Here is a 144,179-nt window from a genome sequence, read left to right as displayed (position 1 = left end):
ACCGTTACTCTTTCATTTTATCCTTTTTAATTTAAATAAAATCTGTCTCTAGGTCCCACGTTTTTTATATTTTATTTATTTAAATTTAAATATGGATCTCACTTCCCACCTCTTCTCTTTTCCGTGCGGTCAACATTTTTTTTGTTTTTTTTTTTGATAATTTCCCACTTCCTCTTAATTTCCCAATTCTCTTTTTTGTTCATCGGTTCCTTTTTTTGCAATAATCTGGGTCTTACCTGTCTTTTTTTGTTCCCTGTTTTTTTTTGTAATAAGTTACTTGTAAATTATTATTCACCTAATATACTACAAAAATGAAAATAATTTTGTTGGCTTCCACTTTTCTCATTTTTTATTTCCATAATAATATTATTAACAATAAAATATCCGGAAAACTATTTAAATAAATTTAAATCAGAAATTAATTTTTTAAAATTAATGTAATAAAATATTTAAATAAATTAGTTTTCCTAAGTTCAAATTATTTATCTCATTTACATAAATGATTTCAAATTTAAAATATTGTATTCATTTATTTTGATGTTCTATATTTATTACTGAATTAATAATTTATAAAATAATATTTTTTCAGATTCAAAAAATATTATTTCCTAAGTTTTTTTCCTTCAGTTATTACCTTTTATAATAGGCTCAACGTTATGCCGCCACGAAATTTCCAGCCGTCGATAATGACGAACGACTCTCTGCTGTCGACCCCGTCCTCTCCTCTCTTAGCTTCCCCACGAGAATTACGACTGCCCTCACATCAAGCATAGCCGGTCGTCCTTCGCTATGATTGAGTCGTCGCAATTGTAACCGGAATTAAGACAGAGTTATAGAGGTGAACGATTCTCATGGTGTGGTGAAGAGAAAAAGAAAACTCAAAAAAAAAAAAATTGATTAAAATCCCAAAAAAATAGTGAATGATCCGTATGCTTTGGGTTTGGATTTGGATAATCCGATTGAAGCATGGTTGGGTTTTTTATTATGCAAATTCATTAAGTCCTTAGATGTCTTTTACTTGTTTTCTGGTTTCAAAAATATTCAAAAAGAAAATCTTCTTAGAACTGGGGCATATTAGAATTTTTGAGTAAGGTTCTAAGACATTTTAGAATAAAGTCCTTAGTATTCACTCTACGAGCCTAACTAATAATCGAGTTCCACTTTAACCGTGACATGTGCGCATGTTTCCTCATTCTCAATGTCTGAAAAGTTCTGTTCGTTTTTACTAAACTAAATTGAGCATCTGAACTAAGATATGTGTACATGGGACCCCTCTGATCAAAGAGATGATGCTCAGGTTGTGGCATGACTTGTTGGTGTGAAGCACTTCCTCTGCTTCTTCTTATGCCCAAGTTTGTGTTAAATCATTCAACACACTGTAGGCAGAATGTGTTGACTTAATACAAGTATATCTCTCACCATTCTCGGCGGCTCTTGAGTGTAAAGCATCAAGCTTCTAAGTTCTCTCAATCTTGTTGGTTGTCATAGCCAAAGGCAAGCTCGAAGATCTTAGTATAGTCATCCACAAAGTAAACATCCAGACCTTGTGCATTATCCGCCAGCTCTTCAAAGTCTCTCTGGTTTGCCTCTAGAAATATTATAGTCTTCACTTGACTCTGTCTGGCCGCTACGGTTTTCTCCTTCACCTAAAATATAGTGTACAAAACTTGCAGTAAGTTCTGTAATATGTCCAAAAAGCATTAACAGAGTGAGAGAAAGTCTAGAGTAACTAACTTATCCCACCAATAGGAAGAATAAAATTCATCAATTTATCACTAATTCAACTTATCAAAACCGTCAATATTTACATTGGAAGGCAAAAAAGAAAGAGATGCGAGGGACAGATAAAGAACAAACTCACAAGACCTGGTTTTTGTCTATGAGCTTCTGAGTTGAGAAGAAAAAAGGTCAAAGTGATTCATTGCATCGCAACTCGAACCGATCAACAATTCTACAACAAAAACGGTGGTGAAAGCTTCCTGAGAAGTGATTAATACCGAGATCCATGAACTCGCCCTTACTCTCTTCGTCCCGTTCTCTACGATGACTTACTCAATTGAATCAATTCGAGGTGCAAGTGATGAAATCACCGTTCAGGTTTCACAGAATTTTAGGTTAAAGAACTTGTTACAGCAAGAGTCGGAGGTTTTTTTTTACGGCAAGTCAATATTTTTTTTTCTTTCAATTCTCTCGAATAACATCTATAGAAATGTTATTCTATGGGGTTGTTTTTAACTAAAAAAATGAGGTAACCTATTCTTGAATCCTCTTTACAAAATTTATTTTCAAAATATTGTTTAACTTTGAAAAACACTAGATATGATATAGTTTTTATAAATTGTTAATTGAATAACAAGAGATTTCAAGTGATATTTAATAACTTTGTACAAACTCCACATTAAATAACATGGGATTTGAAATTGTTTTTTTAAATCACTACTTGAATAACGTGGGATTTTAATCAAATCTCACAATTTCCAAAAAATCCTCGATTCAATAGACCCCGAAGACTCAAACCAGATCATGATAAAAAAATTGTCAGAATACATAAATATTCCACTAACCGATGGATCAAGCAGAGTTTTGCTTCTTTTTCATATACATCAAAAACGAACCAAAAGACAGCAAACTAAAATGATAATGAGATCACCAAATCAGACAGACTTAGGAAAATGTGGAGACAAGAGCTTTGCGATCTCTGTGAATCCAACTGTGTCTTTGTCACCGAAGATGGTCTTCAACTTATCGTCGCATATGATCTGCTTCCTATTCTCCGGATTCTACAATTATAAAACAGATGCATTCTTTAAGATACCATCATCTCTAAACAAAAACATCTAAATCCATACTAAGTCTGTAAACATTTCAGAGACAGAACAAACCAAATCCGACAAACAAAACAGTTACAACATAATACAGCTGCTTAGAATCAGTCAAATGAACCCAAAAATTGTTCTATTACACAACACAAATCGAAAGACTGAGTCTCCAAGATACTGATTAACACGAGAATCAAATTATTTTCCAAAGAAATTTCATAAACTGCTCAAACGACTTTGCTTACACGCATCAATTTGTTCTCTAACTATTCTACAATCTCTAGTAAAACAATCTCTATAATAATTGAAGACAGATGCTTTGTAAACAGAGAAACACATAGCTAATAACAGATGCTAACTGAAGAAGATACTAAGTCTGTAAAAATTTTCAGACAGAACAAACCAAGTTCCACAAACAAAACATGATGTTTTCAGTTACTACACAACATAATCTTCTTAGAATCAGACACTTGAACCCAAATACGTTGTCATTTTACTGTCTCCAAGATACTTGAACTAAATAATTTCCACATAAAAATTGCTCAAGTGACTTGTCAACGCACGACAAGTTGAGTTCTCTACCCACTCTAGAGTCTCCGAGAAAGCAATCTCTCTAAGCGCATAAACAATGGAAAAGTTCAAAAAAAAAAGACCTAGAAAACTGTACCTGGAGGTTGTTTCCCTTGATATGCTCCCACACTTTCTTCACGGCAGTGGCACGAGAGAGCTCGCTTTCTCCAGCGAAGTTAGCCAGCGTCTGTGAGACCGGAACTGTCTTGAGAATCCCTTTTCCTTCTTTACCAGCTCCACTGCCTGCTGCCGCCGCCGCATTAGTCGCCGCCTTTGCCATCAGTGTCCTGCATCCTCCGAAAACCCTAGAAAAAGCCGCCGCCATGTCTTCGTCTTCTTCACACGCTCTGGAACTTTCTTCTTGTCGAGAAGAGAAACAACTAAAACCCTAGAACCGAGAGACCAAAGTCGAATGAGAGACGCTTTAATTAACAAGGAAGGTAGCTAAATCATTATGGGCCTTTATATGAGCTTCTTTGGGCTTCGATAAAAAAATGTTAATTCGGGGAATGATATATGGGCTAAAGTTAGGGAAACGCCTTCGTTTCCTTTTGCTCTACCTCCTCTAGGTCGTCACATGGCGGATGCTAAGTAAAATGTAAGGGTTAATGTGCAATTTTTAAATTATTTTTCTTCAAATTTGACGACACGGCGTCGTTTTTGTTGCTTTCCTCCCTATCAGTTACTTGGCGGATGCTCCGCCGCAAAGTCTTCGTCTCCGCTACCTAACGGTAACGTTGCGGTGAGTGTAAACCAACATCATTGTGTTGATTACTTTTGTAAATGGCTAGTGACATTAACGGCATATATGCAAGTTCCATGAATGGTATATAACATAGATGAGTTATATATGGCTATTGATATTTTAACCTCCTTTCAACTAATCTATGTGACTATGTTGGTGTTTCATTCAATATGATCCAGCATTTTTCTTGGTTTAACAGAGTTTATGTTCACTGGCCATGTTTTGAGCTGATGCATACTTCACCTTTTGGCTCCCTTTTTTTTTTATCTAAGCATCATATATCACCACTACATTGCATGTTCACTCAAATGGTGAATGGACAAGGCGTTTCACGCTCTTGGTTATATATCTCTTGACTTATAGAGATGGCATTTTCTCATCTGTTCTGGTTAACTTATGCATCTTGTTATGGTAGATTAGCTTGTGGTCATGTGTATCTTAATTTAGTACAGTGCAAAAACAGCAACTAGTGTTTCTCCAGCTTTATGAAATATATAAAGGGAAGAAGATTAGATCATATTTTTTTGCTTTCGTATGCAAATCACTACAAAGATGATGCGTTTAGGTCTGAGAAAGCAGGAGTTAGTGAATGACAATGCGTTTCACCACCACTTTGGTTAAATATATATATATATATGACTTTAAGGAGATGGCGTTTCTTCATACTCTCTGGTTAATTTATGCTATATATCTCGTTCAGGTAGATAGGCTTGTGCTTAACTGTCTCTTAATTTAGTATACTAAAAAAAACCCAGCAAGTAGTATTTTGTTAACATATATAAAGGGAAAGAACATGATTAGATCATATGATTTCTTGCTTTCGTATGCAAATCACTACAAGGATGATGATGATTTATTTAGGTATAAGAAAGCAGTAGGATTTAGTGAATGACGTTACTCAAATGGTGAATGACAATACTTTTCACGAAGTTGGTTAAATATTTTTGACTTAAGGGAGATGGCGTTTTCTTCATACTCTTTAGTGAATAATATATGTTATCTCGTTCAGGTAGTTAAAGCTTGTGGTCATTTGCATCTTAATGTAGTACACTAAAACAGCAACTAGTGTTACTCTCTCTAGTTTTATAACATATATAAAGAGAAAGAACATGATTAAATCATATGTTTTCGTGCTTTTCATATGTGAATCATCACTACAAAGATGATGTATATTTAGGTCTAGAAAGCATCAAGGCTTAGTGAATGACGTTACTCAAATGGTGAATGACAATGCGTTTCACCAAGTTGTCTCAATATATATGACTTCAAGGAGATGGAATTTTTCATATTCTCTGGTTAATTTATGTTATCTCGTTCAGGTACATAGGCTTGTGGTCGACTGTATCTTAATTTAGTACACTAAAAAAGGAGCAACTAGTGTTACTTTCTTTAGTTTTATAACATATAACATGATTAGATCATATGATCTCTTGCTTTCGTATGCAAATCACTACAAGGATGATGATGTATTTAGGTATAAGAAAGCAGCAGGCATGAGGTTAAGTGAATGACGTTTCTGTTTATTTACTTGGGGGTCATAGATGGTTCTTCTTGGTGATGACAATGACACTTGACAAAGTAGAGAGTGACATGGATTTCCCTTTGTGATGTCTTGTTGCATCAGCTTCCACTTGACTAAAGTGAATCACGTCTTAATGTGTAAGCATATCTTGTGGGCCTTATCATCCAATGATTTGTTTTTATCTTTCCTTGATTTTCTCTATTTCTTTACTACTCTATGTTGTTCTGCCACACACTATAGCCTCCCACTTCTTCTTTTGGTGCAATTATTTTGTAGCAAACGATGTGAAGTATAACAGCCATTGCCTGAAAGCGAAAGCTTATTCCTTTAGCTATGTTGACATGATTATGCAGTTAGAAAGTCTGCTTTTTTCTTTCTTTTCGATAATGGGTTATAATTGATCGCACTCTAATCTTTGTCCTTGCTTTTGTGAAAAAAGAAACAATAAACTACCGCTAGAGAACTTGAGATGACAATGAGAGCCACGGTCAGGTGTGTTTGATTATGTCCTGTCGCTGTTCATCTAATTATCAGCAACTTGCTTTAATTATTCTTATCTGATAATACATGTCATTGTTTTCACCAGTTGATGCACTTGCAGTTGCAGGTGACTAGTAAGGTATAAAGAGTGGACCGAATGTTTTAAGGAACCCCACAAAGATACAACACTCATCTCCAACAGGAGAGTGGACTTGAAAGTTTAGTCACTTTCGTTTCACTATTTTGCAAATGGTATATACTAATTTGCTTCCCTTTCTTATCTCATACATGTATAATCATCTCAGTGTTTTATTCTCAAACTTAGGAGTATAGTTATCATCTAAAGCCTAAAACAAAAGAAAGTCGTCGGATATATATCTCGGATACTTAAGTAAAATCAATCAAAATTCGACGACTTAATCTTTTCTAGTACTAATATTATTCCTTGGTTGCAGTGGGGAGAAAATTTTCTTTGGAGCTTCTTGCGGTTACCTTTGGCTGCAGTATTTTTTACCTCAACTTCACTCGATGCAGTGCCATGTATGCCATGAGTCGATAACCCACCAGCATAACACCCATAACAAGCACGTCTATCCATAAATTGTTCAGTCCCATGGCTTTGATTCCTGGGAAGTCTCCAACTCTGCACCAGACCCCTTCTGAGCACTCGTAGTAGTCTTCATCAGTGTATTGAATACCCAAAAGCAGCTTGTAACAGTAGTAGCTATAGCTTAGGTACTTGAGCCATACGATGAAAGGAGGGATTTGCTGCACGTAATACCCTCCAGCTATGAGAAACACAAGTGTTGTAACAGATGCCAACGTTGTGGCTTGCTTGATGTTCATAAGGAGAGCACCGAACGCTAAGCCAAGACCTTGAGCAACAAGGACGGAGTAGAGAACAACCAGTAGTGAGAGGATAAATGTAGTGGGGTCAGGTTTGAGCCCACCCATCCAGTAAATTATGAACACAAAAGCAGTTGGAAGGGCGAGTTCCAAGGGTAGGTCTCCAATGTTTCTAGCCATGAAATAGGAGGAAAGACGGTACATTCCGGAAGACCGCTCCTTGATTAGCATTCTCTTCTCCTGGGGAAATGTGAAAACCGCGTTGTATAGTGGGTAGAATCCCCAGAAGACTGAGAAGAAAAAGAGCAAGGCAGTCTGCAATGCAGAATGATTGTTAAAACACTAATGTGACAAGTCACGATAATCATTATCTATTTTATTCAGCCAAAAAGAAGAGTCTTACTCTATCTTGTAGGTGAGATTTTGGAGTATGCCACCATAGAAGTCCACCAAGGAAAGCCACGCTGATGACTTGGAAAATCCTTAGCTTGTTGAAAGATTCAAATCTCCTCTCTCTGACCCCTCTTTGGAGCAATACAGTGAACTGGTACCACCAAGTTGTGCACCACTGTTCTGACTTGATACTTTTTGCTGCTCCATTTAAATAACAGATATTATTAGTGATGTAGAGGAGCAGAAGCAGAATAATACAAGAACTACCTTTTTTTTTTAAAGAAAAGGGAAAATTACCAGCAGCTTTGGTGTACTCATAGCTATGAGAATCTGCATTGCAGAGTTCAGCTTTCAGTTTAGTAGATATGTTCTTCTCATAAGCTGAAACAAGAGTTTCTTTTACTGTCTTCTGTTCTTGTTCTGATGTCTCCTTTTGAGAATCAGGTGGTATTCCTGTAGTTTACCAAATTTTGATGAATTAAAAAGGGCATTTTTCCCATTTTTCATTATCTAGAAGCTTAAAGAGGAAAGGGGTTGTTTACCGTTTGCAAGGTCAAGTAAAAGGTCAGCTGGGTTAACTGTCATGGTAGTAGAGAATCCAACAGAGCTAAAATATTCCATAGCGGAAGATGCAGGACCATAATAAATAGGACTACCTTCAGACAGCAAAACCACCTTGTCAAACATATGGTATATGCGGCTTGATGGCTGATGAATTGTGGTGACTACTGTCCTTCCCCCAGAAGCCAGCCGTTTAATTGTGGTCACGATGCGATGAGCAGTGGTCGAGTCAAGACCTGAAGTTGGTTCATCAAGAAGGAGCAAGCTAGGATTGATCAGCATTTCTTGACCAATGCTAACTCTTTTTTTCTCCCCTCCTGATATTCCTCTGAACAGTGGTCCTCCTATCATGCTGTTAGTACACCGAGTCAATCCGAGTTCAGTGATAACTCGGTCCACATGCTCCGCCTTCTCGTCTCTTGTCAAACTGCTTGGTAGCCGTAGAAGCGCAGTAAAGAAGAGAGTCTCCCAAACCGTGAGGTGAGGGTAGAGGATATCATCCTGAGCAACAAACCCTGTTCTCCGCTTGATGCAGCCAGAGAAAGGCTGGCCGTTGTACATGACTTTCCCCGAGAATGTTTTGGAGAGGCGGCCCCCGAGAGCTGAGAGAAGAGTGGTTTTGCCACTGCCTGATGGACCTAACATAGCTAGAATCTCTCCTGGACAAACCATACCCGTTATCCCGTTCAGAATTGTCTTCTCTTTGCAGCTCCATGATCCTAAACACTGACCTGTCTGCTCTATCTTAACCTTGTACACAACCTCCTCAAACTGCATGTACAACCCACAAATAAATCAATGGAAAGCTCTGTAAGAACCAACTATCAAGCTAGAGAGTGATATTTCTTTATGAGATTTCTGTGCATTAAAAAAAAAAAGAAGTGAACAGAACTGATTCCCTTTTGAGAGTTAGATAGAGAGAGAGAGAGAGACACACACCTTGAGAGTTATGGGGTACATGGACAGCTGGAGACCTTGTACAGACTTGCTCTGTGTTTCTGACATATCTGTCAAACCTTGTACCATGGCTTCGCCACTGCCACTTTCTTCAGGCCTTGGTGCTATGCAGTTCTGTGGCATGATGGATCCTGAACCAGTTTCCTTACTCGTCCTTGTAGTTGTGATGCGTTTATGGAAAGTTCTTAATAGTGGTAAGAGTATCAAAGTAAGCAACAAAGGTAAGAGAGCTTAAAAAGTGAGTGTCTTTGGTAGCTTTCTTCTTGATCTCCTTCTAAGGGAACCCATGTGAGCACATGAATATATAGTAGTATGAGAAACACCCTTACACACTTGGAATTAGTCATGTGCCTTGCAAGAAAGAGGAAGAGGGAGATTAAAAAAAAAACGATTTCTTTACGATGTTGGCTGATCAATCGTCTGTGGTGGGTTCCCACCTTCTCTCTCTCCCGTTAATTTATTCTAAAGCTAATTTCTTTACCAAATATTTATACCTATCTCTTCCTTTTTCCATTTATGAGAATCTCACCTCTAATTCCATTTTTCTCTTAAGATAAATTAAATAAAGCACCCTTTGGAGTTTTGACTCCTGTGGATTCTAATACTGCAATTGTCACAATTTGCACAAAGTTTTCCTCATCAGCTGTTGTTAAGTTCTCCTAAGTTCCACTAGGCGTTCCGTTTTGGTTCACTTTGTTTTTGATTTTTTTTTTAATATAATAAGAATATAGAAGGGGCAATTAGGCTACATATACATAGCAAAAAAATAATTAACTATATAACCATAACAATTTGTATGCTACGATATTTTGTATAATTTTATGAAATATTCCAACAATACCCTTATTTTCGCATGAAAGGTTGAAAGTCGTTTTTTAATTTGGAAACTGGAAAGTGAAAAGAACAATTCTTCGCGAGAAGGGAAAAGGGTTGACTCGACGAGTAACGGTTGTTCAAAGCGACATCAATTGGCTCTTCAAAGTCAGGATTACATAAGACCTTCTATTTTCAAGACGGCGCGAGCGATTGCAGAGCACAAGTCAACCAATCAAGGTAATTCCATGATGATTTTACAGCATAAGGGACACATTATAAGTTTCAAAGTTACGAAATTCTATTTTTTGGACTATTAAATCTCAGTAAGTCCAGTATGATTGAATAGAATTATGGGGTCAAACAACAATTTCATTGACAATAAGATAAATATGTGAATCAATCTCTTTAAGAAGATGAAAAATAATGCGATGTATTGAATTGGGGAAGATAAACAGTATCTTGTGTCATATGTTCCATACTATTTTTAAATTACAGTATAGTATGATACATTTGTCTTTCTCTTCTTTTGCTATTTGTTTATCCTACTCTGCTTCTTGATTCTTCATGTTCACTACTTGATCAGTTACATTGTTTTGTCCTCCAACACCGTCGCCATTCATCATCTCCTCTTCGTCACTTCTTCTATTCTATTTTATAATCACAGTACATTGTTTGTTGTACCATTGTTATGGTTCCTTTAATTGTAACTTTTATACGCTAACCGTGTTTGTTTAAAAACTTGCGGTCTGTGTCTTAACATTCTAGGATAGGTATATGTACATATTTATTTATGTTTGTGTTCCTTTAATCTTTTACATATTCTATCTCTCACTCCAGTATATTGAGGGGTTGCGTGCTGATTGTTTTACTACAATCATTAACTTCTCCACTGATTATCCATATATCTTTGATCCATTGCATAACCTACATAACTTTGGAACGGGGAAAGAAATGTGTATTCGATTGCATTCGTTTTTTGCAATTTTGGTACATACTACACTTCATATAGTATAGTCGGGATCTTTTGTATTCCCACAAACCACATTCATATATGTTGCGTTGCCTCCCTCCCCACGAAGTATCTTCTTAGCCTCCACATGTAACTCATGATTCATATATGCACATTTATACCGCGCCTGAATGAACCGTAAACCTTCGTAATTGTAGACATTGACGCTAATTTTCACAAAATACGGAAGACTTTTGCCAAGTTAAAAGAGATTAGGATGGCCAAATCATAAACAAGACACACATCCTCGTACTCTTTTGTAAAGGTGGCCATACTATATTACATATAGTATAGTATAGTGGTCGCAGTACATGTTTGGTATAATCCAATTAAGCACATAGATTTTTTCTTTTATCTGCTTTCACACGCACACGCGCTTATGAGGTTCTTTTCGGCAATTTTAGACCAAACATATCTTTTATGTGGGTCTGTACTGTAGCATGACTATATTCTTCATTTTGTTGGCCCTTATGAATATCCGGCAAATTCTCCCAATAAAGAAACTGTTCAAATATTTATAAAATTCGATATTGTTTCAGTTCAAGATTTTTCAGTTCAGTTCAAATCGAGTAACTTGAGAATCTGAAACAAAAATTCGAGTTCTATTCGGTTATTGCGATTTTGTTTCAGTTTTTAGACAATTTTAGATATTTAGGATAAAAGTATCAATTAATTCAAAATTTTCAAATAAAATACTAGATAATTTGGATTGTTCAGACAAAAATATTTGATTAGTTTCTTTTGGTTTATGGTAAATATGCCCAGATATATTCTTAACCGTTTGATGTGGTTGCGGATAATCAGAGTGGAACAGTTTTTAAGCAACTTCTGAAAAAGAAGCTCAAAGCATATGAGCACTAGATGCTTCAATTATTTAACCATCTTTGGTAACTTCTTCAACTATTTTCTTTCACGTAGATGATTTACATTTACATAAAACAAAAAGTGGAAACAAAAAGGAAGAGACTTTGCGGCTTTTGCATTATACTTATACATGACCAATAATTACGCTCTCCACCATTTCAGAACTCAAAAATAGCTATACCACAACCAATCCAAGTGGGAAGATCCTCTAAATCTTCAAAAGAGTAAAATATCTTATATAAGTTTTTCTAATAATATTTTCGCTATGTTATTTTTTTTTTAGATTTATATTTCACATGCCATCTCATATCATTTGTTATATCTCTGCATTATCAAGCTCTCATGTGCTGGTGTTGTCTGCATGTGAAACACGGTTTCCTCGAGAAATCATCTATTCTATTAAAATAGAAGTTATGATTTTTTTCATGTGTGATTTTTTTAGTTTGGACCATTCTTTAGAAATTTTATTAAATGCATTTTATTAAATGCATTTTTATTAAAACTAATAGCATATAGAATCTTTGAACTATTTTAATCATAATATCTTTTGATACCTTTTCATTTTAAATATAAAAATATATATTAAAAAATCTAACAAATCTGTTTGAAAAGATTTTAACAAGATCTTAGTTTTCAAAAATTAAATATAAATATTTACACTAATTTCAAAATTAATTTTGGAACATTATTATAAATTAGTATATTCAGTTATCGTTTATAAAACGAAAAAGAAAAATTATATCCTAATTTATCTATTATATAATATAAACAATCATATTAAAAGAAAATTACTATATTGAGCTAAATATGGTAAATTATATTAAATTTATATATAATTTATTTTCATAATTATAAATATTTATGTTCAAAAATATAATACGTTGGTAAGACGGTTTAACATTAACAAACTTTTTTTTGATCAAAAACATTAACAAACTATATAATACAATGTATACAACATGTATTTCATTAAAGCTAATAATATAAATATTCGTAACTACTTTAATCATGATATATTTTCATTTAACAATATATATATATATTTAAATGTATTCTAACAAATCTGTTGATAAATATTTTAACGATATTTTAATTTTCAAAAAATTTATGTAAATATTTTCACTAATTTTTTAATTAGCAATAAACTATTATTATGTATTAATATATATTCAATTATCGTTTATAAAATGAAAAAATATATCTTATCTTTATCTATTTTATAATCATAATCTATCATGCTAAAAAAATTATTATATGGAACTAAAAATGATAAATTTATATTAAATTGAAAAATTGAAAAATTTCATTTTTCTTAAATATAAAATATTCATGTTAAAAAAATAATATGATGACATAATGACTTAATATTAGCAAACTATTTAATACATGTATAAAATTAAGTTTTTTCTATATACAATAATATATTATCAAAAATGAATAAAAGTAAAAAAAAAATATTGCTAAAAGAAAATCCAGTTTTGAAAGGGGGGGGGGTCAAAATTTAGCATAAATTAAATACACAATAAATTTTCAAATATGTTGGTTCATGCATATATTAATTGTTTTATAACTAAACGCAAATACAATAAGATAAATATATAATAAGAAGCAATAATACATATGACGGTTTGAAACGATTGATTAACTACAACATATAAGCTATAAAATTATTAAATTATTGTATCTGCAATAGTTGTATGAACATTTGAATATATAATTAATTTTTTAAATATGTATACCACTAATGATCTAAAATAAATATCTACATATATAAAATTGAAAATAAACACCCGCGCGACCACGCAGATCGAGATCTAGTTTCTTCCTAAAACAGCACATGACGCAGAATAGTTTTTAGAACTGGCGATCTGGTCATAGATACACTTCCTTCATTTGTCTATTAGCCAAAAAACTGAAAATTCCCTAGTACACGGCAGTTTTATGTTAATGTCCTAGTGTTTTGATTCTTCCTTTCTTGTAGGAGTTCATGTCACACATGAAAAAGGTTGTAGCATGCCCACGACACAAGACCAACCATTCACAAAAAGATCAGATTCTTGTGATAGCCTCAGAATATTATACTACTATTCTTGAGTAACCACCAGAGATAAAATATGCAATATCTTGGATTTTGAAAATTTATCAAAAAAAAAAAAACTTGGATTTTGAAAATATATATATGTCATATCCGGCCGACTAGATGGTAAGCTCGTTTTGATAAGAAGAATTATTTAGTGTCTGGTGAAAATATATGGATAGAGACATAGAATGATCAGGCTAACACCTCTAGTGAATTCTCCATCAACCAAATAAAAGACAAAGTATCTTCGCACGTTGTTCTTGTTGTTATATCAACAAAATGGGTTACATTTTCAGACAAAATTTGACGCTATAGGCATCTTTTCCAACGTCACATTACTATATCAATTTTTTTTTCTAACAATTTGTTAACAGAAAACTCGAAAACCTTTGGGGCATTTAATAGGGCATCTTTATCGGAGAGTTCTTAGGGTGGGGTTATTAGCGTAATATAAGAACCGTCTCATAAATTTTAACTAAAAAAACTAAAAACCGGCTCTTAAATAAGAGTTTTAAGAAATGGTTCTTAGTTTTTCTTAGTTAAAGTTAAGAAACGGTTCTTATATTACGCTAAGAACCCCGTCCCGAGAACTCACCAATAAACGGTCAGTTGTAGCGGATGAATTGTCTTTTCCAGCACAATTTGTTTCGAACCCGGATCCAAGAAGACTATACCAACAGCCAGCAACATATAGTTTTTTTTTTTGACCAAAGACTTTCAAATTAAAATAACATACAGTTTTGTTTCTATTGTTTTTTATGTCAATGATGGTCGAAACTCGAAAGGAGCTTTGGAACGTTTTTTTGTTAGGTACCCATAATGAAAAATGTATAAAAACTATTACTCGGTTTTATAAAGAATGTCACTTATATATTTTTCACACATATTAATAAAATAATCGAAATGTGTTTATAATTTCATTTAGTTACATATGTTTAACCAACAATATTTGTGATAAATAAATTTATCTACTATATCAATCGATTTTACAATTAATAGTCAGTTGAAAGTAAATATAATTAAAATGCATTAGAATTCTAGAACGATATTTTTTCTGCAACGAAGAAAAAATGCTAAAGTGACTTTTTAATAAACAAAGGGAGTATAATATTGTGTTGAATATCATTTGCTTTGTTTGTTAGGGTTTTTCAATTCGGATTTCAGTTTTATTTTAATTCAGTTTTTCATTTTTGGTATTTAGGTTTATAAAGATTAGCTACTGTATTAAAATTATTTGGTTTGCTTCTGGTTAATTATTATCATTTTTTATTTATTCATTTTGTACTAAAGCCCATAATTATATATTTATTTTATAATATTTTATCAATATTTATATGATTAAAATTAAATTTATTAAAACACAAATATATTTTCAGTACTGTAATTTTAAAATAGAATATTCTTTATTTTTATTTAACTATTAAAAATAAGTATTATAATTTCATTAAATAAAATTACAAGAAAGTTAGTAATAGCAAATAATAACTAAATTTTACCATAAATGTCTTTTGTGTTTATTTGTGGAACATAACTTTCATTACTTCTCAATCATTCGTGGTACAAATTAGAGGAGAGTTTACCCAAATTTTACAAGAAAAAGACAATAAACCATAAAAGATAAATGTAAAGAGATCTCTAAGATAAAATACCAGCAAATTCAGAGTAAAACTCGAATGCATCGAAACAAGGTTCACGGCAGCACCGAAAGCTTGAGATTTAGTCATTTTGAAGTATGACGTTAACACCCAATCCACAAAACACCCAATCCACAAATGGGAATATCGCTGAACGAAGTCTGTTTCATCTTCAGGTCCCGGAGCGGACCGCTCCTCCGCTCCAAAAAATAGCAAATCTGTTACAGAAATGGACAGAGTCCTCCACATAAGATCAGGAGGGAAGGCACACCTCAGAGACGAGGCATATAGTTATACCATTCGCTCCTCAGCAGAGGGAATTCATGATGGTGGTGGTTGTGATTAGTCTGGTGAACACGCCGGTACCTAAGAACACAAGATGTTCTTCGGACAAGATACGCCATATGAACAAGATGTCTGCGGTAAAAAATTTGGTGTACGCATCAAATATTTTTAGGAGGTTAGTCAAAGAGACTAAACTGCTCCACTTTAAAGTCAGCTGTGAAGCAATGAGCAAGAGATGGGGGGATTTGAGCTATATTAGGCTTGCCAAGCTCAAAGAAAAATAAGTGAAGCCCATCTCACGGTTTAAATGGCTCGGTTTTTATCAAACAGAATAAAACACGATAGCTGAATAAACGCGAAGTTTGAGAGTATAAGAGGTGACAAATGAGCATGACGGGAGTTCAGGTTATTAAAATGGTGAGATCTAATAATTTCTATTCTTTGGAGATTAATTACCTTAATATAGATAGTAGTAGATGTTATTTTCATAATCACCTAATCATAAATAATTAATGAAAACAAACTAATGTTACCTGTTGATTTATGGTTAATGATAACAAATCACATATTTAAAAAATTTTAGAATAGATGTTGAGAGTCTAGGTTTAAATGGGAATACGTAGAAAAGCTAGCGCTTCAATCAATTTATAATGTGGTGATGTTTAATTAATTAAGAATATACAATTATTTTTTTAACATACATATATCGATTAAAAAATTTGTTCTACAGAACCAAGAATCAGTTACACTTAAATAATTTTCCTTTCAGAACTACATGAACCAGAAATTTTGTTTTTTTCTTATGTGAACACTTCGGTTATATACCGATTATATATTAATAATTGCAGTTTACGTATTCGTACTACAGATTGTATTTTCTTTGCGCTAAAAGAATTTGTTCTATAGTTTCACTCTTAATATGTACATATAGTCCCCTTTCAACTGGCCAAGGATTAAATCCCTAAAAAAAGAATGTCTGCACAACATGTAAATTTGGATTTATACTATAGCTAGTAATATACCATCAATTATAAATTGTGTCCTTTTTGTTTTAGAAAATCTTAGTGAAAGAGACTTATACCCTTCACTTTCGCCTAATTCATTCGTATTTCCAGTAATATAATGATATTTCCGCGTACCCCGAATCCTCAAAACGAGATACAATATGACCATTCATTATTTCATTTACTAAAATAATTCATTATATTGGTGTTCATGTGTCGAAGGCTCCATTACAGAATTATTCACCTTCCCTTTTAATAAAGAATTATTCACCTTGTTTCAATCTATTTTATACGCACAGCCACACACACTCGGCTTACTCAAGATTCTAACTACCATATGCATTGTTAAGAGTAAGATATTAAACGCATTACCCTTGATCGCTTTATACGTTGATTTTAAGTTGCAGATAATATAAAGAAAAGGGCATCTAATTATCTTTGCAGAATATTAAATACGCAGAATATATATAAAACATATATGTGTAAAATAATATGTACTATATATTTCAGATCTTCGAATAGCACTTGATCTTTTTAGTGTGTGGACTCCAAGTGGAGGCAGACAGTCTTTGCCTTTTTCTTTCTCTTCTTTTCAAAATTTCGTTCTGATTTATTGTTTACTGATTAATAATTTCTTTGGTAGCTATCTTTGGTGCGCATCCTCTTCGAGAGCACCACTTTCTGCCCCCAACTTGCTTGTATTTATATGCATATATCAATTATATATAAAAGATGTAAATCATATAAATATGTTTTTGATAAATTTTGTGTGTTTTTAAACACCATTTATTTTGATATGCTTGTGTGCATAGATATTACTACAATTTGTCTACCCCTATTTAGTTTTACAGTGAAATACGAAACAAAGAAACGAAAAACAGTAACTAGACTAAAATGATAGATATGTCTCGTGGTGGTGGATAAATGTCATTTAGTGAGTTTGAATACCAGTTCGGAAGTCAACACGTGTCGCTCACTATGACAATCTAGTGGTGGGTGCTTGTGCTCATGTCAGGTTAAATTAAGTAATTAACTAATACTACTTGTTTAAGAAAGTTTACTATTTTTCAAATAATGGCAGATGTGACCAGTCAGTAATTAAATTTGATTTCACTAGAACTTGTTTATACATATTCGTTTTTGAACTAGGAATGGCAAAATCAAATAAGTATGACGTATCTCTTTTAGAACAAGTACGAAGTATATTTGTTGACAGAAAGGTACATAGTATGTTTATAGTTATACGAACGTATACGATTCAAAATTACAAACAACTATATGAAGTCTTATATATACATTTAATTTTGTAAATATTAAAACTTTTTAATCTACCAATATTATAGTTGTTTCACAATTAATACAGAATTGTTAACTAAGAATGGGATTCGGATCCATTTTCTTAGGATCAGGACTTATATTTACAGTATTTGTAAAATATTAAAAACAATATTCAAGCATATGCATCAGATTTGATGAGCTTTATCTTACTAACCAACTTATGTTCAAAGATATTTCACTACATTTCGTCTTATGACCATGTGGATATGAATTCAACGCTTACAACCTATTTAAATATCCGGAAAATAGTTCATATGTGGATTATACTTCTATTTAGACATTAATTTGGGCTTTCCGTAAAATTAAGATATCCGGAGTTTAAAAATATTCAAATTGATAATGAAAACAAGTGAGATCGTATACCTTTCATGGATTTGTCATTGCTGAGGCAGACCTAGTAAGGGATGTACTGGGTCACGCACCCCGGTCAAAATCTTCATTTCCTTTAAATAATAAAGGGTAATCATTGACCGTGCTCTCTGTCCAATTGTGAAGTGTAGTAAAAAAAATTGTATACCTCCGGTTATATACAGTTCTAGATCTGCCTCTAGGGACTACCTATCTCTATATTACTATTGAATATATAGATCTGAATTTAGAAGACTATAAATATTTCTTTTAGAATCTCAATACAAAAATTTACTCTTTTTTTAATTTGAAAAATTGAATTTATGTAAAAAAAATTCAAATTTTATGAAACCAAGATCAATGTTTCATTGGATTGTGTCTAGATCTGGCTTTTAAAAGAAATGAGGTTGTAAGCCCTTTTTCAAAAAAAAAGAAAAGAACAAAGAAATGAGGTTGTATACCTTGCATGATATTTCCATCCATCATAAAGTCCATTTGTGTAAAAATTGGTATAAGAATTATTAAAATGACAAAATCGTCGTAAATGATAAACAAAATATATTTAAAATTTAATCAAATTCGTAAAGGTATCTTAAATAAAATGATAAACTTTTATTACCATTATATATTTCCCTTTAATCATATAGTATAAAATTATTTTTTATATCAAATGAAATTAAATATATTATTTTTTTATTATTTGAGGAGCATTACAAAAAACTAACTTTTAGCTCATGTATTATTATCGAAATTATCATTTCCTACGTGGCAGAACCACAAGCTCTCTCACAGCTATATTAAAAAATTCTTTGTTAACTAAACTAATTACAAAAGTTGCAATTGATCATTAGATTATAACTTGACTATTATACTATAATCTTCTTCGTTATTGACTAACAAAACAAAATATCACGTCAACATTTAATGCTTAGTCATTATTATTTTCCTATACTTACAAAGGTAATTATTTATGAGATTACAATTTTGTGATCTGTCCACATACGCGTGAAGAGGATTGTATCGATTTATACACTAAACCCTAGATCGATAAAAAATTTGTTCTAGACAGACCAGGTCCTATGTAGTATCTTCACAATGTTAGCAGAAGTCTAACATATGTTCATCCCGCGCAACGTCTTTATAAATTATACTTCTTATAGTTAAATAGATTGAGACAAAAATATTGTTTTGGTTTTTACAAGTATTAATCATATAGCAGTTTATATAGTTAGACATTATATATAAACGCAATCTAACTATAATGTCTAACTATAGTGTCTACAAATTAAATGTCTAACTATAATGTCATCACGATGGTCCATCCAATAGCAAATAATAAAAATCCATATAAATCCATTAAAGGACATATATAGAAATTCCCGACCCTATAAAATTTAAACTTATCGTAATCAATATTAAAATACAAATTCAAATCTAGGTGATATTAAAAAAACGTGATTTGCAAGGACAACCGGCCACATGATTGTTAAAAAGAAACTTCTAATAACTTTGATATATTTTTAATTTACGATTTTGGTAACGTTTAATTATTTTGGTAACCTTAATTATTGGTCAATAATTTGCTCCGCCATTAATTTTGATAACTTTTGGTAATAATAGGGAGTCAAGTATGGTTACAAAATTTTATCAAATACTTAACTGTTGTATATAAGGAAGTTAGATTATGGATTCAAATTATTTGAATCAATTAATAATCGTGCGTTTATTCATTTTCTTCAATTTTGTCATATAAAAGAGAGTTTGATTATAGTTTCTACAAAATTAAGGTAAGTTATATAATTGGAGCACAAGTTATGTGAAATTAAATAGGTAATATTATCTTTAATTATGGAAAAATTCTATTTTTATTATGAAACCAATAATTCTATTTCCTATGTTTTGTTTTGTCTTAAATTCAAAATAAATTAATATAAGTTATTGCATACTATTATATATTTTTTACATAAAATATATATAATTTACACATAACCAATTACACAAGATTTTTCAAAGAAACAATTAACCTTACATTTTTTATATATATGCACACTTTCTTTTGATATATATCATTAGATCTAATATTTATGCCTATAACTTTAAAATTTCTAATATCTATAGATTAAAAATAAAAATTTCTTTTGGTCGCTCACTCCGCGCAAGGCGCAGGTTATCCCTTAGGGTGTAACTAGTGACCAAAGAATGAAAGAGAATAATGCATTTCTTACTATTCCTATTTTTTTTTACCATTTATAAGGAATTTTTTTTCCTTTGCATTTCTTCTCATTCCTTTATTTTAAAGGAATATAGAACAAATTTGTTCCTCACTAAAATTGATAAGAAATTATTTTCCTTTTTATTCCTCTAATATTATTTCTCTGCATTTTTTCCTCACTCATTCCTAATATTCATGTACTGGTCACCAGTTAGACCTTTAGTATTATATATATTTGAGAAGCTTTTGGGCAACTAAATCTATTTTGATATACATAATATATATTTTTATTTATTTTTCTCTTGTAATGTTACTTCTAGGAATTATATTCTATATACTAACTAAAATTGTGATGTAGAGTTTATTATGATAGAAGTTAGTAAATATGATATTCCAACATAATATATGAAACTATTGTTGAATGACTGAATTTATATAAGTTTTTTTTAATTAGAAAAATTTAGGGCAAATAATTATAACAAACACATAAGTTAAGAAACTAACCATAATAAAAAAAAGATGTATATTCATATAATAATTTTCATTATGTTCTTCATCATTTTTCCCTTTCCTTTTCATTTAACTTTACCGGTCTTAAAATCACTTATTCAATTTAATAATTTATCAATAAAAAACATAGCTTTTGTATATGCTATGTTTTGAACTTTTTAAAATAGACATATATTTACAAAATTAAATATGCAAAGTATAATAAAATATTGTTATGTTTTGTTATATTTACGAAGTGTAAAATAGAATCGTAATTATACAATCTCTCTCTCTCTATATATATATATATATTTATATAATGAAGAAGTGAAAAATTTAAGAAAACAAACTAAAATTTTCTTCAAATTGAAAGAAATTAGAGAGAAGTGAAAAGAGAAGTGAAAATAGTTTTATAGAGAAAGAAGAGAGTTTTAGAAAATTGTGAAATCATTTTAGAGAGTGTTTGTAAATTTCCTTTATATAGAGAAACAAAAATTGTAATTATGCTAAAAGCTACGACATAATAAACTTCAAAAGAAATCTACTATATAAAAAGAAGAGAGTTTTGAAAAATTGTGAAATCATTTTAGAGAGAGTGTGTGAATTTCTTTTTTATAGAGAAACAAAAATTGTAATTATGTTATAAGCTACGACATAATAAACTTCAAAAGAAGTCTACTATATTTAAAATTATGAAATAAACTTTGTTAGAAGTTTACTTAGTATACTCATTTAGTCATTTGGAACTCTAATATGATCATTTCATTAGTTTTATTTTTTCTTTATTACTATAATAGTTTAAATAGATGATTTCTTGAATATTATTTTGAAGACTATTGCTTTAATTATTCATACAAAAACTAACACTGTTTTAAAATTATTTTATTTTTTTTGTAGTCTCAAATTTTCTAGACTACATAAGAAGTCCATTATACCCTAAAATCAATTAAACTTCATTTAATGTATACTAAACCCCAAATCCCAAACTTCAAAGATAGCCAAAATTCTTAATTAATCATTGTATCAAAATTAAAATCTTCTAAAATATACACAACTCAATATTAGTACGTAAATTTAAGTCACTAAAACAAAATAAAATCTAAATCTAAAATCTAATCCTAGAAATACATACATCTTTGAACATATTGTTACCAAACCACAAGCATTGTACAAATATGGTTAAAAACCATTTTAGAGAGTGTGTGTAAATTTCCTTTATATAGAGAAACAAAAATTGTAATTATGCTAAAAGCTACGACATAATAAACTTCAAAAGAAGTCTACTATATAAAAAGAAGAGAGTTTTGGAAAATTATGAAATCATTTTAGAGAGTGTGTGTGAATTTCCTTTATAAAGAAAAACAAAAATTGTAATTATGCTAAAACATACGTTATAATAAACTTCAATAGAAGTCTACTATATAGAAAGAAGAGAGTTTTGGAAAATTGTGAAATCATTTTAGAGAGTGTGTGTGAATTTCCTTTATATAGAGAAATAAAAATTGTAATTATGTTATAAGCTACGACATAATAAACTTCAAAAGAAGTCTACTATATTTAAAATTATGAAATAAACTTTGGTAGAAGTTTACTTAGTATACTCATTTTGTCATTTGGAACTCTATTATGATCATTTCATTACTTTTATTTGTTCTTTATTAATAGTTTAAATATATGATTTCACAATTGTTGAATATTATTTTGAAGACTATTGTTTTAATTATTCATACAAAAACTAAAACTGTTTTAAAATTATTTTATTTTTTTGTAGTCTCAAATTTTCTAGACTACATAAGAAGTCCATTATACCCTAAAATCAATTAAACTTCATTTAATGTATACTAAACCCCAAATCCCAAACTTCAAAGGTAACCAAAATTCTTAATTAATCATTATATCAAAATTAAAATCTTCTAAAATATACACCACTCAATATTAGTACGTAAATTTAAGTCACTAAAACAAAATAAAATCTAAATCTAAAATCTAATCCTAGAAATACATACATCTTTGAACATATTGTTACCAAACCACAAGCATTGTACAAATATGGTTAAAAACCAATTTACATTCTTTTAAAAAAACTTTTGTAATACATTTTAGTTTATATACCTCATATTGGTTCATATATTGATGATTAATAAAAAAATTAAATGAATTTAACTTTTTACTTTTTTTAAATAAAATTATTAGATCAAACTATTTGAGAAGTCGACCTCGTATGCTTCTATGTTAGATGTAGACTTCAGAAGAACATAATAGTAAAATAACTTTTGGTTTTTGTTTGGTAACAAAGAGTAAATGGTAATTTTACTAACCATTTTAATTATTTTTGTATTTGATTGAAAATAATGTCTACTTTTGCATTTTTTTTTGAAACCCAAACTTCTATTAAAATCATCAGAAATGTTAGGTGATACAATTAAAGGCAATCTCATCTGCCAACCATTGTTTTGCCAACTCATCATCTTCACTATTTTTCACTCTGGAGATCCAGCGAAAGGAGATGGTTTCAAGGGGGCCGAAATAGAAATGATATCGGCTGTAATGCCGTAGTGTTCCGCTGCAACTGATCCTGAGTTCAACCCTTGGATGAGCTTAGTTGAGTCCGACTCACAGCAGATGCTTGTGTATCCTAATTGCCTGCAGCTCCAGACGGCTTCACGGAGTGCTAGTCCTTCCGCAATCAACGGGGAGACGACAAACGGCGTCGTTGTCGAGAAGGATCGAGTTCGGTCGTTATCTGTTATTGTCCAGCCGAGTCCCGCTGTTAGACAATTTGACCTCCAGGCTGCATCTGATCTCACTATCGCACAATATTCCGGTAATGGCGCATACGTTTGATCTAAGCGCGGTTTCTTCTGCACCTTGAATTGACTGACTTCCCATTCTCGTGCAGATGAGACTGCTCTGGTAACAATGTCCTCAGAGGAGAGCCATTTGTCGTTAAAGATGGTGTTGTTTCTAGCTAGCCAGATTTGCCACAATAGCCATGGCGCTAGACAGCTCTTCGATACTCCAGATGGGGGTAAGCTGACTCTTTTGCACAGGTTAGTCCAAGTAGTCTCTAAATCTATAGTTCCTCTAGACTCGAAGTTAGGCATTAGCGGAGCCGCAGCCCACACCTTATGCAGAAAACGACAATCAAAGAACAGATGATTTATAGATTCAGGCATACCACATACTTTACACTTTCCCTCTATTGCGATATTCCTCATTATAAGTTGCTCTCCCACCGGTAAGGCTCCATGGAAAACCTTCCATACAAAGATCTGGATCTTTGGGGTTGTTTGCAGTTTCCAAACACATTTTCGCCAGTCTATTCTGTTTTCTGCATTTTGGGCTTCAGCTTCCAACTCTTTTATCGCTTGCACTGCCGCATATCCGGTTTTAACAGAGTAGTCTCCATGTGGAGTTAACAGCCAGATTAGTTTGTCGGGAGCTCCGGTGCGGCTTGGTTTGATGGCTCGAACGGCCGTTTATATTGAAATTCTAATTCATTTTTTGGCAAAACCCTCCTGAATCATAAATGAAATTAGTCAGCTGCTAACTTTTATTAGTAACCCTTTGCCATAGCTATAGGAGATATACTGCTTTAATGTTTACTAATCATAGAAGCTAAAAAGTTGTAGTTTGAAATCAGGAACACCGTGTTTTTCTTGGTAAAAAGAAAAAAATCAAGTGAATTGTACATGTCTCTCGACCACTCAGCCAGAGCCGTGCCAGTGGCATAAGTTTTGAGACATTGTCTGCAGGCCCTTCTCATATTTGTAAATATTGAGACTCCACATTTATTGATAATCATAAGAAAAATGCTAATATAATCACCGAGAAACAAGATAGATCCCAATCAGTAATCACAGTAAATCCAGAGGAGTAAAAACAAGGCATAATAAGTAGAATAGGAAGATGAAGTTTTACAGATGTATCATAAATAGAAAAGGATCATTACTCCGGAAATAGTTAGTATAATATATTTGAGGGTTTTGGCGGATTGATGAGGGCGAATACAAAGATTTCTTTATTCCGTTACACGCAGAATTTGAATCTTTTATATGGACGGTGAAATGTACGACAAAACTTCGAAAATTTCATGTTTCAACAGATTGTTCTCAATTGGTAAGATGGTTTCGGAACCAGAAAAATGACAATGCGTTTGCATCCTATCTTGAAAAAACACAACAGATCAAGAAGAACTTCATAATTTTTGGGATAACTCATGTACCAATAACTCAGAATACAAGTGCATACAGTCTAGCACGAGGAACTAGATGTTTAACCGACCTATTTTGTCTTCACAAACACTGAGTCCCCTATTTGATTAGTAGTGCATGAATCGAGGCTGTTATGCTAATGGAAAAAAAAATACCGGAAACAAGGTATTTTTTAATAATTCAATTTCTAACATTCTTCTCTATTTTTATTTATTATTGTGGACACTAACCATCTTTTAAATGTTGAAAGATTATTCTCTGTGTGTATATATATACTCCCTTTTTTTAAAAGGGTGTCACTTTTGTATTTTTTTTCTTGTTACCCAAAAGATTTCGTTTTAGAATTTCATTGCATTTTATACTTACTTTCAACTAATTACTAATTTTAAAATGCATTGATATAACAAATAAATTTATTTATCTCAAATATTATTGGTTAAACAGATGTACTTAATGAAATCATAAATAAATTTTAATCATTTTATTAATATGTATGAAAAGTGTCTAAGTAACACTCTTTATGAAACAGAAAGAATATATAACTTTCCACTAAAGAGATATATCATTTGCCATTAGAGGTTTGTATATGTTTTCTTTCATATAATAATTTTAAAATCCAAAGTAATAAATAGAAATTATTTTGATTAAATTTTTATATTAAAAATTTATTATTACACTATACTATTTGTGTTATTATTTAAATAAAATGAATTATTTTTTCACTTAGGCTTCAGAGCACGGCACTGCACTCAGTCAATATATATCTTAATCTGCTTAACCTTTTGCATTCACTCCGGTTTCATATACTATCACCATTAACAATTTTATTGAGATCACTAGTCGACGGACTCGTAGTAGTCGTTAGTACTGCGATGAGTTTATATTAATAAATATATAGAGCTACGATGTGAAATGAGATGGAAAGAGAAAAAAAACACACGCGTGGAAAGTGGGAGTAACGGTGGGATGCAATCTTCGACGTTTGCTATGAAGCACTCAGAATGAGATCAGAATTATATGACACGCTCACCAATCAATCATTTCCTACTCTTTCTTTTTGTAACTCACTTTATTTATATTATCTTCTTCATTTCACATCTTCTTTTCCCAGCCGTAAATAATTAAATCATGATGCATTATTTTTGATAGCAGTTACGACTATTACGAATTTAGCTAAACTAGTTAACCATGCTATATAAGAAAGTCAATGTTCTTATGTTTTTATTCATTCAGAGAATGTCAGATGATTGTATCACATACTATTTTGTCTGCTTGTAGTATTTCGTGTTGTAAATTTTTTATTGAGACCGTTAGGGCATGTTCATTAGGAAGTTCTTATGGTGGAGTTTTTAGTGTAATATAAGAACCGTGTCTTAACTTTTAACTAAGAAAAACTAAGAACCAGTTCTTAAATAAGAGTTTTAAGAGACGGTTCTTAGTTTTTCTTAGTTAAAGTTAAAAAACAGTTTTTATATTACGCTAAGAACCCCATACTAAGAATCATGCAATAAACATGGTCAACGGCTCAACATAGGATGTATATATTAACTCTAGTTTAGGTTAATGAAAAGTCAAGCTTTTAAAATAAATGTCTAATTCAAAAGTGAAATAAGATCATGAAAAATGAATAAGAATGTTTTTCATCTTGGAAGACATTTGCCATAAAAACACTTACAATATAACAGACGTTTTAGAAAAGAAAAAAATTAAAGGAAATATAAATTAATTCATTTATTGTTATTTAAATTTGAAATGGAATTGATGAATTTTTATATTATCTATGTACTTTATAATCTACCAATGTTGGTACATGGTCTCTCAATTGTCTACTTATATTTAAGAGATTTTTGTGCTTATGAATTCTTGATGATTAAATAAACCAAAGATTTTACTATGACTGAAATTTTAGAGAGATTTGAAAGTGAAAAAATATGGTGTCGCTTATGTGTGCATCTTAAATTTTTCGCAAAATTATATGAAACGATATCCAAATATATGGGTAGCACCAGAAAAAATAGCAGGTTATTTCCAACGGATTTTCAGATAGATAAGTTTATTCGTCAGGAGATCTTAGTGGAATACCAATGTAAAATTTATGAAATCATTTATGTTAGGACTCGTTAGTAATCCATCAAAAGTTCTCGACAAATTCCTGAGGAAACAATATATATATGTAAAACTCATAAATTACCGAGGGAAGACAATTTCCGTCTAAAAATTACAGATCAAATATTTATTTGTTACAAAGATCATTGCTCCAAATAAAGAAAATGTTCATCAACTTGTGGAAAATAAAAAGTTTATTGAACCGATCCAGTAAGAGAAATTTTTAGTTTTAGGTTTTTATCCAAATATTTAATATTATTTTTTATGAAAGTAATTACATATTAGTTTTTATTAATTTCTTAGAACATCATATTATTTAAATGAATAAAATAAAATAATATTTATAATATGCGTCAAAAATTAGAAATAATTTATTGGAATTCGTCGAAATATTAGTCAAAAACTTTTCAGATTTTTTTCTCCAAAGTCCATCGGAATTTTCTGACGAAACTTACATTGTCGGTAATATTCTCGATAACTATTTAAATAGAGAATATTATCCAAAACAATTTTTTTTAAACCTAACTCAGTTCTTCGGTCGATATGGGAGATGGTGCATATTTGTAATTCGGTTTTAGTTTTAAGAACCTATTATTTAATAATCCACAAAAACCACTAAAATATTGGATATGACAACCGTTTGAACAAACTGGTGATTATTATTAACTTTTTCTTATTTTTTAAAGTTACGTTATAGATTTGTTTTCTTTAATCTGATGAAGAACAAACCTAGAAGTGATGGTACATTTAAAATTTTATTTGGGTTTCTGATTTTTCTTTTAATTGTGTAAAATATAAACTAAATTACTAGACTTTTGATTCTTAATAGTTTGTTTGATGAAGATTTCACTATGCTATCCAGAAAATAAAGTGAATGAGGATGAAGAGAACCTAAATTAGAATGTGATTTGGTATTACATTACTTTTGTTATCGTCAGTTTATTACAATTTTGATATTTTTATTCTAGTTTATTTTTTATTTTAAATTTAATTTTATTATCAAATGAGACATTTAAATACTTATTAGTATTTATCTTTTTATGAGTTTTGCAAAAATAATTTAAAAATGGAAGTAAACTACATACATAATCTTTTTTGTCTACTATATTTTGTCGTTTTATCCCTATACAATCCTTAACTTTTTCAAAAATACCATCACTATTTGTTTTTTTTCCCCCAAAAATTGCCTATAATCATCAATTTCTTCAACCATCATGAACACTCAGTTTGAAGCTCTTAAAGCTCAAACATTAAATTTACATATATTTTCTTCTCACTCCACACTAGCTTTCTTTCCTCTCATTTCCTCTCCACTTTCATCTTAAAAGCTAGATCTCATATTTTTCATTCTCATAAACACAACTTTTATATTTTGGTGATTCTTCCATAAGAAACGTCAAACCATATTATACTTTGCCGATATTTGTAGTTTGGATGGTGGAAACGTTTGGAAACGAGCTTCCATTGGAAAAACATAACTATTTACATGGTTTTTGTTACTATTCAAATTTGTGTCGAGACATCAGATTTCTCTGTATGTCTACGCTTGTCTACGCTTATCCGTAGATTTACTTTGCAATCTGCTTATCAATGCACAAGTTGGTTTTGCAATTAACCGAATTTATTTTTTACTAGAAGTTTATGCCTTTGCCTTTGAAAAAAAAATATGGTAAACTTATGGAGACATCTATGTATAAATAAGACTTATTTAAGTGGAAAGTATGAAAAAGTTATGCTATTGGCAGCTGTCCAAGGCAGTAATTTCAGATATTTTCATTTATTTTTGAGATTGTGGAGGCGGAGATTGATGATTTATAGAAATGGATTTGTACCATATTGTGGAGTTGCGTTTCGGATGATTATGCTTTGTTGATAGTTTTTGACATGCACAGTTCTATTAAGAGGGCGCATGAGAAGGTTTTCCATTAGGAGAGGCGGGAAATATGCTATTATAATCTACAAAATAACATAGCCACTAGTATTAAGGGAAAGCCCATGATGTACTTGGTCAAAAGTGATGCTTATGCACATATGCTTTTTGATATTAACCGCTACATTAATGAGATACATAGTATAAACCTCGATATTGCAACATATTTGGAGAACACTGAAATCTTCTTATCGTCAAGAGTTCACTTTCCAAGTGACAGATACAACACTAAGACTAGCAACATCACATAAGCTATTAACTCATCAGTTAAGCCAGCTGGAGGATATCCCATCTCATTCTGCCAGGATTTTAAACGAGAGCAACTAGGAAGGTGGTTGCTTAAAATGCGAGAAGATGCTTTGAGTCTCACGACACAACAAAGACAGAGAGTTGAACACATTTTGGTTGTTCGTCAATAGTATGCAATAAGATGATTGTGGAACAACTTCATGTTTGGCGATGCTTTGTGAATGGAGGACATTGAAATGTGTTGTTGGCTTGGAACATCAAAAGTGTGCATTTGGTGTGTTTGGTATTGAATAATATGCTATAGTCTCAAATCGCTATGTGTCTCCTAAGAACTGATATCCACAACGCTTCACAATGACTGTCTTAATGTGTAATGACGTATATATATCATCCACCTTCAGCCCCATGTCTTATTTTATTTGTAGTACGCTGGCTCGTCGCCTGTATAGTAGTCTAAGGCCCTGTAGTGGAGTTGTTTACCTCATTCGCTAGGCCTGAGAGTAGGCTCACAAACACTAGTAATTTTTTCTATCCACACGTAACCAAACAAAGCATTGAGCAGGAAAATTATGTCCAACCTAAAACATTCCACGTGGTTTGAGAAGCAAAGCCTTAAGAGATTAAATATAGCATCAATGTGATACATTTTTAAAAATAGAGAAGTCTACATCAGATAGAAGTCTACATCAAAGAAAAGACTAACACAAATAAACATCTACATCAGAGAGAAGTCTACATATTATGTCATGCATCCATTGTTAAAGAGTTAGTAGTGTGTAGTGCCAAAAGCTTGAACTCCCAACCAATTTAATCGCCAAATATTGTGAATAATCAAATTAAATAGTTAAGATGGTTGTTAAAATAGCATCATATATATCAGAATGGATGACTTATGGGTCAAATTTCAGCCAATCAACAAGAACATTGACATTTTGCCTATCAACTAGAGAAAACATGTCATATCCATGGCCTCGTTTTGGCTGGTTAGGTTAACATTTTCCGTATTGTTTCTTTAAAATGGAAGAAGTTTTGTAGCAACAAGCCTACGTAGCCGATCACTCTTTGCATGTGCTAAAATGAAGGCAACTTTCATCTTTCCAACTTGTTTTTGTTTTTCACCGAACCATAATCAATGTGTGATTGATTTTAGTCTACTACCATAACACTTGGTTCTTTTCTCCCAATCACACTCTCACTCTGCATTATTTTGACACAATAAAAAGTCAACACATTAATTAACAACTCCAAAGTAACACAAACAAAATCAATCATTACATTGTTTCAGAAACCAAAAGCAAACATTCGAAAGTAGCACAAACCAGTTTTCTCAAACAAGTTAATAAAGATTTCAAACCAAGTTTGTCACATAAAATGAAAAACAACAATTTCAAACAAGTAGATAAAGTATTTTTCCCTCTTTTGGGTTTAGGTTTGGTACTAACCCTACGTTCAGTGGCTTTGTCTCACTCAGACACATGTACAACAACAAATGAACCGGTTTTGGTAGGGTCTTGCTCCCACCTTCGCGCACAATCTGCTCCACAGCTTCTACCTTACCGGTAAGGATCTCAATCTTGCACTCACATATGCTCAACACCTCAATCAGCTTAGAGGTCAGGCGAGTGAGTCAAATTTCTATTTCTGCTTTCAAAGTCTGCTTATCCAATTCTTCCCCACTCATGAGAAAAAGGGATCCTGAATGAGCCTTCTTGTGTTATTCTTCTTCTGACTCAATTCTTATCTTTGTCTCTGGAGCATTGCATGCCATCACATGAACAGCCTTTGTCTTTACCTAAAGGTGCTTAATCTTCACATTTGTTCCAACGACGGCCAATGAGTTTGATCCCACTTCTAGTTTCCACATTGCCTATATTATGTTATTATGTTATCATCCTTGTTATCTACCACATCATCATCTCAGTGAGGGAAAATTTCAAAGTAATCATTCAAAACATAGCTTTTCACACGAGATTGCGGAACATAAACTTCTAAAGTTAGTATCAAACCACTTTAAAAGTAAAAATAAAACTTATAACAGTTTTCATATAACGAAGAAGAAGAATGCCTATTTTTAATATATTGTTTGACATTTTTGTGGAAAAATCGTCTTCGATGCCTGTAGGTGAAAATTTTAAAGCTAGGATATCCCTGTTATATTATTAAATTTGTTTTGATTTATTTTTAATTCATAAAATAATCAAATTATGAAAATATCCTTTGCCCTAATTAATAAACAAGTGTCGATGGTTTTTTACTTTTCAGATTTCTTATCTTCTTCTCTTCCTTCTCTCTGCCGACTTATATCTTCTCCTTCTCTGTAAAACTTCTCTACTTCTTTTTACCATAACTTTTCTTCTTCTTTCTCCAATTTCTGTGACAAACCACTGTTGTTCAATCTAAAACAATGGCGAGAAAATGACGAAACGAAGATGGCGGCTCTGCTTGAGATAGTTCTACCTAAAATCAGATCTATGATTTTGGGTCTACAATTTTCGCTTGTTCTGGAGTTAGGGCTTTGCTTTTTCTGGGTTTTTTCAGTTAGGGTTCTTAAAGCAAACTGCCAAGGTGACGAAACAGAAATAGTGTTGATGAAGAAATCTGGGTTTTTTTGTATTCGGGGTTCTTCTCTTTCTTCAATTTATGAGTTTTCGGGATTTTTTATTTATTGAAGTCGGTTTCTTATTCTAAGTAAGTTATGGATGTATAATTTTTGTATCCGGTTGTATGTTTCCTGTTTCGTAAGTAATATTAGTATAATTCAGTACAACTACATAAGTAATACTAGTATAACTCAGTACAACAACATAAATATTACTAGTATAACTCAGTATAACTACGTAAGTATTACTAATAGAACTCAGTACAACAACATAAGTATTACTAGTATAACAACTAGGTGATTATTACTAGTAGAACTCAATACAACTGCATAAGTATTACTAGTATAACTCAGTACAACTAGTAAAATTTAGTACAAATAGTAAGATTCAATATAACTACTTATACCAATATAACATAGTTGGACTAGTTATACCTCGAAAATGAAAATTTGAAAATTTGAAAATGTAAAAATTTAAAATAATTAATTTCGAAAATAGATAAGGGTAAAATCGGGTTTTCATATTTTCATTAAATGATGGAGGATATTGAGATTAGTGTAGGATATAATGGATTTTCTTTTCTCATATAAGGATATATGAGATGATAGCTCCATTTTTGTGCCTTTCTACCTTTGAAAGAAATCAGAGGTGGAATTGGTTACCTTCTATAAGTTCTCCATAGCCAGCTGCAAATTCAGGGAAATGGTAGTAGATCCACACTTGAAGAACCTGGATAAATATTTCAATGATATACGATTTTGTGTAGTCTTTATCCTTCACCGACTCCATCAAGACATTAAATGTGATTCTAAAAACAATCTAGATCCATCACTAACCTAGCCAGGTTAGCCCATGTGGGTGAAGAGGTTCTTCATGCTTCAAAGAAGCCCCTAAATGTAGCTGATCCTCTGGAGACCATGCTCTACCGATCTTGCACGCTAGAATTAATTCCTCAATACTTGACCCCCGCTTAAAATACACTCTCATATGCTCCCAAAATTCTTTCATCTCATATGTTACCTCAACCTCTGATTCTCAAGATTCTTCACATACTCACAAAACCTCACTGGTTGAGCTTCTAGCCTTCTACAAGACTCCAGATCTCAAACTTCTTCTTGCACTCAAGATGAAAACATAGCATATAGTGCACCATCCTTGAAGCCCATCCAAAATCCATTTAGTAGAACCTTAAGAACACTCTTCATTTCAAAATCTTGAGATCATCCCATTCAGCTTCCTTGATTGCTTCTTTAAGAGTTGGAAATAACTTAGTGGCATCACTGTAGTAGGAAATGTTTTTTGTTGGAACTGGTTCCTACCCTTTATTAAATAGCCACGGCCGGAAATCAAGGGTATCTATTTTTAAATCTGCAAAAATGAAATGTAAAAAAACTAAGAATCATACATAATAAGTCTGAAAATCAACCAAGAAGTCTGAAAATCAACAACGACGTCTACAAGAGAAGTTTACATATCAACAAATAATTCTACACAAGAATTTTACATATCAACAAAGAAGTCTATACGAGATATCTAGATATCAATTCTACACGAGAAGTAAACATATCAACTTAGAAGATTACCCAAGAAGTTTACATATATCAACTTTAGAAATCTACACAAGAAGTCTACATATCAACAGATTCTACATGAGAAGTCTACATCTCAACCTATAATCCTAAATCAGAAGTCTACATCTCAACCTGTAAGTCTACATGAGAAAAGCCTACACATATTAAGCTAAGTCTACTAGTTAGGTTAGCAAAACGAAATAAGTCAAGGAAAACTTCACTTGTGGCAGAGAGCAAATGGAAGCAGCGAGATGGACGAGAGCAGGACGGTGATTTGTGGGGAAACTACGACACAGACCTGAAACAAAAAAAAACACAAAAGGTTTTTCTATTGCGGCGGTGACACGGCGAGTACAAAAAAATCCGAAAAACAAAAGATGAACTTGAACTACAAACTGAAAAATCTGACACGACGAGTACAATAAACCAACAGCGATGACGTGGATCTGAAAAAGAAACTAAATTTGACACCTAAAAACCAACACTGAAGATGATTATCTTACAGGAAGATATTGCGGTGAAGATGGCGACCATTGTAAGCGGCGGAAACAGCGTGGAGTCAGTTTACCGGAAATCACCTTCTTCACCGGAAACTACCTTTAGCGAGAGAGAACAGCTAAGGCTTTTGATATTTTATCCTGTAAACACAACAACAATTCTACTTACATGTCTGATAACTTTTTGGTTAGGTTAAAACTTTTGTTGCTTTAAATTCGGCTAGGTTAAACTACTTTGATTAAAATCCGGTTAGGTTAATTTTTTTTCCGGTTTAGTAGACTCCTTTGGAAATTTACTACGATAATATTATTCTTTGTTGTGGTTTATTCTTTATTGTTGTAATAATTTAATATTTGATTTCACAAATTTTCCTTTATTTTTGAACATTTTTAATATATGATTTCAACACAAATATTATTTATAAAAAATATAAAACTAATTTTAAATTGTTTTAATTTTTTAAAATCTCAAATTTTAGTAGACTACAAAAGTATACTATATCCTAAAAATTAAGTAAACTTCTTCTGAAGTCTACTAAACCACAAATCCAAAATTCTAAAGGTCCACTTGATAACCAAAAACTCTTATTTTATCATTGTATCACATATGAAAATCTTGTAAAGTATACACAACTCAACATTTATATGTAAATATAAAAATACAAAAAAAAAATCAAAATCTAAGATCTAACCATAGAAATACATGCATTGAACCTATTGTTATCAAACCATAAGCATTGTACAAAAATGTTTAGCAAACCAAGTTATATTCTTTCAAATTGTTTAATTGTATTAAATTTTAATTTATATTCCTTATATTAGTTCATTTATTGATGATTTATGATTTTTTAAAAAAATTAATTTTTTAAAAACTTTTAAATAAAATTATTAGATCAAATTATGAAATAGACTTCTTAGGAAGTCTACACCTAGTAAACTTCTTGAGAAATCTCGACCTAGTAGATTTTTTGAGAAGTCTCTACCTTGTAGATTTTTTGAGGAATATATCTCAAAAACTTGTCTGTTAAGTGTAGACTTTAGAATGATAGAATCGTAAAATAAATTTCTATTTTTTTTTTGTTTGGCCACAAAGGGAATATAGTAATTTTATTAACCATGCATGTTATTGTATTTGATTGAATATGAGATCTACTTTTGCATTTCTATTAAAAATTTAGTTATTTTTGACAAATTCCCTTATTTATATTATATGTCTAACTCTTAACTTGTTACAAACAAAATTTCAATAGCTTTAATTATTCTTTTGATATTTTGAACGTCAAATGAAATTAAATTTAAATAATTTATTATATATTTTATTATTTGTATTTTTCAATAGTTGAGATGTGATATTAATATTTTAAAATTAATTTGGTTCAAGGTTTAAATCGGGTTTAAAACATTGCCCACAACCTCAGGTTCATTTTTAAAATTCACTCACAACATTTGGTCATCTGATAATTTTCTTAAATATTTTTGACAAATTCCCAACTAATTCTTTTCGATAAGTTTTCCGTCGAGAATTTCTTGATAAAACAGTTGTTGGAAATTTGGTTGAACCTCTCAACATTGATGATTTTTTTCTCTAGAAATAGATTCGATGAACACGCTATGTTGGAACCACTACAAGAAAACACACCGAATTCCGACGGAGGTTCCGACGGACACCAATGTCGTCGGACATTTGTGACGGAATACTGACAAATTTTTGACCAAATCCAAAAAAATTAAGTCGTCGGAATTCCGTCGGCCATTTCCGACGGAATTCCGACGAAATATGGTTCGTCGGAACTTTCCGACGACTTTTCGACGACATTCCGATAAAAAATATAACCGTTGTAGTCGTCGGAAGTTCGTCGGTATATTCCGACGAATTTCCGACGACATTCTGATTAACAGCAAAGTCGTCGGAAGTTCGTCGGAAAATACCGACGGAATTCCGACGAACCATGTGACCGTTGCCGACAAATATATATGACCGTTGTATAGCCGTTTGAGATTGGACAATACCGACGGAATTCCGACGGACTGCTTTACATCCGTCGGAATTCAGTCGGAAAGTCGTCGGAGGTCCGTAAGCAATTTCCTATAAATACAACCCCTCCTCATTCAACTCATTCACACTTCATTCTCTCTTCATTCTCTTTAGTCATAACAATTCCGTGAAAATCATGTCTTCAGAAGTTTATTATCGTTCGTGGATGGATAAACCTCATTTGGATCCGAACACCAATTTGCTTACGGAAGAATACGTTCAAGGGATTGGAGAATTCATGAGGCTTGTTCAACAGCAACCGGATGCAAAAAGTGGTATGTTAAGATGTCCCTGCTCTTCTTGCAATAATAATAAGGTTATAAAAGAATTTGATGTTTGGACTCATTTGTATATGAAAGGGTTTTCACGTAATTATAAAGTTTGGTACCTTCATGGGGAAACTGGTTATGAATATGGTAGTACTAGCGAACCTCAGCCTGTTAGTGAACCTCAGCCTGATATTAGGTTAGAAGAATCTAGAACGGATATAGATTATGGTGTAGGTACTGAGCAGATGGTACATGATCATTATAGAGGGGAAGAACCAAACCCCGAATCTAGGAGATTTTTTGACATGTTGGATGCAGGAAAACAACCTTTGTATCAAAATTGTAGAGATGGTCATTCAGTCTTATCATCTGCAACTAGATTAATGGGTATTAAGACAGACTATAATTTGGCTGAAGAATGTATGGATGCGATTACTGATTTTGTCAAAGGTATTCTACCTGAGGATAACCTTGCACCGGGTTCATACTACGAGGTTCAGAAACTTGTTGCAGGTCTTCAACTACCGTATGAAGTGATAGATGTATGTATTGACAACTGCATGATCTACTGGAGAGCGGATGAGATACGGAATGTATGCAAATTTTGTGGGAAACCTCGTTATCAGGAGACGAGGGGAAGAGTTCCGATCCCATTCAAAAGAATGTGGTATTTGCCTTTGACGGAAAGATTGAAGAGGTTGTATCAGTGTGAGCGCACAGCAAAAGCAATGAGATGGCATGCAGAGCATTTCACAAATGGTGAGATTAGACATCCTTCAGATGCAAAGGCTTGGAAACATTTCCAGTCAACATATCCAGAATTCGCGGAAGAGAGAAGAAATGTTTATCTTGGATTATCTACTGATGGTTTCAGCCCATTTGGAAAGCATGGAAGGTAGTATTCTCTATGGCCAGTTATTGTGACACCGTACAACTTACGGCCGAGCTTGTGCATGCGACGAGAGTTTTTGTTTCTCTCAATTCTCGTCCCCGGGCCAGATCATCCTAAAAGATCACTAGATGTGTTTCTTCAACCACTAATATACGAGTTGCAACAACTATGGGCGCATGGTTTTGAGACATACGATGTTTCGCGCAAAGAAAACTTTCAGATGCGGGCAGTACTTATGTGGACAATAAGTGACTTTCCAGCATATGGTATGTTATCTGGATGGACAACACATGGGAAGCTATCGTGACCATATTGTCAAGATGACACAAATGCTTTCCAACTAAAGAACGGAAGGAAAACGTGTTGGTTTGACTGTCACAGACGATTTCTACCACCTGATCATCCATACCGCAGGAGTAAGACTTCGTTTACGAAGAACAAGCAGGTGTTTGATGGTCCACCTGAGGAAGTTAGTGGAAAATATTTGTTGAAGCAGTTTAGGTATTTTGATGCATAAAGGACGCCAGATGTAGGTGGACATGAAAACATTCGAGTCAATGCGGTTGGAGAGCTACATAACTGGCACAAAAAGAGTATTTTCTGGGATCTGCCATATTGGGAGAGTCATCTATTGCGGCATAATTTAGATGTCATGCATATTGAGAAGAACTTCTTCGATAATCTGATGAACACAGTCCTTAACATCCAAGGTAAAACGAAGGATAATTTGAAGTCAAGGTTGGATTTAGTCGATATTTGTGATCGTTCTGAACTTCACGTTGATGAGAACGGTACGGCCCATTTTCCCATTTATCGGCTGGATGGTGCTAGAAAAGAAGAGTTCTTTGATTGGATTACAGATAAAGTGAAATTTCCTGACGGATATGCATCAAATTTGGGGAACTGCGTTGATAGAAGCGAAGGAAAGTTTACTGGCTTGAAGAGTCATGATTGTCATGTAATTATGCAGCGCCTCCTTCTGTTTGCTTTTTTAGCATTATTTCCACGTAATGTTCATGAAGCAATTGCAGGTATATTATATTTTTACAATTTAATTTATTTTTATATTTAACAATTATGCTTATAAAAACTTGATACTTACGAAAATTATGTCTTTTATCTATGTAGGGATTAGTGTTTTCTTCCGCGACTTATGCAGCAGAGTAGTGACTGAAGAGGGTATTAATAATTTGAAGACAAACGCACCAGTCAGCATGTGCAACCTTGAGAAGATATTTCCTCCATCATTCTTTGATGTAATGGAACATCTTGCTATTCATCTCGCAAGAGAATTGGAACTTGGTGGTCCTGTGCAGTACAGATGGATGTATATTTTTGAGCGTTATATGCATCATCTGAAGAAGATGGTCAAAAATCAAAGCAGGGTGGAAGGATCTATAGTGGCACAGGTGATCAATGAAGAAACTGCAATCTTTGCTGAAAATTATTTTCCACCAGAAGTGCATACAAAACACCGAAGACCTGCTCGGCATGATGATAGAGGGGAGAGAGCAACATATCATGTTACTGTCCCAAGCATGTTCAAGGAAATAGGACGACTTAGTGGAAAATTCACGAAGCGGAGACTTACGGACACTGAGCACGCTCATTTGCAAACATATTTGCTCACCAACTGTGAAGATGTTCTACAATATGAGAGGTAAAAATATTTATTCATTTATTGTTAGATTAATATTCAATAAATTTATTTCATATTGATAATATTTTTGTATATAGTGTATATATGGCGGAGTTGCGTATGACTCACAGGCATGCAACAGAAGTTGAGCTTCGACAACTTAGAGATAACGGATTTTCTGCGTGGCTTCGTAGTTATGTGAGTCATATATCATATTACCCTATGCAAATGATTAGTTTAAATTTAATATATATAAACTAATTAACTTTTCAATCATATATGTTTTTAATTTATAGGTGAATGATGGTTTGGCCAGAGGTCTTGTGTTCGATGATTGGATACGCGAATTTGTGCAGGGACCAAACTATGTGGTCAAATCATATCCTAAATTTTGTACGCGAGGATATGCATTCACAAGGAAAGGTCATTCTAAGACAACATATGATGCTGGTGTTTCATCTTCTTCTGGTGATGATGTCTACTACGGCAACATAAAAGAAATATTGGAAATCCAATTTCCTGGAATGGTTGGTTTGCGTTGTGTAGTATTCTATTGTGATTGGTATGACACCACCTCAGATAGAGGAGTGAAGATTGATGCGTTTGGTGTTACATCAGTTCATTCGCGGCGGAAACTTCAATATTATGATCCCTTCATTCTTGGTTCGCAAGCTGATCAGGTATGTCAATCTATTCATAATTTTTTACCAATATAATTAATTAATGTTATATATTTTACTAATACTTGTATAATTGATATGTATAGGTGTGCTACATCAGTTACCCTTGGGTGACGTACAGAGACGATCCATGGGTTACTGTAACGCAAATCAACCCAAGAGGACGAGTGGATGGAACTTCTGATGATGATGAACCATTGCAACCAGAGTCTACCAGCAACGCCCAGGCAGTTGAAGATTTGGAAAATGTTCAACTCGTTGAGAATTTGACTGTGTTTGGACATGATGCTGTCATACATTCAGAGCCGGAAGCCGAGGTTGGAGAGTTTGATGAAGATTCAGAAGATTCTGATTAGTTTTTTTTTTTTTTAATGGTCCGTCGGAAATCCCTCGCAATATACTGACGACATAGCGACGACAATGGGTTTCATTGAAAATTGGAAAGGTCGTCGGTATTTCGTCGGAAAATACCGACGACATATGTTTCTATAAAGTTTCAATCATAAAAATCTATAAATTTAGATGCCAAAACTATGAAAATAACACATAATAAGTGTTTAGTATAGTATTAGATCACAACCGTTCTAATATAACAACTCATTAAAATATTTATGTATGCATATCATTGTTTTCATAACATCTCATCTTAACATTATATACTTATACAATCATATTTATATAAGCTTACACTACAAAAAATGTTATTGTGTAAAATCGTGTTATAAAACATTTTTATTGTTAAATCTTTATGCAAATACTATATATATTATCAAAGATTTGGATTTTGCATTTAGAAACTTGAAATCAACACCCTAAACACTAAGTCGTCGGAATTCCGTCGGAATATACTGACGGACACATTCCGTCGGAATTTAAATTTGCCCGGGAGAACCAAACCGCTTGAAAATTTTCGCGAATTGGCATTTGGTATATTTTAATTATACCGACGGAATACCGACGAACCCGTGTCCGTCGGAATCGTCTGATATAATAACCCTCCTCCTTCTTTCTTCGTTATCTCCGCATCTCTCTCTCTAAATTCCTCTCTCCACCGGCGATTCACCGGCGATTCCTCCCCCAAAACCGGCGGTTCATCCCTCTACACCGGCGATTCCTCCCCCAAACCCTAAATCATGTAAGAATCATCCCAAACCTTCTTTAATCTCAATTGTTTAGGGTTTTGGATGTTAGATCTCGGATTTTAGGTTGTTTGATTGATAGTTTAGGATATATAAGTTAGGATTGTTGTTTTATTTTTTTTTGGAACATTTTTTGATTTTTAAAAACGTTTTTTGATTTTTTAAAACGTTTTTATTTTATTTTTAAAAACGTTTTTCAAGTTTCCAGTAATGAAATATATATAATAAAACGTTTTTAAAATTTTAAAAAAATATTTTAACAACATTTTTCTATATTTATAAATTTTTTATAATTTTGTATACATATATATATATATATATGTAAATCATGTATAATAAAAATTTTAAAATTTTTTATAATTTTTTATAAGTTTCCACTAATAAACTATGTATAATAAAACGTTTTTTTAAAAAAAATAAAAATATTTAACAACATTTTTCTTCATTTATAAATTTTTAACAACATTTTTTTATATTTATAAATTTTTAATAATTTGTATACATATATATATATATAAAAGGTTTAATAGTTTTTTTAAAACGTTTATAAAACCTTTTGTAAATATATAAATGAAAACATTAAAAATAGAAATGATTTGAGAATATGTTTGATGTATTAATTTTTTTTTTAGGGCCGAGGATGAAGCCCGCCCCGCAGCCCGTCTTCGACGTAGTTCGGTGAGCAGTTCCCGTGCATCGGGATCGTCTCATGACTCGGTTCCCGCATATATTCCCGCTCCAGCTCCCTCTGCCCCTCACGCTGCCCCTCACGCTGCTGCTCAACAGGATCCGGGGGTCATGCCGGTTCATCTATTGGTTCAACAACCAGGTCGAGAGCATCTCCCGTTTCTCCAACCCAACCCACGACGAGGCCATAGCACTTGGTTAGTATTTTTTTTATTTGTACCGTTATATTTTTTCCTTTAATTAACTTGCTAACTTGTATTTTTTTTAACAGGTTCACCAAGTCGAAAAATGGCATTAGCCGGAGCATCAACCAGATGATGTACTCCATGCTCCGTTTTGGATATCCAAAGTGGAGTGTGATCCCTAACGACGAACGAGAGTTGTGGTTTCGTCAGTTTGCGGTATAGTAACTCTTCATTTTTTTAAAGTTTTTACATTTTTTTAAATATATTTACTTATTAAATTGTGTTTGTTTTGTAGCAAGAGTTCAACTGACACTCCGATCTTACGGAAACAGTCCGTAAGAAATTCAACGAGAAGGCCATGGACTCTTACACAAAGCAGATAAACGCGTGGAAGACAGTTTGGCAGAAGAACAAGAAGCCACGGTTCATCAACGGGACGGTGTGGGAGCAGTTGATAGGTCATTGGGAGAAGGAAGAAACTGCAGAGACGTCTTCTAGGAACTCCAGGAACCGGAAGAGCGATCGTGGCGGGAAAGGTATGTATGTGCACAACCTCGGCGTTTGCTCTATGTCTACTAAGGAGGATGAACTTGTAAGTTTTTTATTATTATTCATCTTTATATTTTTTAAATAAATATTTTATATATTTCTTGGCTAATAATGGCAGTTTTTTTAGATCGAAGCAAATGACGGTAATCCCGTTGATCGTCTCCAACTCATTAAGGTGGCTCACACTAACAAGACGACGGGTCAAATTCAGGACCCCGTGATCAAAGGTGTAGTTGATTTGGTAAATTCTGACGCCTAAAGTTCGTCGGAATACACCGAGGAACACTCTACGTCGGAATTGTCCGAGAATCGTTCTCCGTCGATACGTAGTTTTTCCGATGAACTCTGGTCTCGTGTATCCGCATCGTAATATCGTCGGAAGTTCGTCAGAATGACGTTTCTCGGTATTCGTCAGAAAGTCGTCGGAAGTTCTGACGAAATTCCGACGAATTTTTTTTTTCCGACGAAACGATACCGACGGACGGGTTCGTCGGAAATTCGTCGGAATCGGTCTATTCCGACGAATTTCCGACGATTTCCGCCATCAGAATCCCCTGTTTTCTTGTAGTGAACATATCCCGGTAAAAAACCATTTTCGATTTTAACCAAAAACAAAAACCATTTTCGACAGTTACCGACGGATATGATCGTTGAGAATGAGCTTTTTTCGTAGTGTAAACTAGTAGTTGGTGGACGTACTGTATTATTTTAATCTCTATGCTAATTCGAGTTGTCTTGAATATGGGATGGTTATATGATACTTGCTTATCGTCCCATATCTAAGAAAGACGGGCATATGTTTAATTTTCTAAGGGATATTGATCAAACTTGAACAAAAGAAAAGAAAACGATGGTCGAACTCGAACCTTCGATTATGCTATTGATGTACGGAAAAGTGCATGATATGATGTTTGTATACGAATGCATACGAAGACAAGATGAGAAGAAAGTGACAAAGATAAGATCTTCCAAAATAACTCATTTGATTTTATGCACCCCACACCGTACTCTTCTTTACCAATAATTTGGGAAAATTATTTTTTAGGAAAAAAAATAGTAACTATGTCCCATTAGGATAATACATATTTTGTATCATTTTTATCTCTAATGTTTTTTAGTATTTTCAAAATAAATAAAATAAATAGGTTTACAAACTACAAAAAAATTGGAAAAAATAGTAACTACTGATGAAATATCCATATGAACTTAGTAGTATTTTTTTCCAGTTCTAAAAAATTATAAATCATAATTTCAAATTTTGTTCTCCATAAAGTAAAATTGGCATTCTACGAAGTAGAAAATAAAATCCATTTTTTTCATTGAATCTACTATATTTAGAATATGTGATCTACGTAAATAATAGTACTTAAAAATATTTAGAATATACATTCCGCGCTTAACCTATCGCTTTAAAATCTATAGAAATCAGAATCTACATATTAGTATAAATATAAAACCTGTAGAATCGAAATCTACATTACTATAAATCTAAAAATCTGTAGAAAACGAGTTCTACAGATTTACTGTAAATCTAAAACCTGTAGAAATGGAAATCTACACATTACCATAAATCTAAAAACCTGTAGAAACCGAGTTCTACAGATTTACTGTATTCTACATATAAGAATAATCAATTCCGAAAAATATGAGATAAAAATATTTTGAAATATTTAGTTTCCATATATAAGAAAAATCAATTTTTCTGAAAAAAATAAAAACAAAATCGTGGGACATAAAGTGTAGGTTTAGGTTTTTTTATTTGAGGATTTTTAATGTTTTCTTTTATTTTAATTAATTTAGTTATTTATTATATTTTTTATTTAACAATTGTTTTGTTAATTGTAATTTCGAATTTATAACTGAAATTAAGGGCATTATTGGCATTTTGAAAATAATTAACCTAATTAGACATAAAGTATATGAGATTAGTTTAATGGGACATAGTTACCATTTTTTTGCATAAAAAACAATTTTCCTAATTGAATGGGAAAATTTTCAAATCCCTTAAATACATGTACGTACATATTTAATGTGGCTATTTCGAATTCTAGAAAATTTGAAGGACGCAATGCTTTCTTCATAAAACTACTTGTACTTTGCTCTTGAATCTTTCAAAAGAATCGCACATCGTATGTTAGATGATGCATTTATCCATGTAACCGTTTAAGCAATTAGTGGAAGAATATGTTGTGTTTAAAAAAAAAATGTTATGCTTACTACAGCCATAGACAAAGAATTACCCAAGCCACAAAACAGATTATTCATAATTGGCTATCGATCTGGTAATCCGAGACCTAGAAGTGGGAAGGATCCTTATCGACACAAGAAGCATAGTCAACGTCATCTTCCCCGATACCCTCCGGAGGATGAACATCGAACTCGGAGAAGTCGTCCCGGAACCAAAACCTCTCACCGGTTTCTCAGGTGCAACGTCAATGACCCTCAGATCAATCAAACTCCCAGTGATGGCTAAAGAGGTGACGAAAATCATTGACTTCGCGGTAGTCGATAACCCGGCCATCTACAATGACATCATGGGCACTCCTTGGATCAATGCAGTGAAAGCGGTACCGTCGACTTACCACCTTGGCATCAAGTTCCAAACTCCAAACGGAACAGCGGTAATCTGGGGATGCCAGAAACAGTCTAGGCTCTGCTTCTTGGCTGAGCATAAACTACGACAAATTCGGAACACCCCCGCGGTCAACTCGAAGCGGGCTAAGAAAGCTTAAAACGCTCCCGAGAGCTCCATATAAAGTGATCCATAATCACCCGACCAGACAACGACTCCAGACAGCGACATAGTCCCCGAGTCCATCCCCTTGCTAGCGGACAGCCCGACTCCTGAAACGGTCGTCGATCAAACTGAAGCCCCAACGGCTGAAGTAACCGGAACGATCCCATCCAGCGAGTAGTAACACCGCAGCAACAAGCAGAACTACGAGATGACTTGATCCTCGAAAGAGTTACGTAAGCAGCTTGTCATATCGACAAGTTCAGCTATCCCCCTCGTTAAAAAGGGGGGGGGGGGTACGTATACTCGTATACTCCCACAAAGTCCGAAATATCCATGAATGTACTCAATATTTTCAAAACTTTTTCAATAAATCCTATCTTCTTCCGATCTTACGATTCACTTGCAATAAGTCACAGTAATCTAAGGTTGGCCAAAGAAACGCCCAAGATAAGGGCATACCGTCCAAGCAGTCCTTGGACGAAAACTAATTCCTACATAATTCACAGATACTCATGGTCAAGCAAGACCGGAAAAACGCATCTTCTATAAAAATGAAGATCGTAGCCATCTCACAGCAAAAGACATATCTTCGAGAAAACGAGACGTCGCAAATATTTCTCGAAAGATATTATCCAAATACACAGTCCGTCCGTGACTCTAAGATACAAAATGCCCGTCGATTGGCCCCGACGGACAAGTCCAAAAAATTCTCTAAAAAAGAACTCGTAGTCAAACCTTTCATAAAAACTAAAGGTTCTCTTACATCCGACAAGGATACTATAGCGCGATATACAAGAAAATCCGAAATTTTGGTCAGCACACCAGACGTTCTCTGGAGAGTGCTCGATTCTTCCCACACAAGTCATATAAGCCGGCGCCCAGTCGCAGACTTTAATCGGAAAGAATCAGGTAGAAATCACCAACGGGCAAAACAAAAGCCGATTAGTCGTCGCATAGCCTTAGAGCCGAAAGTAAACCTAGGTCTTGCCCTAAACCCAGTCCTACTGGTCCATTAACATTTCAAGGCATGATATCGAAACTGATACGAGATCTTAAAACATGTCTCATCGTCCACATCTAAAACGCTCACGAAACTTCGTAAAACTCCTAAACGTTTCTGAATACCCTCAAAAGAGCAAACGAACAGAACGACAAATCAGGAGTTAAGATACGAAGTGACTACTCGTGTCTTTCCCTCGACACTTGGCAGAAGTATAAACTAAAACACATAGAATGCTAAAAGAACATTCGTTATATATAAATAGGCCGCAGAGCGGCTGGGATTCGAAGCCACCAACGGCCAGTCCCGCATACATATTCAAATGACCTCGCAAGGCCATAGCACACTCAAATAACGAACGGCCACACTCGGCCTAAAACACTACACGAAATCTTGAGATAAAGGCAAAGGGAAAACAATCCCGACGACCTTCAGAGATCAAGGTCAAGATACCAAGAAATCGAGGCTCCAAATGAGTCCGCGGGCTGATCCACTTCTCCTCCCTCGTCCGCAGCATCGGCTCCAGCTTCCGTCGTGTCCTCCGAAACCTCGATGGGTTCCCAAAGCTCTCGGATCCTCCCCTCGATTGGAGGAACCATCGACTCGGCCTGGGCGCACACATCCATGAGGCCCGACATCTCAGCAACCTCAGAGAGAAAAGAGAAATCAGGGTTCTGCGACTTCCAAAGGGTACCAACCGAACCGCGGCATTCGCGGAAGTCACCCACGTAGTCTTGAGCGTCCTTGAAACTCCTGAACTCAGCATCAAACAATGTAGCTCTCGTCGCTAAGTCAGCAGCAATCGTCCTCCTCCCTTTCCTCTACGCACGAATGAGAGCTCGGAAATGGGACTCAGCCTGTCTGCGCTCTCTTTCCGCAACCTCGTTCTGAAAACGGATGAATTTCCTCTCGATCTCTTCGAACTTGAAGTGCGAAAGACGCGCCTTTCTGAAAATTCCGTCAAGCATTGAATTAAAGACCCGCATTCCCTACACAAATCAAGGGTCAAACATGGAAGCGACAAACGAAGATTCGCCAAAAAAAAATAAAAATAATTTCAGAGACTAAATCTCGTTGATCAACCGAGAACCTTCCGCGACCACTTCTCTCCTCGACGCTTCATCCAGTGACGCTGGAGTAGTAAAACCGGGAGGAAGGTTGGCAAAGAAGTCGTCCGGAAGAGGAGCCTCGCTGGTTCCACTCCCATCACCCGGGGTGAAACCCGGTTCCATCCGGGTAGCGGAAGATCTTCTGAGACAAAGTTTTTGTCTTCGAGAGCGATTCCCTTGTCCTTTCGGGGACTAACTCTCTCCCTCTGATCGGGAACAGCGTCGGGGTGTGGCTCGGCCATGTCCGATGCACGTAAAGGTCGGGAGATGCCTCGCGATCGGTAGAGCGCCACTGCATTCCAGATCCTGTCTAGGGTGAAGGAATCCCAAAAGAATGGACCATTGCGGAGAATATCGCGTTTAGCAAACAGGTCCCTGAGGATCGCGGGGAGGATACTGTTCGCTACAAAAAAAATGCGTTAGATACCTCCGAGTATCTATACGAACCAAATTTCCAACCGTCGTACCACAATGAAAGTTCCATTTGCCACGGAACAAGGGGAGACAGTTCTCCTCGACGTATTCACCATCGATTCGAACATAGAAAAAACGCTCGACTGGACAGACGACTTACGGGGGTTAGAAACGTAAGAAAATTTAGGTTTTTTTTGTTTGTTCACAAGGGGTTGGTTGTAATTTCAATAGCCTTTTAGGTTACTTTTGCATTTGATTCAAGTTTGGGTTTACTTTTGGATTTGAAATCAAGTTGTGAGTCATATTTGGCAATTTTCCCAAGAAAATAAGATAATATAACCATAAATTCTTCTTTTTTTTTACATCAAACGGCTATTCTATTACTTAAGCTTGAGGTGGTCTGGGAAACCAGATCGGAACAGAACAACCAATGTAGTATAGATCCCTATGAAAAGATCTTGCTATCTTAGCTAATGAATCACACGATACATTTTCAGAGGGAGGAATAAAGACAATCGAGAACTCAGTAAATCTACTCTTCAGCTCCATTAGCTCCTTTAATTGAGTGAAAAAGTTGGTCATGCTCCTGGGTCTTGCATCATCGAGACTTGATCCTTGCAATCGGTGGCAAAAGCCTGACATGTCGATATCTGAAGCATCCACTCCATCGCCCATGAGAGGGCCTCGAGCTCCGAGTGAAGTGGTGACATTCTTTGTTGCTGGTTCCGTGCTCCCAATAGCTGAGTTACTCCTCTAGAATTTGTCCAAGTCTCATCCATAACCACTGAATAGTGCGTCATTTGTCCATGATCCATCTATCATGTATCTCTCAGAATTTGTTATTTGTTCAAGGTTTTATGTAACTTTTGGTTCTTCATGTTTGATGTTTACTTCGAACCAAGCATGGCATTCTGACTCAGCATGTCTGACAGTTTCCAATGGGTCCATGTCTATCCCTCTGAATAATTTTTTATTCCTCGTTTTCAAAATGTACCACATAATCCAAAGATATGAGTCTTTATCCAGCTCAGGGTCTTCTATATCATTCTTCCTCCAAAAAAGATAGTCTACGTTCGTGTAGTGGCTTGCGCCGGGGAACATCGATGGTGGAGTTGGGGTTGCCGCATGTGCCCATGTTTGCAAAGCTGGGGGACATTAAAAGATGGCATGGTTTATAGTTTCATCCTCTGCTCCACATCTAGGACAATGGTTGTCACACCGCATATGACGATGTGCTAGGTTTCTTGTTACTACTAATTGTCCAGAGATTGTTTGCTAGATAAAATGTTTTAGTTTTGGTGGAGTTTGTATCTTCTAAGCAAAAGCTTGGAGTTTTGTAATACTCGGCTCTACCAGAGTGTCAATCATATCCCTGTTGAGAATGTTCTTGGCTACCCAGTATCCTGACTTTATAGTGTACATCCCACTCTTAGTATAGCTCCAGCAATATTTATCCCGCTGATATCCTTGACTTATGGCCGAAGATTGAATCATGGGGATATCTTCTGGAATGACATAGTTTTCAAGCATTTCTGAGTTCCATCTTTTTGGATTCGCTATCATTAGGTCACAAACTGGCATCATCAGGTGGACCACTGGTGCTATTGGTCTTGCTGGTATCGTTGGTATCCAACAGTCTTCCTAGACTCTAATCTCATTCCCAGAGTGTATCTTTTTTCTTATCCCCAACAGCATCAAAGGTGTGGCTGCCATTATACTTGTCCATCCATAAGAGGGCCTATCTGCCTTGTTTAGCCGCAAGGGCGTGCTACATCTGAAGGATTTTCCCCTTAGAACTCTAGCCACTAAAAAATCTAGGTACTGTACTAATCGCCATATTTTTTGTTAGGGCAAGATTGAATTGATGGATCATTTTGAATCATATCCCTCCCTCTTCTCTTGGTTTGCATAGTTTTTCCCATTTTACCTAATGTATACCTCTTTTAGGGAGGTTTGAACTCCACCAGAACTGTGCAATGACACTCGCTAAATTTTCACATGTCTCTAATGGTAGTAGCAGAGTCGACATTACGTAGGTAGGTAGAGCCAGTAGGATTGACTTTATGAGCACTTACTTTCCTCCCTTTGTTAGCCATCGGCCTGTCCAGCCATTTACCCAATTTTGCAACCGATCCTTCAGGAAAGCAAACAACTTCCATTTTGAGCCACTAATGTCCTCAGGGATACCAAGATAAGTTCCCATCCATCCCTCATTTGTAATTCTCATTGAGCTTTTTATAGCCTCCTTCACATTTCCAGGTATCTTCTTACCAAAGAGCAAGGATGATTTTTCAAAATTAATACACTATCCATAAGCTTTCCCATAAGTCTTAAGAACTTCCATGACTTCATCGCATTCACAGGGCTCTGCCTTACAAAAGAACATTCTATCATCAGCGAAGAGAAGGTGTGATACCAGAGGGCTAGCGCGTGAAACGCGCATCCCCGTTATCATACATTGATTCTCTGCGTGATTGAGAAGGTTAACGAGCGCTTCTGTGCATAAGATAAAAAGAAAAGGAGATAAAGGATCTCCTTGACGCAATCCCCTCTTTAAGGTTATATTTCCTCTAGGCTAGCCATTGAACAGAACATGATATTTCACTGATGTTACGCACCGCATTATCCACTCAATCCATAAGCCTGAAAATCCCATTCTAACCAATCATAAGATTTACTCATGCCTGTCTTTATTGCCATCTTCCTATTTCTTCCGCCGAGATCTGTATGAAGAGCATGAAACAACTCATGTGCTATTAGTACATTATCAGATATTTGTCTTTCTGCAACAAAGGCTGGCTGGATTTCCGATATCCGGTCTTGTAGTATTTTCTTTAATCGCTGACATCAGACTTTAGATATTATCTTGTAGCTCACACTGCAAAGACTAATGGGTCGAAACTGAGACATTTCATTTGGATTGTCTTTCTTAGGAATGAGATAAATATTGGCATCATTGAGACCATTGGTCATAATACCCTCGAAGAGAAATTCATTAACCATACGGGTTAAGTCATCTTTCACAATATCCCATAATTTTTGATAGAACAGAGCTGTCAGGCCATCGGGTTTAGGTACTTTTTCTGGGTGCATTGCAAATAGAGCCAGCTTTACCTCCCATTCTGAAACAGGAGACGTAAGATCTGCATTGATTTGGTCAAACATTGATGTGGTGACATTGGCCAGGGCCTCCACAATCAGCTCCGGGTTGGAAGTTGCAAATAGGTCTCTAAAGTAATCAGTAGCGATGGTTACCAATTTTTCTTCATCCTCCACTAGATTCCCAGCAGAATCCAAAAGACCCGTAATTTTATTTTTGGCCCTTCTCTGTTTTTTAATAGCATGAAAAAAAATTGTGTTCAAATCCCCTTCTCTGAGTCAGAAAACTCTACTCTTTTGTTTCGTGAACCGTTCTTCAGCCTTAAGAGCTTCTGTAAGTTCCTTAAGCGCTGCTCCTATTTCTTCTCTGTGGCATCATCATCTGAGTAGAGATTATCCACCTTCGATTTAAGCTCTTCAATTTTTTTTGCAGCATTTAAGTCATTTTCTCTTTTCCATTGTCCTAGTGCTTTCCTACAGCTGGATATATGATCCATGATAGTTGTATTAGGAGAGAGCTCAGAAGAGTTCCAGCCATCTAAAATCACTTGTCTTATCTCTTCATTGTTCAGCCATCGCTTATCAAACTTGAATGTTTTCCTTTTTCTTGTTGGCTTGGTTGAGATATCTGCTAGTATCAGACGATGGTCCGAACCCCACATGCGAAGGTATTGTACTTGGCCAATGTGGTGGTTTCGCTTTATTTTTTATGGATGAATTTCAAATTGATATTTTGTTTTCGAATAATCGAATGATTGATGTAAAAGCAGTCATTAGTGGAATAAATGTCTATATGGCCTTCGTTTATGGGGACCCTGTTTTAGAAAAGAGAGATCAAGTTTGGGAACGTCTTACGCGTTTTTTGCCGCAACTAGAGATAGACTTTGGTTCATGATAGGAGATTTTAATGAAATAACGGGACACCATGAGAAAGAAGGAGGAAAACGACGATCTAATATATCATTTCTTTCATTTAACCAAATGATTTCAGATTATGGTATGCTTAAGTTTCCATGTACTGGGAACCAACTGTCATGGACCGGAAAACGATCCAATGGATATGTACAATGTCGTTTAGATCGTGCTGTTGGAAACGGGGATTGGCATGAAAAATTCCCACACACTATAATATGACCATAACTAAAAGAATCTCAGCCCTTTTCTTTTGAGGGTGGTTTATCTTTGAAATACAGATTTGAAAGTGCATTACTCCAAGGATAAATCTTCAATTTATTTCTCTAAAACTATCAATTTTGTATTATAATCCCCAAAATTAAGAAAATTAATTATACAATGATATAATTGAAAACATGCTGCTAATATAAGACCTCCAAGTCTATATCCAAATGAAAACATGCTGCTAATATAAGAATCATTATACATCGCTAGACGCTAGGCCAGATATGTCTTTGAAATACAGATTTGAAAGTGCATTACTCCAAGGAAAATCTTCAATTGTTTTTCTCTCTAAAACTATCAATTTTGTATTATAATCCCCAAAATTAATAAAATTAATTACAATGATATAAATGAAAACATGCTGCTAATATAAGACCTGCAAGTCTATATCCAAATGAAAACATGCTGCTAATATAAGAATCATTATACATCGCTTGACGCTAGGCCAGATATGTCTATATACCACCCAAATAATATGCGATCAGAAATTAAAAAAAAAAAACTTGAAGTAACATGTTTTTCTTAAGTAACATGTTTACAATAACTTGAAAAAAACAATAAAATGGTGAAAGCAATCAATAACATGTGAATATATAAATACTAGAATGCTTTCTCCATTTTTGTTATTCTTTTTAAAATCATAAATATATCACTTTTAAGATTATTCAGTATGATTTTACATTGCACCAATTAGAGATAAATTATGACATAATATATCAAGAATGCATGATAGAAGAGAAAAAGTAGTCGCACAGTATTTGAGTGTTCTTCTCTACAAGCATGAGCCTTATCTCATTAAACATTGTTACATTTGTTCCTTGCAATTTGCTTCAAAATTGCAAGCATGGTTATTTTAGCTAATGTGGATCTGGAAAGTATAGGAGACTCCATCCGTTCCGTGCTTAAGTTCATTATGATATATATCTGGCGATTTTACGGTATGAGTGCTTTTTGTTGAGATAAGCTTGAAATAACTTATTGTGCAAGTTACCTAATTCTATTGAGTTATAGAAATAGGAAAATATCTATTTGTGATTCCTAATGAGTTCGGGAAAGTTTGAGTTATATATAAGGAGATGCAAAGTGTGTTGCATAACTTATGAGTTGTGAGCTTTAGTTTTGAGGTTATTTTCTAAAGCAATAAGAGTTGAGTTCTTATTAATTGTGTGCGAAGCAATTCTGTGTGTGTGTGACCTAGGGTTCATTGTGTGTGTGACCTAAGGATAATCGTGTGTGACATCGGCTTGCTTCAATAAGTGGTATTAGAGCCACAGAAGAAGATATGGGAGATTTGATTCCGGTTACAGGGAGGAAAGAAGGCGGAGGTTCTTCGTCTATAAAGTGTCTGATGCTCACCTCAAGCAACTACACGGTATGGGCTATGAGAATGAAGATACTGTTGAAAGTGCATAAGGTTTGGGAGGTGATTGAGACAGAGTCTGCGGACGGTGATAAGAATGACATGGCTACGGCCTTGTTGTTTCAATCCATTCCTGAGGCTCTCATACTTGAAGTTGGAGAACTTGATACAGCAAAGAAAGTGTGGGATGCAATCAAATTAAGAAACATGGGAGCAGAGAGAGTAAACGATGCACGACTTAAAACATTGATGGCTAAGTTTGATCGGTTAAAGATGAAAGATTCCGACAACATTGATGATTTCGCTGGAAAACTTTCAGAGCTTTCATCAAAATCTGCGGCGCTCGGAGCTAATATTGAAGAACCAAAGCTAGTCCGAAAGTTTCTTAAGTGTCTCCCAAGGAAGAAATACATATAAATTGTGGCTTCATTGGAACAAGTGTTGGATCTAAACACTACGAGTTTTGAGGACATAATAGGTCATCTAAAAGCATACGAAGAGTGTGTGTCTGAAGAAGTAGAAGCTGAGGAAGAACAAGGGAAATTGATGTATACAAATACAGAGGGTCAAGGTAGTCAGTCTAACCGAAGCTATAATAGACGTGCGACTAACTACAATGAACAGCAAACCCGTGATTACAATAGAGAATACAGAGGCAGAGGTCGAGGAGGACGCTTCTATAACCAAGGGAGAGGTCGTGGAAGAAATTTTGATTACTCAAGAATCATGTGTTATCGTTGCGATAAGAATGGACACTTTGCTGCGGATTGTCCGGATCGCCTGCTAAAGCTTCAAGAAGCTCACGAAACATATAACACTGAGACACAAGATGCAGAGGAGCTGATGATGCTTGAAACCGTTTTCTTGAATGAAAAACACGTTGTGCCAGAAATATATGAGACAAACACTGGAGGAGAAAACATATGGTATCTTGACAACGGTGCGAGTAATCATATGACAGGAGATAAGAGATACTTCTCCTCAATCAATACTTCGATCACGGGAAATGTCAGATTTGGCGACGACTCACGTATTGATATAAAAGGCAAGGGGACAATATCATTCATTGATATGAATGGCGAATCAAGAAAGATGACAGAAGTGTATTACATTCCAGATTTAAAGAGTAACATAATCAGTCTAGGTCAAGCTACTGAAGATGGTTGCGACATACGGATGAGAGGAGAAGAACTAACAATGCATGACCAGAACGGGAAGTTACTTGCTACAGCAAACCGATCGAGAAATCGGCTTTATAAGGTTCGCATGGGATTAAAACAGGACACAAGTATACACTTAACTAGATCAAGCGAGTCAAGCAAGTGGCATGCAAGACTTGGGCATGTAAACCCTGAGACGATGAGAGCAATGATACAAAGAGAACTCGTGTTGGGGGTTCCGAGTATCAATATCGAGAAAGAGGTATGTGGATCATGTCTAAAAGGAAAACAAGCAAGGCAAGTGTTTCCTCAAGCAACGCAATACCGAGCAAATAAGAAGCTTCAGCTTTTACATGGGGATTTATGCGGTCCAATAACTCCAAGTACTCAAGGTGGTAAGAGATATATCTTCGTTGTCATTGATGACTACGTAAGGTATATGTGGACTATCGTGCTTGAGAAGAAAAGTGAAGCCTTCACGAAGTTTAAAAGGTTAAAGAGCTTAGTGGAACTTGAGGCTGGAGAGAAGATACAATCCTTCAGAACAGATAGAGGAGGAGAGTTTGCCTCCACTGAGTTCAATGTTTACTGCAAAAATGCGGGGATTAAGAGGCATCTTACAGCCCCGTACACACCACAGCAGAACGGCGTAGTCGAGAGGAGAAACAAAACCTTACTAGAGATGACAAGAAGCATTTTGAAACACATGGATGTGCCAAACTACTTCTGGGGAGAGGCAATTCTACATTCAACGTATCTCCTGAATAGAATTGCTACAAGAGCTCTATAAGATAGGACTCCATATGAGTTGTTTCATGAGAAGAAACCAAACATCAATCATCTCAGAATTTTTGGATGTATAAGATATGCGAAGATTGAGAAGACACAATTGAGAAAGCTTGACGATAGATCAAAGATGCTTGTGAACCTTGGAACGGAACCAGGATCAAAAGCTTATCGCCTATATTATCCACAAACTCGCAAGATAGTAGTAAGCCGAGATGTTGTTTTTGACGAGTTGAGAAGCTGGGATTGCAGTAAAAATGATCGTGAACAGAGACAAGATGAGAGTTTTAAACTTACACTTGGAACATATGGAAATCGTGGGCTCCAAGATAACTCCAGTACAGAGTGTATAGGCGAGATCAAGAGGATTGAAGAGGGTCAAACAGAGACTGTTGTAGACGAGCAGTACAGATCGTCTGAGCATGACGAACTAGAAACAGAGGAAGAAGAAGAAACTCATCCTGTCTTGAGGAGATCAGAACGTCAAAGCAACAAACCAAAGTATTTAGACGACTATATCTTGCTTGCGATAGAAGAAGGAGAAAAGCTCTTGCTATGCCTCAACAACGAGCCACTGAATTATGGAGAAGCAAGTGAATCAAGAGAATGGACATTAGCATGTGAAGATGAGATTGATTCTATTGAGAAAAATAATACATGGGAGCTAGTCGAACTCCCATATGGAATCAAGCCAATAGGTTTGAAGTGGGTCTTCAAGATCAAGAGAAACTCAGATGGGAGTATCAATACGTTCAAGGCTCGACTTGTTGTAAAAGGATATGTGCAGCAATATGGGATAGATTTCGATGAGGTCTTCGCACCGGTGGCTCGACTGGAAACAATCAGACTTCTCATCAATTTGGCAGCAGCTTATGGTTGGGAAGTGCATCACCTTGATGTAAAGACAGCATTCTTGCATGGTGAGCTTAAGGAAGTCGTGTATGTTTCACAGCCATAGGGGTTCGAGAAGAAAGGAGAAGAGCGTAAGGTGTACAAACTCAATAAAGCTTTATACGGACTGCGACAAGCGCCAAGGGCTTGGAACACAAAGTTAAACAATATTCTTCTTGAGATGGAGTTTAAAAATATACAAAGGAGCCATCTGTGTACCGAAAGATGATCAACGGACACCTTCTTCTAGTTGCTGTCTATGTAGACGATTTATTTGTTACAGGAACCAACAAAGGAATCATCGATGAGTTTAAGGCAATGATGGCCGCGAAGTTCGACATGAGTGATCTTGGAAGATTAACTTACTATCTAGGGATAGAATTATGTCAACATGGAGAAGGGATAACTTTGAATCAAAACCGATATGCACAAAAGATTTTACAAGAATCCGGGACGAGCCAATGCAATCTTGTGCATACACCGATGGAAGCTGGTGTGAAGCTGGAGCCAATGAAGAAAGACAAATTGACGCCACAGAGTTCAAAAAGAACGTTGGCTGCCTACGATATTTGCTTCACACACGTCCAGACATGGCCTATTGTGTCGGAGTGTTGAGTCGCTATATGCATAATCCAAAGGAGTCGCATGGTGCTGCAATGAAACAGTGTCTAAGGTATTTACAAGGCTCTACTAGTCTTGGCTTGAGGTGTCAAAGGATCACTTCGAAAGTACCAAGGCTTCTTGGATACAGTGATAGTAGTTTTAACAATGATCTTGATGATGGCAAGAGTACTACGGGTCACATCTTTTATCTTGGAGAGAGTCCAATTACTTGGTGTTCACAGAAACAAGATGTTGTTGTGCTCTCATCGTGTGAGGCAGAATTCATGGCGGGAATTGAAGCTGCAAGACAAGCGTTATGGCTGCAAGAGTTTCTAAGCGAGATCACCGGAGATCCTTGTGATAAGGTCACCATACGAATTGATAATCGGTCTGCTATTGCTTTGACCAAAAATCTTGTTTTTCATGGTAAGGAGTAAACATATACATTCTCGATATCACTTCATACGCGAATGTTTTGAGAGGAAGTTGATAGAAGTTGAGCATGTACCTGGCACTGAGCAAAAGGCGGACGTTCTAACCAAGGCGTTGGGAAAAATCAAGTTTCGAGAAATGAGAGACTTCATTGGCATGCAGGATTTGGAGAAAAGAGATTTCAAGCTTAAAAGGGAGAATGTTGAGATAAACTTGAAATAACTTATTGTGCAAGTTACCTAATTCTATTGAGTCATAGAAATAGGAAAATATATATTTGTGATTCCTAATGAGTTTAGGAAAGTTTGAGTTATATATAAAGAGATGCAAAATGTGTTGCATAACTTATGAGTTGTGAGCTTTAGTTTTGAGGTTATTTTCTAAAGCAATAAGAGTTGAGTTCTTATTAATTGTGTGCGACCCAATTTTGTGTGTGTGACCTAGAGTTCATTGTGTGTGTGACCTAAGGATAATCGTGTGTGACATCGGCTTGATACAATACTTTTTGTATCAGTTATTATATGTAGTTTTTTTCTTATTGAGTAGGTGGTCTCTAAACGTAGTCGATTGTGGCATGTCATCAGAAGATTAACCCATGCAAAATATACAAATATGAGAATGCAATACTAATAAAAATGAGTCTACTATATATTCTGTTCATCTTAAACATATTTAATGTAAATTCGTGTATTCTTTTGTATTATATTTGTTGACACACATAATAAAAGAATTATATCACAGACTTAACTTCTTTTCTCACAGAATTAACTTGCAGTAAACATCCTTTACCCAATATTTTATAATTATACTCTCGAATAAAGATGATTACATTCATGTATTCAAATCACTAACTATATAGCTTTTTGTTCCTTCCCTATGATCTTATTCGATTTTTGGAACTTTTAAATATTCTATTTTCACTCCTTTGGTGCCAATATAACTTTTTCATTTTTATATTTCCTTTATTAATGTTATACTATTCATAGATTTAGAAAATATGGACTAAATTTGACTGGTAAAATTGAGTACCAAATGGAATTAGAAGAAAAAGAGATGAGTACAATTTCCATAGAAGAAATATTTTTCCTGTAAAACCCTTCTTTCGGTTTCCAGCAAACAAATATAATCAATAAATTAGTTCTTTCTATTTTTAGTTAGTAAAAACAATAGAGAACACAGAGTAAATTAAAAATTTCTTTTTTGGTAAAAGTAAAATTAAATTTTGCTGGAATTAAACTCTATTTCGCTCAACCAGCCAAAGCCAGTAGAATCCGAAATGCTATAATATGCATGATCATTTGACCAAAGGAACTGCAAAACTTAGGAAGAGTAATATTTTAATTAATAAGTTCGATTCTAGGCAAACCTTTTTTTTTTTTTTCCGTCTGAATATTTTTATTAAAAGGCAGAAGCCCAAATGGGCAGAGCCCATACAACAAAAACAAACACATAAACCCCTAATAAAGAGGCCCAACAAACCAGAGCAGCCCTAGAAGCCCATCAAAATATCTCGTAAGACGCCAAGCGGCAAAACAAACAGAATGACAGGGCACGTGTTTATATCTCGGCTACGAGGAGCAACGTGTCGCCAATTCCTTCACCGCTTTCATCGATCCAAGAAATCAACGCCGGCGATACTCTCCGACAATTCACCGTAATCCACCGTGTTATCACCGAAGCCAAATCGGGAACACGATTCTTCACCAACGTTTCCGATTCCAAACTTCACCATCGATCCAAGCAAAGCAAATCGGCCATCAGAATCACCGGGCACTCAGCCACAAACACCGACAGAGCCCACATCCAACGACTGTATTGAACGTTTTGGGCTTTATCAGCAACACACCAACCCCGTTTAGAGAGAATCAATCGCATAAGCCGAGATCTCATCCAAACCCATAACCTTTGCCACAAAGCAAGCCTTTCATCAAGATCATCTTCCAATCAATCCCAAATTATCCGTCCAGATAAGAGATCAATCGGAGATCGTACGACGCGGGGAAGAGCCGGCGAGAAAGATGCTAAGGGAGTCACCTTCTCCCGGAAACAGAGCCGGCGAAGCCTACTTAAAAAGCAAGGCTTCCCAGAGACAACAGCTCAAAGAAAGAGAATCGAAACCGTCGCTAGAGCTCCGACGAAAGCTTCACCTCATCTCAGAGAAGAGAGAGAGAAGTCGCGGTCTCCAACCCCCAAACCTAATTAAAAGAGAAAACAACCTTCGGTCGCATAATATTCAATATTCATGGTGCATAATAGAATATATACATAGTAGCCGACAAAAGAAAAGAATATAGTAAAATGGAATAAGAAAAAGTCCGGTAAGACTAGTATAGTAAAAACTATTACTATAAACATAACATACGTGCTCAATGATTACTAGCGAGTTAGTTACCAAACATATTCTCTTGTGAGTGGAGGAAAATATTATGATATAATTTTTGATATCATTGTGAAGTTGACTATCTTAGCATATCATACCATTGTGGGAGTGCGATACACACACACATATAATAATTAACATAATAAAAATAATTCTAAGTTTTCAACTAGGATGATTTATAAGTAAAACTTTATCATTCGATGTATACACTTATGTTGTTTTTATCGCGAGTCGTCTCATGATGAACTATATAAATTCCAAATAGAGGAACCAGGTTAAAACATATATATATATATATATTTATATGGCCGTATAAATGAAAATGACGAGTCACTATTAGATAGAGTATATCGGTTTATTATGGTTAAGAGTTAATCATCTAGTTTAGGTTTCCTTTTGCTTATCCAGAGTATTTAAGGAATGCTGTAACAAATTTTACCTCTATTTACACATTCATTCATTTAGTTCAATAGTCAGTAGGCTGCTAAGCCTTCGTCCATGTGAACACATATGAATAGTTAGTTAACAGTGACAGCTGCCCCCAGTGGATTATTATAAATAGTAGTAATTGTGACCAAAGTCGTAACTATATGCTTGCTGTAACGGTTGTTGTCCCCACAAGACCTTGTCCACGATTTGAAACCCCTTTGTTTCTTGGGAAATTGGGCTTTATAACGATGAAAAGACGCTAATTAGCTAGATGTCCAATTTTCCTAGTACACTTATACACAACATAGCTTTTATATAGTAATGTTGTTTTATCCTTTCAAACAACCGGTGATACCTGCATGTAAAAAAACTGATAATTATTACTTGTCAAAAGTAACTCGTAACTCTTTAATATTCACATCTTTTTTTGTAACTTTTTTTTTTACTAACTTTCTCTATTTTTCATTTTATTTGGATTTAAGATTTATTTTTAATATAAAATTTATATTTAGGTTTAGGGTTTAGTGATTAAATTTAAAATTTATTTTTGAATATGAAATTTATATTTGGGTTTAGGGTTTAGTGATTAAGGTTTAGGGTTTAGTATTTGGAAAGAAGGTTGAAGTCAATATTAACTTCTTTCATGCAATCATAGTAATTTCATAATTTCATCAATTTGTATTATGCTATTTATTTTTGTTTCATTCTATTTGGGTTAAAGGTATATATTTTAATAACGCTTTATATCAAGTACTATTTGCATATTTTGATGTTTGGGTTATGGTTTAGTGATTAATGTTTTAGGTTTAGTTTATTGAACGTTTGAGTCGACGTTGGGGTAACCATTACCTCGTTCCCTCCAATTATAGTCATTTCAAAATTTGAACAATATGTACTATCGTATTTAGTTTGTTACTATTCTATTTTAATATTGTTTCATATTATGCATCATTTGCATAATTGATATGTGGGATAGGGTTTATATTTTCTTTTAAGGTTTAGTGATTAGTATATTTTCTTTTAAGGTTTAGTGATTAGTATATTGGGTTTAGTTTATAGAAAGTTTGGGTTGACGTTGGAGTAAGCATTACCTCTTTCCGTGCAACCATAGATATTTTAAAATTTGAACAATATGTACTATGATATTTCATTTTTTACTATTCTATTTTAATAGTGTTTTATATTATGTACTATTTGCATATTTTCATATTTGGATTATGATTTATATTTCATTTTATGGTTTAGTGATCAGTGTTTTGGGTTTAGTTTATAAAAATTTTGGGTTGACGTTGGGGTAAACATTATTTTTTTCTTTACAATTATAGACATTTCAAAATTTGAACAATATGTTCTGTGTTATTCCGTTTATTACTATTTTATTTTAATAATGCTTTATATTATGTTGTGTATAAATATGTGATTGTCAATACTACATTCTCTTGCAACTCGAAACCTTTTACATGCAGGGACAAAACCAGATGATTTGTGACTTAAATGTTTGACATTGCATTATGTCAATGTCATTGTCACTCATCTAATTTGTCTTTCAAATATGACTATTACACAAATAAACCTTTGTTTCTTTTTGCATAATTATTTTTTATTTTAGCATGTATAATTATACCTTACATTTTCATCTCTCACACGATTTAAGAGTCTTTTATTACCAAAAAATAAATAATTATCATTTGTAGAGTTCTTTTCTATTTCTTTATCTTGCATATTTATATTTTATTACGAGAAAAAAAAAACTGATTCTATCTCCCCAATGATTAAATGATCTATTTACATATTCCTGGTATTTTTACCATTTTTTACTATTTAACTTAATAGTTTTAATTTTATGTTGAGTTACTGTTTTTAACAATGCAATTTATTTCTCAATAAACATTGTGGTCATATTTATTTATGGTTGTTTTAAATATTTTTTAAATAATGTATAAACATTATAGCTAAAACTATTTTTCTAATATTACAAACTATGAAAAATATTACATGTGATTCTACAGCCGACAATTCTATCTACCTTATGAAGATGCACGCGTGACTGCATTACCTGAGCCGTCCTATGGTGATGCTGCAGATCTCTTGTAAGCATTTTCTCCATTAATTCGCATAATTCTGCCTTCTCTGATAATCAAAACCCAGACCTCCTAGTATACAAGCATTAATGAACATTTAGTCAAACCACTGGACCAAAGAAACTTCCAAAATCATATAGTGAAAACCATTTTTATTTCATATATATAATACAGTCAAAATAAATTCTAGATCCGCCACTCGTTAATTCTATTGAATGTATAATTGTGGATTAGAGTATCTGAGTGTGCCTATAACCTATAATATGTGGACCTAATCATTTGAAACAAACCGAACAACAAAAACAAAATAGAAAAAACCATTTTCAGTTGATTGGCTATAAGAGCATCTAAAAAAATCTATTTAAAGTTTAAAAGTGTTTTTATCCTTGACAAAAAAAGTGTTTTTATCCAAAATCAAACTTGAAATTTAACTTTAAAAATATATATATATTATACTATAATCCTTATATTCGTCATAATTATTTAAAATTCATAAAAACTTATAGATAATTAGCACATACAGTAGAACCTCTATAAATTAGTACTCGATAAATTAATAATTTATGTACATTAATAAATTTCGCCGGTCCCAATTTGAACCGGTTTAAAATTTGACACAAATCGATAAAATAATAAGATAATAATATTCTAAAAAATTCTATGTAAATATATGGTCCCATTTAAATTATAAATTAATAATTTATATGTATACATATTTTATATAAGTAAGAAACTATTATTATATTGTTTGTTTTATATTCATAATAAAATTATCTTTATATTTTTTTAACACTTAATATATTTTTTATGAGATTTAGTAATATTATATCTAAAACCACATTTAAGTTCTATGCAATATATATTATATACACCAAATAATATAATAAAATTAATATGAATGTCAAATTAAAAAAAATAACAACTAATATCTATGCATTAAAATCAAATATTTTTCTTATCTTAGAATAAATATATCTTAAAATAATAAATATAAATAAGGAAAATTTTATAAATTAATATCTCAAAAATTAATAAAATTTTAAATTCCCAACATTATTAATTTATAGAGGTTTTACTGTATATGAAAAGTATTACAGAAATATTAATAAATAAAATGCTGGGGAAATTTTATGTTTACAACTAAAGGAGTACACATGCAAATCACAAAGCAGACCACAAGCAAAACTATTATAAATCATTCCTCTACAAAAACAAGCTTGGACTCCACTTGATATAGAAGAAGACTCCGTCAGAATGGAAGTCTTCTAGCACATTATATTTTAGAAGACTTTGAAAGACTTCCCATAAGTCTTCCAAAGTCTGCTCCAGATCTAAAAAACATGTATATCAAACCCAGATCTGAAAAACCTAAATATCAAAAAACGTTCAAATGACTTAAAAACAGAAAAATGACTGGAAGATTAGATAGATCTACCCTTATAAAACACACAAAAATACATATCTAAAATTAATAGATCTATCTTTAAATGAGTGAAAGATGAGAACCATGTGATGAAAAACCTGCAAAACAAGATAAACTAGTGAGAAAGACATAAGACAAAAACAATAAATTGATATAAAATTTGGTGTTTATAAGTTCAAAGAGATTAGAGAGATGGTTGGAGAGTTTTAGAATGAGGAACATAACATTTTTGTTGCAGCCATTTGAGAGGAGGAGTGAGAATGTGTAAATTTTTCTTTATATATGGAGACAAAAATTCCAATAAGGTTAAATATTTTCGGTTCAGAAGACTTTCAAGTAAGTCTTCTAATAGAAGGTTTCCTAGACGACTTACTTGTAAGTCGCTCAGAAGACTTCAATATTTTTAGCGGGAAACTAAAATATTTTTAGCGGGAGTTAGAAGACTTTCAGAGAAATTTTCTAATCGCCAGACGACTTACATGTTAGTCTTGTAGATCCTAAACATAACCCCTAAACTAAATTAACTAACTAAACACTTCATAAAATCAAATTAAACTTAAAATGTGTTTACTATATACAGAAATAAACACATATAGGTAAAATTTTAATTTTTCAAAAAAACATTTAAGCTTTCTTAAATCTAACCCTAAGAATACATACAATACTATAACATATGTTGTCAAACCCTAAGCCAGAGAATATCATGATTAACTACTTTCACTATGTTGAAAACTATTCAATTTTATTATATCTTAATTTATATCACTTAAAAATGTTTATAATTACATGATTTTAATTTTTCACTTGTCAAAATATTTTTGAAAAATTTAAAAATTATTTTTAAGATCAACTATACCAGAAGACTTCCATGGACATCGTTTAGACGACGTACAGTATCTCAGAAGACTCAGAAGACTTTTCGGGACTATATCCGTAAAAATGAGTTCTGTTTTTTTTTTTTTTTGGTCACAAGGGGCTGAATGAAATTTCACAGAGCTTTTGGGTTACTTTTACATTTGATTCAAGTTTGGATACACTTTTGCAATCAAAGTCAAGTTTTAAATCATATTTGGCAAATTCCCCATAATTTTTTTTTGTACAATATTAATCAATTTTATATTTAATTTAATAAAAAATATAATATATGTTTAGATGAACCAACTAATTTTTCTAAAAATTCCAAAAATCATTGTAACGATGACACGTGGTCAAAAAAAAATGTTGCAATGTTATTCAATTAATATACAAGCTATATTTACATATCAAGCTCGTCAATTTCTTGTTTGACAAAAAAAAAAAAAAAAACTCGTCAATTTCTTTATCTAATGTTTGTTATTTATCTAAAGGTGGGCTTTCATTTGATAGAGAAGCTTGATGGCTTCAATATAACACCCATTCTGCATATAACCCGCAACCATAGCGTTCCAGCAACTAACATTCGTGTCATCCTCTCTACTCATGAACGCCTTCTCTGCATCTTTCACCTTCCCATACTTGCCATACATTTCAATTAACCGACATCGGATCAGACAATCCGAGTCAAACCCGAGCTTTATAGCATCTGCGTGCACTCCTCCACCGCTTCTCCCACCGTCACTGACCCATGTGCTTGCTTTCAAAACGCTAGAGAATACCAAAGCATTCTTCTGGACCCCGTGCTTACCCATTTCTATGAAATCGCGGATCACCTGTTGAAATTCCCCTTCTCTGTAGTCGTTACTAACCTTGGCTGCCCAAACAACGGTGTCAGCATTGGAGAGCTGGTGCAGCACAAGATTAGCGTCTTCCAAGCATCCGAACTCCCCGTAGAAGCGTATCAAGGAACCGGAGAGACATGAGTCTTCTTCCTCTATAAACCCTAGCTTCTGACAGAAGCCATGTAACTGTTGCCCTAAACCCAAATCTCTGATCATAGCAGACGCTTTTAGAACGCAGCCCATGATCCAAGGCGTGATCTTGGAAGCAGCGTTCTGGTGTTTCAACATAGAAACAAAGAGCAAAGCAGCTTCTTCAAAATCACCCATCTCAATATAGCCGAGGATAACGATAGCCCAGGAATGAAAATCTCTGTGAGGCATTCTATCGAACACCTGGCGTGCCGTATCAAGACGACCACATGACACGTGCAACAGGAGAAGACGGTTGAGGAACGTCGTTCTGGGTCTTACACTTGACTTCATGATATGAACTGTTAGTTCGTAAGCTCCACGCTGATCGCGTTCGCTGGTTGATTCCTTGGCAAGACAAGTGTATAGGTCTTCGTTACCAGGTAGAGACAGAGAGTCCATGATTCGGAGAATATCGGTAGTCGAGCAACGAGGAATTGGAATTTGAGGTCTGACTATCGGAATCTGGGGTTGAGGGACGACGACGGGTTCTGGGTTTTGGTGTTTGGGTCTCCTTAGGAGAAGCTGCACATCGAAGCTGGTCTGCACATTAATTCCGACGCTTTGTGTGGTGGAGATAAGATTGAAAGAAGGAATATAAGATGCCGGAGGTGGCGATAAAGCTAATTCCAGAGTTCTCATTCTGTAATTTCTTTAGTAGGTAGGAGGAAGAAGAAGACGAAGGTATTCGATCTAGGAATTTAATAGAATTTGATTGAATTAATAAATAAGAATTTTTGCAGTAGTTTAAAAGATTTGATGAGACTTTAATGCATTTATAATTTTCTTTTGTTTTCTTTTCTTATGGATTTTAATGGAATGTACATAAATTTAATAGAATATCACTTTCTCTAAAATATGTGAAACTTTTGAATCTTTGTATATTGAAAAGATAAAGAACATTATTTTAATCATAAAACTGAAAGGAAAATAACAATTACAACTACTATATATAGGTGAAGCAATCTAAAAACTTTATAAAAAAAAATACGAACTATTTTATATGGATTTGAGATTTTTTAATATAGGATTGACTAGAATATATAGAAGATGATCTAACAAAAACTCATTCAGAAAAACAATAGGTACTACTTTGTTAAGATTTTATGATATATTATTTATTAAAATATATTATCAACAACAATTTGAAATTTTGTAATTAGAATTTTTGATAATTACTATTTTGTAGAGATTTCAAAATACGGGTATATTATTTGTAGACGTTGCATAAAACTTTACATATTAAAATACTAGCACTTTGACGATGGGAAACATTTTTGTTATTTCAATTTTTTTCACTTTGTTCTCATTACGTAAGAAAAAAAAGAAGCATTAACGAATGTGAATATTTTGTTACTTTGATCGTCAACTACTTCATATCCAACAATATTTTGTGTTTTCTTACAATGATGACAAATCTCATCATAAAAGTAGGGAATTGGTTCTTCACATTTTTACTATATATTTTCCATTAAATTCCTTTGAAATGCCATTACTACAAAATCTACTGAATATTGAATAACACTAGAATTTAAAGTAATTAGAAAGGTGGTTACAAATTTTTAATCCAATAACACAAGAATTTGAAAGAATTAATGAAATCCGTAATTGAATAACAATATAATTTAATGGAAACTATAATTCATTCAAATTCATTCAAACATCTAAATCCAATACCCCCACCTAAATAAGCTACGCCGGTTCGGTTCAGCGTGCACTAATTTTATGTCCGTTTGTTTTGTAAGCTAACCGGCTCGATTAAGAAATGAATCTGATAAAAGCCCATAAATTGCTCAAAATTAGAGCCCATTAACATTGATTACAAATTTACAAATACATGAAAATGACGTGAAGCATAATTATCATACGCGCAGAGGTTGCGCCTGGACATCACTTACCTTTGTGGACTGAGGGCCGTGTGTTTTGTGTTTAACTGTTTATACATGTGTAAAATATTTCGAGGAGTTTGATTAACAGCGACATTAAAAGAGATAATGCGTACACGTTACTAAATTGCACAAATCACTTCAATTTTGCATCAAAAGATTCTTAACGCTAGAAAACACACAAGAAGTAAAGAACACGTCTTATGCTAAAAGTTATTTGAAGCTTAGATAGAATTACTGCATAAGAGCACTTAATAAATCACACCATCAAGCTGAAGCGGAGGAAGCCTCTGCTTCAAGGAGTTGCTTCACCTTAGTGATGTAGTCACTCATGGCTTCGTCCGTTGATTTCCCTGACATCCAAAACAATCACAAGTCAGATTCGGTTAAGTGATGGAACTTGGGACAAGAATCACCAGCTACATTGGTTCCAAGCAAACCAGTAGCAACTCAGTATGAAGCGGATTACCTTCAACGGCCTTCCAAGCGTCCCACTTGGCTCTTTCCTTCATGCTGAACATCCCAGGACGACCTTTGAATCAAACAAAAGAAGAGGTTGAACCAAGAAGCAAACCGCAGGATCTTAAAATGAAGCTTTCTTAAGGCGTGCAGAGAGAAAAAAAAAGGGTAATAATATTAACTGGTGGTCACTGGCCCAACGGTGGCTTGCTTGTAGAGACCGTAGAGGATGAGCAAGTCCTCGTTCGATGGGCTCGCGGTGAGCTTCTTGACTTTCTCAGCCTGCTCCTCAAATTCCTCCTACAGATTTATAAATCAACAGAAACAGATCTTAATTGTCTACAGCACCATCAAATCAAACTCAACAAAAGGCCTAAGCCTACTCAGATTGAATCTTTATTACACTATTCAAACCTAACACAAGCTTCGCAGGTGAGATGGATTACAAACTTGTCTGAATCATATATGAAATGATAAGTCATGAGAAACAATCTTAATTGCCTACAACACCATCATCAGACAACAGTAAGTGAAAAGACAACAAGGCATAAACCTAACTCAGATTCGAACTTTTATTACTCTATGCAAACCTAACACAAGCTTAACCGATGAGATCGATTACAAACTTGTCTAAATTATATATGAAATGATAAACGAAACATTTAGATCTGAATATAAACCGAAACAAAGAATTAAATAGGTCCATATGGATTTGATCCTACCTTCAAACCCATGATGATTAGACGTCAGAAGTTGAGATAAATTGCAGAGATAAAATCAGCGTAAGACGGAGAAGACGAGGACTACGCGTTTGTTATTTATACATCGGCGAGGCTCTCTGGCTCAAATATATTTTTAATTTCTGAAATAAAAGTGATATTAATTGTTTTTAGGATTAAAAAAAAAAAAAATCTTAAATATACACACGTGAACTCAGAGACACCTTGACTTAATCCCGTGGGCACAAGAAAGAGATTTTTTTTTAACCAAAAGAGATTTTATTGATTTCTTTGTACTTAAGACCTTATGTCATAAATTCACATCTTCCTGATTTTGGACTTTTGATATTTTATATTTTTCTAATAAATATTAAAACTATTTAAAAATAAAAAAAAACTAAGAAAATTACGGACAAAAACATATATAAATTTTTATTAACGGACTTTTATGATTAAGTTAAGGTTAAAAACTCAATTGTGTTCTACGGACCTCATAATACTCTAGGTGAATTCAGTTTAGGGCATCTCCGACTCATAACACTATTTTAGAGTCAAAAATATACTATTTTACTGCAGTTCTAGCACTAAATTTTTTTTTCTTCTCCAATCACAACACCAAACTTCACGCTAAAAGTGATTTTATAATATTATACTAGATGATAACTCGTGCGCATGCGCGGAGTGAGTTCTTTATATTAATGTTTGTTCATTAAATGGTTTTAACATTTTACAACACTACAACTTTTATCAATTGTAAAATGATGAATACAAATATTGGTCTCTTACATGAATCATCGTTGTTAAGAGTTAACGTATTACAACTCATTTTAATTATTTGTAAGAATTCATATGCACAAAAGGATAATTAAGTTTTGCGGCTGACGCAAATCATAAAAATCAGATAGACAACATCGATGGTAAAATAACGAAAGAAAATTAGGTTTTCTGCTCTCGATTTATTTACTATTGACTCGCTATAAGTGATTTCATTTTCTACATTTATAACATTGTGTTTTCGTTCTCGTTTTTGTTTTACTGACATCAGTTTTGTTTCTTTTTTTTTAACTTCATTTGGGAATTTGGTGAATTACATAAGCGTCAATTTAAAAAGATGGACATATGTAAAAATTAGCTTCATTCCAGATACACATCTAAGAATCAAATTTTTGAAAAAAAATCACTGACAAACTCTATACACAGGTTAGTGTTCAAATCTAATATATCAAGCAGTTATAGAATATAAGTGCAGCCTTGAAATATAAATGTATGTCTAGTATATATTCACCAGTTCGGTCTAAAAATCATCTAATTATAGAACTACAAAACAAATTACTTCTTTAATTAACCTACACTTTTGAGGTTTAGTTACTTAAGAGTATACCGATAAAAATATATAATACTTTACTATTCCAGTATATTTAAACTATTTATAAAACTAATAACTCCTTGATTTATTAAATGATAAACCTGAAAATTTATAATAAATAATTCAAATCTCTCATTTTTACAATTATAATAGCTAGATATAGTATTAGGGAGAAACAAATATTATATGAATGATCAAATCTCTCATTTTTCGAACAAAATCAAAAGGAGATGGTTGGAATATTGTCATGATATTTCATTAAAAGATTTTTAGGAATAAAAATCAAGACTAAATATTTAATCTGAATGAAATAATATATATATATATATATATATATAGTGTTTCCAATATTAAAAATCTCTTCAATTTGAAGAAGTGTATTTCAGGAATTGTCATGATCAAATAATATATTAGAAACCACATATTTAAAGAATAATTTGTATACATAAAAGTATATACATTAGAGTAACCACATAAATCAAAATTAATACCTTTTATTTATTTACAATCATGTTTTCGGTAAATAAATCAAAACAGTCATTTTATTTACTTTATAAGGTATATAATTAAACTTTATTGAAATAGATATATATAGTATATTTTAATATAAATAATTATTTTTGACATTTTCTACTCATATGATTTTATTAACAGATGTATATTTGCAGTAACAAAAATTTAAATTGTTAATGACAAAACTTTTAATGTGATATTTATCAATACAAATTTCAAAATTAAAATATTAATATCTCAATAATTTTTCAGTTCAAATTTCGAAATTAACATATTTTTATATTTTATATATTATATAATTTAATTTAAATGATATTACTATATAATATGAATATCTATTAATGAGACTTCATATTCATACGATTTATGATCATTTATATCTTTCCTGAAAAGAAAAAATTAAACCATTGATCACAAAATTTCAAATGTGAGAGTTTTATTATTTTTAGTAATTTATAGTTGATTTTTTAAAAATCAAAATATAACATATAAGAAAAATCAAAAATTTTATTATATAATTAATGTAATTATTTAATTTTAATAATATAAAAGTACACAAAAAATAGAAAGTATACGAAAATTATTATCAAATACGTATTATTCATAATAATTAATTGACATATATATGTTAATCATATTAGTTAATTTCGTATCTTTTATTGAAGGAAAGAATTGAGAATAATCTTTTGTACACTACTAATCAATTTGATAGTTAATCTAATAAAAAATATAACATATATTTTTATGAACCAACAGATTTTTTTAAAGATTCTAAGAATCATCCTAGTGATAACACGTGGCTATGAAAACATGTTGTAATTCTCATGATTAATATATAGGGGATGTATTTATGTTTTTATTTGTCATTTATTTAATTGTCTATTATATTAATAAAATAAATTAACAGTGTTTTAGTGGGTGAATAGTGTTTTATGTGGTGAATAGTATCACACCAAATTTAGTGTAAAATTGTAGTGTTGCACTAAAATGGTGGGATTTTTAGTGTTAAGTTGGAGAAGGTTTTGGTGTCAAAACCACACTAAAATAGAGTTTTGGTGTTGGGTTGGAGATAGATCTTATCTATACTATTATTTACGAAATGATTTTTGGCATTCGGACTCTCACGTTAAAAGTTAGAGTGGGTAATATGTTTATATCATTAGTGAATGAAATATATATATATATATATATATATATATATTAGTTATGAAATTAAACGAACTTAAAACTTATTTGATTAGATAAGTGATTAAAATTAATAATAATAACCATTATCCAAAATCTAAAATATATTTTAAAAAAAAAGATAATTCTTATATATTTTATGTTGTTATCTGAAAACTTCTTTTAATATAAGAAAGTTAAAAATTAAATAAAATAACAAAATTTAATCAAGTAATTTTTTTAATTTTATATAATTAAAAAGAGAATATTGAGTGATTTTTAATATATTTTTTTCTATATAATGAATATAATGTACAAAGAAAATTTCAAAAAAATTATACTACGTAAGAATTCTCAAATGAAAGGATAAAGAATAATTTATCAGTATAGTCTGTTAATTAGTAATGCATATATTAATAAGTAACTATAAAAAAATTATGCCAGCATGCGCGGACGGAACACCTAATTACACATTAATTACCAGTCGTAAAATGTAAACTATAAATATTATGATACGATCTACTACTGTAAATATGCAATTTATGTTCTGAAATTAAGTTAATCGTATATTCATATAGTCTATAGAATATATTTTCCATTAACATCTTTATTCTCTACATTCTACAAAATATATAATATAAAATTTACCGCTTTATTTTATTTCTAAGGTTGATGAAATATGCTTTATGTGTGAAAAATTTCAAAGAAAATTTCCAAAAGAAAAAAATCATTACAAATTGTTTTCCTAAATCTTCCCATATTTTATTTCTTCGTTTTCTACATTGAAGCTTAAAAAATATGTTTTTCATCCTACAACATTCTCTTTTTCATATTTTCCCTTTATTCGAATTCACCCTTGTTCTTCTCGATTATTAAAATTCTATGCATTTTTTGGTTTGTAAATGATTCATATATTTCTATATCGGAAATCTCTGAACCAAATTGAAACTGAACCGATAGCTGATGATTATCCGAATAAACAAAATTAACTCGATTACATATAAATATTAATTATATTTAAAAAATAAAAAAATTTCTACAAATATAGTTTATAAACCTAATAAATTATCCAGAAGAATTTGAGAAACTCAAAGTACTCAAAATTATCCAAATTACGTATTTAGGTGCGTTTTTGGGTAGGCTGGTCTACATGGATTAATTAAAAGGGTGTGGATGAAATGATCAAGAGATTACTAGCACTCTTGAATGGATGATGGAACTTCTCCTTCGATTTGTGGTTACTCAAAGGATGTGTTGCTATCCTCTAGACGCAGGATAACCCAGTTTAGTGTCTGAGATGAGTCAAGATAGATCACTCTACCTAGTGCGATGGTCAATGTCCTTATGCTGAACAGAGAAAGCAAAGGAAACGAGACAAGCTTTTTAAATTAAAATATTTAGATTGAGTAATGGTTGAATCTAAAAATTCAGCTTGTTACAAGATATAAAGAAAACAGCAAAACATGTCCCTAATGTTTAAGAAAACCTTAAGCCTAACCCCCAAATGGTTTGAGCAAACCAACTCGTAATCCTAATTGATTTATATGGTTTATTCATAATTTTAATTTAAGATAACCAAATCTATCCCAAACTGTATTAAACTTAAATAAAAACTTATTTACAATTGAAATAAAGCACATGGACGTCATAAATCTTTTTGGACCAAGTTTAGGCTAAGCTGGCTTGTTCGGCTAGTCCCATTTCAATTCTGGCCCGATCAAGTTGCTCATCATGCTAATTTGGTTGATGAAAATGCTATTGATAATCCATTTGAAGCCCAACATCTTCATCTTCCATTTCCAAGTCATTTTTTGCCCATTTTTCCCCGAAAAGTTCATTACTCGATCATTTCTACTTTTTCAGACCATTTCCTGTCCAAACATGTTTGTCCATTCCATTTAATGACCAAGCATTGATCCTCCACACTCTATGAAGGTTGTAACTCTGGCTTTTTTTCGGTCCAAAACTTAATGAATCAAGATCTCCTTTCACCCCATTGAACCTTGCTTGAGTCTATTTCAGTTTATTAGATCGTGCATTGGCCAATTGTGATGGATATGATTCAGTGCTGCAACAACGGTTCTCGCATAAGGTTTTTATTTTAGTCACCGAATTCTTATATCTTTTATCTTAGGTTGAATTTTTCTTGCGTTCGTGTGTTTTTATGTCTAAATTTCCTATCTTTATTAATCTGTTTGGTAGGTGTTCTATTTTGCGTTATGTTCATTTTATTCATTGTGCTTTTCCAAAACTAATACTGAACAATTGACAAAGGCAATTTAAAAAATTATTTAAATTAAGAGAATTGTTGTGTCATCTTAAAAGGTATTACCCACCCCCCCCCCCCCCCCCCCCCCCCCCTAAAAGTCCACCTACTAATGTAGGTACATGAACGTTTAGGTATTTACGTTAGTCTCTAATAAAATCGTCATGATATTATAGATATGTCTTTAAAATTATTTGCGTTGTTTTCGGTGATAAAATCGTCATGATATTATAGATGTTTGATAATATTTTTTTTATATATACATATTATTATATTTATAATTTTATAATTTGATGCAATTGTAATATTCATATTTGGGAAGTTATGATTTCAAATTAACTAAGCTTGATTGTAAGAAAGATATATTGGACAACACGTTTTCCATATATTCCCGTCTTGTGATGTACCAATTAACTTAACCGATTTCATAGAGATTTATAGAATAATGAAAGTGGATAACACGTTTTATAGATTATTAATGAAGCTCACTTTTAATGAAGCCCATCTTGTGATGTACCCAATTAACCGATTTTGAGGCTATCATCTATTTAATACCGATTTAATTTAAAAAATAACATTGAAGAGATAAATCTTTGTTTTTTGTTTGGTTAGATGATGTTTGGACATGCTATTTTTTAAGGTTATCCATGTTGCGAAACAAACATTTTTTAATTGTTATCCTTGTTATCAAACAGTACCAAAAAATACTTCAATTTTAATAACATAGAAGTGTTAAAAAGTTATATTGTCTTGCACTCAAAACATATTAAGAAAGTAAATCTTGGCAGGTTATCTACAAAATCAAAGATTAGAAATGTAAGATCAATCCATAAAAGACCATTCCTCCACAAGTAAACTCATAAACAAGAGAGCAGTAGACTACAAAAGATGTACAGAAAAACTGCGACAATATTAAGTTTTATTCTATTTGAACATTTGAGAAAAAAGTTCTTGATGTTCAGTAACAAAACACTTAAGAGTTAAGAGTCTACCTCTTTCGACTAGAAACACATTGCTTCCCTTCCCAGATAGTCGTATACTAGATATAATACCAACGAGGATAGCAAGGTTGGTAGGTCGTAATCCATATCCACCATGACCAGTCTTCTGCTTATAGTAGACAGCTTGAGTAGTAAAGGTGGATCTGATTCCAATCCATATAGAGCCAATGGGTTGCCATGTATTGATGAGCTCAACAGACCAAATGGGTTCACTTTTAAATTGTGGCTAGGATCAGGCAAAAGCGGCTGTTGCTGACTCTGTATTGGGATTGTCAGATTGTAATCCGTAGCAAATTTTAAAACAATCCCTTTGGTCCAATAATTTCATCAGGTCTTGAAGTAAACATAACCAAACAAAGAGACAACTCGGTTTCTATAGAATAACAAAAGAAAATCTGCAAACACGATTTCTTTTCTTTTTATCACACCCTACGTTTCCTTGGCAATCTGCAACCATTATGAGCCTTCCTAGTAGTGTCCTCGATGTACACTATAGGATTCTGATCATTCCTGGAACTGGAGTAACCGCTTCTGAAGGCAACAATGGCATTTCTCTTCTTCTTGAAATGCGTAAACCCATTCGCCTTAACCACCACAGATTTCAAACCCATAGCCTTAACTCTTCTCCCAATGTTCTCAGCGGTCGCATCAGCCGTGTAACTCGTCATCTTCCGTCCACCTTTCAGATCAGGCAAACTACCAGACGTAGCTTTGCATTTGACGTTGCCTTTGGAATCTGTAACGGTGACAAAAGTGTTGTTCCGCAGCAGCTTGATGTGGATGATGTCGGCGTTAGTCTCAAGGTTCGGTCGATGGAAATGAGAGAATAGCCACGAGGCTCCCCGTCCTTCATCCTCTTCTAACAAAGTCCAGGTCTTTCGATAGACTGAGTGAAGCTTTGGTAGCTCGGAGCAGAGGAACCGCTTCCTGCTGTGCTTGGTAAATTCAACTGATCAGGTAGGTTGGTGTTTGGAAAGCGTGATCTCATGGGATTTTTGACGGTAGGAGGAGCATTAGGAGTCAGGCCTGATCTCATATCTTCACTGAAAGTATTGAAACTCTTTCCTCCAGTGTTGGATAAACCTGCTTTTATTTCACTGAAACTTTTGAAGGGCGACGCGTTAGGATTTGGTAAGCCTGACTTGCTCTCAGAGTCTCCAGGAACTGGGCCTTGCTCTGTGAAAGAAACAATCACTCAATACAAGATAAAGAATAAAGCTGTTCCACAGAATGACACAACTAAGGTAAATAACTAAGCTCTACATGGGGCAATTATTGCCAAACTTGTAACTCTTTTAAGAAAATGATATAATAATCCTGAGTAAAATGAAATTAAGAGCCCCTAATCACAAAATTAAAGATTTTCATAACACAACATCATCAGCACATGACAGTGTAAAACGAGCTCACTGTTACTCATTTCTCATTGGGCGTTTCACTTCAAATGGGCCTCGATAACCCATTGGCCCATTTGTTTTAACGTGTCTTTCATTCCAGCACAATGGCGACGAGAAAGAATGTGATACGAAGAAGACACGCCTTCTCACGCTTTACGAACAACAGAACATAACAAGGATTGGAACATAAACAAACAGGAAAAAAAAAATAGATTGATTTGAGACCATAAAAAAATTCTTGAGTTTGGTCGTGATCACCAGCTGCAAATCAGAACTGACTGAGAATTTAACCTTATCTATTTCGATCAATATGATTCGATAAAAGATTTCATTAAGAAACCAGTCATTGCCATCACACAACGAGATAGATCAATACGATGAGAGGAATACTGATCAAACCGAACGAACGGCTGCTTCGTATACGGTGTCGATGCTGCCGGATGTTTCATTCTCATTCTAACAAATATATGGAACTAACTGACACTAAAATCCCTTTTGTTCAACATCCAACAAGTCCGCATTGATCCCCTCTGATAAAAACAAACATTGTGTCAATGTGTGATCTTAACCACACTCTAGCCTTCTCAAAAGTGCTGTCCAAGTAGATCCATTAATCCTAAATTAGGACCAAGTCTACATAACACACACACACAAACACTAGAGGCTGTTTTGATGAAGAGAAAGACATTCAGGTCAACAAACTCATACACCCTATACATTTTCAAAGTTAGGGGACCATAAGCTTTGCAGATCTGAATGTCATTTACTCTCCATCATCCCAACCGTGCTTGTCTTACAAGCACAACTGACTCTTTTGGTAAATATCTCGGACAAACCTCATGCCAAACATAACAACACATCTCCAAAAAAAAAACTCGGATCGAATTGTGGGATAGATTTAGTAGCTGAGAGCGGAGAGAGAAACCGCATAACACCTGTGGATCTATCCCAACGGTTGTCTGGCCGCTTACGGACTTAACAGCAATTCCTCTACGCATCCTCGAAAAATGGCCATGCCACCAGAACGAGGCATGACCTTTAGATACAAGGTGCAAAACATACAACTCCATATTCAATTTAAAAAAAAAAACAAAGTGTAGAATAGATTTAGTAGCTGAAAACAGAGAAACATCTGTTTCACCTGTGGATCTATCCCAGCGGTTGTCTGGCCGCTTGCTGATTTAACAGCTCTCGCTTTATGCGCTGTTGCTCAATGACTATGCCATTCGATTTGACATAGCCTTCGAAACATAGTGCAGGAAAATTATCAAATACGAAACCAACCAAACGAATCAAAACAAAATATTGATGCTACAGATTCGAAAATAAAATGTTATCCGTAAAACAGAACCAAAAGACATCTATCTATAAACGAAACTAATGGATAAGAAGCCTCGACACTGGTTTGCTGACGGAGAACGACGGAGCGCTGCGATTTATACAAGACAAACAAAATTAGGGTTTTGAGAGAGGAGATAGCTTCGTTAAATAAACCAATGTTTATCATCACTTAGATGGGCCGTCCCAGTAAAGCCCATATATTTTATTTCTTCGGGTCGGGTTGAGGTTAACCCACTACGTAACGAAAATTTAAGGTTTGACGATGGAGGGAGACGCTTCCGTTAAACCGTTAAAGAAAATTATACTGGGCTAACTTATTAAAGCCCACATTCTTTGTTGCGTCCGTTCGTGTCGTGTTAAGTCGATTCATTACAAAATGTTTTTTCTTTTCCTTTAATTCGGATGTCTGGACCAAGTTCTAACCAATCATCCAAGAGACACAGAATCAGACATAACAAATAGTCCATTTCCAAATTTTCTTATGAGGTTTACGACTGGGAACATATTACAGTGCAGATAGTCACCACTATTATAAGACCAGCATCCCAGCAATAGGAGTGAGCCTCGCTTCCCTTTACGTGCCTAACAGTTTAATGTTCGTCTGACGCAATAATCAGAGCCGGTCTTTGAAGTTCCGGGAACCTTATTTGAAAAAAAAAAAAATTAAACTAACAATATTTTTATTCTCTTTTATTTTAGCAAAATTTAGTGTAAATTATATATTATATTTTTGATTAAATATCTATATTTTATTCATTTTTATTCATAATAACACAAAACCTATTAGTTTCATTTAAATTTATGTATAATAAAAAGTAGCTTTCAGTTTTTTTAATTTTACATTCACATTTTATATCTAAATTTATAAATATATATTTTATATTTATATGTTATATTTTTTAGTATACATTAATATTACCATTTACTCTTTTTTTGTAAACCATTACCATTTACTCATAAACATTTTTTTGTCATTATAACAAAATAAACATCTTAGTATTAGTCATCCATATTTACATAAGTCGCATTAGACTTTTCATTTTGAAATGTTGCGTTTTTTTCTTTTTGTGCTACAGGATCCATATGTTATTGTCACCAACGTTATTCTTTTTGATATCTACGTTTTGACTAACTTCTCATGATTCATCATAATGACAACTCCACTAAAAACTAAGTACCTATAATTATTTACAAGTAAGCCAAAGTTCAAAAATACCTATTTACAAGTAGGAAATCAATATGCGTGGGGAAGATATTTATAGAGAGAGAACCAAAGTATTGCTATTAATGTTTTGAATGTTCCGAATCAAAGAATAAAGACATATCCCATTCTTCTGTCGGTGAGCCTTTATTCCTCATCTGAAATTATTAAATATTTAATGTTTTTTTTATCACAGTTCTTTTACTGATTCAAGACAATTCGTTTTCTTCCTCTTTTTCTCCAAGCCTTGAAAAAATAGTAAAATTGTTTTATCACAGTTTTTTTACTGATTTAAGACTACAAATTGCATCGTTATTGTCTCGGTAGACGGTAAGGAGTATACTTTTTTTCTAAGTCAACTGATGATATTAAGGGTCCGATTGGTAAGAAACAGAACCAGCAAAGAACTTTAAAGGCTATCTGTAAAACCATCACAAGGACCTAAACCAAAAACAACCAATAGCTCACCGATCAACGTGTTAGTATTAATAATTCGTTGCTTGAAATATCAAGTATATCATACACATCACATGCACGTTTTAATGTGTCAAAATTTCCAAAAAAACCTATATATTATTATAAAGTAGAGTTTGTTCTCTCCTAGTGTTGCCACTTCAGCATCCAGCTAGGAATGCCATGTGGCCCATGACTCTCGATGTATGGTTCGACTTTAGTCTTTGATGGGTTTCTTTCTTGGGCTTCATTTTTTCCTTCACAGCCCAACATAGCCATCTCAACTTTAAAGACTTCATCTTCTCTGCTACCTCGACTCCTCGCCATGGCATTCCGCGACTCCTCATGTCATCTCTGTCGCGGCTCCGGTTGATCTCCGGTGGTCCAAACGCGATTGACTCCCTCCATTGTCGTGATCAAGCATCCTTTGCGGCGTGAGCCCACGTTCATCGTATCACCACTGTGACCTCCTAAGCTTGCAACCAAAAGCTACGATATCTCATAGCTCCCAAAATCGTCGATCTCACCTCCAATCATTGAAGCCTTACACAATCAGACTTTTGTCGTACTGGAGATATTACAGAGGAGGCAAAGTCTAATATGTTATTCCGCTGTTTCCAGAAACCACTATTTTCTTAAACCTAAGACGTAACCTATCCCCCACTTTCCTGCAATTAGGTAACTGTTATTAATGTATCATTCAATCAAACCAGTCCAGTACTCTCAACGATCCATCTTCCCTGCATTCGTCACCCATTTCATTCAGTGTATATATGAACCTGAACTGAGACCTCCTCATAATTGAGTGTTTATTTATGTGAGATGATTTAGTTTTCGATTTTGTTGGGTAATTTTGATTCAGTTTGTTCTTTTATTGATTATTAAAATTTTAATTTGAAAACTTTTTTTTACCGGAGATAGATTCTGATTTTGTTTGTTGATTTTATTTCAGTTTATTCATGTATTGATCATCAACATCAAAGAGCTTTCTCCTGCTGCTCGGATAAGAACATGGTTTTAAACAGTATACAGAGCTCTAATGCAGGCGAGTCCCAGGGAATACTATCAGGAAGTGATCCAAAACTTTCACAAACAAGAAAGAAGGCTTGCCATTTGCACATGAAGCACAAGAGCTTGCGGATACTAGGTCATGCCCTGGGATATTACTTTTACATAAAAACACAGTAGCGGAACTCTTGCAGCAGAGGATATCATCTTCAGAGATACTAATGGTAGCTTTTCTAAGTCATTTAGATTTTACTTTGTCTCTTGCTCCATTACCAGACAAGCCAGCTTCGCAGATGGCTAAGACAATAGTACAATGTCAATAGAGCAAGATGGAGAGCGACACTGGGTTAGCGGTGGATAGTAACAGAGCAATCGGCATTGAGCTGATGGAGCAAGTGACGGAGAGAGTGATCTGGACAGCCATGGATCAAGCAACGGAGATAACAATGACAGGAGGGTGTGTTTATACCAGCTGCAATCTTTTTTGGTTTGTTTTTGTACGAAAGGGAAATGAAGGATTGTGTTTGAGTTGATTTTGTTTTGAAAAAATTAGGTTCGTGCTTACAAAGTTTCTGTCATTGGAGGAATGAAAGTTGTGGTGGAGGAGGCTGACATGACTGCATAGCTTTTCATGAGGCTGTTGCTCAGTTTTGATGGCATCAAACCAGAAGGGAAAGCTATAGTTCAACGATAAGGCAAAGGTTAGTGTTTCTTCTCTTCCATTCTTCAATTTGTCTGCATCATAAACTATGTTTACACAACAACATTGGTGAGCGATATTCGATCGGTACTACCAACTAAACTGTCTAAACTGAAAAAAGTCAACTATACATTACACATCTCTTTTTACAGTCTTTTTCTTCTACACACAATTTTTTCAACCCAGTTTGATATGATGTTGGACATGGTTTCTTCTAGAAAATATAATTTATGTTAAGGCATAGTTTGTAACAAATGTTGAATCTGCAGTTTTTGAACAAGATACTCTTGGATCTTGCGTGAAGGAAGTGTTGTTGTTTACCTCGCGGCATCATTCGTTATGGTTAGTAACATCAACAGTCACGGGCAGATCTTTCTTTTGGTTAATTTATATGAATCTGTACTTTTCTTATAAGATGATTTTGTTTTGTATAAGAAGCTGTTGGTTTAAAACTCCACCATAAAAAGCAGAAGAAAATTTTTGGTTGAAAATGGCAAATTATGTTTGTTTGTAATTATTTTCTTTTGAATTCATTTTTCTTCTTTTTCCTGTTTTTATTACGTTTTTTTCTTTTAATTGTACCATCGATGGAAAGAAATATGAAAATAAATTAATAAAATATTTTAGTTAATTTTTTACAGAGATAAATTTAATATTAATTATCTATAAACAGTAATACTAATTTAAAGTAATAATATAAATGATACAACTATTAGGCTCACTTTTAAAATTAACTTAACTAAATTTGACTTCATTTATTATAAATGATATATATATATATATCTGAAACTCATTGTTTTAACTTATTATAATAATAACATCATTTTTAAAAACATATATAAATTGTAACATCAATTAATGAAGAAAGAATAAAAAGATTCGATGAATATAACAAGGACAATTGTCCGAAATAGATTCATTTTAAGTTTGTTGTCACAGAAGAGTTCCCAAAAAACAATTACTAAAATAAATTTTATCAAATAACAAAAAAAAAATTTATACTCTAAATATATAAATACAAATAAATAAATAAATAAATAAAAACATCAAAAATAAAATAAATTTATAGTTTCGTTATGTGTTTCAATTTTGAACTTTTTATAAAAATAATTTCCAAAAATTATTTAAAATGTTTTATTTTTTCATATTTTTTTTTTTGAAATTCAAAATAATTTTTGAAACAATTTTAAAAATTTTAATTTAATTTTTTTTAAAAAATTAAAGCTCATTACCAAATTTTCACCTCTTTAACTCTAAATCATAATTCTAGATTTTTAACCCCTTGAGTATAAATATATATTTACCTTCTTAATGAAATATTTCAGTCTATAAATTATTTATGTTATGACAATGATAAAAATACATTAATTATATGATTGTGATATATTAATTTTAAAAGTACAGTAACTTCAAAATACATTAAATACATTAAGGGAAATTGCCAAAAATACAATTTTCAAAGTACCACTTTTCATGTTTATACTAATTAATTTTACCCTCCTCTTTAATGAAGGGTAAAAGACATTTATAACCCTAGAATTAACTATGACAAAAAAACATAAGTTTAATCTAAACTTAAAACATCAACTATCAACCCAAAATCATCAACTTTTTAAACCCTAAACCTTGAATCCTTCAAATCTAAACCCTAAAACATCAAATGTAAATATCTACCCTAAACTCTAAACCCTAAATCATCAACTCTAAACCCTAAACCATGAAACATCAACTCTGAACCATAAACCCTGAAACATCAACTCTAAACCCTAAACCCTAAACCTTCAAATCTAAACCCTAAAACATAAACTCTAAATCCTAAACGTGAACCCTAAACCCTATATATTTCTGAAATTCAAACCTTAAACCCTAAAACCCTAAACCTTCAAATCTAAACCCTAAAACATCAACTCTAAACCCTAAACATAAACCCTAAACTCTAAAATCCTAAACCTTCAAATCTAAACCCTAAAACATCAACTCTAGGGTTTTAATGTTTAGGGTTTACGGTTTAGAATTGAAGGTTTAGGGTTTAGGGTTTAGAGTTGATGTTTTAGGGTTTAGAGTTTAGAGTTGATGTTTTAGGGTTTAGGGTTTAGAATTGAAAGTTTAAGGTTTAGGGTTTAGAGTTGATGTTTTAGGGTTTAGAGTTAATTTTTTAGGGTTTAGGGTTTAGGTTTAGAGTTGAAATTTAGGATTTAGGATTTAGGGTTTAGAGTTGACGTTTTAGGGTTTAGAGTTGAAGGTTTAGGGTTTACGGTTTAGAGTTGATGTTTTGGGGTTTAGGGTTTAGAGTTGATGTTTCAGGGTTTTAGGGTTTATGTTTAGGGTTTAGAGTCGATGTTTTAAATATTTTTTTTTATATATACAAATAACAATGGCATAAGAGTCTTTTGCCACTTAATGAAAAATGTATTTTTGAAAATGTCCATTTAGTGATGGTAAAGATGAAAAGTGGCAGCATGAAAGTGGTAAACATAAAATTTTCTCATACATTAATTTTAAAATGTTTTGCAGTGAGAAAAAGTCAGCAGTAAACCGTTGTGATTTCTTTCTATTAAGCACATGAATACAACACTGAAATAAAATAACTAAAATGTGACGTGCAAGGCTAAAAGTTTTAAAATAGAATTATCATAAATTACATCTATAAAAATTTAAATCTCAACTTAAAAAATAAACATCCCGTCCATAGGATGGTCCGACCTTTGTTAAAAATATAAATAAAATTGTTTCATGTTCGTTTAAAAGAGAATATACGTGTAAGGGCATCTTGATATCATATACTATTTTTATGTCAAAATTATATTATATTATATGATGATTGTTTTTGGTTTTGGTTTTTGTTTTTGGTTTTTGTTTTCTCAAAAATCATTTCTCCTCCAATCAAGTTTTAGCTTTTAGTTTTTATTTTTTTAAGCCATTTAATTTGCCAATCAAGATTTACTGTTTTTCAAAGTTTTAACTAATTTACTAGATCTTGATCCGCGCTTTGTAAGCGCATATTATTTTATGACGAAAAATATCACTTATAACTGAACAAATATTTTGTTAATTTGGAAGAATTTTGTGTATTTATTATATTTTTGCGTTTAAATCAATGATTTTGAATTCGATACGAACCCACGGTCTAATCGGTTAATCAGGTGATCCAACAATTCGATATAGGTTTTTAAAAATATTCATATTTAAAAATCACTAAAACCTGAGACTAACCGATTGAACTGATGGATGACCAATATATAATCCAATTTGATTTAAATTGTTATAGTTTCATAATTTGTCACCTTTTAATCCAATTTTTTAAAGTTTATTGTTTTAGAATTTTATGAAATTATGACGTTTCTAAAATAAATTGATAGGAAAAGGATATATATAAAATAATTAACAACTATAAATATGTCTTGATCATATTACTCTTTTTTATATAGCTTAATTAATTTTATAATAATTATTTTGTGTAATTTATCTTGTTTAAAACTATAAAACAAATTGTTATCAATGGCTATATTTGATTTATTAAATCAAATAATTCAATATATTATTTATATTTTTGTGTTTCATATTACGTATTTTATAATACTTTATGGTGTCTTTTTGACATAGTTAATATACCAAAAATAAATAAACAACCCATAATAATATACATTTTTGAAATTGATTAATTATAATTTATTTTCTAGCTAGATTATAGGAAATATTCTTTAACTAAATTGTACTTAATTTATTGTTGTTCAATTTAGGAAAATACATTAATTAAACTGTAAAAGACAAGAATACTATAATGTAGATAAATTTATTACTTAGGTGGCATATAATTGTAATTAAATTGGAAAACTAAGGGGTAATTTATTTTTGTACTTCTCTTTTAATAATATATATAGATGAAGAAAAACCAAAAACCAACTTTTGTGGGTTTTGAATAAAAAAAAACAAATTTGGTTTCTTTTTGTAGAAAATATTACATTAGAATTAATTTATATTTAAATAAAAATATCTTCGTAAAGATAAAATTGGCATACAAGTTTTTGTACATAAAATATTATTTTTAAAATAATATAAAATAATTATTTGTAATTCGAATCTGTAAAATGAATTTAGATATTTATATATAATATTAATTAGTTGTAAATTTTTAGTTATTTACTTCTACAAATAGCACTATTGAATAATTATTATAACTATTAGACACATTAAAAATATCAAAAGTTGTAAAAATATAAAACATTATTAGTTAAATATAGTGTATTAAATTTAAAAATAAAATAGCAATTTAATTTTTTTAAATATTACTAATTTATTTAATAAATTTTATAAATAGTTTCAAATTTTGGTATTTAAATTTTGTATAATTTATAGATATTTTTATTTAATATTTTAATATAATACTTAAAATAAAATTATTTTAAAACATGTTAATGTATTTTTTTTATTTTAAATAAAACTCACTACATTTTGATATATTTTAAATACAAATATAAAAAAAATCAAAATCTAAAAATTAAAAATAGAAACTAGTTCAAACAAATAAAATTTTAATATTAGTCATTTTTATGTCTCCGACCACAACGCCAAATATCACAATAAAAATATTTTTAGTATTATATTATCAGTCAAATTCTTTAATTTCTTAGTAGTTTTAATAAATACTGATTATTTTATAACTTAAAAGTATTAACTGATATTAGAATTATAATTAAAATAGTATTTTTATTTCAAATATTAATATATTATATAACATAATATTATATTAAATATTATTATTAAAACATATTTTTACGTTAAATAACTAAAACACACAAACAAAAGCTAAATTGAATTATACTAAATTTAAAAGTTAGTATATTAATACCACAAATGTTCAATCAATGCATTTTAAAGTTTATGAATTTTTGATCTTTGATTTGCTTGTGACAAATTTTTTTTTTTTTAAATTGCACATCGTCAACATATGTTATCTCAACTTCCGGATTTGAACTACAGTTTCCTCAATTGTAGTATTTATATCACGTTTATTCTCTATAATTATATTATGCACTATAATACAAATTGGCAGTTCAGGAACAAGGTGAACTTGTTGCGGAAGCTAAAGCGGCCGCGGAGCAGTCTTATCATTATGAGGCGTTAGATGAGGCGAATCTGATGATTGATGGAGTGATCCTGTCTGACTCAGAGCTTCAAGTGGAGGGAGATGATCTAGAGGACTGGGAACAAGGTGAGATTATGGATTTTGCCGATGAAGATGGTTTAGCTGTGGGTGATCAGGAGCTGGGTGATCAGGAGCTGGGTTCAGGAACAGAATGATCCAGTTGATGAGGTGACTGTGCAGGTACCAGAGAATAAGAGCGGGGAGGAGCCAAATGATGAGAAGGCGTCAAAGAAGAAGGAGATGAAGCAAGAGGCTGCGATGACAAGAGGAGTTAAGAAACGTGTGGGGCACGCCTTTGCCTCTCCCCGCAAGAAGCTTCCGGCGAAGGTGGCTGCGAAGCAGGGGGACAAGGCTAAAAAGGGCCTACCAAAGGCATAGAACCCAGTCGAGTAAGGGGTCTGCAGTTTCTCAATTTACTTTGAATAATGTTGGATTCAGTTATGAAATCCGTTAGAATCGAGTCTGGTCCTAGTGGTTTAATTGTTATGTCTTTCAGTTCCTTTAGACTTAAGCATGGTTATTTCTTTGGCTTGGTATGGTCGTGTCAGAGTTACGATGTGTTCTTCATGGTATGCGTGTGGTCTAAGGGTTTTAATAAACGTTTTTCTCTTTGGCATCAGTATGATTTTGATATGTTCTTGGCTTATAACTATCTCGCAATCTGCTTTGGCATGATCTTTATTTCTTTCTTGCTAGGCTGGATTGATAAGGTGATCATAAAGTCTAAGGATGACCATAAGGTGTTACTGGTTTTATTTCATATTGGCCTCTTTCTAGAATGGATTGTTAATGCGAGCAAAAGGCATAGGGATGTTTATCAGGTGTTGCTGGCTTCGGTTATTCAAAACAGGGTCATGGCTTTACTTGGGTTTTGTCTAGCTGACACTAAAAGGAGAGAACATATGGACGCAAGGATCTCGGGTAGTTTATTCACGGTTCTGTTATACTATGGTTGCGTTTTAGTTTTTTGTTTATGGAGATATATGGAATTGTTCTTTTGGAGCTTATGGTTTATTGATCTGATTATTCGGTTGTTCTTAAGGCTCAGTTTGGTTAGGCTATGCTTGGTTGCTCAAGTGTATGGTGGAGATGGCTTGATTTGGAGGATCTATAAAGTTTGGTTATTATTGTTGTTAGAGGTTTGCACGGCATTTGGGGTTTTGATGTACGCAGTGGTTTTTGAACTGATAATACGGTCAAGTAGAAATACTTTTATCAAGAGGATCAGTTTCCCAAAATTGTTTATTGTAGAATTATGAAAATTTTAAGTTGAAATTGTCAAGGTTTGGGCAGTCATTAGACTTTCAGTTATCTACGGAAAATTTGGTCAAAACATAAACCCGCTTTTATTTTTCTATCAGAGACAAAGCAACAATTTGATTTTGTACAATCGGTTCAGTTTCATTTTGGCTATAGTCATCTTCATACGGTTGATCTCCGGGGTAGAAGTGGGGGTCTAGCTCTTTTCTATGATTCATCCTATAAGGTTACCATTCTGTGATCAAATAATCGTATTATTGGTGTAGAGACAGAATATGAAGGGAAACAGACATTTATATCTTTTATTTATGGGGAACCAAATCAAAATCTGCGAGATCATGTCTGGGAGAAAGTAACTCGAATTGGTATAGTTCGCGATGAACCATGGTTTATTATTGGAGATCTAATTGAGATTACAGGGAATCATGAAAAAGAAGGAGGGGTCCTGCGGCATGCAGATACCTTCATATTTTTTAATAATATGATAGAGAATTGTGGTTTGTTAGAGTTCCCAAGTTTAGGTAATACTTTATCATGGAGTGGGAGGAGGAATAAGAAAGTGATAAAATGTCGTTTAGATCGGGCATTAGGAAATAATGAGTGGCACAATCTGTTTCTATGTTCTCATGTAGAATATTTGGGAATGATTGGGTCGGATCATAGACCCATAGTGGCTTCTATTGAGAATAAAAAACTATAATTTCGTCGGCAGTTATGTTTTGACAAGAGATGGATAGGGGAAGAAGGTCTTATGGAATCTATTACGAGAGGCTGGAATTCGAGACAAAGACGGGGAGATGCAGGAATCGTTGAAAAGATCCATAATTAGGCATGAGACCTCGGTTTGGAGAAAAGCTAACCCACCATATGGAAAGGATAAAATAAATACTTTACAAAAGGCTCTTGAAGAAATTCAGAATGATTTTTCCAAAACAAATGATGAGGTCCTGGGAGTTTCTCGGAAACTACATGAAGCATACCGGGATGAGGAACAATATTGGGAACATAAGAGTAGAACGAAATGGCATACTTGCGGTTATCGGAATACAAAATTTTACCATGCTCTTACTAAACAAAGAAGGATTCAGAATGGGATTACTAGTTTGTATAATGAAGAAGGTTATTGGGTTAATTCGGAATCCAAGGTTGAGGAAGTCGCAGTTAAATATTTTATGGATTTGTTCCATACTTCATCTCCAGAGGATTTCAATAGTTTTCTAGAGGAAGTTCCTACCTCGATAACAGATTCTCAAAATCGGAAACTAATGGCTGAGGCTACGGAAGAAGAGGTTAAAGCAGCTCTCTTTATGATGCATCCAGAAAAAACCTCTGGGCCTGACGGAATGACTGCACTTTTCTGTCAACAATCCTGGTCAATCATCAAAGAGGATGTGGTGAATATTGTTAATAATTTCCTTAATTCAGGAAATTTCGATGATAAATTAAATATGACAAATATCTGTCTTATTCCCAAAACGGCGAGACCTAACAGGATGACTGAATTGCGGCCAATTAGCTTATGTAATGTTGGATATAAGATTATTTCAAAAGTATTATGTCAGCGACTCAGAGGTTTATTACCAAAGCTGATTTCAGATCTTCGTTTGTGTCTGGAAGATTAATTTCGGATAATATTCTCATTGCCCAGGAAATGTTCCACGTTCTCCGTACAAATAATGCATGCAAAGATAAATTTTTAGCAATCAAAACGGATATGAGTAAGGCTTATGATCGAGTTGAGTGGCCTTTTGTCAAGCGACTACTTTTGAAGATGGGTTTCTCTAATGATTGGGTGGCTCTGATGATGCAATGTATCTCTTCCGTTAATTATAAGGTTCTCTTGAACGGGCAGCCGAAAGGGCATATTGTCCCATAAAGAGGTTTAAGGCAAAGAGATCTGTTGTCTCCGTATTTATTTATTTTATGTACCGAAGCCCTTATAGCAAATATTAAGAAGGAGGAGCGAGAGAAAAGACTAACGGGATTGAAAATCGCGTGCGGCAGCCCGCATATCTTCCATCTTTTATTTGCGGATGATAGTTTATTCTTTTGTAATGCTACGAAGGAGGAATGTGGTGTAATTTTAAAACTGCTAAAAGACTACGAGGCAGTTTCGGGCCAACAAATTAACTTTCAGAAATCATCAGTACAGTTTGGTCACAAGGATCAAGACAATATAAGATCGGATATTCACAATATTCTGGGGATTACCAATTTGGGAGGGATGAGCAATTATTTGGGTGTTTCGGAAAGTCTTGGGGGGTCCAAAATACAATTTTTTGGTTACCTAAGTGACCGAGTGAATAATAAAGTTAATGGCTGGACAGTTCGGTTTCTCACAAGAGGGGGGAAAGGAAGTTTTGATCAAATCAGTGGCTGCACCGATGTCAACGCATGTAATGTCATGTTTCAGGCTTCCTAAAGGAGTGACGACGAAAATAACGAGCACCCTCTCTCACTTCTGGTGGGGTGGAAGTGGAATTAAAAAAGGAATTCATTGGCTTATAGAGTGTGTACTCCTAAGGAGGAGGGGGGGGGGGGGGTGAGTTTTAGAGATCTTCAAGATTTTAATACAGCTCTGTTGGCTAAACAATTTTGGCGGTTAATAGATAAACCAGATTGTTTGTTTTCAAAAGTTTTTAAAGGACGTTATTTTCGGAATATCGATCCTTTGGACGAACACAGAGCATACTCATCCTCTTATGGATGGAGAAGCATCTGTTCAGCTAGATCTCTGGTTAAAAAGGGCTAATCAAAAGAGTGGGAACATGACAATCCATCTCTGTATGGACAGATCCGTGGATCCCCGCTCCTCACCCGAGGTCAGCAATACCAAAAACAAATACTCAATTTTTAAATCCTTCATTAAAGGTGGAACATTTCATCAATCCGATTGACTGTTCATGGAATGTGGATTTGCTTAATGCTTATATACATACTGATGATGTGAAACTCATTAGAGGTTTAGCAGTAAGTAGATCTCACAAACCAGACACAGTGGGATGAAGTTTTACGGAGTCTGGTAAATATTCGGTTAAATCAGGTTTCAGAACTGAATCTTTATATCAAGATAGAGTTCAAAGGAGTAATTTCTATGGACCAAATATTAAACCGTTATTGGCTTTTTCTTGGAAACTGAAGTGTCCTCCAAAATTGAGACATTTTGTGTGGCAATTTCTTTCTGGTACGCTACCATTTTCAAAGAATCTTACAACTCGAGGGATTGTTTGTGATACACGTTGTAGTATGTGTGGGCAGAAGATGAATCAACTAACCATGTACTCTTCGAGTGTCCCCCAGCTTTGCAAACATGGGCACTTTCTAGGATTCCTTCCTCTCCAGCGATCTTTCCATCGTCGTCCATTTTCACCAATATGGATTATCTATTTTAGAGACTACCAAAGGAGGAGGATTTTAATTATTATCCATGGATATTATGGTATATTTGGAAGGCTAGAAATGACAAGATTTATTCAAACAGGGATGGCAACCCACAGGAGATATTGCGAATGGCCGATGTGGAAAGTAAGATATGGATGGAGGCACAGTTAACCGTGAATGGTCTTGTGGAGAATTCATATAGTGGGAGTTTACAACAATCTGCGGCTATAGCCCTGGAAGGTTCTAGAGTTTGTTATATTGACGGAGCCTGGTAAGAGGGAGACATGTTTACGGGACAAGGGTGGTTTTGCAGAAAGAGTAGCTCGGCTGATGTCATGATGGGGGCAATGAATCTTCGTAGAAGTCTGTCACCTTTGCATGCTGAGTTTGAAGCACTAATTTTGGCAATGAAATGCATGAAGACCCTCCAATTTTCTGACGTAGTTTTTGCGACGGATTGTTCTCAGTTGGTGAAGATGGTATCGACACCTGATGAATGGCATGCTTTCTCTATACACATGGAAGAATTCAACCGCAGTAAGACTTTCTTCCCTCACTTCCGGATCAAACATATCCTTAGAGCACAAAATACCTTGGCGGACAAGCGTGCACGCGGTGCGAAGAGTTCTCCTTCATCTTTGCTTTATGTCGATTCAGTCCCACCGGTTTGGTTTGCTAGACCGGTTGGAGTTTCTAGGTAGTTTTTAGTTGATATTGTCAAAAACAAAAGATACAAATTGGCATTATATCATGTAACATTTTTTATTCCATAATCGTGTTGGTCTAGCTAATATACAATATTATATTATTTTCATTCATAACATAATTTGCAGGTGTAACAGTACTTTCGGCTAGATCAACAAAACGATAAGATGTCTCTAGCACATTAATATCGTTATTAGATCTTGGTAAACAAGAATTATCATATCAAATCCAAAATTTATAATCAATTACAACCTCTACAAGGTAGGAGAACCACTACTGCCAACATATTGTTCTCCCCAAACAGTTAGACATTTTTTTCATTTCCATTGCATACAATCTAAGTTACATGGAAATTCTCGGTGTTCACCATATAAAGTAACTGTACAACATCATTATTGTCAGATGATCGAAGATAACGACCTCCAAATACATCAACAATTGCACGACAAAATCCTTTTAAACTTTCCAACGCAGCAAATTCCCCTATTTGACATACTCATCGGTGGAATCCACTGGTAAACCGTACGCTAACATTCAAAATACAACATTTACTTTTTACAAACCAGACAACCCAAGTCTACCAAGGCCATCTCTTCGTTGGACAAAATAATTGTCATGTCTTTGTATAGTGTCATAAATATAAAGAAACAAATTACGACTCATCCAAAATCTTCGTCGAAACATCATTGCTGGAAACAAAGGATTTCTAGAAAAGTAGTGGCTGAAGAGATTACATGAAGCATTCTCCCGATCATGGTTGATACCAATATGACCACAAATATATCCTCCATGGGATCTTCCATTAAAAATATTTTGAGTGATGACACACTTATTGTTCGCAGTAATTTGATACACTACTTGCCTTTCAAGATCATCGTAATAATCATTATCTCAAGATGAAGAAAAAGAAGATATATAAGACGTAATTACAAAAGAGGAAAATGCTTTTAGAACTTTGTGAGCAATAAACAATGCATATTTTAATTTTTAATAAAAGTAATTGGGGAAATTCTCAAACTAAAATTTATTATATATATATATATATATATATATATTTATATCTAAATATTTGTCTTCGTATTTTTAAACCATGAAATTTCATCTCAGAATATTTAGAATTGAAATATTATTTAATATTCTAGATTTATTGTGAAAATTGCATTGCTTAGAGCATTTCCTACCATGCACCTAATTTTAAGGGGAAAAAAATCTCAAAATAAAATTTTGAGAGTATTTTGGTGTAGATGTTAAAATTTTATACCAAAGCTTTTAAGTTTTGACATACATTACACGGTAAACAAGTAGCATAAAGAATCTAAACTAACTACACAACAAGAGTGAGAAGAAGTAACTCCCGAGGAACTGGAGAGCAATGTGAACAACTATAAGCTTGAACTAACTAGGATGATAAGAAGGAGAAGCTTGATAGGGAATGAAACATTGCCACAAGGTTATGGTGCCTTTGATAAACCATGAGACCACACTCGGTAGATCTCGGCTTGCCCAAACCGCTGCTCCAATTGATTAACCCCATTCCCCCGCAGCTTTGCTAGACCCCCGATTGATGGATAACCTGAAACCCAACCTCCACCGAAAGCAGGAAAAAGAAACCAAGAGCATAAACCTCAATTCATACCATAGTCACTCTTTTGCGCGGACTGGGTATGCAACTCCAGACCACGAGAGTCACACTTGGAAACAAATGAGAACCGGAGCAGAAAGTCGAGTTGCGGTGAGAGCCACATCCTGGTGCTTTACTTCAAAACCATCAAGATAGAAAAAGGACCGATCCACCATTGGAGACCAAGAGGCCCAACAATGGTTCTGGGATGACCTTTCCAAATACGAGTCTCCCTCGATGTACCGACACTCCGCAGAACCAACGAAGAACCGAGTAAACCGCCTCGCGTCAACACCGAGCACCGGTATAAGCTCCAAAGAGACTCGCTAGATAGACATAATGGGGGGGGGGGGGAACCGCTAAGCAACCCGACAAGACGGAGAAGAAGAACAAGCCAGGCCCCACGGAATACCTTGACAACACCAAGAGCAGAGAGAACCGAGGAGACAAAGTAGGAGCCGCATACAGATGCTAGGTCTTAGACGGCCCTGCCTGAAGCCGAAACCTTTAGCAGCACAAGACGACTCATGTAGCTACAGCTACCACACAATAACTTTTGCACAAGAAACCGAGCCTCTGGGGAGACCACCAGAACCCTACTTAACCGGAGGAAAAAAGGGAGAGAGCCGACAATCGACACAGAGCGGACACAGACAACCTCAGCTCCTGACCACTCTGCCCCAAATCAAACACATGCTCGCCAAGTACACCGGATCTGAAGAGAGGAGCCATAAACACTCGACCACGCGCCCCCACCGCCAGGCATAGGAGTAGATCGATATATCTGAAAACTTCAACCCACTTCTCCGCCAAACCCTAAGAGCCGACTTCCCAACAAAGTACACCCACAACCCTCGTCGCGACACCAAAGCACTACCGAGAGAACATCGGAACAAAGCCTACGACATTAGATCTGGGACCAGATTCGCTCAACTTCAGGGTCCACAACATATCGAGCAATGGAGATGAATTGGCCAGTAAGCACAAGGTAAAAGAAGGAAAAAAACAACACCTCCGGTAGCCGCAAGAAAGAAGGATGGACTTTTAGAGAGAAAGTTACAGAGAGAAAGCTAGGGGCGGAAAGATGTATATTCCCTTAAATCTTGATGAGGGACAAAGTTGATGAGTACACCTTTGTCCGTATTCGAAGATTTGAGGGTTGATCGCTACGATCATGAATCTTTAAAAAAAATTAAAAGTTTATTCATTTGCGTTATAGTTCCAAACATTAACAAAAGTTACTAATAATGATAAAACTTCACTAATACATATAAAATATACATTTAATATATTATACAACATACAATATTATAATATTATATAATAAGAGATAATATAAATTACATATATAATAATACAACATACATATACACAAATTTTAGATATGTAATATTTTACGTGTTTATGTAATTTGCTTTACTTTGTGTTAAGTTTGTTTGATTTATTTTAATTTTGTGTGAGCTTTATTTAATATATTTTTTATGTTTTGTGAAAATTATTTTAATGTTATGTTATATTTATCCTAAATGTTTTTATTTTGGTGCACTTAGATATTATAAATTAAGTTTAGTATATGTATATGTAAAAAATAATAATTATAAAGACTAAAAAGAAATAAATAACAATTTTGAGGATTTGATATTCGGTTGAAATGACAAAATTTTCAATTTTGGGATTTGAGGTTGGGTAGGAAGGTTTGGTAGCATAAGATGTAAAGATGATGCTATTAATTACTCCATCCATTTCAAAAAGATAGATGTTTTAGAAAAAAAAATTGTTTCACAAAGATATATCTTTTGTTTGTTTTTATGAAAAAACTGTAAACTTCAAAAAAATTAATTGATTTTATTGAATTACTATTGGTTAAAAGATATTGAAAATTGCAGAAAACAATACATTTATTATAGTGATTTAATATATTTTCTTAATATGTGTGAAAACGATAAAAAATCTATATTTGTGAAACGGAAGGAGTATATCTAGAGCTGAGACTTTTAACCTTAACTGTTTACCCGAACCGGATCCAACCCGAAATGGACCGGTTCGGTTCGGTTTCGGATATGGCCATATTACCCGATGGGTCATAGCTTCAAATACATGTAGGTATCGGGTCGGTTCCGGTTATTATCTGAAACCCTATCGGGTACCCATTTAAACCGAAATGGATAGCCTAAAACCCAGAATATTAGAAAAAATGTTATTACCACAACTCGAACACGGGTTGGATAAGTTGAAAAGTGGCTATGTTACCACCATACCACTTCAACTTATATGTATTCTTCTATATTGTAAATATATATAGTATTTCAATATTATTTTTTTATAAAATTGACGTGTTTGGGATTCGAACCCGGATTGGCCACACTAAAAGTAGAGTATGTAACCACTGAACCACTTCAATTTACACGTTAATTATTTTATTTAGTAAATATGTATATGATTTACATAATAAATGAGTATCCAGAACCGACCCGGAACCGGTGGTATCCGATCCGAAACCCGAACCAAAATTTACCAAGTATCTATTGGATAGAGAATTCATTTATCCGAAAGACCCGGACCTGAATGGATCGTACCCGAACCTGATCCGAATATCCGAAGTCCCAGGTCTAAGTATATCATAGATAAATGATATATTACCACGGTATTACAGATATTCCAAATATTCATAAGTTTTTCTCAAATTATCATGAGTTTAGAACTTTAAAGTATATTTTAAGTTCCTTTTTTAAAAATCCTAGCCAAAGAAAAACAGAAAAAGGAGAAATGACAGCCATTTGTCTATTATAAAAAAAAGAAATCCTTTATTACTTCTAAGGTTGGGCGCAAGGCGAGTACTTGTTTTTTTACGTGTAGTTGATACTTGACTTGCTTTGAACGAGTAATGAATTTTTAGACTTGTACTTGACTTGTCGGAAACGAGTACTTGTTGTTTCGAGTACTTGTCCAAAAATATGTTACTTGCAAGTTACTTGTCTTATTCGATTACTTACTAGTTACAAGTGCTTATTAATAATTTGGATATATTTCTAAGTTTATAAGAATTACTTGATAGATAATAATCTATGAAATAAGGTTATGGAAGTTTGTTTTATTTACTCGACTTGTTAAAAACACGATAGTTATTTTAAATAAAATATTTGCATAAAAAGAAGAAGAAACTTAATACATATATTTCGATACGAAAGTATTGTTTACTTTTTACAACAAGAAAATATCTATTTAGTACTTTAGTTTTTATAGTTTAGTTATCATTTTTTCGGTCATAAAACAAGTAACGAGTAATATCAAGGCGAGTCGTATTTTTTTTTGTGATACTTGTTACTTGCTTTGTACTTGCAAGTAGCAAAACTCAACGATTTGATACTTGACTTGGCAACGATGAGTACTTGAAAAAATGAGACGAATACGGGTTAAATAACGGGTATAAGACAGTATTTGTGCCCATCCCTAGTTACCTCTGTCTTAAAATAGTTTAATAAATATCAAATACTACAAAATTAGAAAAAATACTAAAGAAAGAGAACGAAAAATCTAGTGAAAGAGAGGAGGAGGTAATGGGGAGGAGGGAAAGAGGCGAATGAACCAACGAGGAAGAAGAAAATAAAAGAAGAGATACTTTTATATAAAAAGCTTTCTCTATCTAGCTGTTAGCTTCACTTCTTGTCTGATAAAACACACAGACTTGGAGAGTGATAGATTGAGAGATCTGTGGAGAGAGGAGTCCTCACTTCTTATCCCAATCTCTTACTTAAAATCTTCATCTCAAAACAAAAAAATTCTAAGTAAGTAAATCCTTAGTTCTTTTCTTTATGTTCTGTTCATATTCCTCTGTTTTTTCTTCTGTGTACGCGTCAGATCCATTTTAGTGAGCTGTACTCATTGATCAAGTCATACTTCTTTCCGTTTGTTTCTGTTGATGTGCACTACTAAGCCCATCTAAAGATCTCATATTTCGATGTATTTTGTTGATAACCCTTTTTCCTCCCAAAGTTTCTTAAATTGAAATTATTCTGCTGTAAAGTTTCGATCTATGGATAGATGATAAATATAGAGCTGTAGAACTCTCAACTGTACACGTTTTTAAGGGTTATTTTCAGCGTTAAAACAAATGAGTAGTCGCCTCTGATGTCTTCCAATTTAAACTTCTTTTGACCTAGTGTGATGCTTTAGGGGTGCCTTTAATATTGGGGACCCATATATATCATGTCTTTCAGGACATGTGAAAATGCGACAGAAGTTGCACTGTGTTGGAAAAAAGTGTCTCTTCGAGATCTCATCTTCTAAATCTAAATCTCATTCATACTATTTATTGAGTAAAGATTCATATTTATTCCTGATCAAGCCATATCAAAGTCATTTTTGTATATTTCATAGTGAAACTGTAACGATAATAAGAAGTTTGGTTGATCTGATTCCTTACTTTGGTTTCTACAGGTGAGGTCTATAGAATCATGAAGAACGGGAAGCAATCTTCGCAACCCGAAAAAGGTTCTTCTAGGATCTTATCACTCACAGTTCTGTTCATCGCTTTGTGCGGTTTCTCCTTTTATCTCGGTGGTATGTTTTGCTCTGAGAGAGTCAAGATCGAAGTCAACGACGTCACAAGCACCACTACAAAGGCTGTAGCTTCCCCTATGAAACCAACAGTTTCGCCTCTACAAATCAAATCCGTCTCTTTCCCTGAATGCAGCTCAGAATTGCAAGATTACACACCCTGCACCGATCCAAAGGTACACAAATAAAAACCTACTCTTACTCTGTTGCATAAAGCTGAACTGTTTTTGTTGTGGTGTTTTATTGTTCTCAGAGATGGAAGAGGTACGGTGTACATCGCCTAAGTTTCTTGGAGCGTCACTGTCCTCCAGTTTACGAGAAGAACGAGTGTTTGATCCCACCACCAGACGGGTACAAACCGCCTATAAGATGGCCGAAGAGCAGAGACCAGTGTTGGTACAAGAACGTGCCTTATGATTGGATCAACAAGCAGAAATCAAACCAGCATTGGCTCAAGAAAGAAGGTGACAAGTTCCATTTCCCTGGTGGTGGCACCATGTTTCCACGTGGAGTTAGTCACTACGTTGATCAGATGCAAGATCTGATTCCCGAGATGAAAGACGGTACAGTCAGGACCGCCATTGACACTGGCTGTGGGGTTAGTCTCTCTCTCTCTCTCTCTCTCTCTTTCTTTCTTTTCAACTAACTCAAGTTTCTCTAACCGGTTCCGGTTTATAAAGTTTTTGAGTTTGGTTTTTGTTATGTAGGTAGCGAGCTGGGGAGGTGATCTTTTGGACCGTGGGATACTAACAATCTCTCTGGCTCCTAGAGATAACCATGAAGCTCAGGTTCAGTTTGCTCTTGAACGTGGGATCCCTGCTATTCTCGGTGTTATCTCTACGCAGCGTCTCCCTTTCCCTTCAAATTCTTTTGATATGGCCCATTGCTCTAGATGTCTCATTCCCTGGACTGAGTTTGGTAAGCTTCTGCTTCATAGTTTATATTACAATCTGATTGCATAAACCGAACCAAGTCTTGATCCGTATCTAACTGGGGGGTGTTCAATCCGGATTTTGGTTTGGTTTAGGATAGTTTTTTCGGTTTATAAAATATTAATACCCAAGATAAACCAAATTTAATATGTTTGGTTTAGATCCGATTCAGGTTTTAGTAAAATAATACTCTTAATTCTCAAATAAATTTTGGTTTTAGGTTTTCCTGCTCGATTTCGGGTTTTTGGGTATAAAAATAAATCCATTTAATCCGTATTGACTTTTTCAGATCGTTTATTGTGGTTTGGTTAGAATCGGTTTGGTTTGGTTAATCTGGATTTAACAGACAATCAATTGATTCTGAGTTCTTGCAATTGGTTTATTATTTCATTTTCTGTCAAACATCTGAATAATAAAATGTGATTGTATGATCTTGCAGGTGGGATCTATTTGCTTGAAATTCACCGGATAGTCCGACCTGGAGGTTTCTGGGTTCTCTCAGGTCCACCAGTGAACTACAACAGACGGTGGCGCGGATGGAACACAACCATGGAAGATCAGAAATCAGACTACAACAAGCTCCAGTCACTTCTAACCTCCATGTGCTTCAAAAAGTACGCACAAAAAGACGACATAGCCGTGTGGCAGAAACTCTCAGACAAATCTTGTTACGACAAGATCGCGAAGAATATGGAAGCTTACCCTCCAAAATGTGACGACAGCATTGAACCTGACTCTGCTTGGTACACTCCCCTCCGTCCCTGCGTGGTTGCACCGACTGCTAAAGTCAAGAACTCTGGACTCGGGTCGATACCGAAATGGCCTGAGAGATTGAACGTAGCACCGGAGAGGATCTCTGATGTTCATGGAGGGAGCGCTAGTGGTTTGAAACACGATGATGGTAAGTGGAAGAGCAGGGTTAAGCATTACAAGAACGTGTTACCAGCTCTTGGGACAGACAAGATAAGGAATGTTATGGATATGAACACGGTTTATGGAGGCTTCGCTGCTGCTCTTGTCAAGGATCCTGTTTGGGTCATGAACGTTGTCTCGTCTCACAGTGCGAATACGCTTCCTGTTGTCTTTGATCGTGGTCTCATCGGCACCTACCACGATTGGTAAAAGAATCAGTCTCTTCTCTGTTTTTGTTATGTGTATGTGAAGGATGTTAACGTTGAACTGGAACTGTAGGTGCGAAGCTTTCTCTACGTATCCAAGAACATATGATCTTCTTCACCTTGACAGCCTTTTTACACTTGAGAGCCACAGGTACGGTTTAGATCTCGGTTTGGTATGGTTAAAATTTCAGTTTTAATTTTGTTTTTGGAAGCAATTCCGGGTTTGGTCTGGCTCAAATTCAGTTTCGATTTTTTATCAAAACCTATTCAACAAATTTAAGAATAGTTTTGGTTTTCGGATCAAAATTATGGTTGTTTGGACCGGAACGGTTTGGTTTATCAAAATTAAGCACCGGTTAAATTGAATTTAAGATTGGTTTCGCACAGGTTCTGGTATTTATGTGTATGTGAACCGTGTGGTAATGTGAAACAGGTGTGAGATGAAGTACGTTTTGCTGGAGATGGACCGGATATTGAGACCGGGTGGATATGTAATAATGCGAGAATCGAGTTATTTCATGGACGCAATCACAATGTTGGCCAAGGGGACGAGGTGGAATTGTCGGAGAGAGGAGACTGAGTATGCCGTGGAAAGCGAGAAGATTCTGGTTTGCCAGAAAAAGCTTTGGTTTTCGTCTAACCAAACCTCTTGATGAGGCACTATACCAAAGTTTAAACCGAAGATGTTGGATTAATCTTAGTTCTCATGAATCTCATGGGATGTATACTCTTCTGAGGTGTTAAGAGTAAAGAAGTTTGTGAAACTTTGAGATAAAGAAGAAAGCTTGTTTTACTGAATTTTCATTTCATGCTTTTTCTTCTGTTTTATAAACGATTACATATGAGTTTATTTAAACAAGAAGAGGAAACCCTAAAGGTTCAATCCACATGGCATGATCCTATTCTTCTTGTGCATCTAAGGTTGAGAATTGGTTGTACAGTTTTAACCCATTCTCCCTTCTGACCTCTTGCGTCATCTGTACTTTGCTTTCTCTTCTCTTCTTATCTTCAACTTCAAAATCCGACCGTTGCGCAGGTAAAGCTTCCTCTCTTGGGCCTGCGTTCCTTGTCTTGGGTCCTATCTCCTCAAGGTCCACTTTAGCTTTCCCTTTTATATCCATTACTGCAACTTTGTCGTTTTGTACCTCATGACTCTTAATAGTCCCCCTCAAACTTGGTATAGGTGGAGAACATATGCCAAGTTTGAAACGCAAGTTATCGAAGGCATGATATGGGAGCGACTTTGTGAAGATGTCGGCCAGTTGCTGAGATGCAGGCACATGCTTGACCAGAAGGACTCCCATTGCTACTCGCTCCTGCACATAGTGATAGTCAAGCTCAAAGTGCTTTGATCGTTTATGAAAGCGTGGGTTAGCTGTGAGATGCACCGATGACAGGTTATCACAGTAGAGCTCTGGTGTTTGGAGAACTGGAACTCCAAGCTCACGCATAGCAGAGCATACCCAACTCAACTCTGCAGCTGTTTCCGACAAAGATCTGTATTCAGCTTCAGTTGAGCTTCTGGAGACCGTGGGTTGTTTCTTGGAAGACCAAGAAATGATGTTGTTGCCAAGGAATGTGCAGAAACCCCCTGTTGATCTTCTTGTGCTTGAACAGCCAGCCCAGTCACTGTCACTATATGCCCTTATTGTGAAGTCTGTGTCTGGACTTAAGTTAATGCCGAGCTTGACAGTTCCTTTCACATACCTCAGCACTCGTTTGAGCAGATTAAAGTCAGAGACCGTTGGAGCATGCATCTTCTGGCAAACATAGTTGACGGAGAACTGAATATCTGGTCTTGTTAGAGTAAGATACTGCAGCTTTCCTGCAAGACTCCTGAAGTAATGAGGGTTCTCGAACAATCTGTTTTGATCTGGAACTTTGTTTAGTTGTATTGGCAAAGGAGTTGCCACCGCATTGCATTCACTCATCCCTGCAACAGCCAGAAGATCCAATGCATATCTTTCCTGAGATAGAAACAGTCCTGCGTCATGAAACATTGCCTGAATTCCCAAGAAGTAACGCATTTGTCCAAGATCTTTCATGCGAAACTGCTTGTGAATATCTTCAAGGAACCTTTGCTGCGCTTCTGAGTTATTTCCTGTAAGAAGCATGTCGTCTACGTAGAGGAGGAGCATCATGACGTCTTTTCCCTTCGAGTAGACAAACAGAGACGGGTCCTTTATACTGCAACGAAACCCAAACTCCAATAGATATGAACTGAACTTGTCGAACCATGCTCTGGGTGACTGTTTAAGACCATATAGGGATTTATGGAGAAGACATACATGCTTTGGGTTATCTTTGTCTACAAATCCCGCAGGTTGTTTCATGTAGACCGTTTCAGTTAGCTCTCCATGAAGAAAAGCGTTGGATACATCCATCTGTTTGATGTTCCATTTCATCACAGTTGCTGTGTGCAGTACTAACCGAACTGTTGCAGTCCTCACTACTGGGCTGTAGGTTTCCCAGTAGTCCACTCCTTCTTCTTGACCACAACCTTGAACTACTAGTCTTGATCTCAGCTTTTCTACTTCTCCTTCTGCATTCATCTTGATTCGATAGATCCACTTGCTCCCTAAGACGTTCATCTCAGGCTTGTAAGGAACCAAAGACCATGTTTTAGTAATCATGCAGTTATCATACTCTTCTGTCATGGAACTGTTCCATCCTGGATGCTGTAGCGCCTCTGCCACAGTCTTAGGCTCCTCACACTTCACTTTCGAAGTAAGGAGAGCATATCTAGGATTCGGCTTGGTTATACCGGCTTTAGATCTCGTTACCATGTTGTGCCTTGATCCAGTGGGATTCTCTGTCTGAGACCCGTTTTCTGTAGGTTGAGCCGTTGGTGATAACTCTGAGGTTGATCCAGACCTTGAGCTCTCTTCTGTTTCTGATGGTGATCTTGGCTCATTACCCACATTGACTGGTGATGATCGTGTTTCAGATGTTTGATTCTGCATTCGTCCAGTAGAAGGTAACATTCTTGTGACCACTATACTTGGGTGATGAGTTGAAGTGGTTTCTGAATGTTCAGTCTGTGTTGGTTGAGAGATATCAGACGTGTTGAAGCTTTTATACCAAGCTCCCATCAGAGGAGTGATGTGTGGAGGTTGCAGATGCTTGTATGTGTTTGAAAATGGGAAATCCATTTCATCAAACGTAACATGTCTACTAAGGTAGACTCTTCCTGTTGACGGCATCAAGCAACGATACCCTTTGAACTTGTCGCTATAACCAAGAAACACACACTTCAAGGAACGAGGATCAAATTTGTTTTTGGCATAGTCCCGTAACGTTGGATAGCACGCACACCCAAACACCTTCAGAGCTGAGTACACAGGAGCTCTCTTGTATAAAACTTCAGATGGACTTCTGGATTCTGACAATGCACTGTGAGGTAGCAAATTGCTCAGGAAGTTGGCTGTGAAGAAGCTCTCAACCCAGTACTTGTGAGGAACTTTGCTTTGAAATATCAGAGACAAGCCGACTTCAACGATTTGCCTATGTTTCCTCTCTGCTAAGCTATTTTGTTGTGGTGTGTGTGGACAAGACATGAGTTGTTGGATACCATTTTCTCGCAGATGAAGAAGGAATTGGTTACTTATAAACTCACCACCCCCATCACATTGAAAAGAACCAATTGTAGTACATAGCTGATTCTGAACTAAGGCTTGAAAAGCAACAAAAACTGAGAAGAAGTCTAATTTCTTCTTTAAAGGAAACATCCAACTAAATCTAGAGTAGTTGTCCACAAACACTACATAATACTGAAACCCTTGGACAGAGGTAACAGGTGCAGGTCCCCATAGGTCGCAGTGGATCCGTTCAAGAGGTCTTGAGGCAGTGTACGTTGATGCAGGGAACGGAAGTCTTGCACTCTTGCCCAGCTTGCACGCTTCACACTGTGACTTGGAGGCTTTATTTATTGAGATAGTCCTAGTAGATGATAGATGCTGGAGGAGGTGAGGGTTGGGATGCCCCAGACGTTGGTGCCACACTCCATCACTTGCCGCACCTTGCTTGGTAGTGTAGAAAGCCTGGACCGCTGGAGCTCTCAGTATGTATAACCCGTTAGTGTTTCTTCCCCTGAGTAGAACCTTCTTGGTTCCCTTATCATAAACAAGGACATTGTCACAGTCGAAGTTAAAACCACAAGGAAAGTCCTTGGTGAATTTGGATACAGATAGTAAAGGTTTTGCTATCGTCGGACAAACCAAGATATCATTCATTGGAATGTTACCTGAGGAGGAAGCGATACTTGTGGATCCGGTATGAGTGATTGGGAGGAACTCCCCATTGCCTACCATAACTGAGTCTGATCCATAGTATGTCTGAGAGTTCTGAAGATGTCTTGGAGAGTTTGTGACATGTGCTGAAGCTCCTGTATCTGGAAACCACTCATGGCCCGTCGCCTCTGTGAAATCTGATAGTCTGAGCGCTGCAAGGGCTTGATGAGCGTCCTCCGTTTGGTATGAGTTATCGAATCTGTGCCAGCATCTTATGGCTGCGTGTCCTGGCTTGCCACAGATTTGACACACTGGTTTGGAGTCACTATCTGCAGAGACAGAAGATCTTGAAGATGATGCTGAAGAAATATGCTGAGGGAAGCCTCTTCCTCTTGTTGAGAAGAAGTTGTGTCCTCTGTTCCGACCTCTGTTTCTTCCAAAGAAGGGTCTTCCTCTGGTAGTATTAAACGCCAGGTGGGGTGTAACTTCAGTATCCTTTTGATAACTTTGGAGTCTGTCATCAAAGGCTATCAGACGAGGGACTATATCGTCAAAAGTAGGAGTGTTCTGAACATCCATTGAGCCTTCAATACTAGTCTTGATGGGTTCGTAGTCTCTTCCAAGCCCTAACAACGCCGCAAATATCATCATACGCTCAGGAACCGGACTTCCTATGGCATAGAGTTGGTCGCAAATGTTTTTAATCTCTCGCAGATACTCAACCATGGGAGTCTGCTTCTTTGCGGTTGTCTGAAGCTTACGTTGTAGTTCAAAGAGACGAGACGAAGAAGCCCTGTTGAAGTGACTGTCCAACGTACACCAGATCTCTTGAGAGGTGGTGCAGTGAAGCACTATGCTTTGGATCTCCTCAGAGAACGACCCCAAAAGCCATGACTGCACCACTTGGTCTGTCTGAAACCAGAGACTATGGTCTGGATTTGGTACTGGAGTGGTGTTGTCGTTGATGGTCGGAGCCATGATGGTCTGAACCGGAGACGGGAGAGAGCCGGTGACGAAACCCAGGAGACTTTGGCCATTGAGAAACGCTTCAAATTGCCTCTTCCAAAGGATGTAGTTCTTGTCTGTGAGTTTTACCGTAACATAGTTGGTGATCTTTAACGAGGGTGGATTGTAAGGGTCCATGGATCTAGAGTCCTAGTGCTCTGATACCATAAAGAAGTTTGTGAAACTTTGAGATAAAGAAGAAAGCTTGTTTTACTGAATTTTCATTTCATGCTTTTTCCTCTGTTTTATAAACGATTACATATGAGTTTATTTATACAAGAAGAGGAAACCCTAAAGGTTCAATCCACATGGCATGATCCTATTCTTCTTGTGCATCTAAGGCTGAGAATTGGTTGTACAGTTTTAACCCATTCTCCCTTCTGACCTCTTGCGTCATCTGTACTTTGCTTTCTCTTCTCTTCTTATCTTTAACTTCAAAATCCGACCGTTGCGCGGGTAAAGCTTCCTCTCTTGGGCCTGCGTTCCTTGTCTTGGGTCCTATCTCCTCAAGGCCCACTTTAGCTTTCCCTTTTATATCCATTACTGCAACTTTGTCGTTTTGTACCTCATGACTCTTAATAAAGAGATCTGGTTCTTTAAAACAAAGATATAATAGCTATAAACATTTTTCCATTTTTTGGCTTATGTTAAATTTATCGGGTATAGATACATATTATATTTTTAGTTATAGTTTGTTTCATTGTTGAACTGTCTGTCAAACCCAATACAAAAGGCAATGCAGTTCATTGTTAATTACGCAACCCGTTTACACACATATATAACATCGGAAAAACTAATTTTCCGGTTCATAAACATTTTCAAAGCTTTACATATTTTATACTATCTTTTCTCTCTGATATTGTTTTTTTTTATTTGAGACGAGGGACTTGTGGATGTGAGGAATCACACCTCCACCATCAATAGTTCCTTTGATGAGAGTGGCGTTTCCAGCTAACTCAAGAACTTCTGCAGAGAATGGATGCCGTGTAGACAGTAGCAGTGGCACCAACTCTTCCATGAGCTGAAGCTCCTGTCTTTACTTGACCACTAGAAACTGAAAGAAGACGGACATTAAAGAAAAGCAAAACCAGCATATAACTTGGGGCACAAGCTTCTCAATTCTCAGACAAATATCTTCTAGTACATTTACATCCAAACTACTACAAATATCTAATACGACAAAACAACAAAAGTGATGTCTCAGTAATAAGAATTTCTCTGTAAAATTGAATTGTAAACTAAGCAATAGCAGCAGCCAGTAAGCAAAACTCAAGATCTCAAAATAAAGACGAAAAACAAAACAGTTGCAAAGGCACTTAGAGCAGGATTATCCCTACACCCCCTTATAGGGTGCTTAAATTTTTTTTTTTCTGATTTAAAAAAAAAAAAAAATTAATAAAAGAATTAATTGCGGGCCGCCACGTGTTAGTGAGCCCGCAAACAATACAAACAACGACGCTAAAATAGGTGACAGAAGCAACCATTGTTGGTTTTCTTGTGAGACCCACCGAGTATTATATTAATTTTTTTTTGTAAACACCTCCCTTTTAATCCCCCGTTAATCCTGCTCTTTAACATTGCATAAATCATACTCTTAAGATAGTAGTAAGCATACATTTTCTTCATGCACACAAGTGAGTGCGTATCTATTATCAACCAAAGATGTCCTCTCGATCTCCCTCGGCCATTTCAACATCCTCCATGCTACTAAACTCCAAGAAATGAGTAGGTCGATGCTCCACGTCAAAGTACTCCTTCGGGTATCCAAGTCTGACGCTGTACTTCATATCCACCGCATGCTTCGTTCCCATAAAATTATAGTTCCAAGATCCGTTTTCAGGAACCATATAAAACCCAAGAAAACGAACACTCAACAGCATCTGAACCTTCTCATAATGCGTTGGAACGTAACCCCGAGGATCGCTCCTCCCGTCACTTTGAGTCAGCTTCTAAGCCGTCAAAGAGCACGAACCCGGAGTAAAACTACACGTCATGATGATGCATTTGTCTCCATCCCATTGCCTCTTGTTCTTCTCAAGAATGCGTGAATGAGAGACAACATCCTGCGGCGAGAGCTCCGGGAGCTCGTTAGGCTGCGTGTGCAACCACCCCAAGGGCTCGAGACCGTTTAACAAATCATTCTCAGGGAGGACGACGGCAAGTGAACATCCTGGGAGCTTTCCCGCTGTGGCACCATCACAACGCAACGGATCTCCTTCACTCGAGGGTTATCCGGGGCGCTGACACCGTACAAGTATCCAGCGATTTGGGTGCGGAGATCCGCTACGCATATGAACCTCTTCAGGAGGTTCTTCGGCATGTTGTACGTGTATCCGGACTCGTTTACGTTGTCTGAGTTCACGTAGATGTGGTTGACTCTTAGGTAGAGGTTGGTTGCTGATATTGCACGCACGCGCCAGTCCGTCTTGGAGTTAAACGCAGCTTGCTCGTAGGGTGTGACGGTGGAGACGATGAGCTCGTCTCCATGAACGTTTCTCGTTTTCGTTGTAACTGCAACAGCCTGGCTGGCTTGTTTCTCAATCTCAGCTATTTGTTGCCTCTGCTGAGAGGGTGGAGTGATCTCAGCTCCTACAATAATATCTCTCATCTCTGATTGCGTCAGAGCGGAAGTGTTGACGTTGTTCTTCTTCGCGTAGTCAGAAAGGATTAAATCTCTTAGTGCTACCTCCACCTTCATCCACTGGTCACCAGTGAGTGATGGCCACATGTGATGCGGCTCAGTGACAACAGACTTGTCTGGCCTTAACAGCATCTTAGCCTTCTCGTTATTCGCATGAAGCGCGCGTAGGATTAGAATAAGTCTCGAAAAGCAGGTATAAGAAGAAACACTCTTCAACCAATCATCATAGATATTGAACAAAACCATCTTCGGCTCCGTCGCCTTCAGAATCATATTGCCGAACTTCTCAATCTTGAGACAAGCCTGGAACGGAAGCTGAAGCTCGCTTCCCTTGATAACAACGTTTGGGAAGTCCAGCAAGTGAACCTCGAACGGATCCAACATTCCTTTACGTGTAACAATGATTTGCTTCGGCTGTTCTTCAACAGGGAGAGACCTCACAAGCGTAGCAACCTCTTCAGCAGTTTTCCATTTCGCCAACTGTCCAAGACGCTTCTGACCAGCCCAAACACTCGTATGAATAACCTTCAAAAACAGCTGTCCGGTTCTCGGATTGAAAACAAAAACCGCACCGTTGATCGGCTTAGTCGTTTAGATTCCCCTCAAACGTCTTGTGAATCGTGACACGGTAGACATTGGTATCATCCACAAACCATTTAATCGGATTATTGAATATCTCCCCATAGTTTTGAGATGACAAATACGGCTCCGTGGGCTCGGACGAGTATAGCTGCAAGCCTTTCCTTATCCTATCCCTCAACGCGGGTAGAGCCGGATTCGCCTTCATAATCTTATTCATCGCTTGAGTAAGAAGAGGCTTCGAACCAGGAAACCAATTACCAAATGCGGAGTGCAAGTTGTACGCAAGATCAATCCCAATCACTACCCCGGTCGGAGACGGATAGATAGACATGCTATCCGCTGTGTAGTCCATAAACTTGGCCCTGGCGTAACGCTCAATATCGTGGGAGTCATAATCTCCCCCTCCCCATCGAAGCTGCACATCGATCCAGTACTTGTTACTCGCCTTCTGGTCGAAGGCGTCTTTTGACTCGGCGAGCAGGCTAGGTTTCGACATTGGCCATTTACCTGAAGCGAATAGAAGAACGTCAGCGCAAGAGCTGTTCATCTTATAACTCTTCCTTGGATGAATCGTCTCCTTCTGCACAGTTTCTATCTCCAAAGCCTCCAGCTCATGGCAAAGATCCATGACTACACTCTCGTGGATCTTTTTGCCACAAATGGGCGCGGAAAATCTGAATCAAAGATATCTTCAGCGTAGGAATCTTTCCATGCATGAACACTCCCGTCAGGTCCAACTGCACCTGGAAACCCAAGTAAACATTCGCCCGGTTAATCGTGGGCGACCACCAGAGAGTGAATCTCCTGTTAGGAATCTGGTTCAGACCAGACCTCTGCGCGTTCGTCAGCTTCTTGTACTTCATCGACTCCTCGAAACCAGATGCCTTCTCCCAGAAAAGACCCTCCCACGTAGGGAAATACGTTCCCTTGAAGAGCGTATGCTCGAGAATGCCCTCGACGCCTCCAAGAGCTTGGATAACATCGGTTCCGTAGTTGTTCAAGTTCCACAGCTTCCCGTCGTGCCTCTGGTGCGTCCACCAGAAAGGGTTTTGTTTAAGGACTTGGTACTGCTTAAACTCGGTCCGGACCCTCCGGCCTTTGTCGTACGCTAGCGTGTGCCTATCTTTCTGGAACAGTGTGTTTATACGAGGGATGCCCCTATCCCAAGAGTCTTCAAGATCTTCTAATGTAAGACGCCTGTTTTTGGCCTGCGCTTCCTGCCTCTTTAAAGCATACTTTGCCCACACGCGCTGTGAGTCGATAAACTCGCTTTCCCATGGCTGTATGTAACGGTACAAGTTTGGTATGAGCTGATCTTCCTCATGGCTCATCCCGCTTCTAAAGTGGGTTACACCAACGTCTGTCTGCTTGCTGTGCTTAAGGTCGCTTTGTGGGATCAAACTATGACCCATCGACAACATTCCCAGCCCGCCTAGCTCCTTTGGAGCGTAGAAGACAACAGGAGGAAACCGGCTAGGCATCTTTGAGTTCAGCCCTATCTTGATCCTGCGTGTGCACCGTGGCTTCGCGAAAGTAAGTCATGAGACCGATCAGAGCAGTGTTCCACTTGTTGGTGAAAGTGGTTGATCCTGACGACATGAGAATCTGCCTCACGCGATTCTCAAACGACTTCATGTGCTCGTCGTCGACTCGGAGAAAAGCAGCCGCAGTCCTCTCCTTGGTATGTTCATTTTGTAGATTCCACACGCCATCTTTAGTATTGCTTTGCGTCGTCCTGATTTTCGGAAGTATCCGAACTTCGAATCCACACATGCTGAAGAGAAGGTTGGGATTATCCTTGCTGTAGACAGAGACGAAACCGTTCTCCCACTCCAGAGTCGTGATGCTCCGAGGCAGACGGTTCTTTATGCCCCAGAACACGCTTCTACCGAGATTGACATCGTGTTTCATCAGCCTCATCCTCGCATCTCTCGGCCAGCACTTCTTATTGTTGTATCCCACCATGTTCTCATTGTTGGGATCGGGATGCTCCATAAGATACCGCTGAATAAGATCACGTGCCTCCTCGTGTGTAAATCTAAACATTATATGAACTCTGTCTATGTACCGAGCATACATCCTTATGGGATGACACGTCTCAACTTTTGTATCACAAAACGTCATAAACTCGTTAGGCGTCTGCGGCGGTCCAGCGATCTCACTAGCTCGAGTCAAACCAAGAAGCAAGAGATCAAGAGACAGTCCGTAAAACTGAACGACAAACGACGCAAACTGGAGTCCCCTGATCAGACCGTGAGAGTTGGTATGACTCATATCCTTGTAAGCCAGAAGCACGCTGTTCTTGGCGCACATATAATCTGCGAGATTGTGATCAAGAATCAAACGGAGAAGCCTGTTCAACATAGTCAAATCGATCTTCTCAAAGAGCTTTTCGAACTTCGTCTGGAGCATCACCACACACTGCCCATCACTCGTGTCCCATACGCCTTGCAAGTTATTGATACCTTGACACCACTTGTAAACCAGAAGCGGCGGCGGCTCTGAGTCTGCCGGCTTGATCCAGTTCGAAAACAAACCGCGCTTATCACCCTCGTACCACAAGTATTGATCAAGATAAGCATCGGTGATTTTCTCCAGAGGATCTATCTCGTACACTGGAATCAAGTAGCTGTATAGATCCATAAACTGTATGCCGACCTCTTTCATGTTACGCTGCGTGAGAAGAAGACGTTTAATACGTCACAAAGCTTCATGAGGATTGTCGTAAGCTTGCTCAATTAAACCAAGCTCCTCCCGCTGCTGCTGGTTCAACCTCACAGCACCACCGTATGATTCCTTCAGTCTCTCAAGGGCCAGGATGAGAATCTTCGTGTCGTGTTTGTATGACAGTGGAGGGAATGGAATCGGAGAAAACTTCCTCGACTCCAGCCAATGAAAAGTCGTTGTATGAATCGACACTGCTTCTTCCGAGTTCACATACGGACCGTCTTTCAAGTAATTATGCTGCCGCTCCTGTTCCGCCTTTAACCAGAGACGAGTCAACCTTCCGAGATTTTTCTTACAAACAGTCTTATCAACGGTGGCTCCTCTTCTGATACGCTCACGGTTGTAGTGAGCAACGTTAGTCCACCAATCAGCCTTAGACTTAACATAACGAAGGATCATATTCTCGACTGGTACGGGCAAACCAGGGACCTTCCAAGCGATATTAGCTTTCCAGCACCGCCATGCCTCGCTAAGATGCTGTAATATCGTCTTCGCTTTGTTTTTCCTGATACCTTGAGGCATTGCATCGAGAACGTCATGCATGACGGCAGCTCGAAGCTCCAGATCAAAATGGCTTTCGACTCTCTGCTTCGTGACGGTTTTCGCAACTCCTTTCGAGTGACGCCCCTCGAACTGACGGCCGAGAAGGTTCCCTAGCCATCGTTCGAGAAGAGGAACTATTCCTCTCAGGAAAAACAGCCATACTCTCCACATCGGAGCCCAGAAGCCACACCCTGGTCCTTTACCCACAGGACCGGTGTTGAAACGGTAATATATCAAGTGCTTTATGTCGCATCCCCGATCCTGAATAGGATCGTTGGGACGGCCATGGATCGAGGAAACGTACTAGCCAGTCTTGAGACATGAAGGCAGACGTTCCATGGCCAAGAAAGAAGGTTAAAAACATAAGGAAACTTATACTTAACCTTATAAGAGCAAAGAGACAGCTAGGACGAGTAAGACGGTAGCTGGAAGAAGTATGCGAGAAGCTCGACCAGCTCACAGGAGCTAGGTTAAGTTCACTCCAGCTCAACCACTACTAAGTCAGCTCCACTAGCTGGACTACTAGCTCACTCAGCTGAAGCAGCTGGGAGTCAGCTCATCTCAGCTAGACAGACTGTTCGGGTTTCGGCAACCGAGTCCGGGCCAGTGGTGGGCTGTGAGGTCCAGCCATGGGGCCATGGACTGTTGGGTCTTTGGACAAGGCCGTGGGCTAAGTCTAGAGGGCTTGGGGAGTGGGTTGGGCTTGTGACCGACCCCAAACCCAATCAGAAAGGGGCGATGGGATGCAAGTGGCCGAAAGGGCACAACCCTTGGCCGATGGTGCCCATTCGCTAGCAAGTCGTGCCTGTTCGTGGGGCAAGACTTACCCCCTCGTTTTCTATAAATATGGGGGCCCTCCTGTTGATTTCAGTATCCAATTCCAGAGTAAAATACTCAGAGAAAAACGTAGAGAGAGAGAAAGAGAGAGAGAGAGAGTTCCGGCCAAGGAAAGACCGAGTTTAGGGTGGTTAGGTTTCCGGCGACTCTGATCGTTTGTGAAGCAACCTCCGACCAAGATGGGAGATCAAGACAAGGAGAAGAACGTGGAGAACCCAGAGGTGGTTCAGAAGGTATGTGATGGGCCGTGGCTCCATCAGACCGAACGGACGGTCCATGCGATCGCACCACGGCTCTGTCGGTTCCTAAGTCCCATCCGGCTTCTCTTACTTGTTTTCTATCCGATCTCTTTCTGTTCTTTCTGTTTACACACGAAGGGTTGTGTTGGTTCAGTCCAAGGGACACGTCCCTAGACTTTGCCTTTCATAACCGAACCATTAGCCTTGACATGGGTCGGCTAAGTGGATGGTTCGAATCGCACCATGGACTGGGCGGTTGGGATAAACGGTTGGACATGTCCCAAAAGACACAAGTTGCCAAAGGTCACGAGTTACCAAGGGTTGTGAGTTACCAAAGGTCACGAGTTACCAAAGGTTGTGAGTTACCAAAGGGTGTAAGTAACCAAAGGGTACAAGTTGCCAAGGGTTACGAACATCAAGAGGTACGAGGACCAATAGGTACGAGGATCAAGAGGTACGAGGACCAAGAGGTACTAAGGACCGAAGGGGTGCATGTTCCAAACGTTGTCTGTTGAGACAGGTTGTGTCCGATCCATATGGATCAGTCTATGACTTGCTAAGTCAAGACATGGTTCACGGTTTGTCTAAGCCAGGAAAGAGTCGCATGGTCCGATCGGTTGCTAAGCCTACCGGATTGGGCTTGAGGCTTACTCGGCCATTTGGATCCAGGCCCAAGGCCGGATCAGGTAAGGAATTCCGTTGGGCCATTGAGCCGGACTTCGTGGACCGGTCGCACCTAGATTCTATCCGGTTAGACGGATTGGTCTTTGGGGACGATCTGGACCTGTTCGTGTGATCTGCTTATCTATTCTGGACCGTCTATCTGATTCTAAGTCAAGGGGTGGTTGGTTGAATGACTTAGGATACAGTATATTGTCTGAGGTTTATCTATGTTCTAGGAACCCAGCCAAGCATTGTAGAATCGTCCAGTTCTACTCTCGGTTATGATTAATGCTTATCTGGTTGTGGTTTCAGGAACTAAGGATGGTTATGGTCAAGCCAAGGAGCCGTGAAGGCTCTGTCAGTGAGAGGCTGTGTAACGTGTGGTTAACTGATGCTAGGGATGAACTAGTGATTGTCTATGAAACTGTTAAGAAGTTGTGTATTGGATCTCATGTTTCTAAGTAATACAATTTATACACATTTATATTCCGCTGTGCAAATCTGTTCGTTTGTTTATGAACCTCATATTCGAATATGACTTAGTAAATAAAGACTTAAGATGAATCAAACAAGCAAAGAAATTAATAAGTAAGCATTCGTATCCAGTTGGGTCGAGAGACCAGGATCGGGTCTTACACTTTAAATCCTTGCACATCCTGATCTGCCTCATCAGTCTGTATTTGTAACGGTACATGCCAGTCAGCTGGCCAACGTGGGAGAAAATGTACCGTAGCCCATCAGCCAGCTGGAAGGCGTCTACGTTACCGAGGCGAAACTGGACGTTTGCATCGACTACGAGTTTCGTCAGCCGGAGGATCTCGCGGCAGAGATGGAAAGCGTTCCCGAATCTAGATGTAGTCTAGATGAAGGTAGTTCAAACCCTTCCGGTGAATCAGCAGGTTCAGCATGTTATGCCCTTGCCGGCAGACTTGCAGACCCGCTTCGACCCAGTCCAGCTCGATGCTTTGGAAAAACTTAGTAGCCGCCACAGAGCGGAATAAATGCTTCTTCTTGTGAGATTTGGGTGGTCTACTGTGCAGCTCGTTCAACACGTAACATTTCAAAAGCTTTTGGTAACTGACACGAACTTTAACAGGATAGGACTGAGGACAGTGCTCCTTGAACCACTCTGACACCAGTGGGATATCTTCGGACCGCCTCGTCCTCCCTGACCTCATATTGAAAGGCCGTGGCGCAAACAACAACGAGATTCCAGCAGATGTAGTGTCGGTATAGAGCTTTGTGTCTTTTAGCAAAGGCTCTACTCCTTCAGGTAAGGTAAAATCATCCTTCTCCTCGTCATCATAATCATCATAAAACTTCCTTTTCCGCCTTTCTTTATTAGTATTGCTGCTTATTGGGTGAATCAACGGATCATAATAAAAAGCAGGAAGATCAGGATCCTCGGTCTTTACGTACATAACCATAGGGCTGTGATACGCACCTAGTTTAACCTTCCTCGGCCTATTATTATACAAATTAGGAAAAGCTATTCTGTATTCAGTTCGCAAAGGAGAGCGAATGATAAGCTTCGTGATGTCATTAAACTCATTCCAATCCTCATCCCCTTGGTCCATATCTCGGTACAAAGGCTCAAACTTAGGACCGCCGGGTATGCACATGTTCAAAGCCTTCGCTGTGAAGAAAGATTCCTTGTCAAACAAGTAGAAGTAGTTTCGATCGATTATATTATCAGACAGCAACTGTCCCGCAAGCCTGTGAGGCGTCGCCATTATCGGAAGCGAAAGATTCCACCTCCTGTAGCTGGGACCGTTACTGAGTTTGGTCTTTACCAACGGCTTGTGGTCGTAAAACCAAGTGTACACAGCGGAATCCTCTCCTCGTCAAGCTCCATCTGAATCGCCTCGAGAGTCTCCACGTCCAGCAAGTTATCCGCGTAGTCAAGCGGAGGCTCCTCGTCATCAAACGGAGGAAACCTCATTCTCTTGAAGTGGCGTCGGTCCCGCTTCTCCCTCCGCATCATGATCCACATAGTTTTCCACTGAGCCATGTAGATAGGTTCCACGACCCACGGGATCTCGTTCACGAACGTGATGGCTCCCGTGACGTGGTACAAAACCTTCACGTCTCGGACCTGCTCCCAGGGCATTGGCATGTTCTCAAGAAGCTTGAAGACGGCGTGAGGAACGAATTTGAGTGCTCCTAGGTATACGCGTTTGTCGTGAGTGAATTTCTTCGATGACATGTCGCCGTGGTCCTTGATGATCTTCCTGACGTGCTCAGGCGGCATTTCTTCCTTTTGAGTCTCCACGTGTCCGAACCTCCTCTTGTTGTTCCCGTAGCGTTTCGAATTTAGCTGCGTCCATCTACGAGACTTCTCTTCGAGAGTAGGAGTCGGATTACAAGGACCCGTGCCAGGAGGGGCTAAGACCAACCGCAACGGGGTCCATGACTGTCTCTTAGCTTTAATCCTTAGGTTAGTTTTAATATAATAATAGTTATTATGTTAATTTAGCTTAAGGATTGGTCCGTGGGAAGGAGTTTAAGGAGCTGATCCTCGTGTACGTGGCAACGTTTGAGTGGGACGGGTTCGGTTTGGGCTTGGGTTGGGTTTAGAAAAATTAGGTCATTCTCGACCGAGACCGAAAAAAAGAGAGCTCTCGACGATTAGGCGATAGCGCGGCGATTTCTCTCCATCGGCTTCACGAAGGTAAATTGAAGCCTGAACTTGTATATTTGTTCGATTTAGATCAGTTTTCATCTTGTTTCCTCTCAATTAAGGGTTCGGGAATGGGGTTTCAATCGATTTGCGGTTACGATTGAAATTAGGGTTTCAAAAAGATTTGGTTTCAAAAAGATTTGGGGTTAAATCGATTTGGGGTTAAAATCGAGTATGGGCTATTGTAGAAAGGGTTTCGAAACGATTTTGGTTTCAATCGGAATCGGATATGTTTTTTTTTCTTATACGGTTTCGAAACGATTTTGGTTTCGAGCTCAAGCGGAACTTCTCTTTTTTCTTAACAGTTTCAAAACCTTTTAGGTTTATATATGTACGCTTTCAATCGGTTGTAAATGATTTGTCATTTTTTTCAATCCATATGAGAAGTTATTGTTCTTTAAGTATGTTCTTTCAATCGGTCCTTGCTTTTGTTGCTATAAGTTATTGTTCTTTAACTATGTTCTTTCATCATTTGTCTCAGGTTAACGAAAATGGGACAAGATTACAGCTACAGCCAGCCTTCTTCATCATCAAACTCTCTAGACATGACCTCCCTTCTTGAAGCAGAAGCTCAGCTGTACACGGATGCAGAGCCGGATCAGTTCGCACCTCAACCAGAGGCTGATGATGGAATCCCGAGGACATGCTATTGTGGAGCTCAGCCTGCTGTCGGAATATCTTACACTCCTAAAGATCCCTACAGAAGGTACTTCACGTGCGACAATGTCGATGATGGGGATTGCCACATTTGGAAATGGTGGGATGTGGCCGTTACGGAGGAGATGTGTGAGTTTCAGAGACAACTCCGGCAGCTTAAGGATCAATCTTTTGAGTGTGACCAGAAGCTGGTTAAGCTACAGAAGACCGTCTGTGAGCTAAAGAAGAAATCAGCGACTACAAATGGCTTTGCATTGGCAGTTTGTGTAATGGTCTCCGCATTAGTTTTTATAGGTTTGGCGGATATGTTTCTGACTGGTAAGTATCTCTCTTGTGCTTTTGGTTGTTGTTAATGCTATCTAGTAAAACTTTTGACTGTTTCATCTTATGTGTTTGCAGGAAGAGCTTCAAAGAAGTAAATTAGAGAGTCCTCAAGCTCGAGAGTGTCTGTATAATTAGGTACGATTACTACAACCTCCTACTCTCTTTTCTTTGAATTAATAAAAACATATATTAGTGTATTTTATTTGTTTAAAAAAAAATAAAACCCGAGAAGATGTTAGTTGTGTTGAGTAGAATTTTTTTGTATGAAAGATTAAAGTTTGATTGTTCTTGAGTAAATGCTACCTTCCTACCGCCTCAGATTTGATTGTTTTAAATGTTATAGTACTTTGCAAATGGGTGTTAGTCTGATTTGATTGGTGTTTAATGCAACTAGTTAGCTTTCTATCTTCCTAACTGCTCGGTTTTTATTGGCTTTAAATGTTTCTTAGTTTAAGCTCGCCTACTTAAGTCTCTGTGTTGCTATTAGAGTGACACAGACCAATCTGTTAACATGGATAAGAACACTAGTTATATGAACCTACTGTTTAGTCAATTTCAGACTCCAGTGGACCTTGATTCACCCGAACCTTTTTGGTTCGGTAAAGGTTCGGTAGCCAAGGTCCTAATGAGTCTGTTCTCGAGCCTGTTGTCGAGTGTGGTGTCGACACTGGTGGCGACTCTGGTGTGAAGGAGAGGAGGAAATGGTCTCCCAAAGAGGATAAAATCCTTATTGTTGCTTGGCTTAACACCAGTAAGGACCCTGTCGCCAGCAATGAGCAGAAAGCCGAGCTCCCAGGTTAGAGTATGTGGTCAACGGACACATGTATAAGTTGGCGTATTATCTCACAGACGGTATATATCCCAAATGGTCGACCTTTATCCAATCTATCTCACACCTTCAAGGTCCTAAAGCAGAGTTATTTGCTAGACTTCAAGAAGCAACTCGAAAAGATGTGGAACGGGCTTTTAGAGTTTTGCAAGCTCGATTTGCGATTGTGAAAAACCCGGCTCTTTCATTGGACAACGAAAGGATAGGAAATATTATGAGAGCATGTATCATACTACACAATATGATACATTCAGTACGATATATCTGAATTTGAAGAAGACAGCACGAGAAGTTCACGGGTACATACCGACAGGCCTACAAATATCGCTAATATGCTTAGCATTCGGGATGATGTTCACGATAAGCGTTTACATCAACGATTGAAAAATGATTTGATTGAAAATATTTGGAACAAATTTGGTGATTGAAGATTATTAATAAATATTGTATCTTTCTATTAAATCATGTTATAAATAAAAAATTTTAATTTCACTTTTTTTTTTTAAAATATATTTTTTTATTAGTAAGGATTCCAAAAGTGAAACTCACGATTGGACTAACATATTTGATTAGGATCTTTAACTATTAAAAAAAAAAAAGTAAAATAAGCCTAAGGACTAGGGGTGTTCAATCCGGATATCGGTTCGGTTTCGATTCGGTTTTTTCGGTTTTTCGGTGTTTCGGTTTATAAAAAAATATCTACCATATTAAAACCATATTTAATATGGTTTGGTTCGGTTTATATACCGTCGGTTTTCGGTTTATTCGGTTTTATACCAAAAAACCGTAAATATATTTATCTTTTAAAATATTTTGTGAATTTTACTTTATAAAATTAGATATCGGCTTTAAATTTAATTATAACATGGCAATATTTTGGTTTTTAAATAATCTATTTTTTATTTTACTATTTAAATAATCAGTAAACATATTTATTTAATAACAGTAATAGTTTTATGGAATAAAAGTAAGAAATATCAGTAATCCATAATACTATTAAACAAAAAAGTAAAAAATATGTTTTTTTTTAATTTGATAAAAAAAATTTGAACTTAAAATAAAATATTAAATAACTAAAATAAACATTTAAGTAGGAAGATCATACAAATAAAATAAATTAGGTATATATTATTAATTATATTATATAATTTACATATACTTATACTTATACTTTATATTTAATTGATCGGTTTATTCGGTTTGATCGGTTTATATACCAAACCATATCCATATACCACGGTTTCTTAAAAATGACATCCATTCGGTATATTCGGTACTACCAAATCCAAACCATTTTTTCTATTTCGGTTCGGTTCGGTTTTAATTGGTTCGGTTTTACCGGATTGAACACCCCTACGGACTCCATGGTGAGGCTCCTCGTCATCAAACGGAGGAAACCTCATTCTCTTGAAGTGGCGACGGTCCCGCTTCTCCCTCCGCATCATGCACTACAAGAAAACACACCGAATTCCGACGGAGGTTCCGACGGACACCAAGGTCGTCGGACATTTGCGACGGAATACTGACAAATTTCCGACCAAATCCAAAAAAATGAAGTCGTCGGAATTCCGTCGGCCATTTCCGACGGAATTCCGACGACATACGGTTCGTCGGAATTTTCCGACGACTTTTCGACGACATTCCGATAAAAAATGTAACCGTTGTAGTCGTCGGAAGTTCGTCGGTATATTCCGACGGAATTCCGACGACATTCCGATTAACAGCAAAGTCGTCGGAATTCCATCGGTATTTTCCGACGGAATTCCGACGAACCATGTGACCGTTGCCGACAAATACATATGACCGTTGTATAGCCGTTTGGGATTGGACAATTCCGACGGAATTCCGACGGACTTCTTTATATCCGTCGGAATTTCGTCGGAAAGTCGTCGGAGGTCCGTAAGCAATTTCCTATAAATACAACCCCTCCTCATTCAACTCATTCACACTTCATTCTCTCTTCATTCTCTTTAGTCATAACAATTCCGTGAAAATCATGTCTTCAGAAGTTTATTATCGTTCGTGGATGGATAAACCTCATTTGGATCCGAACACCAATTTGCTTACGGAAGAATACGTTCAAGGGATTGGAGAATTCATGAGGCTTGTTCAACAGCAACCGGATGCAAAAAGTGGTATGTTAAGATGTCCCTGCTCTTCTTGCAATAATAATAAGGTTATAAAAGAATTTGATGTTTGGACTCATTTGTATATGAAAGGGTTTTCACGTAATTATAAAGTTTGGTACCTTCATGGGGAAACTGGTTATGAATATGGTAGTACTAGCGAACCTCAGCCTGTTAGTGAACCTCAGCCTGATATTAGGTTAGAAGAATCTAGAACGGATATAGATTATGGTGTAGGTACTGAGCAGATGGTACATGATCATTATAGAGGGGAAGAACCAAACCCCGAGTCTAGGAGATTTTTTGACATGTTGGATGCAGGAAAACAACCTTTGTATCAAAATTGTAGAGATGGTCATTCAGTCTTATCATCTGCAACTAGATTAATGGGTATTAAGACAGACTATAATTTGGCTGAAGAATGTATGGATGCGATTACTGATTTTGTCAAAGGTATTCTACCTGAGGATAACCTTGCACCGGGTTCATACTACGAGGTTCAGAAACTTGTTGCAGGTCTTCAACTACCGTATGAAGTGATAGATGTATGTATTGACAACTGCATGATCTACTGGAGAGCGGATGAGACACGGAATGTATGCAAATTTTGTGGGAAACCTCGTTATCAGGAGACGAGGGGAAGAGTTCCGATCCCATTCAAAAGAATGTGGTATTTGCCTTTGACGGAAAGATTGAAGAGGTTGTATCAGTGTGAGCGCACAGCAAAAGCAATGAGATGGCATGCAGAGCATTCCACAAATGGTGAGATTAGACATCCTTCAGATGCAAAGGCTTGGAAACATTTCCAGTCAACATATCCAGAATTTGCGGAAGAGAGAAGAAATGTTTATCTTGGATTATCTACTGATGGTTTCAGCCCATTTGGAAAGCATGGAAGGCAGTATTCTCTATGGCCAGTTATTGTGACACCGTACAACTTACGGCCGAGCTTGTGCATGCGACGAGAGTTTTTGTTTCTCTCAATTCTAGTCCCCGGGCCAGATCATCCTAAAAGATCACTAGATGTGTTTCTTCAACCACTAATATATGAGTTGCAACAACTATGGGCGCATGGTTTTGAGACATACGATGTTTCGCGCAAAGAAAACTTTCAGATGCGGGCAGTACTTATGTGGACAATAAGTGACTTTCCAGCATATGGTATGTTATCTGGATGGACAACACATGGGAAGCTATCATGTCCATATTGTCAAGATGACACAGATGCTTTCCAACTAAAGAACGGAAGGAAAACGTGTTGGTTTGACTGTCACAGACGATTTCTACCACCTGATCATCCATACCGCAGGAGTAAGACTTCGTTTACGAAGAACAAGCAGGTGTTTGATGGTCCACCTGAGGAAGTTAGTGGGAAAGATTTGTTGAAGCAGTTTAGGTATTTTGATGCAGAAAGGACGCCAGATGTAGGTGGACATGAAAACATTCGAGTCAATGCGGTTGGAGAGCTACATAACTGGCACAAAAAGAGTATTTTCTGGGATCTACCATATTGGGAGAGTCATCTATTGCGGCATAATTTAGATGTCATGCATATTGAGAAGAACTTCTTCGATAATCTGATGAACACAGTCCTTAACATCCAAGGTAAAACGAAGGATAATTTGAAGTCAAGGTTGGATTTAGTCGATATTTGTGATCGTTCTGAACTTCACGTTGATGAGAACGGTACGGCCCCTTTTCCCATTTATCGGCTAGATGGTGCTAGAAAAGAAGAGTTCTTTGATTGGATTACAGAGAAAGTGAAATTTCCTGACGGATATGCATCAAATTTGGGGAACTGCGTTGATAGAAGCGAAGGAAAGTTTACTGGCTTGAAGAGTCATGATTGTCATGTAATTATGCAGCGCCTCCTTCCGTTTGCCTTTTCAGCATTATTGCCACGTAATGTTCATGAAGCAATTGCAGGGATTAGTGTTTTTTTCCGTGACTTATGCAGCAGAGTATTGACTGAAGAGGGTATTAATAATTTGAAGACAAACGCACCAGTCAGCATGTGCAACCTTGAGAAGATATTTCCTCCATCATTCTTTGATGTAATGGAACATCTTGCTATTCATCTCGCAAGAGAATTGGAACTTGGTGGTCCTGTGCAGTACAGATGGATGTATATTTTTGAGCGTTATATGCATCATCTGAAGAAGATGGTCAAAAATCAAAGCAGGGTGGAAGGATCTATAGTATTTATTTCATATTGATAATATTTTTGTATATAGTGTATATATGGCGGAGTTGCGTATGACTCACAGGCATGCAACAGAAGATGAGCTTCGACAACTTAGAGATAACGGATTTGCTGCGTGGCTTCGTAGTTATGTGAGTCATATATCCTATTACCCTATGCAAATGATTAGTTTAAATTTAATATATATAAACTAATTAATTTTGCAATCATATATGTTTTTTTTTATAGGTGAATGATGGTTTGGCCAGAGGTCTTGTGTTCGATGATTGGATACGCGAATTTGTGCAGGGACCAAACTATGTGGTCAAATCATATCCTAAATTTTGTACGCGAGGATATGCATTCACAAGGAAAGGTCATTCTAAGACAACATATGATGCTGGTGTTTCATCTTCTTCTGGTGACGATGTCTACTACGGCAACATAAAAGAAATATTGGAAATCCAATTTCCTGGAATGGTTGGATTGCGTTGTGTAGTATTCTATTGTGATTGGTATGACACCACCCCAGATAGAGGAGTGAAGATTGATGCGTTTGGTGTTACATCAGTTCATTCGCGGCGGAAACTTCAATATTATGATCCCTTCATTCTTGGTTCGCAAGCTGATCAGGTATGTCAATATATTCATAATTTTTTACCAATATAATTAATTAATGTTATATATTGAACTAATACTTTGTATAATTGATATGTATAGGTGTGCTACATCAGTTACCCTCGGGTGACGTACAGAGACGATCCATGGGTTACTGTAACGCAAATCAACCCAAGAGGACGAGTGGATGGAACTTCTGATGATGATGAACCATTGCAACCAGAGTCTACCAGCAACGCCCAGGCAGTTGAAGATTTGGAAAATGTTCAACTCGTTGAGAATTTGACTGTGTTTGGACATGATGCTGTCGTACATTCAGAGCCGGAAGCCGAGGTTGGGGAGTTTGATGAAGATTCAGAAGATTCTGATTAGTTTTTTTTTTTTTTTTTTTTTTTAATGGTCCGTCGGAAATCCCTCGCAATATACCGACGACATAGCGACAACAACGGGTTTCATTGAAAATTGGAAAGGTCGTCGGTATTTCGTCGGAAAATACCGACGACATTCCGACGAACTTGTCGAGTTCGTCGGAATGTCGTCGATATTTTCCGACGAAATACCGACGACATGTTTTTCTATAAAGTTTCAATCATAAAAATCTATAAATTTAGATGCCAAAACTATGAAAATAACACATAATAAGTGTTTAGTATAGTATTAGATCGCAACCGTTCAAATATAACAACTCATTAAAATATTTATGTATGCATATCATTGTTTTCATAACATCTCATCTTAACATTATGTACTTATACAATCATATTTATATAAGCTTACACTACAAAAAATATTGTTGTGTAAAATCGTGTTATAAAACATTTTTATTGTTAAATCTTTATGCAAATACTATATATATTATCAAAGGTTTGGATTTTGCATTTAGAAACTTGAAAAGAACACCCTAAACACTAAGTCGTCGGAATTCCGTCGGAATATACCGACGGAATGTGTCCGTCGGAAAATACTGACGGACACGTTCCGTCGGAATTTCAATTAGCCCGGGAGAACCAAACCGCTTGAAAATTTTCGCGAATCGGCATTTGGTATATTTTAAATATACCGACGGAATACCGACGAACCCGTGTCCGTCGGAATCCACGGAAATAAAAACCCTTCTCCTTTCTTCTTCGTTATCTCCGCGGCCTCTCTCTCTCTCAAAACTCTCCGGCGATTTCGGCGATTTCGGCGACTCTCCGGCGATTCCGGCCTCTCTTCACCGGCGAATCCTCTCCTCACCCTCCTATCTCTTCCCCAAACCCCAAATCATGTAAGAATCATCCCAAACCTTTTTTTTTTCAATTGTTTAGGGTTTTGGAAGTTGATCTCGGATTTTAGGTTGTTTGATTGAACATTTTAGGATTGAATGGATAGTTTAGGATATATAAGTTAGGATTGTTGTTTTAGTTTTTTTTGGAACATTTTTTGATTTTTAAAAACGTTTTTTGATTTTTTAAAACGTTTTTTTTTATTTTTAAAAACGTTTTTTGATTTTTAAAAACGTTTTTTGATTTTTAAAAACGTTTTTTGATTTTTAAAAACGTTTTTTGATTTTTAAAAACGATTTTTTGAAAAAAATATAAATATTTAACACCATTTTTCTTCATTTATAAATTTTAACAACATTTTTCTATATTTATAAATTTTTTATAATTTTGTATACATATATATATATGTAAATCATGTATAGTAAAAATTTTAAAATTTTAAAATTTTTTATATTTTTTTTTAAGTTTCCACTAATAAATATTTAACAACATTTTTTTTTTAAAATATAAATATTTAACAACATTTTTCTTCATTTATAAATTTTTAACAACATTTTTCTATATTTATAAATTTTTTATAATTTTGTATACATATATATATATATATATATAAAAGGTTTAATAGTTTTTTTTAAAACGTTTATAAAACCTTTTGTAAATATATAAATGAAAATATGTTTGATGGGTTAATTTTTTTTTTTAGGGCCGAGGATGAAGCCCGCCCCGCAGCCCGTCTTCGACGTAGTTCGGTGAGCGGTTCCCGTGCATCGGTATCGTCTCATGACTCGGTTCCCGCATATATTCCCGCTCCAGCTCCCTCTGCCCCTCACGCTGCCCCTCACGCTGCCCCTCACGCTGCTGCTCAACAGGATCCGGGGGTCATGCCGGTTCATCTATTGGTTCAACAACCAGGTCGAGAGCATCTCCCGTTTCTCCAACTCAACCCACGACGAGGCCATAGCACTTGGTTAGTATTTTTTTTATTTGTACCGTTATATTTTTTGCTTTAATTAACTTGCTAACTTGTATTTTTTTTAAAGGTTCACCAAGTCGAAAAATGGCATTAGCCGGAGCATCAACCAGATGATGTACTCCATGCTCCGTTTTGGATATCCAAAGTGGAGTGTGATCCCTTCCGACGAACGAGAGTTGTGGTTTCGTCAGTTTGCGGTATAGTAACCCTTCATTTTTTTTAAGTTTTTACATTTTTTTACATATATTTACTTATTAAATTGTGTTTGTTTTGTAGCAAGAGTTCAACTGGCACTCCGATCTTACGGAAACAGTCCGTAAGAAATTCAACGAAAAGGCCATGGACTCTTACACAAAGCAGATAAACGCGTGGAAGACAGTTTGGCAGAAGAACAAGAAGCCACGGTTCATCAACGGGGGGGTGTGGGAGCAGTTGATAGCTCATTGGGAGAGGGAAGACACTGCAGAGACGTCTTCTAGGAACTCCAGGAACCGGAAGAGCGATCGTGGCGGGAAAGGTATGTATGTGCACAACCTCGGCGCTTGCTCCATGTCTACTAAGGAGGATGAACTTGTAAGTTTTTTATTATTATTTATCTTTATATTTTTTAAATAAATATTTTATATATTTTTTGGCTAATAATGGCGGTTTTTTTAGATCGAAGCAAATGACGGTAATCCCGTTGATCGTCTCCAACTCATTAAGGTGGCTCACACTAACAAGACGACGGGTCAAATTCAGGACCCCGTGATCAGAGGTGTAGTTGATTTGGTGGAAGCTGAGATAGTTTCTCAATCTCAGCCTCTCTCTGATGACGGCGACTCCACGGGAGCTTCAACCAACCTGTCTCTATTGCAAATAAATGAGATGGTTGAAAAGGTAATTTTTTTTATTAATATATTTTTTTTATAATGTCGATTACTTACTTGTCCATATTTACTTACTTTAAATATTTTTGTAGGCGGTTCCTAAAAGGAAAGGAGGCCGTTTAGTTGGGTTGGCCCGTCGTGCTTCTTCGTATCCGGCATCTTCTTCGCAAGCTCCGTATGCCGATCCCATGATTCTCGAGGAGCTACATGACAAAGATGAACGGATTGGGGCATTGGAGGAGCAGAACACCACTATCCTTTCGGAGAATGCCACTATCCGTTCGGAGAATGCCACTATCCTTGCTGAGTTGGCATCCCAGAAGAAGTTCAACACCGAGATTATGCAGAAGCTAGATCGTTTGATGTCTTCGAGTTCATCTTAGTTTATTTCGGCTTTATAAAACTTTCGGAATGTTTTTTTTTTCTATTTCGGTTTGTATGAATTTTAAACTTTATGAATGTTTTTTTCCTATTTCGGTTTTTATGAATTTAAATTTTATAATATTATTAGTTTTAAATTTCCAATTTTTTAAATTTATTAATATCAAAAAATATATAAAAATGCAAAATTAATTTGTAAAAAAAAAAGGGTATATACCGACGGACAACGGTCGTCGGAATATACCGACGGACATATATCCGTCGGAATTTACCGACAAACTCATTTCCGTCGGAATATACCGACGAACGTGGTTCGTCGGTATATTCCGACGACCGATGTCCGTCGGTAAATTCCGACGCCCAAAGTTCGTCGGAATAAACCGAGGAACCACGTTCGTCGGAATTGTAGTTTTCCGATGAACTCTGGTCTCGTGTAGCCGCATCGTAATATCGTCGGAAGTTCGTCAGAATGATGTTTCTCGGTATTCGTCAGAAAGTCGTCGGAATTTCTGACGAAATTCCGACGAATTTTTTTTTTCCGACGAAACGATACCGACGGACGGGTTCGTCGGAAATTCGTCGGAATAGACCGATTCCGACGAATTTCCGACGATTTCGGCCATCAGAATCCCCCTGTTTTCTTGTAGTGATGATCCACATAGTTCCCCACTGAGCCATGTAGATAGGTTCCACGACCCACGGGATCTCGTTCACGAACGTGATGGCTCCCGTGACGTGGTACAAAACCTTGACGTCTCGGACCTGCTCCCAGGGCATTGGCATGTTCTCAAGAAGCTTGAAGACGACGTGAGGAACGAATTTGAGTGCTCCTAGGTATACGCGTTTCTCGTGAGTGAATTTCTTCGATGACATGTCGCCGTGGTCCTTGATGATCTTCCTGACGTGCTCAGGCGGCATGTCTTCCTTTTGAGTCTCCACGTGTCCGAACCTCCTCTTGTTGTCCCCGTAGCGTTTCGAATTTAGCTGCGTCCATCTACGAGACTTCTCTTCGAGAGTAGGAGTCGGATTACAAGGACCTGTGCCGGGAGGGGCTAAGAGCATGATTAATCCCACCTCTTAAGACCATGTTTATCCACAGAAACCCACTTGTGTTTCTTAATGATTATTTAATTATATAAAATGTACTTAAGTGAACTTAAGAACTTTAGTTAAGAAACTTTCATTTTGAATGGTCTAATGAGAGTTTTTTAATTAAGGGTTCTTATAATTTTTTTTTTAAAGATAAAATTTATTTATTAAATAATAAATAATAAAATTTCATAGTTGTCACTTTATCTTTAAGATGAATGGAACAAGTGCAAAGAGTTTAATATTGAATTATCTTGGACTGTATTCAAATGAATGACCAAAGCTTACATGTCAGAGAGAACTCCACCCTGGTTCCTTCTCTACACCTTTTCCTTTCATCAACTTCCGAGTTTCCTCCACTTCTTCCCATTCACCAACCTGTGCAAGGATGTTCGAGAGTGAAACATACGCTCCAGCGTCTGACGGCTCTAGCTCTATAGCCTTTTTGGCAGCTAGCTTCCCGAGTTCAACATCCTCGTGAAGTCTGCAAGCAGCAAGCAATGTTCCCCAGACCAAAGTGTCTGCTTTAATAGGCATATTGTTGATAAAACTCTCAGCTTCTGTAAGTCTTCCTGACCTCCCCAAAGCATCGACCATGCAGGCATAATGGCGGTTCTCAGGTTCCATACCGTAGTTTTCTACCATCGAGTTTAGATGCATATAAGCTTCTTCGGCCAAACCACCATGACTACAAGCGGACAAGACTCCCACAAAAGTCACTTTATCAGGCTTGATTCCTTTTTGCTTCATGAGATTGAACATTTGTAACGCTTCAGTGCCCTTTCCATGTTGCGCAAAACTTGCAATCAGCGAAGTCCATGTGATTAAGTTTGGACCATTGATCTGGTTGAATGCTTTACAGCAATCCTCAATGCTTCCAAATTTCGAATACATTGTCAGTAGAGAACACCCCACAGAAGGCTCTGTGCATAATCCAATCTTTGTGATGTAGGCATGAACTTGAGCTCCTAGAGATGATGCGTCCGAGAGAGAAGTGGCTTTAAAAATGGAAGAAAAGCACAAACAGTAAGAACAGCAGATAGAGTACTCTCATCAGGACTGGTCCCATCAGACAACATCTCGCCGAATAGTCTAATAGCTTCCTTTAGATAACCGTACTCATTGTCACCAGATATCATAGAAGCCCAGCAAGCATTGTCTTTAACAGGTATCTCCTGGAATAAACTAAATGATTCTTCCAAACTACCACACTTGGAGTACATTGTGAAAAGAGAGATTCCAACAGTGAGGTCAAGGACCAACCCACTTTCGAGAAGCCGTTCCCGAATAAAACCATCAGAGGGAATGATGACACAAGGCTTTTGGATTTCATCATCATCGCTAGTTTTGGAGTCTACAAAGCAGTTCATGAACCAACAGGTGTAGAGATAATTGATCCCACTACAAGAAAACGTCTCCATAACAACGAAGGTTTACGACGAAAATATTTCCTCGTAAATTTACATGGTGTTTACAACGCAGTTACGAGGAGACCAAATTTCGTCGTAAACTCCATGTAAATTTACGAGGAAATATTTTCGTCGTAAAGTCCATGTAAGTTTACGACGAAAGTACGTGGAATGAGAAATACGTCGTAATCGTTACATCGACATTACAACGAAACATGTTACCGTTATATTTAGGTGAAAACGTGTATTCAATGTGCTTTAACTTACCTAATTTCGTCGTAAAGTCGTTGTAAATATTATGTTAAAACCATGTAAAATCCATGTAAAACATTCCTTGTAAAATTGTTGTTATATTTCAACTACCCAACTCAAAAATTTCTCTATATATATGTCATTTCTCACAACTCTCTTCCTCACAACACACAAACGGAAAAAAAAAATCAGAAAAAAAAATTTCAAAAAAAAATCTAAGAAAAAAATGGCCGGTGGCGGTAGTATTTATGAGTTACGGAGTTGGATGTATTTGCACAAAGATTCTGACGGGAGGGTGACGAACGCATTTTTGAGATTCTGACGGGAGGGTGACGAACGCATTTTTGAGCGGGCTAGAGACATTCATGCACCAGGCGGGCTGTACACCGATCAAGCAGGAAAGCAGTAAGATGTTCTGCCCCTGTCAGAAATGCAAGAATTCAAAATTTGCACGTAGTGAAACTGTATGGAAGCATTTAGTAAACAAAGGATTTACACCACAATACTACATTTGGTATCAACATGGAGAGGGTTATGGGGGAAATGAAGCTAGTAGTAGTAATAATAATTTTGAGGATGCTCATCATAGTGAAGAACCGAATCATTTGCATAATGAATATAATTATCATCAAGAGGAGCAGATGGTAGATCATGATAGGGTTCAAGATATGATTAGTGATGCATTTTTAAAAACAACTACAACAATATCTGATGGAACTGGAAATGTAGAAGAACCTAATTTGGATGCAAAAAAGTTTTATGAAATGCTAGATGCTGCAAATCAACCAATCTACACTGGTTGTAGAGAAGGTCTCTCTAAATTGTCTCTAGCAGCTAGGATGATGAATATTATAACGGATCATAATTTACCTGAGAATTGCATGGATGCATGGGCGGAGTTGTTTAAAGAGTATTTGCCAGAAGACAACGTGTCTGCTGAATCTTATTATGAGATTCAGAAATTGGTTTATAGTCTTGGGTTGCCTTCGGAGATGATTGATGTTTGCATCGACAACTGCACGATCTACTGGAAAGAAGATGACAAGTTAGAAGAGTGTCGATTCTGCAAAAAACCACGATTCAAACCGCAAGGCCATGGGAGGAATAGGGTACCGTACCAAAGGATGTGGTACCTACCAATTACAAACATATTGAAAAGATTATATCAATCTGAGAGGACTGCTGCGTCGATGAGGTGGCATGCGGAACATGTCCAAAGAGATGGTGAGGTTGCACATCCATCAGATGCAAGAGCGTGGAAACATTTCACCAAGGTACACGCAGATTTTGCTACAAATATTCGGAATGTCTATCTTAGGTTATGCACCAATGGATTTAGTCCATTTGGAATGTCTGGTAGACAATATTCTTTATGGCCAGTCATTCTTACGCCGTACAATTTACCGCCGGATATGTGCATGGAACAAGAATTTCTATTTTTGACCATATTAATCCCTGGGCCGAAGCATCCAAAACGGTCTCTTGATGTTTTTCTTCAACCGTTGATAGAGGGCTAAAGCAATTGTGGTCAGAAGGGGTGAGGACGTACGATTGTTCCTTGAAAAACAATTTTACGATGCGAGCAGTTCTGCTGTGGACGATAAGTGATTTCCCTGCTTATGGGATGTTGTCTGGCTGGACAACACATGGAAGATTAACTTGTCCATATTGTCTTGGATCGACAGATGCTTTTCAACTGAAGAATGGTAGGAAGAGTTGTTGGTTTGATTGTCATCGTCGCTTTCTTCCACTTGCCCATCCGTACAGAAGAAATAAGACATTGTTTCGGCACAAGAAAATTGTCAGAGACAGTCCTCCTCCATATCTCACCGTCCAGCAGATCGAAGCAGACATTGATTATTACGGAGCTCAGGAAACAGTTAAGGTTGTGGGAAATTGGCATGTTCCTGGAAATATGCCTGATGGGTATGGTGTCTCTCACAATTGGCATAAGAAGAGTATATTTTGGGAGCTACCCTATTGGAAGGATCTTCTCTTACGCCACAATCTGGATGTCATGCATATTGAGAAGAACTTTTTTGAGAACATCATGAATACATTACTTAACGTCCCTAGGAAGACAAAAGATAACAAAACGTCAAGGATGGACATACCTGATATTTGCTCAAGAAGTGAGTTACATATCAAGAGCAATGGAAACGTTCCTGTTTCCATCTTCCGGTTGTCATCAGAAGCCAAAACAACCTTGTTTGACTGGGTTGCATCAGAAGTTAAGTTTCCTGATGGTTATGTTTCAAATCTGTCAAGATGTGTTGAACGAGGTCAAAAGTTCTCCAGAATGAAGAGTCATGATTGTCATGTGTTTATGCAACGACTACTTCCATTTGCTTTTGCCGAGCTCCTTCCAGCAAATATCCATGAAGCACTTGCAGGTAATTATATTTTTATAATATATATACATATGTTATGAAATGTTATTAATTTGATTACTTTTGCAATATACAACCATCAGAGCATTTTCCAGAGATCTTAGCACACGTACGTTCAAGGAAGAAGTCATCGAACAACTTCATCAGAACATTCCGATCATATTGTGCAACCTGGAGAAGATATTTTCTCCTTCATTTTTTGACGTCATGGAGCATCTAGTTGTCCACCTACCGTATGAAGCATTGCTTCGTGGACCTGTTCACAACGGATGGATGTATCCGTATGAGCGACAGATGAAACATTTGAAGGGGAAAGCAAGAAATCTTGCAAAGGTGGAAGGTTCAATAGTTGCGGGGAGTTTGACAGCCGAAACATCTAACTTCACATCATACTACTTTGCTCCAACTGTTCGTACGAGAAAAGGGAGTTCCTAGAAGATATGATGATGGTGGAGTACCGACATCATATCCAATTGATGGTGTTCCTGACATTTTCTGCGAAATTGCACGGTTTGGTGGTAAAACGAAAGAAGTATGGTGGTCATGTGAAGAGGATAAACATAGTGCCCACACTTATATTCTGCTCAACTGCGAGGATGCAGTTACCCGTTACTTTGAAAGGTAAATATTTTTGTGAATGTTAATTATATGAATTGAAGTTAATTATGTATGACTTGATTATTTGTTTAATTTGCAGCATGTTTGTATCTCAAGTTGAAGAAGCAATACCAGGAATATCTGCAACTAATGTGGACACACGTAAAGATAAGCACTTTGTCAAGTGGTTAAAATCACATGTACGTAATATATCTCATATATTGATTAATTAAGTAAGTGTTTTGATACTTCAATATTAATTAAGAATATCTGCTTTTTGCAGGTTGATTATGACGATCCTTATTATCCCGTATGGTTTCACGAATTGGTTCAAGGTCCAGTTGCAAAGGTCACCACATCACCTATGTATTTCACACGAGGATTTACCTTTCACACATACGAGTATGGGAGACATCGGGCAACGAGTAACTACGGAATATGTGTGAAAGGTGAAACAGACTTTTACGGGATCTTGCAGGAGATTATTGAAGTGGAATTTCCGGGGTTATTGAAGCTAAAATGCGTCCTCTTCAAATGTGAATGGTTCGATCCTGTTGTGAACCGAGGGATTCGGTATAACAAATTTGGTGTTGTGGATGTCAATTTTGGGAGAAGATACAACAAATTTGAGCCTTTCATTTTAGCTTCACAAGCCGAGCAAGTTAGCTTCCTTCCTTATCCTCGGCTTCGAACTTCCGGGATAAACTGGTTAGCTGCTATCAAAATTACACCTCGTGGACGCATTGTCGCTGGAGAAGAACCGCCCTTGCAAGAAGAAGACGCTATCAATGAAGTTGAGGTACCAGAACAACCAACTGATGAAATCCTTTTGATCGACCCGCAAAACTTTCAATATGAAGATATTTCCGAAGATGCGACAGATGAAGCACGTGAAGACGAGTTCGAGAGAAGCGACGATGATGATTGTAATGATAGTGATGAGAACGAAAATGATTTAGAGTGATGTAATATTGATGAGAACGAAAACGATTTAGAGTGATGTAATATATGTAACAAATGTTGTATTTCTCTATTGTAACGTATGTTTAAAGAAATATTATTTTTTTACCATCTTAATGTATGTGTAACAAATGTTGTTTTATATAATATGTATTTCTTTAGTTTTTAAAAATTTATTTGGAGTTTTAGGGTTTTAGAGTTTAAGTTGGAGAAAGAGCAAGAAGTAGTAGAGAAGAAGATATGATGTTATATGATATGTGACTTTGGGGTTTAGGGATTTCATTCTCGGTGTTTAGGGCTAAGCGTTGTAAAATCGTTGTAAAAATAACACGGGCTTGGTAACTTCGTCGTAAATGGTTAAATCGATTCCACGTAATTTCGTCGTAAATGGAAAAAGACGGGTCTAGTAACTTCGTCGTAAACGGAAAAGCCTGGTAAATCGATTCGACGTAATTTCGTCGTAAATGGAAAAAGACGGGCCTGGTAACTTCGTCGTAAACGGAAAGCCTGGTAAATCGATTCGACGTAATTTCGTCGTAAACAGACGCGGGCCTGGTAACTTCGTCGTAAATGAAAAAACGCGGGCCTGGTAACTTCGTCGTAATATTACGTCGCATTTACGATGAAACGTTTTCTATATATTGAGACGCCGAGAGCGAGGCTGCCTCGTTCATTCCTCCCAAACTCCTTTGCTTTCCCTCTAAGGTACACTCCCTTTCCTCTTCTATTTTTTTTAAAGTTAGTTTAGGTGATTAATTAGTTAGGTAATTAGTTTAGGTGATTAGTTAGGTGACGGAATACTATAGTTTAGGTGATTAGTTAGGTAACAGAATAATTTTTTAATTATGTCGTAATTGATTAAATTTATTTTAATTTTTTTAGATGGCTCCTAGGAGGAAACCAGCAGCACCTACATCTTCCGGATTTGTTTGGCGATGGTTCCGGTACATCTTCTTCCGGTCCATCGTCTTCCGATGCAGTTCCAGACTCTCAAACTTCTCAGAGAGTTTCTTCGAGTCCTCCTCTTCCACCGCAGATGCCTCCACCACCTCCTCCAGCGGCTGCACCTCAGCCTGTCCCAGAAGCTGCAGTTCATCCGGATTTGCGTGTGCCTTCATATGCTCCATTCGCGAGATATACGGTGGAGGATTTGCTTGCCCAGCCTGGACGGGAGGGTTTGGATGTTCTAGACCCCGATAGACCCCGATGAACTTATGGTAAGTTATTAATTTTTATTACATTAAAATTTAAATTATTTTTATTTTCTAACGGTTAAATTGTTTTTTTTTTCAGGTTTGGGGCTAACACCGTGTTAGCTGGAGCGTTTCGGCGACGATTAAGGGTTACTACGACGGGGCATATCCGAACTGGAGCAAGACACCAAATCACGTTAAGATCACTTGGTTTAAATTTTTTGCGGTAAGATTTTTAAATTTAATTAAATTTTCACTTTTAAATATATATATATATATATATATATATATATATATATATATATATATTTTAATATTTATTATTAATTGTAATTTTTTCAAATTTTTTGTGTTTCAGCAAAAGTGGCATTGGTCTTTGGGAATCACCGAGAGAGTGAAGGCAGAATTCGTTGCAAAGGCAAAGATCCGCCTCTGCAACACAGTCTCCGATTGGAAGGACAAGTGGGAGATCTACGGGTATGAGAGAAAGCCCACTGAGTTCACGAAGGATGTGTGGGATGGCCTTATCGCCTATTGGGAGCACCCCTATTCGATCAAAAAGGCCAATTCGTCCTCGGCTTCTCGAAGGGCGAATGATAAAGATGGTCATTTGCCCATGCTTCACAGAACCGGACAGAAACCTCATGCAGGAATCCGTCTAGAAGCTGTAAGTTTTGTTTTAAATATATATTTTAAAATATTCAATAATTTAATTTTTAATATTTAATTTAATTTTTTTTTGTAGTTCGAGAAGACGGGACTCTTACCATCTCTATTTGACCTATTCAAGATGACTCACGCCACATCCGACGGAGTTTTTGTGGATCCTGCATCTGAGAAACTCTTCCAAGCAGTGGCTGCTCGGATTGAAGAACGGGAGACGCAACTAACCCAGGAGTCTCCCGATGGATTACCCGTCACATTGTCCACCGAAGATGCCGACAGAATCTTCGAAGAGGTACAACTTAAAATTTTTGTTTACATTATTAACTATATTAATATATGTTTTAATTTTATAGGTGGCTCCTAAAAAGAAAGGACATATAGTCGGTATAGGCTCTGTTAACGAAGTTGCAAGGGCAACTTCGTCATACACTTCGAGACGGGATGAAGAGACTTCTCAAATGATAGCTCGAATGGATAGCCAGCAGGTTCGTTTAGACTCTCTTGAGGATTTACTAGACGTGATGGCCGTGGAAAACCCGGTTACGCAGAGAATGTTGAGTGAGAGACGAGCCGCTCTTGGGTTGCCAGTACGAGATCCCCAAGAGTCCGATCCAACCCGTCAACAGCCGAGCAACCCCACCGACTACTTCGAGGATATGTAGTTTTTTTTATATTTCTGTTTGTATTATGAATTTAAATATTATTGTATGACTTTTAAATGCTTTTTGTAAAATATGTTTTTCATTTTCATATTTCGTTTTAAAATTTAAATTATTTTAAATTCCGAATATTAAATAAATTCAAATTTATTATATATATTAATAATAGGAATCGATGTAAACTTCACGTAAATGTTTACGAGTGATTAACATCGAAAGATTTACGAGGGTTTTACATCAAAATGTTCACGTGTTCGTTACAACGAAAGTATTTACGTCTGCTTTACATCGAAACGGTTACGTGGAGTTTACCACGAAAACTTACGTCTCGTTTACGACGAAACCTTGCCCTGCGCTTTATGAGGAATTTTTGTCTTCGTAAACGTAACAAGTCGTTTACGACGAAATCTCCGTTACGACGGACGTTTTACAACGAAACGTTTTTCGAGGTTAATTCGTCGTAAAACCCCGTTTACGACGAATTTACAATGAATATTGACCTCGTAAAAAATATGTTTTCTTGTAGTGTCCAGTGAACACTCAATTTGCCATTGTTAAAGGAGTTTCCGAAGAAGGATTAGAGAAGACACATCGGAGTTCTCGCAAGAGAGACGGTTTTCATGTCGCTTCTGCTGATTAGAGATTCTGAGGAGAGAACATTAACAAAAGTCATCGTCGTCCTGCAGAGAACACGAGAGAAGACGGAGACGAGGAGAGAAGACGAGAAGATGAAAGAAAAGAAAAAAAATTGATATTTGACGGTTTGCTGACACGTGGTGTAAAAAATCCACTAAAGATCGGTCCTCAAATTCCCATATTAAGGATCGGTTATATTCTTTTAATTTTGTTTGGATTTAATTAAATCAGTTATTTTCTTTAAAAATCCACTTAGAAACTGGGATAATGATGGCCTAAGTGGGTTTTTTTAAAACCACATATTCCTTCTCTTCTGCAAGAGGCAAGTTTGGTAGGGTTCTTGTATTGTTCGCGGACTCCATTGACACATGGCGATCCGCGATTGGTTCGTTTTTAATTTTTTTTTTAAGTAAATAAAAATAAGAACCCAAATGGGGTTTTAGGGTTAATAGTGCGCTAAGGGCATAGGGCATAGCATCGTCGTTGTTCCACATGGCTAGGGTTTTCAAATCCAAACGCCGAAAAGAGTCGCTGAGGTGTAAATCTTAGAACGAGATCTGTATCAACGTCGTGAATCTATTAGTGAGGCTAATCGAGTAATGAAAACCCCTAAAACTATTTTTGGTGGAGTCGCTTTTTTTTTTTTTTTTTTTTTTTTATCATCGGAAACGAGTAAGACCACCTCCAACGGAGGATATAAACAAGGTCTCTTCAAAAAAAAAGCAAAAAAAATAAACGAAAAAGAGAAAAAGCCACAGAACCGCTGTCTAAAACAGCATTTGTAGAGTTGCTAAAAACCCCTTAACGTAGCTGCTTGGTATAGGCTAATCGTTTTAGGCAAAAAGAGGAAAAATTAGAGCTCTCCGTCTCTCTTTCATCGAGTGAAACCTCAATTTCTTTGGAGGTGCTCTGATTCTTTGATCATACTTGAGATGAGTTTTTGTGTTGATTTTCTCAACAAAATTAGGGCGTTTACGTTTCTTTGCCATGGGTGAGGACTGAGAGCCACAAATCCTATTAATTGAAGTTGGTAAAATACAATATGCTTCTTGTTTTATCAAGAGATTGATAGTGCGACGTCCTCGGGATCCTCTGAGGAGAAAGCCATTGATCCAGTGGAGATAATTCCTTTGAATCAAGTTTCTCAAACCACCGTGGAAGCTTCTTTACAAGGGAAACCACAAAGGTTAGTTCCGGTTTAGTAACTTGATTAGTTCTGTTGCGGTTTCTTTCTCATTTTGACTTGGCTGGTTAAATTAGACCCATCTTACTCAGAGCCATCAGTTTCAAACAGAGGACAACGGGTAATAGTGATCATGAAGGCCGTCGGGTCCCTGTGGAGCTCAAGGGTCCTCCTTCTAGATCTTCTTTGGAGGTTTTGGAACTAAAACTTTTTTACCATTTATCGTCCATAAATAAAAGAGGCAGGTTATTAACTGGTTTTGTGTGAATTTGATAGAATAGTGATTGGAGTAAGGCAGAGTCTCTAGTTAAGGTAGAACTACAAGCGGATGTTGAGCTTATAAGATCCAGCACTAGAGGGTTTGCTGTAAGTATTCATTTATGGTTTATGGTTTATGGTATCATCTCGTTTTGGTTATTATCGTAGAAGTCGGATAACCAGACTGAGATAAACGATATAACAAAATAACATGTTAAGGAAATTGACGATTTGTAAAGCGAATACAAGAACGATAAGAAATTGTATTCGCAAATATACATGGAGTCGAGATATAATCTCTTTCCTTAACTCTAAATATTCGCTCCGTTAGTGAGACGGTACTGTACGAATATCGAGTCCCAGGATACAACCATGGCAGACGATCACGCTTCACTCATGAATCGCCCTATCGAACTATAAACTCTACGAAACACTCTCGTATTCACGACTTACGGTAAGGGATTTTTGCTGTTGGTTTCGATGCGGAAAAAGTTAAGAAATGAAGAGAGAAGAGAGTCGATATATAAAGAAGAGACGAGGAGCGGTTTTTCGAAACTGTTGCCAACGTTTTCCGAAAATCTCTCAAGGATCTCGTAGTGGAACGTTGAGCAACTTTCTCCGCAAGTTTCTCTCTTGTTGACTCGGTTCTGATCCATTTCGAACAGATAAACTTTGTGTCGTTTTTAGACAAACTACATGTCGTTTTTAGACAAACTACATGTCGTTTATACACAAATGTCCTACTGGTTTTTAGAAATGAAATGGCAAAAAACGGTTGAGCTTAACTTGGTCCAAAAAGAATCTTATTGGGACGGAGGCCCTCCACCAAGACCCAAGACCAAGACCCAAGACCCAAGACCCAAGACCCAAGACCCAAGACCCAATTTTTTTCCTCTTGGCCGATGTGGGATACTTCCCCATGACCTCTTATTCATTTAATTGACATTTCCTTGGGTTTATTATATCTAAAGCCCATGTCATTTACATTCACCTTTTAATTAAAGCCCAAAGGCATTTAATTGATCCAACAATCCCCACATGAATAGAAATGGATCTTCTAAACATATGCAAACTAAATGCAGACTCGATAGACTCTAAAAAAAAAAACTATACTTATTCTAATCCTGACTAGACTAGACAGACTTATCGAGAGTGTTTGCGAAAAATTCACTGTGTTTGAGTTGGTGGCATTTTTAAGCCTTGAACCACTCATAGTTAATATTTGTCGGGTTTACTTTACCAGAAGGTGAACATGATGTCTTGAACCAACCGGTGTTTTATGTAAACCGAGACAACAGGCATAACACAGCTTCATTTTCTCTTAGAACTTAGTTCTCTATTGTGTTCATTGTGTGATGTGCCGTGGGGTAGCGCACCGGGCAAAACAGGCATGCATGGCTTGATCATGGAAAGCAGTAAAGATATATGTTCATTGTTTGACTCATATCTTACAAACCACGAGGCTTCTACGCATGAAATCACTTGGAGAATGTTCTCAACTCAATTACGGAGCTCCTTGAAGAAGAATCAGATCAAACGGAGTTCATATGTGATAGTTATGCTATTTACAAATCAGGTGATCTTCAGTTCTCGCGAATTCAGACCACCCGAGAAGCTCGAAATGGCTAACCTTCTTTCTGATGAACCAACGGTCAATTCAATCATGACAAAGGTTATTATTCATTTTCTAAATGTTCAAGAAAGCATTGGGCTTGGTGGTTTTCAAAAAGATTCAAAAACGAACTTGTTTGGGCCAAATGGAGAAACCGATAAATATTGGCTAAAGGAAAAGATGGATTTCGACCAGGCCTCAAAGGGACATGTCTTGGCCCATATCAGGAGTATATTCTTCACCTTTCAAATTCCTGGTCGTGGCTATATGAAGAGGTAGTCCAAGTTTCAGTCAAAGACTTTATTTAGTCAAGTCTTTGTTTCTATTTCCAATGTCTTGTTTTTAGCACATTTTTCTTTGGATCTCTACAACTTGTAATCCTATAAATAAGGCCTTAGAACCACGAAATAAAACAGATTGTTTTTCCCTTTTTATGAGTTTCTCTCATTGTTCTTTGTTTAGAACACTTCTTAGTTTCTTGGTGAGGTTATCTCCAAGTCTCGATCCTTCTTTTGTTGGACCGGTGCGTCACATCTGGCAACGATCGAAGTCTGGTAGTATCTTTGGGCTATTCCGCAACCCTTAGTGTCACCCCTCGATCCATCAGTTCTCAATCCTCTCGGATCTGAGTTCATATCAACCTTACCGAAAGAGTGATCCATATTTTGGTCGTATCAAGTGGTATCAGAGCCACTCTTCCGGTAACTCTATTATCATTTCATCTTCTCATCTCTCCATCTTCTTCAAACATTTCTTCTTCTACCTTTCTTGAATCCGGGCCCTTCATTACCATCCATTTATATAAAAAAAAAAAATTTACGATTTGATTCAAAAAAAAAAAAAAAAAAAAAAATAGAAAAAGTTCAAAGTTTGTTTTGTGGATTGGTGGTGGAAGAGAAAGCCTGCTGGCTGAGGAGAAATCCAGCCTGAAAGGTGGTTAAAACGGATTTCAAAAATCAAAAATCTCTTATCTATCTATCTTGAGAAAAACCCTTTGTTTGCTTTGGATCTACCCATTGGGATTCTTGATTTGTTCTCTTAGAACCTTGAGGAGACTCTTGAGTGACCACTAAAATCTTAGAGAAACACTTGTGTGGGTGAGATCAAACACTTGAGAGTGTGAGGATTATTTTATCTGTTAACCCTTTTGTGTTAAGTAATTTTTCAGGATAAAGATGTTTGGTCTTCACAAGGGAAGTAGCAAGAAGAAATTCCAGCGAGAGGCTAACTTTAAATCTTCATCTCAAAATTCATTGAATGTTTTTGATGATTTTGTTCCTGTGCAGGAAAGACTAGCCCAAAGAAGACCACATAAGATGCCGAACAGGAGGTGCAAAGAGCAGTTCAAAACGTCCAAAGGCGAAGCTGATCCAAAAAGGAAACATTTTCAGTTTGATGTCCAACAATTTTGTGATAACTTTGTGAAGGGTGTGGACAAAGCCCTCAAGGACGTCAGCAAGAGCCAAAAGAAGAGCACACCCACACGTGCCCCAGTAGCTGAGCCATCAATTTTCATCAGTGAAAAACCCAAAGGTAAATCTGAAAACAACCTTGAAGATCTAAAAGATTTTTCAGATTCTTTACCAATTTTTGATAAGTATGATGAAGAGCTAATGGAAAGTTGGATCACTTGTGAGGATGAATGTGATCTTCCTTCTCCAAAACCTGATCTTATGTTTGATATTGATAATGAAGAGACTAATGGACTAACCTGTTTTGAACCGGAGCATCCGAGTAGTCTTGTTCTAGTTTCACAGGTTTTTGAGGAAGAACCATTGAACTACCAACATCAAGGACCACGTCTTGAGACTAGGAGACCCTTGGACAATGATCTTAGTCCCATCTTTGATGAAGAAGACGAGCTTGATCCAATCTTTGATGAGGAAGCACCAAGCACATCATCCATCATCATAGAGAAACATCTTTGCTTTGATCCAGGCACAACTTCTACGCCTTTGCCTAAAAAGCACTGTGAGAAACTTTATTTACTTAATTCTCTGCCTGAAATGTTTGTTAAGATCAGTTCTCCTGTTGTAAATCGTTTTGGTTTTGACAAAGTTAAAGATTTTGTGTTTCAAATTCTGTTTTTGATAACATGATTCATTCTTCTGAGAAATTTGAACTTGACGGAATTCTTGATCAAAAACGTTTTCAAAATGGCAATGACATCCATTTTGGATTTGTTTTGAGTCTTGATCAGTTTTTGAAACATAGCAAAAGTTTTGATCATCTTGAAAAGTCATTTGAGCTTGATTTGCAACAGTCTGATTTTTGTGCTAGAAAATCGTTTGATTCATCTGTCTTCAAAGAAAATGACTTTAATCTGAGCCCTTATAGACATGAACTGATCACTGGTAATTTATTTGCATCCACTTGTGCCTTGGACGAATTTTTGGTTAAGAAGTTGCTGAAACAAAAATCACATAGAGCTGAAACCGATTTTATTTTTGATTCTGTTTTGAAGCTTGATAACTTGTGTGTTGAAACTGATAAACCTTGGCATAATTTGAAACCAATGTTTGAAAATTGTGTTGTCTTGAGCTTTGATGTCATCTTGGTTTACAACACATTCTTTGATGATTATCCTAAGAGCTTGGATCATGTTCTTGATGTCCTAAGGATAGAGAAACTCTTTGATTATTTCTCTCGCAGATTTGATGTGGTTTCCCTAGTTGTTTTGAAAGTACAGGATAAGTATGATCAGTTCCCAAGGAGAGAAAACACTGGTGAACGCCAAAGTTCTTATGTATCAGGGACATGGAACTGGAAGTACTTGAGGAAAACAAGTCCAAAACTCCAAGGAACTTTCTGTCCATACTTTTCCTTCATTGAATTTTATATGATTTTAAAATTCGTTTTCTCTTATTCATTTCCTTTTGATAGAGGTGAAATGGATTTGAGGTCAAATCCTTTTCAAGAGGGAGGGAATGATGTGCCGTGGGGTAGCGCACCGGGCAAAATAGGCATGCATGGCTTGATCATGGAAAGCAGTAAAGATATATGTTCATTGTTTGACTCATATCTTACAAACCACGAGGCTTCTACGCATGAAATCACTTGGAGAATGGTCTCAACTCAATTACGGAGCTCCTTGAAGAAGAATCAGATCAAACTGAGTTCATATGTGATAGTTATGCTATTTACAAATCAGGTGATCTTCAGTTCTCGCGAATTCAGACCACCCGAGAAGCTCGAAATAGCTAACCTTCTTTCTGATGAACCAACGGTCAATTCAATCATGAAAAAGGTTATTATTCATTTTCTAAATGTTCAAGAAAGCATTGGGCTTGATGGTTTTCAAAAAGATTCAAAAACGAACTTGTTTGGGCCAAATGGAGAAACCGATAAATATTGGCTAAAGGAAAAGATGGATTTCGACCAGGCCTCAAAGGGACATGTCTTGGCCCATATCAGGAGTATATTCTTCACCTTTCAAAGTCGTGGTCGTGGCTATATGAAGAGGTAGTCCAAGTTTCAGTCAAAGACTTTATTTAGTCAAGTCTTTGTTTCTATTTCCAATGTCTTGTTTTTAGCACATTTTTCTTTGGATCTCTACAACTTGTAATCCTATAAATAAGGCCTTAGAGCCACGAAATAAAACAGATTGTTTTTCCCTTTTTATGAGTTTCTCTCATTGTTCTTTGTTTAGAACACTTCTTAGTTTCTTGGTGAGGTTATCTCCAAGTCTCGATCCTTCTTTTGTTGGACCGGTGCGTCACATCCGACAACGATCGAAGTCTGGTAGTATCTTTGGGCTATTCCGCAACCCTTAGTGTCACCCCTCGATCCATCAGTTCTCAATCCTCTCGGATCTGAGTTCATATCAACCTTACCGAAAGAGTGATCCATATTTTGGTCGTATCATTGTGGCCCTGAACTATTCCTGGTTTTCATGAGTGAACTTAGAGAATATAACCTTGCATTCATTCTCCTAGAAACGGCCCCATTTCACACTCATTAGGTGATTGACCATGAAAAGTATTGAGTAATACCCCGCTTAGAAGCTATGGAATCATTAAAAGCTTATGCTTATCCTTCACACATTTGTTAGCACTTTTATCATCTTAAGAGCTGGGAATAGACTACTTTGTCTCAAGTGCTTTGGTTAGATTCTGTTTGATTTTGTTTTCCCTTTGAACCTACGTCTTGGGATCTCCAGTCATGATAGGTAGGGTTGCAATCAAGCATCCTCATTCGTTATAGGCTTTAAACCCATTCCTTTTGATGATTTAGCAACAACATCTCGTGGCAAACCTTTAGTAAATGGATCCGCTAGGTTGTCAGTCGATTTGATGTAGTCTATTGTGATTACACCAGTTGAGATAAGTTGTCTAATGGTTTTATGTCGTCTTCTGATGTGACGAGATTTTCCATTGTAGAGATTATTCTGAGCCCGAGCTATTGCTGATTGACTATCACAATGTATGCGTATAGCTGACACAGGTTTCTCCCACATCAGAATATCTTCCAAAAAATTTCTAAGCCATTCGACTTCTTCTGCTGCTTTGTCTAAGGCTATGAACTCAGATTCCATGGTAGATCTTGCTAACACTGTTTGTTTGGTAGATTTCCATGATATTGTTGCTCCTCCTAGTGTAAAGATATATCCACTCGTGGATTTTGAGTTTTTAGAATCTGATATCCAGTTAGCATCACTGTATCCTTCTAAAACTGCTGGTTCTTTACCATAGTGAAGCCCAAAATCTTTGGTGTAGCGCAAGTAATTGAGTACCCTCGTTATAGCTTTCCAGTGTGTATGACCTGGATTACTTGTATATCGACTAAGTACGTTTACTGCATGCGCCAGATCCGGTCTAGTACAATTGGTCAAGTACATGAGACTTCCGATCACACGTGCATACTCGTTTTGTGAAACCGCTTCACCTGAATTCTTTGTCAAGTACATTTGGGGATCTAACGGAGTTTTCGCCGTACTATTAGAGTAATTTTTAAATCTCTCTAATATTGTTTGAGCATAATGAGATTGGGTTAAGATAATTCCGTTTGAATTTCTTGTGACTTTAACCCCGAGAATTACATCTACTAATCCCAAGTCTTTCATCTCAAATGTCCCTTTGAGCATGTTTTTTGTTTGATTGATAATGTCTTTATTGCTTCCAATAATGAGCATATCATCTACATATAGACATAGCAAAACATACGCATTTTTGGTAGTTTTGTAGTATATGCATTTGTCACATTCATTTATTTTGAAACCATTTGACATCATTGTATTGTCAAATTTTTCGTGCCATTGTTTAGGAGCTTGTTTAAGCCCATAAAGTGACTTTACAAGTCGACATACTTTGTCTTCCTGTCCGGGAATGACAAAACCTTCAGGTTGTTTCATGTAAATTTCCTCTTCTAAATCCCCATTTAGAAAAGCAGTTTTTACATCCATTTGATGGATTTCTAAGTCTCTTAAGGCTGCGATTGCTATCATCAGTCTTATTGATGTTATTCTCGTCACTGGAGATATGTATCAAAATAGTCAAGGCCTTCTTTTTGTCGGAATCCTTGAACTACAA

The 144,179-nt window shown here is 36.0% G+C and overlaps 9 protein-coding genes, 2 non-coding genes and 1 pseudogene across 14 annotated transcripts; 3 read left to right on the top strand and 9 right to left on the bottom strand.

Annotated features, from left to right (window-relative positions):
• Positions 1-2,508: 2,508 nt before the first annotated feature.
• LOC106381829 (upstream activation factor subunit UAF30) lies at positions 2,509-3,817 on the bottom strand. Its single transcript, XM_013821797.3, has 2 exons — positions 3,487-3,817; positions 2,509-2,780 (listed from the first exon to the last, which is right to left on the bottom strand). Exons 1-2 carry the CDS (start codon positions 3,712-3,714, stop codon positions 2,655-2,657), a joined length of 354 nt encoding a protein of 117 aa, XP_013677251.1. The 5' UTR covers positions 3,715-3,817; the 3' UTR covers positions 2,509-2,654.
• A 2,560-nt stretch (positions 3,818-6,377) lies between these two features.
• On the bottom strand, positions 6,378-9,273 carry LOC106381925 (ABC transporter G family member 14). The gene is made up of 5 exons (XM_013821894.3): positions 8,876-9,273; positions 7,918-8,707; positions 7,673-7,828; positions 7,386-7,573; positions 6,378-7,297 (listed from the first exon to the last, which is right to left on the bottom strand). Exons 1-5 carry the CDS (start codon positions 9,014-9,016, stop codon positions 6,647-6,649), a joined length of 1,926 nt encoding a protein of 641 aa, XP_013677348.1. The 5' UTR covers positions 9,017-9,273; the 3' UTR covers positions 6,378-6,646.
• A 55,232-nt stretch (positions 9,274-64,505) lies between these two features.
• On the bottom strand, positions 64,506-66,165 carry LOC106371833 (pentatricopeptide repeat-containing protein At1g31790). Its single transcript, XM_013811940.3, has one exon. The coding sequence runs from the start codon at positions 65,823-65,825 to the stop codon at positions 64,638-64,640; it is 1,188 nt and encodes a 395-aa protein (XP_013667394.1). The 5' UTR covers positions 65,826-66,165; the 3' UTR covers positions 64,506-64,637.
• Positions 66,166-67,165: 1,000 nt separating this feature from the next.
• Positions 67,166-68,450, bottom strand: LOC106382012 (acyl-CoA-binding protein-like). The gene is made up of 4 exons (XM_013822001.2): positions 68,251-68,450; positions 67,711-67,828; positions 67,539-67,601; positions 67,166-67,422 (listed from the first exon to the last, which is right to left on the bottom strand). Exons 1-4 carry the CDS (start codon positions 68,260-68,262, stop codon positions 67,337-67,339), a joined length of 279 nt encoding a protein of 92 aa, XP_013677455.1. The 5' UTR covers positions 68,263-68,450; the 3' UTR covers positions 67,166-67,336.
• Positions 68,451-74,851: 6,401 nt separating this feature from the next.
• On the bottom strand, positions 74,852-77,024 carry LOC106355386 (probable ribosomal protein S11, mitochondrial). Its single transcript, XM_022702539.2, is given in 4 exon segments — positions 74,852-75,418; positions 75,420-75,440; positions 75,442-75,751; positions 76,880-77,024. Coding segments are annotated over 4 exon segments (915 nt in total). The 3' UTR covers positions 74,852-74,979.
• On the bottom strand, positions 76,838-77,009 carry LOC125588228. Its single transcript, XR_007324617.1, has one exon. It is a non-coding gene; the product is annotated as a small nucleolar RNA snoR143 (small nucleolar RNA).
• A 22-nt stretch (positions 77,025-77,046) lies between the features above and the next one.
• Positions 77,047-77,213, bottom strand: LOC125588226. Its single transcript, XR_007324615.1, has one exon. It is a non-coding gene; the product is annotated as a small nucleolar RNA snoR143 (small nucleolar RNA).
• A 19,077-nt stretch (positions 77,214-96,290) lies between these two features.
• On the top strand, positions 96,291-100,175 carry LOC106382161 (probable methyltransferase PMT20). Of its 4 annotated transcripts, none has more exons than XM_048758703.1 (7): positions 96,291-96,555; positions 97,208-97,503; positions 97,581-97,925; positions 98,035-98,245; positions 98,699-99,377; positions 99,451-99,528; positions 99,811-100,175. In XM_048758703.1, exons 2-7 carry the CDS (start codon positions 97,225-97,227, stop codon positions 100,028-100,030), a joined length of 1,812 nt encoding a protein of 603 aa, XP_048614660.1. In that variant the 5' UTR covers positions 96,291-96,555; positions 97,208-97,224; the 3' UTR covers positions 100,031-100,175. The 4 variants fall into 4 exon arrangements, with proteins under 4 accessions (XP_048614660.1, XP_048614661.1, XP_048614659.1 ...); XM_048758704.1 differs by having other exon boundaries at positions 96,299-96,555; positions 97,221-97,503; XM_048758702.1 differs by lacking the exon at positions 96,291-96,555 and adding an exon at positions 96,937-97,086.
• Positions 100,176-105,610: 5,435 nt separating this feature from the next.
• Positions 105,611-115,184, bottom strand: LOC111206384 (annotated as a pseudogene).
• An 830-nt stretch (positions 115,185-116,014) lies between these two features.
• On the top strand, positions 116,015-117,742 carry LOC106371842. The gene has a single exon (XM_048758700.1). It carries the CDS (start codon positions 116,015-116,017, stop codon positions 116,531-116,533), a length of 519 nt encoding a protein of 172 aa, XP_048614657.1. The 3' UTR covers positions 116,534-117,742.
• Positions 117,743-127,127: 9,385 nt separating this feature from the next.
• LOC106355406 (pentatricopeptide repeat-containing protein At1g74600, chloroplastic-like) lies at positions 127,128-128,257 on the bottom strand. Its single transcript, XM_013795370.2, has 2 exons — positions 127,885-128,257; positions 127,128-127,834 (listed from the first exon to the last, which is right to left on the bottom strand). The coding sequence occupies exons 1-2, from the start codon at positions 128,255-128,257 to the stop codon at positions 127,128-127,130; spliced, it is 1,080 nt and encodes a 359-aa protein (XP_013650824.2).
• Positions 128,258-136,632: 8,375 nt separating this feature from the next.
• Positions 136,633-142,272, top strand: LOC111202043. The gene is made up of 4 exons (XM_048758699.1): positions 136,633-136,784; positions 136,859-136,973; positions 137,058-137,147; positions 139,938-142,272. The coding sequence occupies exon 4, from the start codon at positions 139,968-139,970 to the stop codon at positions 140,748-140,750; it is 783 nt and encodes a 260-aa protein (XP_048614656.1). The 5' UTR covers positions 136,633-136,784; positions 136,859-136,973; positions 137,058-137,147; positions 139,938-139,967; the 3' UTR covers positions 140,751-142,272.
• Positions 142,273-144,179: the final 1,907 nt, after the last annotated feature.

The sequence above is a fragment of the Brassica napus genome, chromosome C5 (genome assembly GCF_020379485.1).
Source record: "Brassica napus cultivar Da-Ae chromosome C5, Da-Ae, whole genome shotgun sequence".
In the NCBI taxonomy this organism is placed as follows: Eukaryota; Viridiplantae; Streptophyta; class Magnoliopsida; order Brassicales; family Brassicaceae; genus Brassica; species Brassica napus.
Note: the sequence above shows the minus strand (reverse complement) of the source record. Positions and strands in the feature narration are given on the sequence as shown.

What these genes read in the sequence shown, in the direction of transcription:
- LOC106381829 (XM_013821797.3), bottom strand. Translation starts at nt 3,714, where the DNA reads ATGGCGGCGGCTTTTTCTAGGGTTTTCGGAGGATGCAGGACACTGATG. An exon ending in TCAAGGGAAACAACCTCCAG is followed by an intron (nt 2,781 to 3,486) that starts GTACAGTTTTCT and finishes TTATAATTGTAG; the next exon opens with AATCCGGAGAATAGGAAGCA.
- LOC106381925 (XM_013821894.3), bottom strand. Translation starts at nt 9,016, where the DNA reads ATGCCACAGAACTGCATAGCACCAAGGCCTGAAGAAAGTGGCAGTGGC. An exon ending in TTTACTTGACCTTGCAAACG is followed by an intron (nt 7,829 to 7,917) that starts GTAAACAACCCC and finishes GGTAAACTACAG; the next exon opens with GAATACCACCTGATTCTCAA. An exon ending in AATCTCACCTACAAGATAGA is followed by an intron (nt 7,298 to 7,385) that starts GTAAGACTCTTC and finishes TCTGCATTGCAG; the next exon opens with ACTGCCTTGCTCTTTTTCTT.
- LOC106371833 (XM_013811940.3), bottom strand. Translation starts at nt 65,825, where the DNA reads ATGAGAACTCTGGAATTAGCTTTATCGCCACCTCCGGCATCTTATATT.
- LOC106382012 (XM_013822001.2), bottom strand. An exon ending in CGTTGGGCCAGTGACCACCA is followed by an intron (nt 67,602 to 67,710) that starts GTTAATATTATT and finishes TTTGATTCAAAG; the next exon opens with GTCGTCCTGGGATGTTCAGC. An exon ending in CGCTTGGAAGGCCGTTGAAG is followed by an intron (nt 67,423 to 67,538) that starts GTAATCCGCTTC and finishes TTTGGATGTCAG; the next exon opens with GGAAATCAACGGACGAAGCC.
- LOC106382161 (XM_048758701.1), top strand. Translation starts at nt 96,999, where the DNA reads ATGCGACAGAAGTTGCACTGTGTTGGAAAAAAGTGTCTCTTCGAGATC. An exon ending in CATTCCCTGGACTGAGTTTG is followed by an intron (nt 98,246 to 98,698) that starts GTAAGCTTCTGC and finishes ATGATCTTGCAG; the next exon opens with GTGGGATCTATTTGCTTGAA. An exon ending in TTTACACTTGAGAGCCACAG is followed by an intron (nt 99,529 to 99,810) that starts GTACGGTTTAGA and finishes AATGTGAAACAG; the next exon opens with GTGTGAGATGAAGTACGTTT.
- LOC106371842 (XM_048758700.1), top strand. Translation starts at nt 116,015, where the DNA reads ATGGGACAAGATTACAGCTACAGCCAGCCTTCTTCATCATCAAACTCT.
- LOC106355406 (XM_013795370.2), bottom strand. Translation starts at nt 128,257, where the DNA reads ATGGAGACGTTTTCTTGTAGTGGGATCAATTATCTCTACACCTGTTGG. An exon ending in TGGGACCAGTCCTGATGAGA is followed by an intron (nt 127,835 to 127,884) that starts GTACTCTATCTG and finishes CCATTTTTAAAG; the next exon opens with CCACTTCTCTCTCGGACGCA.
- LOC111202043 (XM_048758699.1), top strand. Translation starts at nt 139,968, where the DNA reads ATGCCGAACAGGAGGTGCAAAGAGCAGTTCAAAACGTCCAAAGGCGAA.